Here is a 110,726-nt window from a genome sequence, read left to right on the forward strand (position 1 = left end):
TTTTAATTTGGTAAGGGAAAAATGATAATTTTTATTTCTTTGATAAAACAGGTGGGGTTTTTCATGCTTATTGGGTATTTATATGAATTTTGTGAGTTGCTCACTCAGTCCATTTTTCTTTGAAGTGCTGGTTCTTTTTTCATATTGATCTGTAAGTTATCTGGCATATCTTGAAAGTATTTTTATCTAACTTGGGTGTGTTTTGCAAAGTTTTTATTGGAAATTTATTCCAGTGTAGACTGATGTAAAAATATGACTTGTTTCTTTCCATCATCAATTAGCCAACTGATTAAATTCCTAATCCTTTCACCCCTCCCCCACTAGGGTGAAGAAGAGGACTTTCTGATCTCTTTATTCTAGAGTGATTAATTTGAGGGTTTACCTATTAGCCTTTCATAAGGGTGGATAATGTGAATGTCCTTGAGTCCTGCAGGCTAGAAAGAGAACAGGACTAAGAAATCTTTGGAAGGCTTGAGCAGTGATACTGGGACAGATGACAACTACATCAGGTGGAAGAAAAAGAGCCTGATGGAGAAAACCAAGAATTGAGTAAGGGGTACTGACTAGAATAGAATGTGCCTAGCTTGGCATCTCTTTCACTGGTGTCTGGGCATTGGTGAGTTGCAGCTGTAGGCTATTCGTGGAAGCTGAGAAATTGGGACAGGGTGGAGGGGAAAAGGCACTAAGGGGAAAGAACTAGATAACAACAGCTTGGCTTTCCTATTGCCTATAAGGAAGACAGAGGCCCAGGAAATGGAGTTTCTGGCTTCTGGTAAAGAGGGTCTTTTTAATGAATAATTGAAGGTAATGATCTTTACACACAAATTGGTAGAGATGCCCTTGAATTCACTGAGAATGAACTTGAACTTTATTTGTAGTATTTAGGTCCCAGAGAATTCAGGAATTTGATAGTTTCAATAGAGCAGAGATTTCTGGGTTTGCTTTTGGGATATGTATCAGGAGTGAGGATTTAAAGTATTGCTAATTTTCCTGAGGAATGAAAGCCTGGCTATATGAATATTGGTGAGCTCTACTAGGCTTGGTAAATGAGTTAATCTGATCTAGGAATTTTACTTGTGTGTGGCCAGGAAGGAAGATTATAAAAACTATTTGGAGCAAGGGCAGAATGAGGTTACCTATCCTGTCATTTACAGAAAGAGGGCATTTATCTGCCAGAGTGAGCAGCCAAAGGCATGCTCAAATATGTTTTTGGTAGCTTAGCAGTAAACAATCCACCTGCAATGAAGGAGACTTGCAGGAGACATGAGTTCGATCCCTGGGTCGGGAAGGTGCCCTGGAGGAGGAAATGCAGCCCACTTCAGTATTTCTGCCTGGGAGATTCCATGGACAGAGGAGCCTGGTGAGTAACAGTCCATGGGGTGGCAGAGAGTCAGACACAACTAAACAGCAACATGTATTGCAGTAGTGCTGTCAGTCAATGGTAGGGTAGAATTGGGGTTGAGAATGAAGAGGATTACAAGCAAATGCAATTGTCTCAATAAAGAGGAAGCAGGCATAGCTGGACTGCCTTCTAGAACAGAAGAACAAGGTGGAGGTGGTGGCAGGAGGCATCTCTTACTTTATATTGATAACCTACTCTATCAATCTGATTCTCCAGCACTGTGGACCAGGCACGGTGCTGGAGAATCAGATTGCTGTGATCCCTGCCTTCAGGTTACTTACAGTCCAGTAGAGAAAAAGTGCATTGTACAAGGGGAGTGCTGAGGAGGCTTCTGCATCCTTAGAAGGAGACTTTTCTTTTAAGAAAACAATTGAGGACTGCAGTACCACCTGGGGCTTTAAGGGGAGGGAAAAGGTAGTGGTGGTGGTTTTGTTGCTAAGTCATGTCTGACTCTCTGTGACCCCATGGACTGTAGCCCGCCAGGCTCCTCTGTCCATGGGATTCTCCAGGCAAGAATACTGGAGTAAGTTGCCATTTCCTTCTCCAAGGGAAAAGGTGTGGGTGGTTAAAAAGGAGACTGGGACCTGTGTGTTGAAGCGGGAGGGGAAGAGTGGCTAAAATGGCTATTAAGTAATCAAAAGAAAGCAAATATAGGAACAGCAGGTATTGCAAGAAATAAAAGTTGGTTCTTACTCTCAAGAGGTGACAATTTGGACTGCTGCTGAGGTGGCAGCTTTGTCTGTCATGACCTATTGAAATAGTCAAACAAGGGGCTCCACAGCTTGGGTGCAGACAAGCCAGTGCTGAAGCTGCAGAGATGCAAGGAACCACGCAGTGGGGGGTGCTACCCAGCAGTTAAGCAGAGTAGAATAGATACGTAAGGAAGAAGCTTAAGCTTTTCAAATAAAGCCTGGGAGGACTAGCTATGTTAGTCTGGAATGGCAGGAGGCATGGGTGAAAAGTTAAACATGACCTAGCAGAACATTTGTATCTCAGGCCGATGGGACATACTGATCTAGACATAGATGTGGTCTATAGTAGCAACTTTATATACAGTTGACCCTTAAACAGTGTGATGATTAGGGGCATCGACTCCCCTGTGCAGTTGAAAATCTGCATATAACTTTTAGTTGGCCGCCTGTAAACGCTGGACTGGAAGAAACACAAGCTGGAATCAAGATTGCCGGGAGAAATATCAATAACCTCAGATATGCAGATGATACCACTCTTATAGCAGAAAGTGAAGAGGAACTAAAAAGCCTCTTGATGAAAGTGAAAGTGGAGAGTGAAAAATTTGGCTTAAAGTTCAACATTCAGAAAATGAAGATCATGGCATCCGGTCCCACCACTTCATGGGAAATAGATGGGGAAACAGTGGAAACAGTGTCAGACTTTATTTTTCTGGGCTCCAAAATCACTGCAGATGGTGATTGCAGCCATGAAATTAAAAGACGCTTACTCCTTGGAAGGAAAGTTATGACCAACCTAGATAGCATATTCAAAAGCAGAGACATTACTTTGCCAACAAAGGTCCGTCTAGTCAAGGCTATGGTTTTTCCTGTGGTCATGTATGGATGTGAGAGTTGGACTGTGAAGAAGGCTGAGTGCCGAAGAATTGATGCTTTTGAACTGTGGTGTTGGAGAAGACTCTTGAGAGTCCCTTGGACTGCAAGGAGATCCAACCAGTCCATTCTGAAGATCAGCCCTGGGATTTCTTTGGAAGGAATGATGCTGAAGCTGAAACTCCAGTACTTTGGCCACCTCATGTGAAGAGTTGACTCATTGGAAAAGACTCTGATGCTGGGAGGGATTGGGGGCAGGAGGAGAGGGGGACGGCAGAGGATGAGATGTCTGGATGGCATCACTGACTAGATGGACGTGAGTCTGAGTGAACTCCGGGAGTTGGTGATGGACAGGGAGGCCTGGCGTGCTGCAATTCATGGGGTTGCGAGGAGTTGGACAGGACTGAGCGACTGATCTGATCTGATCTGATCTGTGGCTCAGCATCCAACAATGGATCATGTAGTACTGTAGAATTTATTATTTTTAAAAATATGCATATAGGTGGACCCATACAGTTCAAACAGATATTATTCAAGGTCAACTATAAATGGTTGTTGAATGAATGGTCCTCTGCACTGTTTGCCATTGCTAGTAAGAGTTTTGGTTTCTACTCTTGCCTTTCCCCTTTCTGGACAACATAGACAAGAAAGTTGCAAGAACCCAGATTGGAATGTCTAGGTCCACACAGCAAAGGATGTAATCTTAAGGCTCTGCAGAAGGCAAGATGAGGTATCTGGATTTGATTACAGCCAACTCTCAGTTCCTGAGATTCACCCTGAGCTGGCTTACCTGCCCTCTAGCTGCACCCAGATCTGACGGGAGCACCCACAGGTAATGACCACTGGAGCAGGTGGCTGGGTAGACAGGACATGCCTTGCCGGTTGGAGGTACATCAGCTTTCCAAACTTCAAGTTTTGCCACTCAGAGCATGAGGGAGCCACACCCCATCTTTAACTGGTCCAGAGTCAACTTCTCACCACAGGAGAAGGTGAGTGGGCGAAGGGAACTTGAGGGGAAAATGGAAAGAGAGATGTGTTGAGGCAGTTCTTCCAGAGGATCAGTTATGGGAGCCTCATGTGAAGGGAGATAATCCATGTTGGAGGGTAAGTAGCCATCATGGGTAGGAAGGTAGTCCACTGGGAGGATGGTCAAGGGGCTGGCTGGGTTCCCCGGCTTTGAGTCAGGGCCCTTGCTTCCTAGAACCTTGTATAGATCCACCCCTTGTCCTGTCTCTGCTGTGGGAGCCCTTGGAGGTGGTGGGCTTGAGGCACTGTACCCTGTGTCTTCCTCAGAGGTATAGTGACCTCGGACTCCTTGTCCCTTTTCTGACCAGCTGCGGTGATGGGGAGGTCTGAAGACTGGTGTCACTCGACAAAGGACTTCGTTGATAACCAGCGGCTCAGGTTCTTCAGGAGTGGGCCAGTCTGTCAGGAGCCTATCCAAGGCCAGCTGTGTCTTTTCCTGAGAAAGGGAAAGAAGAGACTCATATGGCTATGTTGAGTAAGTAGCCTTGACAACCAACTTGTTCAGGGTTCCAAAAGGCCCCACAGCCTGCACTACCTAGTCAGCTCAAGGCAGAACACTGTGGGCCCTTAACTTTGGGAGGTAAAAGAGGCAGTTAACATTGTTGGCGAGCTGTGGACTCCTCTCAGCCCCCAGCAGTGAGTGAGTCACTATCCCACTCAGCCGTCAGCTAGGCTGTTTCTGGTGAGTCAAACTGCACCAGCTGCTTTTCCTCTAGCATAGAAGGCACAGTGGGTGCAGAGGAAAGGCTGAGCTTGCATCTGTCTGGGGAGGAGGCATGGAAGACTTTAAAAGGACGACACTAGAGCTGAATCCTGAGAGGTGTATAGTTTTTCCCAGGTAAGGAGCTGGTGGGGCAAGGAGGATTGGTCTACTCTGGAAGCTGCTAGTTCTTTCTTAGGACAGGCACACTAAGGCTTTAGAAAGAGAAGGAGGTCACATGATGAAGAGACTTTTAAGGGATACTTAAGAGTTCGGGCTTCGATACAACTGCTGAAAGGTTTTTGGCAGGGTAATATCCTTGTCAGTTCTGCTCTTAAGACTCCTCTGGAATAACTTATTTGGAAGAAGTTTTCATCCTTTCCTCACTATAGCTAATTTTGTCTGTTACTCTTCTTGCTCTTTCTCAACATCTAGTTGGTTACATCTCCTTTCCAAGCTTACTACTGATTCCTGAGTCCAAGTTTAAGCACTCTATTAACATTTCTTTTTATAGGCATTATTGGGCTCTCCCCAAACTTGAAACTTTCTTTTATGCTGCCTGCTTGATTTTTCTGAAGCAGAGCTCCAAAGCCCACTTTCAGGAAGCCCCTAGTGACTGTTCCCCACACTGGATTCCTACAACAGCAAAGAAGCCAGCTGTTGGGTTCTTGGCACAAGATGCTTTATACTGTTACTAAAAAAAAAAAAAAGGCATACCCCACCCTTGCCCCCACGCCAAAACATGTCTGTCAGCTGCAAGCAGGGACCAGATCTTATAGGAGGAGGATAATAAAAATAGCCTTTGTCTAGGGCAAATCCTGAGGTCTAATCCCAGCTCTGAGAATCTACAGCTTGGGAAAACTCAATACACCTCTCTGGCCTTTGAATCACTTATCTGTAAGATGCCAAGCTGTGTGAGAATGGTATGATCTATACTGGTCACTGATGTCCCCTCCCTTGCCTCGAGCATGGCAAGTGTCCCCATAGTGAGTAACAATGCTGTCTCAGGGTAGACTTCTACAACGGGCCCTGAGCAGCCATTGGGTAGGTGTGTACTTTTCTTTCCAGAGCCTGCTCTTTTCCTATCGCTAAGCAAACTAGCCCTGGCACATTGGTCTGGCTTGGAACATGGCTGGCAGCTGCCAAAACACTGTAACCACCGCTATGGAAGGATCACAGAGAGTGAGGATCACTTTGTATTCATAAGGCAAGGCTCTGCCTTTTGACAGTTCTGGCAGTACCAACAGAGGCTGTACCTCAGAACTTTTACAAAGCAGGTCCCCTGGCTGACAAGTCCTGGGGCAAGGCCTCTTGGACCAGTAATAACTCAGGTATATCATAGGAACTATTTTAAGCTTTTACAAGCTCAAAATGGATAACATCCCAGTATTCCCTTTATGCTTGGGCCTTTTCCTCTTGAGTTTTAAGACCATGTCTTTTTGACCACATTTTAAGAAATGGTAGGAGGCTTCCCTAGTGGCTCAGATGGTAAAGAATCCGCCTGCAATGCAGGAAACCTGGGTTCAATCCCTGGGTGGGGAATATCCCCTGGAGAAGGGCATGGCAATCCATTCTAGTATTCTTGCCTGGAGAACCCCATGGACAGGCTACAGTCCATGGGGTTGCAAAGGGTCAGACATGACTAAGCAACTGATACTTTCACTTTCAGGGGAATGTAAAGTCTGATAACTCAAAGCACATTTTGTTGGAGGTGAAAGACTATGGTTTCTGATGTCTGTCCCAGCCTGTCACCAGGAGAGCAGTTTGGGCCTTTAAAAATAGTCTACCCCTGCAAGGGTTTGGTGACATGGGGTTCTGAGGCTGCCACAAGCCGATGGCATGTTTTGTTTTTTTTTTTAATTTTCCAATTTATTGGTTTTTTTTTTTTTTTGCAAAAGAAATATAGGGACATAGTCTTGTAAATTTTTTTTTTCTGTTCAAAGAGAATTTGTAATAAAAATTAAGTGGCCTTCATGCCTTCAACCGCCTCCCCAAAGACAACCACCACTACCAGTTTCATATTTAGGCTTCCAGAAATATCCTGTGCACATGTTGGAGAGAGTGTGTGTATGTATGTGTGTGTATAATCACCTTCCTTTTATACAAATGAGAATCCACTTTAGACAATTAATACAAACTGCTTTTTTTCACCTTTAAATATACAAGAGATTTAGATACATGGAGAAGGAAATGGCAACCCACTCCAGTGTTCTTGCCTGGAGAATCCCAGGGACAGGGGAGCCTGGTGGGCTGCCATCTCTGGGGTCGCACAGAGTCGGACGTGACTGAAGCGACTTAGCAGCAGCAGCAGCGGCAGCAGCAGATCTCAGTTTTGTTTTTAGTAGTTTCATAACCTCTTACTGTACAGATATACCCAAATGTTTAACCTGGCCCCCTGGCGGCAGGTTACATTATGTAATGCTTGGCTTCTATTTATAACGCTGCAATGAAAATACTCATAGTGTACAACTTCGGGCATGTGTGTGGCAATTTCTGTTATTGTTTCCCTGTGTTACTTTCTCTAACCCTTTGTTTATCTCAGCACCTCTTCGAAGCTTTTTATGGGCTCTTCAGTGGCTCTGTATGCCTCTGTGTCCCCTCACACCCAGGCAGTGGCAAATAGAGACCATGACACCAAAGCCGCCAGCGTGGGAGCCACGTGTCCGTGACTGACCCAGAGCTGCTCCCCACTGTGCTATTTCAGGCTTTCAGGACATGGGACTATGGCATCTCAGCATTGGAAGAGAGAGACCTTAGAGCTCAGCTTATTCAACTCCTGGTACCTGAATCCCCTCTAATACTAGCAATGGCATCCTTATTGAGTACATTCCCATAGGTCATTACAATATTGCCTCCAAGTGAGGGTCCAGTGTGGGAACACCTCTTGAGTTAGTCTTTTCAGCTCAGAAGCTCTGACTGCTGGCAACACCTCCCTCACCCTGTGCTGAAGATCTTTTAGAACATTTAAAAGTATAATGGCAGACAGCACATCCTACTTATATGTGAACCCAGGATCCACCTACTAGTCGACTAACACTGGACAAGTTATTGAGTCCTCTGTGCCTCAGCTTCCTTATTTGAGAAATGGGGATGATAACATTATAATCTCATAAAGCTGTTGTACAGGTTAGATGTTAATACATGAAAATTTTTTTACTGGACAAGTTACTGAGTCCTCTGTGCCTCAGCTTCCTTATTTGAGAACTGGGGACGATAACATTATAATCTCATAAAGCTGTTGTACAGGTTAGATGTTAATACATGAAAATTTTTTTACAGTACCTGGCATAGAGAATGTACATTATATTTTATATGTAAACATATTGTTGTGTAATATTGTTACATATCATAATACACTATATAATTATATATCATAAATACTCAAATATACATCATATACATGCATACATACATATATTGTTATTATTATACTGTTCTTGCTACTGTAACTTAACAGGGACAAAACTCCTCAACAGAGAAAGAAGGCTTCAAGAATAAATCTTCCAGGGAAGAAAATGAATGATCTTTGCCTTGTATGATCCATGTGCTTTATATGGCATCTGATTTAGTCTTCACAACAATATATATGAGAGATATTGTCAACTCCTATTTTATGGAGGATGAAACTAGGGCTCATGTCATCGGACAAGCTCCTCAAGGATCACTGACATAGTACGTGGCAGAGGTGGCCTTATTTCAAAGGCATTAAACTGTGGTGACTTAAATTCCAACTGAGGCAGACATAACTGGGACCAGCTTTTTCCCTGAGGAGCAGCTGGTACCACTGTCTTTTGGTCTGAGAAAGGGTGTGGATGAGAGAATGCATGGGTGACTGAAGAGGAAGAGTCTTAGAGGAACCGGGCTCTAAGACGTGAGAGTGTGGGGCTGCTAAGGCCCCAGGTGATGGAAAGAACATACCCGCACCCCACCCGTTCCCCTTTATTCCCCTTCAGTGCATATTCTGGCTCCGCATTCAGATGCCTTCAACTTCAAGGTCCTTGGCCAGAGACCTCTCACCCGCTGTGAGCTGCTTTCCCTCCTGGGACTGTGTGGCAGCAGGTCCCTGCATGTCCTCTACTCCCAGCAGTCTCCTGTGCTAGCTGAGCAACCTCTCCTGCCTTAAAACCTTTTCCTTGCACAATGGAATGACTTACTGGCTTCCTGCCAAGACCAAAATAGTCTGGGCTCTATCTGTTCTGAGCTCACAAAGGACTGGGAGCATCGCAGTAAAAGCTTCAGTGCTCTTGAATTTGGATGAGCCAACGCTCACCAAATACACTTGCTTTTTAAATCTTTTTTTGAAGTAAGCTGAGGTGAGGAGGGGAACATAATGCACAGATAGGAATGGAAAGCTTTGGGTTTTTAGTCTTGGTCATAAGCTTCAGGGGCTTTCCAGGTGGCTCAGTGATAAAAGAATCCGCCTGACAATGCAGGAGATGTGGTTCGATCCCTGGGTTGGAAAGATTCCCCAGAGTAGGAAATTTCCAACATTCCTGCCTAGAAAATCCCATGGACAGAGGAGCCTGGCAGGCTGCAGTCCATGGAGTTGCAGAAAGTTGGACACGACTGAATGAGCATGCACACATAAGCTTCAGAAAATTACTATGCGTGGGGGTGATGACTCAGCTGGTAACCTGGTATGATAAGCAGCTTATTCACAGGATCTAAGCACCTAGGTTTCCCTGTAGCTACAATGGGAGACTTAGAACCCCATCAACTGGCCACCACGGCTTTACACCTTACCTCCACAATAGGATATTTCTTGGCCCAAGTGCTGTTTGCTGGATCTGGAATTTCTTTGCTACACCACTGAGGTCTGAGGGCCAAAAGGAGAACAAATACCCTGCAGGTAAAGACAACATGGCATCTGGTTAAGTGTGCACACAGTGGCATGGGAACACAGGTTCTTAGTGAGGTGATTTCAGTGCAAGATTATGCAAATGAATAAAATGTAAATACTGCAGGAGAAAGATGTTGCCTCACCTAAGGCTGGACTAGTTTTCTATGAAGTCTGGACAGATGATAAAGCTCGTGCCACAACCACTTAGGGTTTGCTAAATAAACTATGGAACTTTCCCTCAGTATGATGTTTAGCTATCACTGAGCAGCCAAGTACTCATTCAACAGACACTGACTGAATCCCTAATGCATGACCAGCACAGTGCCACATGCTGCGTGGATAAAACAGCAAATAAGAGGAAATGGTCAATACCCTTGGGGAGATTACTATTTAGTAAATTAGAATGTTTATAAAGAGCTTGTAATGGGAAATAAACTGTTTTGCTAAAAGTAAATAAAGAGTAAAACAGGATACAAGTGGCATAAACAGCTTGGACATAACCAAGCTTAAAAAAAAAAAAAGCCAAGAAAAAAATACCATATGGAAATATCCAACAGTAGTTGTATTTGGTGATCAGAAGGTCTTTTATTTCTTTCCACATCTCTGGGTTTTTGAAGATACTTTAAGATGAGTTTATGATGTGGAAGAAAAAAAATCCAAAAAGTGTTTCTTGCATGCACATGACTTAAATATTTTGCCTTTTTTTTTTTTAAATTAAAGAGCAATATGAAGCAGTTTTAAAGATGTGGCTTTAATAAACTTTGTTTAATAAGAAAAGTGAGCTGCTGCGATGTATTTAGCCCTTTGAAATGAGGTGAGGCCATGTGAGTAGGTTTTTTTCCCCCCAAAGAAATGTGAGCAAAGGTTCCTGTGACCTAGTATAGATCATGCAGATGAGGAAAGTACCCAAAGAATTGTGGGCCAATAAAATGGAAGACAACTGGATCCCTAAGTGGCTGTGTGGAGCAGAGCTGATGACCAATCAGATGACACACCTCAGAATTATATGCGAGAAAAATAAGCTATTTTATTAAAGCCACTATATTTGGAGGTTCTTTTATTTATTTATTTTTTAACAGCAGATGCCTCCACCCTAACTGATACTATTTCCCTCAGGAGGATGCATGGGATTCTAGTTGACTCTTTGAGTTCAACTTTTTCAAAGTCTACCTAAAAAGAGCTCTGCTTTGAAATATGTATCACATATGAGAGGGCTTTAATAAATGGAAAGCCTTTCAAACAAGTTCAATGGCCAGTAGAAAATGACTTTTCTACTGTAGTTTTACTTTGACCTCTTCTCCTACTTTACACAACATCTGAAGAAAACTATTGAATAACTAATTCATTTAAAAAATTCTCCATACCAAGTGGTACATGTTTAAAGAAATTTTAGAAACTATAGTTAAACAGAACTAAGATCACCTATGATTCTATCCCCGTTATAACCACCATTAATGTTTTAGTGTATATGCTTGGGGAGGAGTATATTAACTGCCATCCAGTACACGTTTTCCCCTCTTTCTTGGAAAGGGACCCTGATTTACTGGGACAACAAGGAGCCCAGCTAAAAGGTCACAGTTTTAAGCATCTCTTGCCTCATCAACTTCTGGCCAATGAGATGTAACAAAAAGTGTCACGTGTGACTTCTTCACATGAAGACTCCTGAAGAGGTAGGTACGGGCACTTCCTTCTCCCTGGAGCTGTAGAATGCAGGTCCGACGGCCACAGTCCCTGCAGCCACTGGGCCCTGAGGTGAACTTCATGAGGGCCTCATGAGGGCCATGAGGAGAGAAGCCAAGGTCGGGACAGTGCAGCAGAGAAAGGAGCCTGGGTCCCTGATGACCAGGGAGCTCCTACACCAGTCGTTACCTGAGTTTACTTCCTTTACCTGAGTGAGAAGCTTAGCTCATCTGTCATACTATTTTGGCTTTTTAAGTTATATACAACCAAATCTAATGCTCACTAATACATCTCACATGTCTGTGTGCATGTGTATATGCCCTATTTTTTTTAAAATGAAAGTACATTTTGTTTTACAACCTGCTTTTTAAAATGCCATATAGCAAATATTCATATGATTCATACTTTTCTTCTACATCTTTAATGAATGCATAGTATGCTATACGGCATAACATATACTGTGATTTATTTATCCAATTCCATGTTGTCAGGCATTTAGTTTGCTTCCAATTGTTCTCCTTTTATGAATAATACTTCAGTGAACCTGTTTGCCACTAAATATCTGTATATACCTATGATATACTCAGAATAAATTTCTAGTTAGAATTGTTAGGGGAAAGGTTTAATATTTTAAAAAGTTAAACATATACTGTCACTCTAAAAAGCTGAATATACTTAGTCTGCTACCAGCAATGTATGAGAAAACCATTTTTTTTGACCCATAGCAGCACCAGCTATTATATGAAAAAAACAAACAACTTTTACCAAAGTTGGCAGGTGTAATGAACTTACTTTTGTCGGAAGCAACGCATTGAGAGAACGCCCACCATGATGACAGCCATGCAGATACTTGGTGCCACAAATGTGCTCCAATTGGCTTTGCCTGCAGCAAAAAGTGGAGAAGGCAATGGCAACCCACTCCAGTGTTCTTGCCTGGAGAGTCCCAGGGATGGGGGAGCCTGTTGGGCTGCCGTCTATGGGGTCGCACAGAGTTGGACATGACTGAAGTGACTTAGCAGCAGCAGCAAAAAGTGAGCAAACCCTGTGACTGAGTTTAGAATGAGTTTAGAAATGTCCTCAGTGAACATTTCTAAATACTGACTGTGGGATCTCCCCAGTGGTCCAGTGGCTCGGAGACTCCGTGCTTCCAATGCAGGGGGCCCAGGTTCGATCACTCTTCAGGGTACTAGATCCCACATGCTGCAACTAAGAGTTCACATGCCACAACTAAAGATCTTGCATGCTGTCATTAGGACCCAGCATAGCTAAGTAAATGAGTAAATAAATAAATACTGACAGTTGTGTGAACTCCCTGGGCTTTACAGCTCCTGCGTAGCTGGACTCAGGAACAAGGCTGACTCACTTTTGCCCATTCAGTTAGGGAGAAAGGGTACAAAGGGGCCAATTCTATGGTTCTAACAGAGGAGCTCCAATCCTACAAGGGCTCCTTCCTCTACTAGGGGCAGAGGGAAAGGGAGTGTGGTATACAAAGCACTGGCTGTGACCTGGAAGCCCTGGAGTCTGGTCCTGGCTCTGCCACTGGCTGATGTGTGGACCTCAGATAATTGATCTATAAATGGTGAATGATAAAATCTACCTTACAGGTTGTTGTGAACATTAGAGATGATGTATTTAAAGCACAGAGCCATTTATCTGAACATAGAAGGCCTCAAGAAATGGTAGCTATTAATTTTACCAAGCCACTGAATAAGCCTTCTAACTTGGGTCTTTGAAATTGTTCTGATTCCTTCCTCTAAACGATATTTCACTATGTATTGGGATTTTCTATTAATTCATGCAACATTTATTCAGTATAAACCAAGTAACAGGACAGGTTAAATGCTGGAATACACAGATGAATAGGCCATGGGCTTTGCAAGAAGTCATGAAGATAGTCCAGATGACAGATGTATAAACATGTAAACAGTAAACCATGATGCCATGGGATACATGTAAAAACAGCATATATGAGGCCCTGTTGCAGAAAACAAAATGGGAAACGGTTTCATGAGCAGCTCAGGAAGGTTTCCCCAAGGGCAGGATGTCAAAAGTTTAGAGCTGGATGCCTAGAAGTCAGCTATGCAGACAAGCTAGGGAAGTGCAGACAGACTAGCAGACTAGGCATGGAAGGAGGAAGCAGAGAGTGCTTCAGCAACCACAGATAGTCTGGTTTTGCTTTCTAGTACAAATGATGAGTTCGTGGCAGAGGATGGAGCTCGACAGGTGAACGGGACCAGATCATGCAGCGACTGGTAACAAAGCAGTTTGAATTCTAGCTTGAAAGCCCTTGGGAAACATGGATGGGTTGCCACAGGAGGTAGAATGTCAGCAACAGGGATCTTGTAGAAAGATTCTTCTTCTGAGAGAGTGAAGAACAGGTTAGGGGTGGGGAGGGTGTGCAGGGGGCACTGGCGGCCAGAGACCTGCTACTCCCATGAGAAGGGTTGTTCCCAGGGCTGAACAGGGGAATTAATGCTGGCAGCCTTGTTACCACCCCACACAACTGGCACAGCCTGGCATTTCTTTAGCATCTGCTTTGCTTTCTGGGCAGATGGGACAAGTCTGGAGTACCAGAAGCAGAAAGATGCTGAGTCCTTAATCCAATTAACTGCTCACAAGTTGCCTTTCATGGGAGTGCTGGGATATGAGTTGTCAGTTTTCCCAGTGGAGAAGTATCTAGCATAGGGTCCTGAATGATTAACTTGGTAGTCCTTGTCACAAACAAGAATAGCTTGTTTTATGCTTGGAGCAGATGTAAAAGGCACTGCCAGAGAGAACAGTGTAACTTAGCTGCTAGGAGAGAAACCCATGTTAGCTGGGCCACTTCGTCACATATTCAAATTTAACTTAAACTCAAATCTGAGTCTGATTTGTAGTTCTGGCACTTGCCACCTCTATGACCCTGGGTCATCGCTCTGTACCTCATACCTATGAAAAGATGCCCTAGGCCCTCATTCCTGCATTCATTTCCTATGGAGTGCCTGGCAGTGTGCCTGCTATAGGCATGTGACACAGCTGCAGTCAGGATCAAATGAGTGAAAGTATGTGTCACATGGGTTGGATCGTGTCCTCCCACCCTGAAATTCATATGTGGAAGTTTTAACTTCCAATTCCTCAAAAAGCGACCTTATTTGGAAATAGGGTCATTGCAAAGGCTATTAGTTAAGATAAGGTCAGACTGGAGTAGTTTAGTTCAATTCAGTTCAGTTGCTCAGTTGTGTCCAGCTCTTTGTGACCCTGTGGACTGCAGCACGCCAGGCCTCCCTGTCCATCACCAACTCCCAGAATTTATTCAAACTCATGTCCATTGAATCGGTGATTCCATCCAACCATCTCATCCTCTGTCATCCCCTTCTCCTGCCCTCAAGCTTTCATCAAGGTCTTTTCAGATGAGTCAGTTCTTCACATCAGGTGGCCAAAGTGTTGGCGTTTCAGCTCAGCATCAGTCCTTCCAATGAATATTCAGGACTGATTTCCTTTAGGATGGGCTGATTGGATCTCCTTGCAGTCCAAGGGACTCTCAAGAGTCTTCTCCAACACCACAGTTTAAAAGAATCAATTCTTTGTCATTCAGCTTTCTTTATAGTCCAACTCTCACATCCATACATGACTATTGGAAAAACCACAGCCTTGACTAGAGAGACATTTGTTGGCAAAATAATGTTTCTGCTTTTTAATATGCTGTCTAGGTTGGTCATAACTTTTCTTCCAAGGAGTAAGTGTCTTTTAATTTAATGGCTGCAGTCACCATCTGCAGTGATTTTGGAGCCCACCAAAATAAAGTCTGTCACTGTTTCCACTGCTTCCCCATCTATTTGCCATGAAGTGATGGGACCAGATGCCATGATCTTAGTTTTCTGAATGCTGAGCTTTAAGCCAACTTTTTCACTCTCTTCTTCACTCATTCACTTCACTTCACTTTCATCAAGAGGCTCTTTAGTTCTTCTTTCCTTTCTGCCATAAGGGTGGTGTCATCTGCATATCTGAGGTTATTGATATTTCTCCTGGCAATCTTGATTCCAGCTTGTGCTTCATCCAGCCCAGCATTTCTCCTTATATACTCTGCATTTAAGTTAAATAAACAGGGTGACAATATACGGCCTTGATGTGCTCCTTTCCCTATTTGGAACTAGACGAAAATGATCTTCACGACCCAGATAATCATGATGGTATGATCACTCACCTAGAGCCAGACATCCTATGTGAAGTCAAGTAGGAAGCATCACTACGAACAAAGCTAGTGGAGGTGATGGAATTCCAGTTAAGCTATTTCAAATCCTAAAAGATGATGCTGTGAAAGTGCTGCACTCAATATGCTGGCAAATTTGGAAAACTCAGCAGTGGCCACAGGACTGGAAAAGGATTCATTCCAATCCCAAAGAAAGGCAAAGCCAAAGAATGTGCAAACTACTGCACAGTTGCACTCATCTCATATGCTAGTAAAGTAATGCTCAAAATTCTCCAAGCCAGGCTTCAACAGTACATGAACCATAACTTCCAGATATTCAAGCTGGTTTTAGAAAAGGCAGAGGAACCAGGAGCCAGAGATTGGCCCCAGATGTGAGATGAGAGCTGTGGGACAGATTCTCTCACAGCTCTCAAAAGAAGCCAACTCTGCTGACACCTTGTTCTCAGACTTGCAGCCTCCTGAACTGTGAGGAAATTAATCTCTGTTGTTTAAGCTACTCGGTTATTGTGCAAAGTTTCCCACACACAAAATACAGTTGCAAAGTGCTTAACACAGTGCCTTGAGCATGATAACTATCTGATATGCAAAAGTTGTTAAAAAAGTAAGATCATGGCATCCAGTCCCATGACTTCATGGCAAACAGAAGGGGGAAAAGTGGAGGCAGTGACAGATTTTATTTTCTTGGGCTCCAAATCACTGTGGATGGTGACCTCACCCATGGAATTAAAAGATGCTTGCTCCTTGGAAGAAAAGCTATGACAAACCTAGACAGCATATTAAAAAGCAGAGATATCACTTTGCTGACAAAGGTCCATATTGTCAAAGCTATGGTTTTTCCAGTCATCTATGGATGTGAGAGTTGTACCATAAAGATGGCTGCCAAAGAATTGATGGTTCTGAACTGTGGTGTTGGAGAAGACTCTGGAGAGTCCCTCGGACTGCAAGGAAATAAAAGCAGTCAATTCTAAAGGAAATCAACCCTGAATATTCATTGGAAGGACTGATGCTGAAGCCGAAGCTTCAACACTTTGCTGATGCAAAGAGCCTACTCATTGGAAAAGACCCCAATGCTGGGAAAGATTGAGGGCAGGAGGAGAAAAGGGCAACAGAGGATGAGATGGTTGGATAGCATCATGGATTCAATAGAAATGAGTTTGAGCAAACTCAGGGAGATAGTGAAGGACAGGGAAGCCTGGGGTGCTGCAGTTCAAGGAGTTGCAAAGAGCTGGACAATAGGCAAGAGCTGTATCCTTGTTGGGATTATGCTCATCTTTCATTGAACAGATAATCAGAGGACAAGTACTATGTGCTGGGTGGTGTTCCAGACCTTGATAATAAGTGTTAGACACTAGTTCCTGCCTGTTGGATTCAGAGTTTTGAATAGGGGTCAAGCGTAGCGCATTATGAAGAAAATACGGATGTGCATTTAGGAAGACTTTCTGGAGGAGGCAACATTTTTGCTGTTTTGAAAACTGAGTAGAGACTGTCTCCAAGCAGATAATGAAATGGTAGGGCACTCTGCTTAGAGGACATGGCAAACACAAGGGTGTAGCGGCAAGCAAATAATTAATAAACTAAAGAAAGTCTGATAATCTCCTTATCACATAATGGGGGTATACTCCTATGGAGGAATCCAGTGGACTGGCCCTCTGTAAGGGTGGTTCTTACCTTGCAGACAAAATTCTCTTTCATTTCCTTGGGGGCTTTCACCAGCAGCTGTCAGAGCTGTCATCCACAGAACATATGTCACTCTGGGCTGCAGGCTGTCTATGGGATGTGAATTTGGGGAGATCCTATAGGGAATTTCTGAAAGGAATATAAAGGAGGAAAGGCATGCATTAAAGGAGATACTTGAATGTGGGCTTTTATTCGTATTTATTTGTTAGTGCTTTGTTTAAATTGAAAAAGAAAAGCACATTGCTATTTTAAAATAGTCCTAATTCATTGGTACTTAATACTTTAAAAGACCCTAGACACTATCATTTATGAAGGCCCCATGTCACAGTATATTAAAAGAATATACTGTGTATATTAAAAAGAATATACACAGTATATTAAATTTTTTTCTGTGATAAAAATATTTTCAAAGAATGTGTATTATTTTGCTTTTGAAATTATTTAGCTGTAGTAATTCCTTTTATTTCCTATAATTAAGAAGAGATGGCAAGAATACACAGAAGAACTGTACAAAAAAGAGCTTCATGACCCAGATAATCATGATGGTGTGATCACTGACCTAGAGCCAGACATCCTGGAATGTGAAGTCAAGTGGGCCTTAGAAAGCATCACTATGAACAAAGCTAGTGGAGGTGATAGAATTCCAGTTGAGCTATTCCAAATCCTGAAAGATGATGCTGTGAAAGTGCTGCACTCAATATGCCAGCAAATATGGAAAACTCAGCAGTGGCCACAGGACTGGAAAAGGTCAGTTTTCATTCCAATCCCAAAGAAAGGCAACGCCAAAGAATGCTCAAACTACTGCACAATTGCACTCATCTCACACGCTAGTAAAGTAATGCTCAAAATTCTCCAAGCCAGGCTTCAGCAATATGTGAACCGTGAACTTCCTGATGTGCAAGCTGGTTTTAGAAAAGGCAGAGGAACCAGAGATCAAACTGCCACCATCTGCTGGATCATGGAAAAAGCAAGAGAGTTCCAGAAAAACATCTATTTCTGCTTTATTGACTATGCCAAAGCCTTTGACTGTGTGGATCACAATAAACTGTGGAAAATTCTGAAAGAGATGGGAATACCAGACCACCTGATCTGCCTCTTGAGAAATTTGTATGCAGGTCAAGAAGCAACAGTTAGAACTGGACATGGAACAACAGACTGGTTCCAAATAGGAAAAGGAGTTCGTCAAGGCTGTATATTGTCACCCTGTTTATTTAACTTCTATGCAGAGTACATCATGAGAAACGCTGGGCTGGAAGAAACACAAGCTGGAATCAAGATTGCCGGGAGAAATATCAATAACCTCAGATATGCAGATGACACCACCCTTATGGCAGAAAGTGAAGACAAACTCAAAAGCCTCTTGATGAAAGTGAAAGTGGAGAGTGAAAAAGTTGGCTTAAAGCTCAACATTCAGAAAACGAAGATCATGGCATCTGGTCCCATCACTTCATGGGAAATAGATGGGTAAACAGTGGAAACAATGTCAGACTTTATTTTTCTGGGCTCCAAAATCACTGCAGATGGTGACTGCAGCCATGAAATTAAAAGATACTCCTAGGAAGGAAAGTTATGACCAACCTAGATAGCATATTCAAAAGCAGAGACATTACTTTGTCAACAAAGGTTCATCTAGTCAAGGCTATAGTTTTTCCGGTGGTCATGTATGGATGTGAGAGTTGGACTGTGAAGAAGGTTGAGCGCCAAAGAATTGATGTGTTTGAACTGTGGTGTTGGAGAAGACTCTTGAGAGTTCCTTGGACTGCAAAGAGATCCAACCAGTCCCTTCTGAAGGAGATCAGCCCTGGGATTTCTTTGGAAGGAATGATGCTGAAGCTGAAACTCCAGTACTTTGGCCACCTCGTGCGAAGAGTTGACTCATTGGAAAAGACTCTGATGCTGGGAGGGATTGGGGGCAGGAGGAGAAGGGGACGACAGAGGATGAGATGGCTGGATGGCATCGCTGACTCGATGGACGTGAGTCTGAGTGAACTCCGGGAGTTGGTGATGGACAGGGAGGCCTGGCGTGCTGCGATTCATGGGGTTGCAAAGAGTTGGACACGACTGAGTGACTGATCTGATCTGATAATGTTTCTGACATTTATCAGGTATATTTGAGAACTCCTGGGGAGGAAATTAAATGTACAAATTGTTTTCAATAGAATTTTCAAGAAATTCTATTTCCTAGAAATTTGTGCATTTATCAATTAATGAAATAGACATTTAAGTTACATTTATTAATTCTGATTTTTTTTTTTTTTTTGATAAGTTCTGGGTATTGGTCTTGGTGGATTTAATCTTTGATCTGCTTCAATTTGACATAAAATCTAAAAAATGAGAGCAATAGTACTTAGATTTATTTTGGTAGTTTAAGCCTAGATTGTCAGTTCTTTATACTTTCAACACCCCTGCAGGTTCTCAGCAGGGAAGATTTGGTTTTTGAGCAATGTGTTGATGCTGTTTTTCTCCTCCAAGAAACATGAATGTCGGTAGCATTTAGTAAACAGGCAGTCTCCTCCTCCAGGGATCTGCCGGGTGTGAGTTTCAGAGTGAGCTCTCAAAAACTGAGGGGAACTGTAAAATTAAGGCTGGAGCTTCTACAGGTGTAGTTTACTTGCTCAGCAGACTTGTCCATGTGCTGGTGATCAAAGTGGAAACCAGAACGCAGCACTGTGTGCCTCAACATCATTTATGGGCTTACAAATCCCAGGGTGGGGCTTCCCAGGTGGTACAGTGGTAAAGAATCCGCCTGCGAATGCAGGAGATGCCAGTTTGATCCCTGGGTCGGGAAGATCCCCTGGAGAAGGAAATGGCAACCCACTCCAGTATTCTTGCCTAGAAAATTCCATGGACAAAGGAGCCTGGTGGGCTACAGTCCACGTGGCCACAAAGACTGAGTGACTGAGCACACACAAATCCTAGGGCAAGTTAGATTTTCCCCCTGCTTGCTGAATTTACTTCAACAGTCAGACATATTTATTATGCATACAAGACACTAAGACACAGAGTATGCCTCAACGAGTTCACCATCTATTACTAGTAGGGATAACAGACCCCATGACACTCCCACACCCCTGCTTACTATGGGTGACCAGCAAGATGGAGCCCTGTATTATTGCGTTCACTCTGCCCAAAGGAGCTAAGGCCTCAGCAGATCATTTAACAGCTGTGACTATCAGAGCAATTCCTATATTTTCCATCCTTTTGAGAAAAAGTACCACGTGGAAAATTCCTAACCCTACTTCAACCTGATGAAATTGCTTGCACAGACTTCAGCTATATGATTAAACTAAATTGTATCTCATTCCCAAGGCAGGGGACTAAAAAAATAATTTGAGAGAGACTTTCTGCTCATCTTGCTGCAGCAAAGCATGCATGGTGAGCATCAGGGAGTCAAATGAGACATTGGAACACAAGGGAAGGTGTTTGAATAGTTTTCTGGGCCAAAAATGTTTACATACACACACACACACACACACACGTGCATATATTATATATATTTGAAGAATAAAAACAGAAGTTATGGGAGGAGCAGGGAGGAGAGTGATGGTGTCAGCAATCTGGTTGGCAAATAGGTTGAGTTGAGTAATGAGAGAAAGAAGTCATGCAGGAAATACTGGTTCTGCTGCCTCATCTGGGCTGTGACCTGGCAGAGATAAAGGAGGCCATTCAGTCCTTAGGTCTGAAACTTTAGGCTGATGGTGGTTAAATGAGAAAGGCACCAGTTTAGAGGCTAATGGTTGCCAGTTATCTGAAACGTGGCCAGTAAGAAGGTCAAGTGGTACCAGGCAAAACTGTTGTTGTTTAGTCACTAAGTTCTGTCTGACTCTTTTGTGACCCTGTGGAATGTAGCCCACTCAGATCCTCTGTCCACGGGATTCTCCAGGCAAGAATACTGGAATGGGTTGCCATTTCCTTCTCCAGGGGGATCCCCAACCCAGGGATTGAACCCAAGTCTCCTGCATTGGCAGGCAGATTCTTTACCACAGAGCCACAAGGGAAGCACACCAGGCAAAACAGTTGCATGGTTACTAGAAATTAGCTTTGATCTAATCATCTGCATTGATTTAATAAAGTGCAAGGCAGTATTCACCCATTTGTTACTCAAAAAATACTGTTCTTATTAAACACCTACTGGATGCCTGGCTGTACTGCAAGTAAGGGGGAGACAATGATGAACTAATAATCATGGCTTCTGTCTTCATGTTGGCAAAAACAGCCAAGTAATAATAAGTAGAGGGTGTGTGCCTGTAGAGCAGTGCGCATGGCAGTACCCACACGCTTCCAGAGGAGTGGCAGTGTGCTGGAACTACCTGGGGAAGCCCCGCCCCAGCGCTACGCCTCTCTCCCAACCAGTCCAGGCCGGGTGAAGTGCTCTTACTGAACCCTGCTTGTGCTGTCAGAGGCCAGGCCAGAAGACACCTACGACAAGGGTCCTTCCTCCTGGGAACTCCATGCTCCTTTTGCTGTTGTCAAGCCTTTCTGGTTTCTTTCTCTCTCCTCCCCAACCTACTGCCTCCTACCACTCTCTAGAAACTGCACCTGTGGATTCGCCAACAATTTCTGGTTGCCAAATGCAACAGGTAGTTGTCAGTCCTTGATTAAAGAATTTACATCACTTGTGTGTAGTTTTCCATCACCCTGGGTAGACTGTGAGCTCTCTGAAGATAGGGAACAGGTCTTATTCATCTGTAAGTGCTAAGAGGGAAACTATCTAAACTGGTATAAAATAGGGTTTGAATCTGCACCTTCTTCCTTTTAAACTTATTTTAAAATACCATTACACAGACTTCAGATTCATCAGATTTTTTGCAAATAAGGTAGGTAATTTCTTCAACATCTACAAGAACAGATTTTAGAACTATCTAACCATGTTGATCTGTTATAAATAGACATCTCAGTTTAAATTCTATAAAAATTAACATTTAAGAGGGAGCAAATGTCACATGAAGCATTCCAAATGGCCCAGGATTGCATCAATTGATGAAGCACCACTGGGGGCACATTCAGAACTGACTAACCCTGACAGTGGGGAGCAGCTACGTTCAGTGATATGCTGCATTTAGAAACTGTGGATTATTAAGCAGATTGTTGTAAGGTCTCATAGTGGAACACTATAGAACTGTTAAAAAGAAGAATGAGACAAGTCCACATGGACTGATGTGGAAAGATCTCACTACGGATTGATGTTTTTTGTTGTTTAGCTGCTGCTGCTGCTAAGTCGATTCAGTCGTGTCCGACTCTGTGCGACCCCATAGACGGCAGCCCACCAGGCTCCCCATCCCTGGGATTCTCCAGGCAAGAACACTGGAGTGGGTTGCCAGTTCCTGCTCCAATGCATGAAAATGAAGTCGCTCAGTCATGTCCGACTCTTAGTGACCCCATGGACTGCAGCCTACCAGGCTCCTCCTTCCATGGGATTTTCCAGGCAAGAGCACTGGAGTGGGGTGCCATTGCCTTCTCCAGTTTAGTTGCTAGTGAGAGGCAAAGTAAGGTACAGATCAGAATACAGATGGTTATCCCAAATGTATGCTGGTATACGCATTGCATTTTCTTCTGGAAGAACACATGAAGAACTACTAACAGCTTAAGTATAGAGGAAAGGATAATTCCCACTTTATATCTTTCTGAACTATTTGAATGGTTTTACCATATGTAAGTATTACTTATATAATAAAAAATAATTAGCTTTAAAAGTCATAACTTTTAGAAAAGCAATACTGCAGATCTAAGGTCAAGAGAGAGGACCAGTTCCTCAAGTTTGCCAGGTAAAAACCACTCTGCAGGCAGCACTCTGGCACCTATATGGCAGGTCGGCTTTGTTACATTCTTCTTGAACCCAATAATTCTTACTAAGGAATAAAATGGTTGCTTCTTTATGATACATGCTCCTGAAAGAACTCTGGCTGCCTATAAATACGAAAGGGAGGTTCAAGCCAGGAAAAATAAAACAAAACTGCATAAATCAAAGATTAAAACATTAAATCTGGCAAGTGATTTGGAGCTGCTCAGTGAATGAGTGATGAAATCACTTGAGATAATACTCTAGCCAGAATTTAATTGCTTTAGTATTATTGCATAATTATGGGTCATAAGGAGTTACTTAAATTGTATTTTATCCATTTAAGGAGAAAATAACATGCTATGATGGTATTTGCAAGTGTGGGGATTCAAAGGTTTTCCAAACGCATTCCCCACAAACCTCAAGGGTCTATATAATGATATCCAAGTGCCTTTATTGCTTTTTGAAATGCTGTCCCCATATAAGTGAGCTCCTTAAGAGCCTCATTCATTAACTTTATTTCTTCCATTGCTTGGCATGTAACACATATTCAGTAACTGTGAGTGTGTGTGTGTTTAGATGTCTTTTACTTTTCTTCATTCAATTAACTTTACACATATTTATTGAGCACCTACTAAGTCCTAGGTACAGTGCCAGCACTTGCACAGCTTGTGTTTTCCCAACACCTAAACAAGAAAGGCCCTGTTGCCTTTGTCTCTCACACATACCACAAAGCTGAGGCTGGGAGTTGGAGTCCCGTTCCTTCCAATATATCCTGTAGTGGAGGATGCAGCCCATTTGCTCCCGGGCTGGAATTTCATCCCATGAAATTAAAACGCTCCCCTTTTCCTCTGAGATGGCATTAATGTGGGGGCCACTCAGTGGTGCTGTGAAGTAGAACATAGGAGGCTTTTGTCACCCTCCAAATCCAAACCATTAAACTAGAGCACAATTGGACGAAAGAGCCCAAGACTCACCTTTGTGCTGGGAGTTACCCCGGGTGGAGTTGCACCCTCCCTGGTCCCCTGCAAGTGCATGCACGCGGATTTCATAACAGATGTAAGGTTTTATGTTTTCTGCAAGACATAAAGACAGAGGCTATTCCAGTTCAAACAAGGGTTTAAACAAAACCACACAGACAGCTTCTGAAACAAAACTCACTTTTAAGGAAAACCTTCGACTTCTACAAATAAATTATTTGCTGTTTACAGCAAAGTAAGGGTGATGTTTTGTAGGCACAGCACTTGAATGGCTCTTCTGATTCCCCAGATACTTATCATGATCTGACAGGGCAGTGTAGGTGACACATTCTGGTGTGACTAATCAGGGTGCCGCTCAGTGTAATCTACCCCTTTGCCCCGCCCTGCCAGCCCCCAGTCCCCCCGCCACAGCCCCCAGTCCCCCCGCCATGTTCCACTCAGGTCTCAGTTGCCTCACAGCTTGGAAGACTGGGAAGATACCTGGGGATGCTAATACTCCTTCCTATCTTTTAAAGTGCTACACTTTGCAGTTTTCTGTCAGCCATAAGGTTTATTGGCACTCTCCCCTGCCCAAACTCCTTATTTCCATGAATCTCAAATGTCAATTTCCTGTAAAGAAAAGGCCCCTGTCATAGATACTGCCCGTGACTTATCTTTAAACTCCCAATGAAAATTTAAAGGAAAAAGATTACTTCTGTTAGGTAACTAACTGTAGTCTCACATGGGCAGAGGAAGGACTCTTTCCCACATTGTTCAATGCCCTGCCATAGGTAGGTCGGGTCCCCTACACTGACAGTTGATTAGGGTTTTACATTTTCTTTTTGGGAAGAGGAATTTTATATCACAGAATAATTTACTACATTGTGTGTTTTCTATAAAAATCCATTATCCCTTAAATATTCCAGCAAGTAGGCAGTACATAAAGCCCAAATGTGCAACTACTACTGTCCATGAGGAGATAAAAACTCATGCCATGGGCAAGTTCCAAATTGTATTCATGAGTCAAGTGAAGTAGAACAAGGCTGCAATCAGCTTAGCCCTGTCATCTAAAGATGCTTTGTGGGTGGCATCCAGACCCAGAAATCCAAAGGGCAACATGGAATATGGAATTGCTTCATTTGGGAGGGGCTGGTGCCTGGCAGCTCTGTTGCTAGTTCTGGAAGGGACCTATCAACCACAGTGCCAGGTGGGAGTTCCAGATGAGCACATTAGGCAAACGGTTTCGTTGCATTTTGCCATGCAAGGTGTGAGTTCAGGGCAGAGGCCTTGGGAACTGCGGCATCAGAAACTTTGGGCTTCTTGTGAATAGCCTGCCCCTAGTGGAGGAGGGCAGGCTTCGCTTGTGGCTCCGATGGTAAAGAGTCTACCTGCAATGCAGGAGACTGGGGTTCAGTCCTGGGTTGGGAAGATCCCGTGGAGGTGGTCATGGCAATCCATTCCAGTATTCTTGCCTGGAGAATCCCATTGACAGAGCAGCCTAGTGGGCTATAGTCCAGGGGGTCACAAAGAGTCCGACACAACTGAGTGACTAACATGTGGAGGAGGGAAGAAAATGTGGCTCCATAACTTAGCTGACTCTTTTTTATGAAGAGTAGAGCCCGAGCAAGCTTGTTCCCCAATTCTGACCTTAAGAACTCCTCCTGTTTTCCCGGCTAATTCTTACTTGTGTGTGTATGTGTGCTCAGTCAGTCATGTCTGACTCTGCAACCCCATGGACTGCAGACTGGAGGCTCCTCTGTCCATGGAATTTTCCAGTCAAGAATGTTGGAGTGGGTTGCCATTGCCTACTCCAGGGGATCTTCCCGGCTCAGGGATCAAACCTGCCTCTCTTGGGTCTCCGGCACGAACACACCCTAATCACTGTCTGCTCCCCACCTCAGAAATTCCTTAGCCTTTGCTGCTGGTGGATGAAGCCCATACTCTTAACATTTTCATTTCTTTTTAGAGTCTGGCCCTGAGTTCCAGGCTTATTTCTGAAGACTCCCATGAATGCACACACACCTGGCACTCCTAGGCAAAGGTTCTGTCTCCCTATTCATAAACTGTCTCTCAAGTGGTTTTCACAGAAAGCTAATTTCACCTGTTAAGTCTGGGAGAAGGCAAACACTAAATGATCAGCAATGAGAGGCAATCATAGAGGAAGTATGATGGGAGCATACAGAAGATGAGCCCCAATAGGTAGGCATGAGGGAAGGTTTTCTAGACACCATGATGTCTACGTTATCTGTAAAAGGAGTGGTTATATAATAAGGTCAGAACTGTTTTCACCTAGACAAGACAGGACTGACAGTCTCTAGCCTAGACCCCACCAACTTATAATCCAGGAGTTGAACTTCACTGTAGCCCATTCCAAAGCATCCAACTCTGCCCCAGCTAGATGCTGGGAAAAAACTGGTAAGGGTCTTATGGCAATGAGTTATCTTACTGACTGGAGAGGGTAACTTTGAATTCGTGATAAGTATGAATTAGGTAAGTTTTAAGTGTTTATTTCTAAAAGTGAAGTGAAAGTGAAGTCACTCAGTCGTGTTCAACTCTTAGCGACTGTTACGTCAAAACAAACTCACAGTTAATCAAGTGTTTTCAGGTAGGAGAATGACTTGAATTAATAGTTAATCTCATCCAGTATGATTGCTTTTATTCAAATGAATATGTCTGAAGTGCTTAAGAACATTTTAGTTTCTTAAGTATGGAAAAAATTCTCTCTTGTCATTTATTTTAGGCACTGTGTATAGAATTAATAGAATTTCTAAAAAGAAAGATCTGTAGGGACTGTATAGTTCAAACTATCCCAAAGGGGTAAATCCTAATATAATAAGTGTTTATAATTATATAGCAGTTTAGAGTTCAGTATCTACTGTTTCGTCTGATTTGATGGACATAACAGTCATAAAGGGCTTCCCAGTTAGCTCAGTAGTAAAGAATACGCCTGCCAGCGCAGGAGATCCAGGAGACACAGGTTGGATCCCTGGGCCGGGAAGATCCCCTGGAGGAGGAAAGGGCAACACACTGCAGTATTCTTGCCGGGGAAATCCCGTGGACAGAGGAGCCTGGCGGGAGTCCACAGGGTCACAGAGTCAGACATGACTGAGCACGCATACACACACACACACACACCACACCCTTAAAGGAACACTGATTCCACCTCAGCAACTCTAGGGACAGAGAATGCACTGCCTTGAGGGGCAACAACTGTCCTATTAGAGACCATCAACTGTAAGGGAAGTACTTTCTCAAAATTGAGCTGACATCTGTCTTCTTACAATTTTTATGCAGAGGGCCTTCATTCTGCTCTCCAGACAACAAAGGACACATACCCTTTCTTACATACATATTGAAGCCAGCAAGAGTCATCAACCACCTCCCACCCCAATCTAGAACACTCTCCTACACACTAAATGCTTTCCGCATTAAAAGTTCTAGACCCTAAAGGCTTGCTCACCTTCCTCTGATGCTCACGGGGGTATCCAGGCAGCATTCTCTTTAAGTACCGTGATTAAAATTGAACACAACCCACTAGAAGTCTGAGTAGCCAGACTCTAAAAGAGGCACACAGTTAAGGACTGGGTCATGTATCATGCACCATGCTCTGTTTTTTTCATCTGTGAAAATCTTGCCTCCTTAAGCAGGATGTGTATATCCTCCTGGACAGGTATAATGGTTGTCATGGTGTAATGAAAATATTATGGGATTTAGAGCTTCAAAACCTATAAAATCTTAGCTCCATCACATATAATAATAATACTGATAGCTAGATTATTGAGCACTTAAAATGTGTTAGGTATTGTTAAAATGTTTTCTCCTTCAATTAGTCTTCACAATAACCCAGTGAGGTAGGCAATATTACCCCCATTTTCCAGATAAGGAAACTGAGGCACAGAGAAGTTAATTTGCCCTGGATCATACACTTTGATAAGTGACAGAGCCAGGACTCAAATCCAGATAATCTGGCTGCAGAACTTTTCATCACTATGCTGAACTTATACTTTAAAAATCACACTGACATTTTTAACACATTAAATTAACACATCACTGCCATACAGAAAACACATTTATCAACATTTTAAGGGAATACTTCTCAGTGCTCTGTGGTAACCTAAATGGGAAGGAAATAAAAAAAAGAAGGGGTATATATTGGGTTGGCCAAGGAGTTCATTCAGGTTTCCTGTAATATAGAAATATATGTATAGCTGATTCACTTTGCTATTAGTAGAAACTAACACAACATTGTGAAGCAACTATATGTCAATAAAATAAATAAAAAAAATAATTTGGGGTGATCTGCTGGCCTAGATTTTCATTAATAATCTTATGATGATTTTGCTTTATTGTAGAATAACAATTAGTAGGAGAAAAATAGAAGGCGGAAAATACTGTAGCTTCAGCTTCTGAATGTGTCAGCACATGTGCGTGTGCGCACACACACACAGACACACAGACACACACAGACACACGTGCCTTGTTCGTTGAAATTCATCCTGGAAGATTTTCAAAAAAGTGACCATCTAACTAGCTTAACTCTAGAATGCAAATAATACCATTTCTCTTCGGGAAAATTAAAATAAGAAATTCCCACTAATTGGTCTTTGGTAACATTCATTGGTAAGTAAGGGAGGCCTTTGAGTATTTCAAACACAAAACAATAATAGAAGCTGACAGTGGCTCACAGAGTAAGACTTCAGAGTTTGTAATTAAGAACTTGAAAAAATAAAGAACTTGAGATGTTGCCCTTTAATGTTTGTTGGGCAAATATGTCAGCCATCTCCGGTGCGATTAGGACTAGATCTCTCTGACAGAAGAGGTTAAGGATTCTTTTCACTGGTTAGAAATAATAAGCCCCATTTAGGGACTGCTTCCATGACAGCAGAAGGGTAAGCATCAGACTCTGATAGGAGGAAGACACACACCACTGCAATCATTTATCAAAATGGTTAAACAAGCCTTTGGCCGCCTTGTTTTCCAATTGTTCAATGTTGCTTATAGACTCCCCGAGTGGCTCAGTGGTAAAGAATTCACCTGCCAATGCAGGAGACGTAGGTTTGATCCCTGGGTCTGGGAAGATCCTCTGGAGAAGGAAATGGCAACCCACTCCAGTATTCCTGCCTGAGAAATTCCATAGACAGAGGACCCTGGTGGGCTACAGTCCATGGGGTTGCAAAGTGTCAGACACGACTTAGCGATGAAACAACAATAACAACAATGTTGCCTATGCACAGGATTAAATGATTATTTATGACATTTCTTTTCAGTTTAAATTCATATTGTATGATACAGAAATTTAAGATGTACTCCAAAGATAAAATGAAATAGAAAAAAAACACTGATTAACTTCTGTCCAATTGTTTGAATGCATTTTCAGATGCTTTCCATAACTTGATATATGTAACCACTGACAGATTTGCAATTTGAGGATGAGAGAAACCAACTGTCATATAGATAATTCTGGGTTTATTATCACACAAATAATAAGCAGCAGAATTGGAAATGAAAGATCTCCTGGTTTCCTCATTTGTAATAATGGGGGAAATAACTCTTGCTACATACGATTTTTCTCACAATTAAATGAACTCCCAAATGTAAGGTGTCCATCACACTGACTGGCTACTACTTAGCTCTCAGCCATGCTTGTTGGGTTCATTATTTACTCATCATATATGGCACTGTCCCAGGCACATGAGTTTTCAATAAATCCTAGAGGTTTTAGTCAATCAGTGGGTCTTCTATGGCTGCAGTGGTGCACCCTGATGGGCTCTAGGTCATCACTGCCCCTCTTCTCACACAGCTGTAACTGAGAGCATGGCTTTGGGTTCCTGCCTGAAGTTTCCTTGAAAAACGTGAACTTAGTAACCCTTGAAAAGGAAGGTGAATATTAAGTACCTGAAATCAGAGCAGACAGTCTGTAGGGGGGACTCCACAACCAGCCAAGAGGGGGCTGCATACCAGCCCCTGGGTGGAGCTCCCTCCACTCCACCACGTATTCCTGCACAGCAGCGGTAGCTTTCTCTGGAGGTGTCCACGTCACCATGAGCTTGTCCATGCCCTCTGACTTTGCCAAGACCTGTTGAGGAGCCAGCAACTCTTTATGGGGAAAGGTGGGGGGGAAAAAAAAACAAAATCACAGTGGAAACAGATATAAAAAACAACTACCCAACCCAGCAAAGTTGTGGCAATAACCGACGTCTTTTAAAGGACTTCAGGTTCACAGATTTTGTTCATCCAGCTTCTCAGTTCTTGGAGAACAGGCATCGGTGCCAGGACCCTGTGTAGTGTTATTTATGGAATTATTTCCCCTTCATCTTCCATTTCACTTTCCACTTCTGTGTCCCCAAAGGTACCTGCTCTAGTGATCTATAATATGCATCCTTCTAATCTACCTTCTATATGTTTATTTGCATATATATGTGTCCTTGAGAATTAGTGTTGCTTTCAGTTTGTGTGTTGTATTTTCCTGAAACACATTTGGAGTAAATCTAGTGCTTTTCCTAACTTTTATTTTCCCACTCAACAATATGTTTCTATTCTGCTGCTATATGAAAATCAAGCTCATTCCTTCAGATTACTGCCTCAACATGTTCTTTGTGTAGTCTCCAAGTGACAAGCTTTCTTCCAACTCTTTGTCAGCACAAACAAGGATGCAATGAACCTTCTCTTGCATGTCCTTGTGTGTGCCTATGTAAAAGTGTCTCTCTCATTCTCTTACACTGTTGGTAAGAATGTAAATTGGTATAGCCACTATGGAGAACAGTATAGAGGTTCCTTAAAAAACTAAAAATAGAGCTACTACATGACCCAGCAATCCTACTCCTGGGCAAAGATCTGGAGAAAACCAAAATTTGAAAAGATGCATATACTCTGATATTCATTGCAGTACTCTTTACAATAGCCAGGACATGGAAGCAACCTCAATGTCCACTGACAGAGGAATGGATAAAGAAGATGTGGTACAAATATACAATGGAATATTACTCAGCCATAAAAAGGAACGAAACAATGCCATTTGCAGTGACATGGATGGACCTAGAGATTGTCATACAGAATGAAGTAAGTCAAAAATAGACAAATATCATGTAATATCACTAATATGTGTAATCCAGAAAAATGGTTCATATGAACTTATTTGCAAATCAGAAACAGAGTCATAGATTAGAAAACAAATTTGTGGTCACTAAGGAGGAGGGATGGGATGAATTGGTAGATTGGGATTGACATATAAACACTACTATATATAAAATAGATGACTAAGAGAAATATCAGTAACCTCAGATATGCAGATGACACCACCCTTATGGCAGAAAGTGAAGAGGAACTCAAAAGCCTCTTGATTAAAGTGAAAGTGGAGAGTGAAAAAGTTGGCTTAAAGCTCAACATTCAGAAAACGAAGATCATGGCATCTGGTCCCATCACTTCATGGGAAATAGATGGGGAAACAGTGGAAACAGTGTCAGACTTTATTTTTCTGGGCTCCAAAATCACTGCAGATGGTGACTGCAGCCATGAAATTAAAAGACGCTTACTCCTTGGAAGGAAAGTTATGACTAACCTAGATAGCATATTCAAAAGCAGAGACATTACTTTGCCAACAAAGGTTCGTCTAGTCAAGGCTATGGTTTTTCCGGTGGTCATGTATGGATGTGAGAGTTGGACTGTGAAGAAGGCTGAGCACCAAAGAATTGATGCTTTTGAACTGTGGTGTTGGAGAAGACTCTTGAGAGTCCCTTGGACTGCAAGGAGATCCAACCAGTCCATTCTGAAGGAGATCAGCCCTGGGTGTTCTTTGGAAGGAATGATGCTAAAGCTGAAACTCCAGTACTTTGGCCACTTCATGTGAAGAGTTGACTCATTGGAAAAGACTCTGATGCTGGGAGGGATTGGGGGCAGGAGGAGAAGGGGACAACAGAGGATGAGATGGCTGGATGGCATCGCTGACTCGATGGACGTTGAGTCTGAGTGAACTCCGGGAGTTGGTGATGGACAGGGAGGCCTGACGTGCTGCGATTCATGGGGTCGCAAAGAGTCAGACACGACTGAGCGACTGATCTGATCTGATCTGATCTGAATAAGAACCTATTGTATAGCACAGGGAACTATATCAATGTTCTGTGATGACCAAAATGAGAAGGAAATCTAACAGAAGAGTATTGTTCAATCGCTAAGTCGTGTCCCACTCTTTGTGACCCCACAGACTGCAGCATGCCCGGCTTCCCTGTCCTTCACTATCTCCCAGAGTTTGCTCAAACTCATGTCCATTGAGCCAGTGATGCCACACAACCATCTCATCCTCTGTTGCCCTCTTCTCCTCTTGTCCTCCATCTTTCCCAGCATCAGACTCTTGGAATCAGATGGTCAAAGAATTGGAGCTTCAGCTTCAGCATCAGTCTTTCCAATGAATATTCAGGGTTGATTTCTTTAGGACTGATTGGTTTGACCTCCTTGTTGTCCAAGGGATTCTCAAGAGTCTTCTCCAGCACAATTTAAAAGCATCAATTCTTCGGCACTCAGCCTTCTTTATGGTCCAACTCTCACATCCAATCATGACTATTAGAAAAACCGTAGCTTTGACAATTAGGACCTTCGTCGGTAAAGTGATGTTTCCACCTTTTAATATACTGTCTAGGTTTGTCATAGCTTTTCTTTCAAGGAGCAAGCGTCTTTTAATTTCATGACTGCAGCAACTGTCCACAGTGATTTTGGAGCCTAAGAAAATAAAATCTGCCACTGTTTCCACTTTTTCCCCATTTATTTGCTATGAAGTGATGGGACCAGATGCCATGATCTTAGTTTTTTGAATGTTGAATTTTAAGCAGCTTTTCCACTCTCCTCTTTCACTTTCATCAAGAGGCTCTTTAGTTCCTCTTCGCTTTCTGCCATTAGGGTAGTGTCATCTGCATATCCGAGACTGTTGGATTTTCTCCTGGCAAACTTGATTCCAACTTGTGATTCATCCAACTCAGCATTTTGCATGATGTACTCTGCTTATAAGTTAAATAAGCAGGGTGACAATATACTGTCATGACGTACTCTTCTCCCAAATGTGAACCAGTGTGGAGTGGATATATGTATATGTATTACATAACTGATTCACTTTGCTATATAGAAACTAACACAACATTGTAGAGCAACTATACTTCAGTTTTTTAAAAATAGACTTTCTCTACATATAAATGCACACAATTTTTCAATTATAAACTAAATTCACCCATTTCCCTAAATATGGTCAGACTGATCTCTAAAACAGTAAATCAGTTGACCCTCCAACAAGAAAAGCATGAGAGTTCTCATTTCCCCACCAACATCTGGTATTTTCTTTCTCATTTTCCCAAGCTGGCACATGTAAGGAGGTATTTAATTGTGGTTTTATTTTCGTTTTCTGATTTCTTACAAGGCTGAGCTCTTCACATATTACTAGCTGTCTGACTTTCCCCTTTTCATACCTCACTCATTTTTTTTTCTGTTGTATTTCCTGTCTTCTTCCTGATTTGCAGAAATAACTTCTATATTCTAGATATTAATCACATGTTAGTTTTCAACACTAAAAATATCTCACTCTAGTCTTTCAAGTCTCTTAATTTTATGATGTGTTTGTTGAACATAAATACTTACTTTGATGTGGATAAATTTACCACAGTATGTGTATTTTGAGTCTTGTTTATAAAATCCTTCCATTCTGGGGTCACAAAGATACTTAACTACATTTCCTTCCATTTGCTTTTGGTTTTATTTTTTAAATACCTTTCATATTTAGGTTTTTAATCCAAATCTAGCTAAAGGGTGTGTGTGTGTATGTGTGTGTGTGTGTGTGTGTGTTTAAAGGAAATAAGCTTTATTATTTTTTCCACACAACAGGTCAATTTTTCCAAATGTGGTACCACCCCTGTCACACACTAAGCTCCACATATTCATGGGTTTTTGTGTGGATCAGCTTCTTCACCAGAACACACTGGTCACATTACAACGCTCTGTGACACCTGACTATTTGGTAGTTAAAGTCCCTCCTCATTTTGCTCTTCTTTTTTTCAAAGTGATCTTGCGTATTCATGAAACTTTATTCTTCCATATAGCTCCTATAATCAGTTTATGAGAGTCCTCAAAAATTTCAGCTGGTATTTTTATTGGAATTATATTAAATTTACAGCTCAGTTCAGGGAGAACTGATATTGTTACAATGTTAGGTTGTCCCATTTATAAATATGATGTTTCTTTGAAGTTGTTTGGGTCTCTTTTTATATCTTTTAATGGAGTTTCAAAAATTCCTCCTTAAAGTTTTAATGTGCTTTTTAAGGTTAATTCCTAGACATGTTATACTATTAGTTTGCTATTAAAATGGCATCTTATTTTCTACTTCTTTTCCACTATGAATTTGTGTGTGTTATTCTTATTCTAGCCGACCTTCTAAACTCTCTAATTAGTTCTCATAATTTGTCTATGGCCCTTGTTAAATTTTCCATGTAATAATCTTATTAGTTGTACACTTAAAATCTCTTCTTCCCAATCTTTGAACAAATCTCATTTCCTTTTTTTTAAAATCTTGTTGCTAATTTTAAAAAAGAATGTTCCCACATATCTTTATTAAGATGATGCTTGCTGCATGTTTTTGGTAGAAAGTCTTTAAAAAGCTAAAAAGTTTTCCTTTTTGTTATAGCTTTCAAACAGATTTTTATTTTTATAAAATACTATTTATTTACTAAAAATTTTGTTTTACTAAATACATTTCTATATCTGTTAAGAATATATCCCCCTTTTCTCCTTCAGTATTAAAGTAATGAATTACATTGATACACTTTTCTGATATTGATCCATCTTTGTATTCTTGGGGGCAACCCTGCTTGATCATTCTGCACTCATTATCTTTTCTCCTTTCTTCTTAAAATAGACTTTATTTTTTAAAGCAGTTTTAAGTTCACAGCAAAATTGAGTGAGACGTACAGACATTTTCCACACACCCCGACCCCAAACACGCATCACTTCCCCCATTATCGACATCCTGCACCAGAGTAGTACATTCTGTAAGATTCTTGATAAATATGTTCAAATATTTACCCTTTCATTCACGTTTTCTCTTAATTTCTTTTAATTTAATTTAATTTCTTTCTCTTAATTTCTTTTATGCAATTATCATCACTTATTCTTTCAATGTCTTAAGTCTTCTTATTTTTCAAACTCTTTTCCCCTTTTGATGACTTTTAAGTTTCTCACCCAATCTTCCTCTCACTCATTCACTCTTCAGATAAGTCCTTTCTGCTATCCAACCCATTGGGTGAGTTCTTTATTTCAACATCTGAACTTTTCATATTGAATCTCTATTTAGGGCTATTCCACAACCACCTGTTTCTGATTCATGTTCCCAGTATCCTCTCTTATCTTTCTAAGGATACTTCTTATGCTTACTCTAAACTCTTATTTATTCAATTATTTCTGGTTGCACTGGGTCTTCATTGCAGTGAGCACGCTTTCTCTAGTAGCAGTGAGCAGGGGGCCACTCTTAGTAGCTGTGAAAGGCTTCTCTCCTGTTGCAAAGCAGGGTCTCTAGGTACATGGGCTTTAATAGTTACAGAACATGGGCTCAGTGGTTGTGGCGCATGGGCTTTAGTTGCTCCACAGCATGTGGAATCTTCCTGGACCAGGGATTGAACCCATGGCCCCTGCATTGGGAGGAGGATTCTTATCTGCTAGACCACCAGGGAAGCCCTTATTCTAAACTCTTGGTCTTTCTATTGTGCTGATTATGTGTCCTACCACCCAAGTAGTCCCACTTGGTGCCTTTCCTTCCCAGAACTGTGCCCCTCAGATTTCTCCTAATTTTCTCCTTTGGGGTCATGTTTTATTTCCTTGGATTGATCAGCAGCCTTGACCTTCATTTTTCTATGGGGGGAGTCGTGAAACCTTAGCCAGAGCTTGTGCTCCTCCAGGTAAGCTTAGGTGAGGAGAAGGAGCTTTTCAGAGTGGAGAACCAGAGAGCCTATAGTGATGCACCCTGAGCTCTGCTTGGCTCTTAGGAGGTGTACTTGGCAGCTCCGGAACCTGCCCATGCCTCTGTGGCTGACACTGCTCTTCATGGGAGAGTGGGGCTGTCATTCTCTTCTATAACTGCCAGACCATGGGGTTGGGGGGCAGGAGAATATCTCAGGCACTCTTCATTAGGTTCCAGGGCTTCCTCATAGTCATTCTGCCCTGCCCTCCAGACTTTCCTGCCCCATAGTAAAAATACCAAGTAAAATACCATAGTAAAAATACCAAGGCAACAAGGGGAAGAAAAAGGAGTGCAACAAGCCAGTGCCACCTCAGTCCTCTCCATTCCTCACTATTCCCCATTCACAGGTTCTCAGTCATCCTGTCCTGTCTCTCCTGTGGATCTTTGGGTGGGTTTGGTACCTCTGTGTTAGCTACCTTGCCAGGAACTGGAATTCCCCAGCCCTGGTTCTTTGTCTTCATTTGCCTTGGTATCTTATTTTCTGGCTATGCCACAAATTTGTTTTTGTTTTGGAGAATAAAACGTATTCATTCAGTAAATATGTATTGAGCACGTAGGGTTTGAAAGACTCTTTGCCAGGTGATGGGCTAACACCGTCAATCAACTTTTCTAACCACTGGTCTCATTGCAATTAGCTAAGTAAATCAACTTGGCATTGCCCAGTCTCTGAGTCACCACACTTGCCAGGAACCAGCCTGGATTTTCTCCCCACCGTGTTTGCCAGGGCATGCCCTCTCTTTTAGAACTTGGCTAACAACTCATTTCTGTGACATCTTTCAAAATTATTCTTCAGCCTTTATCATTCAAATTCCCTCTACATTTTCATTAAGAGCACCTGAATAGAGTTATGAAGTTCATACGGTATTTGGAAAAATTGCCCTCCTGACAGGTGGCCTGGTTTTCAATCTAGCTTTGCCACTAATTGGATGTATGATCTTGGCTAAGTTACTTCACCTCCTGGGGCCTCAGTCTCTGACATCTGTGTGGGCCTCTATGGTTGTGCTAGCTTCTGACTCTGGCCATAATTTCCAAAATTCCTGAGCACAGGGACAGGTCTGAAATATTAAATGTGTTCTATTTCTTGACCAGTCTGTTTAGCACACATTCAGTTTTCATCATAAACCAACAAAATCATTCTCATACTTCTTGATATTCAATGCTGTGGCATATGCCTTTTACAAACAAGTTGTCCCCGCTTTCTCAAAATCGATACAATTCTGCCGCTTGGGGCACTATTTTTCTCTTTCTGGGAAGAAAGCTATTTCTGTGAGTTGTGTGAACTATACTGAAAGAGAAGCAGCAAAAGTACATGGTACACTATTCCTACAGATCATGCAGAATTTGGGACACGAGAGCTCCCCGATGGGAGATTTGCAAATCTGTCCTCCAGGTCTCCCTAGGAGGCTTGACTACTTCTATTGGATGGCTCAGGTGTGGCCTTAAGAGAGGCAGTGGGCTCTTAAGATTTCTAGGACCAGGACCCTTTTAGCTACAGCCTAGGTCTAGAGAACTGTTTCAATGTCTTACTTTACCACCCCTCCACATTTCTCTATTTTGAGCCTCATCCTTAATGACACTCCTCCATTCTGAGAGGGGGAATTGTGCCTCTTATGTCTTTTTGGCTTCTGGATCCATCACCCTTCAGCTCCTCAGGAACTTCATTCCCTTAATGATCCCCTTTCCCCTTCCTCGTCAACTCTTTCCCACCCTGGTTCTTCTTTTCAACTTCTATGCCTGCTCAGATCTTACTTTAAAACAAACATTGCCTGCATACCTGCACTGTTTTGCCTGGCTAACACCAACTCGTCTCTCTAATTTCTGTTCACACGAAGCCTCCCCTCCATGCCCACGTTTCTACTTTTCTCTGTTCCTAGAGTGCCCTGTGCATATCTCTTGTCTCACATATATCCTGTACTGCAGTTTGCTTTTTTTATATGATTGCCCCTCCCACTGGACAAAATGTAACTGTACTTTTTACCTATTGCTGAACTCCAGTTACCTTATATAGTAATCTCAATAAATTTTTGTTGAATCAATAATGCAGAGGCCTAATGAATGTGTCATTTTGAGAAGCTGTTTTCAAATCTAAGTAAAGAAACTAGAATGGGCCCAGAAAATTCAAGATGCTTACATCCTCAAGACCCATCTGCAGTGAGGTTTAAAGAAGTAAGGTATTTTGACATACTACTTTTTAACAAGAGCAGGAAATTAAACAGTGGTAAGATCTCAATTTTCCCCTACAGGATCCCTTTAAAAAATTTACACATACAGTACTTACTCAATGAAGAAGCAAATTTGAGTATAAAAATCACCTGTAATACCACAATGTAGATATGACTTCTGTTGATATTTCCATGTACATTCTTCTAGACTTCTTTACTGTGCTAAAATGTCTATTTGTGTAAATTCATATTTTAAATTGCATTATACCATGTATACTTTTGAAAGCCTACTTTTTCACTCATCATGTGCATCTTTCCACACCAATAAAAACACAGCTACAATATTACTTTTATGCTGGAGTGGGATTAAGGTGGGTGAAGGTTATGATATATTTAACCAATCTACCCTCTATTATAAAATTTTAGGCTGTTTGTAGTGTTTCATTATTTCAAAACCATTTCAACAATAAAAAAAACATTTTAAAACCATTCAACAAAAAAGCTTACATTTTTTTTTAAGCTCATGCCTTATTATTTGCTGAGGATGTATTATTAATGGCATAGTTTCCTGGTCAAAAGATATATTCATATTTGAAGTTTTTTATGTTACAAGTTGACACATTTCTCTTCAGAAAGTTGTACCAATTCATGAGCTTCCCTAGTGGCTCAACTGTAAAGAAAGTGTACCAGTTCACACAAAAGTGGCTTTTCCCCACACTTTCACCAGTATAGGTTATGCTGATGCTACTTACTCTTTTTTATTTTGATCTGATTGCTAAGGTTTTTTTTCTTTCAAAACTTGCATCTCATTAATTGCTAGTTAGGCTGAACATGTTTTTATATCTGTATTGTTCCTTTTATTTATTTATTTGTAAGTGTTTATTTATTTATTTATTTATTTATTTATTTCACTGCCCAGGTCTTAGCCGCAGCATGCAGGATCTTCTAGTTGCAGGATGTGGGATCAAGTTCCCTGACTAGGGCTCAAACCCTGGCCCCTTGCATTGGAAGAGTGGAGTCTTAGCCACTGGACCATGAAGGAAGTCCCTATTCCTTTTATTTTATATTTGACTTTCCTGTTCATATCCCATTATCTCTTATTTATTTGAAAAGTTATATGTATTTGCCAAAAATCTATCATATACTTTTCCTAAATTGCTCTTTGCATTTAAAACCTTATTTACAGTGTTTTTTAAAAATTCTTACTTTACTATGCATAAAGTTAAGCTTTTTTCCCATAGGTAATCCATCTTTTCCTTCAGGTTTCTTCTTAGATGCCTTCCCCACATGAGGCAGAGATTACCAGTTACCTACCAAATACCCTCTTCTCATCTTCTCTAGCAAGAGAACAATGTGTTTCTAAGTCTCCTTTGTAGTTGGGTGTGACCAAGTGACAAGTTAGGATCAATACTGCAAGTGTTGTTGTGTGACTTGGGGCAAAACTCCTCAAGAGTGAGAGGTGAGGCTTCTCCCTTCTTTTCTGCTGCCTAGAAGGAGACAGCTGGAGCTCCAGCAGTCATCCTGGACTATGTGGCAGAGGGTACAGAAGGAAGGAGGCTGGAGTCCTCATGAGTACAGCTGTCACACCAGCCCTGGGCTGTCTACCTCCAAACTTCTCTTCTATAAGAGAATAAGTAAGTCACTATAGTCAAGCCTCTAGAAAGAGCAACTACCACTCCTAAAAGAAATTCCTAACTCATATGCTGACCCAAGGGTATATCAATATTTATTTGTATTTTTATCTACTATATTATCTCTACCTTTACAGATATATGACTGAAAAGACTTATAACCAAGATTCAATAGTATATATAAGATGAGAATTCTTGGTAGAAGCTTCTTCAAAATAATAATTGCTAGGCTTCCCTGGTGGCTCAGGTGGTAAAGAATCTGCATGCAATGCAGGAGATCTCGATTCAATTCCCAGGTCAGGAAGATTTGCTGGAGAAGGGCTAGGCGGCCCACTCTAGTATACTTGGGCTTCCCTGGTGGTTCAGCTGGTAAAGAATCTGTCTGCAATGTGAGAGACCTGGGTTTGATCCCTAGGTTGGGAAGATTCCCTCGAGAAGGGAACAGCTACCCACTCCAGTATTCTGGCCTGGAGAATTCCATGGACTGCAAAGAGTTGGACACGACTGAGTTGGACACGACTGAGTGACTTTCACTTTCAGACCCCAGTGTGGATAAACTGTTACACTGAATTTTAAGGAAGAATCTAATTATAGAGTTTTATTCTATCAGGCATTTTTTGAAAAAGTTAGGCCGACAATCTTGACTAAAATACTTTTATAATACAGGTCTTGAAAATAGTTTTAGTATCTATTTTCTTCACTAATTATCAGCTTTAATCCTGACAAGGTAGCTTTCAGAGGATGTGACTATAAAATATGTCTAGCTAGCTGGGAGGTTTTCAATGTAGATAATTGGATACATATCTAAATTTGAATAATAAAGAGCTATAGTATAGCAATATTGTACTATAGTTCCTTACAGTCAGAATTTCATTTTAATATTATTGGTTTTCAAACATGTTTTGACTATAGGTATGCTTTTTCTAGAACTTGACAACACATATTACTCTTGCTCATGGAAAAATTAGCAAGATATTAGTGTTCAATTTAATGAATATTTCCGTAACTAACATTTATTGTTTATATGTGTGTGCATACTCTCAGTCATCTTCGACTCTTTGTGACCCCATGGACTCCAGTCCACCAGTCTCCTCTCTCCATGAGACTTCCCAAGCAAATGGTTTCCATTTCCTCCTCCAGGGGATCTTCCTGACCCAGGGATCGAACCTGTGCGTCTTGCATTGGCAAGGGGTTCTTTACCAGCTGAGCCACCAGGGAAACCCCAAACACCTATTATGTATTTATTAGTCTCTGTATTTAAACTCACAATGACCTGCAATTCAGGTAATGTAATCCCTAGTTTAGAGAGGGGGAAATTGAAGCTCAGAGGTGTTAATTCATTTGGATACTCACTGGCTAAAAGGAAATTTCAGACAGCCTTTGAAACCTGTTAATTTCAAAGTCTACACTCCTGTGCTACTCATACCAGGCCCTGAGCTGGGCCTGAATGAGCCAAGAGATTAGGAAGACAGTTTCCTACAAACAATATTAAAGAAAATTTGGTACTTACCTGCCCCACACAGATCCGTAATGTTAATGCGAGTGGGCAGGGAACTGCCTTTCGAGTTAGCTGCAGACACAGCCGCAGCCCAGTTCCCAGTTCTGGGAATTACCCAGGTCCAGGAAGTGTGTTCTGTGATGTTCTGTAGTGTGATTTCCCCTCCTGCCACCTTCTGCAAGGTCACTTGATAGTGGAGGATTTTTCCTCTTGCTTCCGATAGACTCAGATTCTGCAACAAAACACACTTACTTACTGTGTACTCTCAGACAAGGTCACTGGATGCTCTATGCTAGGACCTCGTGACTGCCTGCAGCAGGTGACTACACTAGAGTGACCTTTTTTTTACATTTTTTCATTTCTTCCACCACACACTTATGCTCCACCAAGCTCCACCGCTTATAGAAAACAATCAGTTAACATTTTTAAAAAGTTAATTCTTAAAGAATTGTTTGGGAACAATCCCAAAAAGTAAGCATAAAACTAATTCTTTGTATTGTAACCCTGTTAGACAAGGACCATGAGAAACAGAATCACTGGAAATGGAGAGTTGCCCAAGCCTGTGTTGGCAGTGCCTGTCCATGCCTAGTGTAGGGAGAGAAAGGCATTGCTCACCAGACTTAAGCATCACAGTTTTCTTGCAAGGCTCTTCCTTTCATGGGGTGTGGCGTGACCTCAAGATGCTGAAAAACACACCTTAGGGTTGGCAAATGTCCCCTTTTCTGGTTTCCTGCTCCTAAGCCATCTTTTAATAATTTGGTATCCTATGTCTTTTATCTGTCAGAGAGGCTGGGTTAATATGAATATCTGCTTCATTTAGAATTTGTATCTTCCACTTTAAGTGAAAAAACTGGCCTTCTGATTATAATTTGGCTTCTGAAATAATTAGCATGCTGCAAGAGGATGCTCCTATCTGCTGACTCAGGCCTTCTGGTTGGCCCAACAGCTGCAATTCTCACTATAAATTAATGCATGAACATCCAGCTTTTTCATATTTCAGGCTCTGGGAGCTTGAATGATGCAGGTCATGTCCTAGGTGCCTTTCTGGATCCACAAGGGCCAAGACTAGATCATAAAACATGGTCAATGCAATGGGTGAATGCCATGTGGCTGGGGGCATTTTGGGGTGCACGTTCAGCTTTTCCCTATAAGACATCCTGTGTCCTGGCAAGAACCACAAAGTTTTGGTGGGGCAAGTGTCCATCACAGCTGATCTTGTGTGGATTAAAACAAGTGAGTGCTTTTGACATTGTGATGTTCTGAACTGTTATTAATAAACATGCCCTTGGCCACAGAAGAAAAAAAAAAGATAAATAAGTAAAAGCTGGGTAGGGAAGACCATTCGATCAGGTCTCTCTCACTCCATCCTTCCCTACTTGTCTCTTTGGTAGCTCCAGAGGGTAGCACCCAAATGTACTTCCCAAGAGTTGGCGCTCACAAAACTCCTCATTCTTGCCAGGGACCCAGGAGGCAAATAGGGAAACAGCCTCTATTATGGCCCCCTCATTGTCCTTCACAGACACCTTGGTAATCTCATGCAATCCAATGGTAGAATGCTAACAGAAGGGGGGAAATGTCAAGTCCTCTTGGGTCCAACGAACCTACATAGTGACTGCTGTGGAAATCTATCTGATCCCAGTGATCTGGTAAGCAGAGGTGTGGGTTGGAAAGAGTGAAGGAGGGCAGCGAAGGGCCTGGACCTATCTTGCATTTTCTCTTCAGATCCCATATTTTTGAGCTGCAAATATCAGTGAGAAAATGAAGATGGGGCCAACAAGTTAGACAAAGGAACATGGTATCCCTTGACTTGTGCTTGTATAAAATGTCAAACTCAAGTTTGGGGATAAAGGTTAACATCAATCAGTTAACTAATCTCCTTAACCAAACTGGAAAATGGACCTAACTTATCTAGCAAGGTCCATAGAATAAAAGATTCAATGAGTTCAGTGAGTCAGTGGGGAAACAAGTATTTAGCCAGCAGGCAGGCGGTCTCCTGAAGCACCTGAAAACAGTGTGATTAGGTTAGTTAAAAAAATTAGGTAACATTAAGTTTGCAAACCATGTACATAATCCATCACCCGTGGATTAACCTGGCTCTAAGGGAATGGAATAACAACAGAATTAAATAATGGAATAATTATTCCAGTTTTAATAAGAGCTAGAATAGAATACCAGAAGAGCAGAACTGGAGGGGATTCTCCAGATGAACAATTAATTCAGTGTTTCATTTTATCAACAGAGGAAACTAAGTCCCAGGGACACGAGATGATTTGCTTAAGGCCACTCAAGAGACAGATGGAGGAGCTGAGTGGAATCAAGGGCTCCTGACCTCCAGACTCATGACCCCTCCACTCTGACTCGCTACTCCTTCTATTGGCAAGCCTGAGACAGTTGGTGAGTACAGGCGCCATATTGCGTAGTTGGGTCCTCAGTCACCCTTCTGGCCCAGAGTTGCAAAGCAGCCTCTGTAATTGTGCGGCTGTGGTATGCTCTGATGTGGAACATCAATAGTGGGCATGAGGTTGGTAATTTGGGGAGGGTGGAGATCCAGAATTCTTTCTCCAGAGCCGACAGGCTCTGAGTCAGAAGGGGACAAGTTCTGAAACAAAAAGAACCTTGGCCTGAGGAGCCAGCTGGGTCTTTTCAGATAAACTTATTTTTTCCTCTAGTGTTTATTTGGGTGGGTGAGAAGGGGGAATCTATCATCTATTGGGCCATACCACGAATCAGGAGCTCTACAATGAGTGTCACAATAAATGTGACACTCCCTATTCTGATGAGAGTGCTAAAGCTCAAGAGAGGTTAAGAAATAAACTTGTCCCCATAGTAATGTGAGATTTTAGTGCGCCCCCTGGTGGATGTGAGAGATGAAGGAGATACTCCTATTGAGCCAGGGATCCCTGTGAACATCACAAAGACAGGGTACTTCTTGTCCCTTCTTGGACAGTGCTAAGAGCAGATTTCAGCCAGTGATATTACTGTCGTCACCTTCTTCTACTGGTAAGAATACACTAAGAAGAAAAATGTGTCCACTGCTTCTCTCCCTTCAGTTTTCTTTCTGCTCTGTCCTGTGGAAAATGACCTAAACTTGGTGAACTTAGCCTTTCTGACTTTGGTTTGTCCAAAGAGCAAGGAGTGAGCTCCCTTATAAACCGTTATAATAATTCTGCTGCCTGAAAAGGCTTTCAGAATCAAAAATAACTTGGTGAATGCAATCCAAGAAAGCACAAAGTCTGATGCATTTCAGAATGCATTGCCCCGTTTCTGTTTTAAAGTGTATTATAGGAAAGGCGTTTCTATGAATTGATAAAGCATTTCCTCTTAGGACTTAAAAACTACTGTACTGACAATAAAGTACTATTTTACTTCTGAATTTCTCTTCAGGCAAAAAATAACTTTTTAAAAACTGGTAGAGTTTAGCCTATATCAGAGAAGAGCGCCTGTAATCAAGACCCTTTGGAAAGCTGAGGAGTTTGAACATTTACTAATCACAGCTTTATCTGTGAGGTTTTTTTTTTTTTTTTCTTTTGGGTTCTGAAACACTGCTGACTTGGTTCTTGTTATTAGGACAGATCTTTGACTTTTCTGTTCCACCACTTAGCAGCTGTGTGACCTTGGGCAAGCTGTTTCAACTCTCTGAGCCTCAGTTTCCTCACATGTAAAGTGAGGATAATTCTTTGTGCAGCACAGGTGTATTGGAGGATTCAGTGACCTAAGGGAAGCAGACTGTTTCAAAACAGTGTTTGGTGCATGACAGATGTGAAGACACTTGGTGGGTACTGTTTATTCACTCTAATATAAAAATCATCATGATTGGCACTTTACCCTTATGGCTCTTCTATGAATCTTCTATTATTCTTAACCTGGCATATACCACAGCTCCCTGTGGAAGTCTCACCAATATCACACAGTTGATTACAAAGTATATATACCATTTGTGGGTTTAAGCCTGAATACTTCAACTTTTCAACTTACGACTGCCTTCAGCAACCCTAGTTCAAAGTAAGGACAGTCTTTACCTGGAAGGTTTGAAAATCACTGTACTGGAAATTTCTATCTGTGGATCTGTTTTCCCCATTAGCCTGTCAGTTTATTTTTGCATCCTCAGTGTCACACACAGTGTTTGCCTCCTAACAATGACCTTGCAAACACTTTTCACAATTCTCTCTTTAGTTTTCATAGCAATCTCATGTAGTATATACTGTTATTATCTACACTGTGTTCATAAGGCACAGAGAGGTTGAGCACCATGCTCAAGGACACACAGCCAGCAAGTGGTAAAGCTGGAACTTGAACCCAGGTAGCACAGCTGCTCTACCTGGAGGATGAGGTCTTAAACTGCTGTCATGCTGGCACTCAGTAGACATTCCCCAGGTGTTCTGTTACTCTGAACTGATTTACCTTCTGGCAGTTACCCTGGCATAATGATTTCTATCTTGTTTTATAGCTGGAAAACAGCAAAATAATGGAAACTTTTTAAGAGCAAGCTTTAACCCCCCTTGCGTCTGTGTTTTCTACGTTCTGTTAATTCTCTGCTACTTACTCTTATCTTTGTCACTGACCACATTCTGCTATCCAATCCAAATTCCCTGCATTGCAGCTGGTATAGCATGTGTGACCAGCAAGCAAGGGAACGCAACCTGTTCTGTCTGAAAGCATCTGCAGCAATTCTGTGCCAGCCTGTGTTGGGACAGGGCTGGGAAAGGGAAGGAGAAAGAGTTGAATACCGCAACAAAACTAATCTTCCCATCTGCTGCTTTTGTATTTAAATATTGATTCTGATGTTGTATAGCTCCTATAATTACATAAGGCTCCTGGCAGCCAATCTTCCCTGGGGATTCACAATAGACCTTTGTCCTCCATCAATATAAACCAGGTTACAAATAATACTTCCTACTTTTATTGAATCCCTTTCATATGAGGAGGCCAAAGAATTCATGGCTTCAGTGCAATGTGATACAGGCTGGAACACTCTTCATTCACCCAAGACAAAGACAGGGAGAAAGAAACCAAGTGAATGTACTAAACAAGCTGCTTCTGATCTCAACTGTCTTTCTGAAGCTGTGCTGTTAACTAGTATGGGGCTGGCTCTTTTCTCTTTCTCCTTGTCTTCTATGGTTTGAGGGTAGCTATTTATCAAAATGAATTACTTCTTTTAACAAGTGAGTCTTTTCCCTGCTCAATCTTTTCCCCACTTTTGGAAACAAGCGTTTCCCCATCTCTCCTTTCCTGCTTGTCAAGGCTTAGGAATCTTGCTCACTACAGGAGGGAGCCATGTAGCCTTTGAAATGAAGCTATCCTGACCTAGGATGGGGTGCCATCTGGAGGGTGAGCTCTTGGCCTCTGTGCCATACTGGCACTTAATAGACACGTGCATGCGTGCGTGCTCAGTCGCTTCAGTTGTGTCTGACTCTGCGACCCTATGGACTGTAGCCTGCCAGGCTCCTCTGTCCCTGGGATTCTCCAGGCAAAAATACTGGAGTGAGTTGCCATGTCCTTCTCCTAGGGATCTTCCCAACCTGGGGATCAAACCCGAGTCTCCTGCGTTGGCAGGTGGATTTTTTACCACTGAGCCATGAGAGAAGCCCCAAGATAGATCATTAGTAATTTTTAAATTGATTACATGTTGAAATGATAACATTCCCAATAAACCTGTGTTAAGTGATACATACTATTAAAATTAACTCCATCTGTTTTTTTTAATTTCCTAAAATGTGGCCATGAGAAAGTTTGAAATTACACATATGGCTTGCATCTGTGGCTTGCTTTATACTGGGTTGGCCAAAAAGTTTGTTCAGGTTTGTGTGCCCTCTTATGCTGAATGAACTTTTTGGCCAACCCAATATTTCTATGGGATAGCACTTCACTAATGTGATTCTGTACATGCCAAAGCCATGTCCCCCTGAGGTCTTCCCAGCAAATGTTCTCCCACCCTTGTCCTGACTAATTTGTTCTTCTGGGGAGCTCCAATATTACCTTCTCGTATTTTTTTAAGTCAGAAAACTGTAATAACACCTGGACAGAATCAATATAAACAATTTAAGGGAAAATACATGATATTTTCTAAAGCTCTTAAATATTCCAAAAGATTTTATCCTTAAAACTCAGTTTAAACAAACAAAAACTTCACCCTATTTAATCCTCAGCAACTAGACTGCTGACTCATTTTACCCACACCTCCAAATCCTTTCAACCAAATAAACTACAAGCAGATGCTCACATGGATTCTGATTGTGGGCCTATCTTTCCATGTGTAGACCCTCCCGTCCCTTGTGTCTTCCTGACGCTCTGTCTCTTTGACTGCAGTGACTCATCGCCTGAGCTTCACTTTGGTCTATGGTTCACCACGTTAGCTGCACAGAGAATGGGAGATGCTGAAACTGCCAGTATTACCTTCTGAAAGGTCCTGACTCCTCACCCCTCCCCTCCCTGGTCATAGTCCCCTCAGCTGAACCTTGAACTCCTTCTTAACACCCGAAGACCCTCACCATCCCCTCTGCATTTCTGTCCTCCTCTGCTGGACGGTGAGCTCAAGGACATGGAGCCTGCCCCTGGCTTGTTCACGTCCATGTCCCTGCATACAACATGGGCTCTAGGCCTAAAGAGGGGCTTTAATGTACTTGTTCGAGTGGATGAACAAACGAGGGAGTGAGTGAATGAAGGAGGGAATTCAGCTCCATCTGCACACAGACATTTCTCTTCCAGACCCATGGTCTAAACCTAAACTTCAGAAAGTTTATGATTAGCCATGCTTCAGACAGTGAGAGGACTCTGAAGAAACTGACAGAGGAAACTGGAAAGGGTAATGTAGCTTTAACCCACTGTCGTATCTTTTCATACGTCAGATCAGATCAGATCAGATCAGTCACTCAGTCGTGTCTGACTCTTTGCGACCCCATGAATTGCAGCACACCAGGCCTCCCTGTCCAATACCAACTCCCAGAGTTCACTGAGACTCATGCCCATCGAGTCAGTGATGCCATCCAGCCATCTCATCCTCTGTCGTCCCCTTCTCCTCCTGCCCCCAATCCCTCCCAGCATCAGAGTCTTTTCCAATGAGTCAACTCTTCACATGAGGTGGCCAAAGTACTGGAGTTTCAGCTTTAGCATCAGTCCTTCTAAAGAAATCCCAGGGCTCATCTCCTTCAGAAGGGACTGGTTGGATCTCCTTGCAGTCCAAGGGACTCTCAAGAGTCTTCTCCAACACCACGGTTCAAAAGCATCAATTCTTTGGTGCTCAGCCTTCTTCACAGTCCAACTCTCACATCCATACATGACCACAGGAAAAACCATAGCCTTGACTAGACGGACCTAATGTCTCTGCTTTTGAATATGCTATCTAGGTTGGTCATAACTTTTCTTCCAAGGAGTAAGCGTCTTTTAATTTCATGGCTGCAGTCACCATCTGTAGTGATTTTGGAGCACAGAAAAATAAAGTCTGACACTGTTTCCACTGTTTCCCCATCTATTTCCCATGAAGTGATGGGACCGGATGCCATGATCTTCGTTTTCTGAATGTTGAGCTTTAAGCCAACTTTTTCACTCTCCTCCTTCACTTTCATCAAGAGGCTTTTTAGTTCCTCTTCACTTTCTGCCATAAGGGTGGTGTCATCTGCATATCTGAGGTTATTGATATTTCTCCCGGCAATCTTGATTCCAGCTTGTGTTTCTTCCAGTCCAGCGTTTCTCATGATGTACTCTGCATATAAGTTAAATAAACAGGGTGACAATATACAGCCTTGACGTACTCCTTTTCCTATTTGGAACCAGTCTGTTGTTCCATGTCCAGTTCTAACTGTTGCTTCCTGACCTGCATAGAGGTTTCTCAAGAGGCAGGTCAGGTGGTCTGGTATTCCCATCTCTTTCAGAATGTCCCACAGTTTATTGTGATCCACACAGTCAAAGGCTTATATTCAAAGTGACTTTCTTCTTAAAGGATGGAAGCTGAATTAACTGAAGGAAAAGTGTACTGGAATCACAGATGGAAATAACTGGTCAAAGCAAAGGAAATGATGTGAAAGTCTGTGCAGAAGGGGATGTTAGAATGTGAGGGAAAGAATTGGTGACCCCTTGTGAAGGGCTCTCATCCAACACTGGGGCTGTTGGTGACACAGCCACATTTTCTACCACCGCATTTACTGTTTTGACAATACCCAGGTGTTTTTGCTCTATTCATAGATTAGGCTCAATTTTTTGGCTTCAACATAGAAAGTACTTTTTCTCTTAAAAGCAACTATGGGGACTTCCTTAGTGGTCCAGCAGTTAGGACTCCATGCTTTTACTGCAGGTTCAATCCCTGGTCGAGGAGCTAAGATCTCACAAGCCGTGTGGTGTGAAAAAAAAAAAAAAAAAAAAAAAGCTATGGCAAAAAACAGTACGGAATACTTTTGAGGAAATGTAGCTTTTAGGAGAAACCAAGGTGTGGGAAAATGAGGAACTACATAGGAACCAGAACAACAGCTGTCTTCTCCACCCTCAACACACTCACACTCACATTCATAAATAGACACACATGTAGATGCTCACATTCACACCCAACCCCCACACTCACAGACCCACACATACTCACCCACACTCACACCCACATACACCCCACACACCCATCTTCCACGCATTCACGCCTTTACACTCACTCACTGCAATGGTGATTCACACCCTGGAATTTCACACCTAATGTGATGGTGTCAGGAGGTGGGGCCTCTGTGAGTTGATTAGGTCATAAGGGTGGAGCACCCATGGATGGGATCAGCACTCTCTAAGACCCCGGACAGCTGTCTAGCCCCTTCCACCATGTCACCATGTGAGGACGCAGGAGAAGTCTGCAATCCAGAAGAGGGCCCTTACCTAACCATGCTGGCAGCCAGATCTCAGACTTCCAGCATCCAGAACTGTGAGAAATTGATCTCTGCTATTTACAAGCCCCCAAACTATGGTGTTTTATTAGATGTGACTAAAACACTTACATACATGCACAGCATACATGCCTGCACAATCACACACATACTCATATCTGCACACCCACACAATCAGATCCCTCCCACGAATACAAAATTCACATGCATTCATACACATGTGCATTCACACACACACAACACACATGCAGACACACCACTCCAGACACTCACATCCTCACCACGGACCCGTCTCCCCTCCCTCCACCCACCCCCGCCCCCACCCTCAGCACACACCTGGGCTGTACCCATTCAGCATCAAGTTGTTCTTCTCTAGTGTAAACATACTAGAGAAATGAAAGGTCATCTCTCATTTCCCCAGCCGCAAGAGAAACGTGCTCTCTCTGTGTTCACAGGCTGACGGGGTTTTACTTGGGGCTTCCTTTGGTGCTGAAGCCCTGAATTCCCCTCTGCAGTGGCGGGGTGTCCCTTTCATTGGGTTTCCCAGTATTGATCAAAGTTAGAAAAGAAAAATCACCCACCACACGCATGTCTTCGCTTCCCTTCCCCAGTAAGGTCTGACTGGGCCCCACCACAAAGCACCTGATCTGGCTGCAGGCTGTTCTGAGGTTTTGATGAGTTCCTCCTGTCACAGCACTGCCCTGTCAGCTCCCAGTCCTGCCTGAGGGCGGCAAGAGGAATCCCCAGTCGGAGGAATGGGAGTGTTTCCAAACAGAAGGGCAGTATTCCACTCAGGAAGGGCTCCCAGCAGCAGGCACCACATTACAGAAATCCTTGTGAGAAATAGCTTCCCCTCCCCAGACTGCAGTTTCCGTGTTTGTAAAATGATTGCTGTAACTGCATGCTGCTTAAATGCCCTTTGGCTCTAGAGGTCTGGGATTCGTGGTTCTGGAGCTCAGAGCAGAACCACTCATCTCAGTAACTCTGAGCAGGATTTAATTGCCACTTCCTGTGTAGGGCCGTTGAAGAAATCCAGGATTCAACAGAAAAAGACTAAGTCCTGTGTGTGCATGTGCTAAGTCACTTTAGTTGTGTCTGATTCTGTGTGACCCTATGCGCTGTAGCCTGCTAGGCTCCTCTGTCCCTGGAACTCTCCAGGCAAGAAAACTGGAATGGGTTGCCATTTCCTTCTCCAGGGGAATCTTCCCAACCCAGGGGTCAGAACCCAAATCTCTTACGTTTCCTGCATTGGCAGGAGGGTTCTTTACCACTAGCGCCACCTGGGAAGGACCAGGGACTAAGTCCTGTAACAACCCTGTAAAACAAAAGGCTGGCTCCAACTCTCCTTTTTCAGGGTGGACAATTGCCAAAGGTTTTGAAGGTGCCCTTTCATGACCACCATTTAGCATAAGGTTGTAGAAGCTTCTAGTTTTTACATTTTTGGTTTCTTATTCAAATCCGTTCCGGTCCAAAAGATCCTTCTTGGGCACACAATTTTGGCTCCACAGAAGAAAACCTTTTGCTGCGATTCATGGGGTCACAAAGAGTTGGACACAACTGAGCGACTGAACTGAACTGAACTGAACTTATAGACAAGAGATGCCATCAAGGTGGGCTGTCTCCAGAGCAGTTCTTCCTGTCCCAGAAGGTCCTAGCAGAGACATCTGTCTGTCCCGGCTGGACTAGGAGCAATGTTCATGAGAGATAGGGTGGACCAGAAGAGTTTTGAAGTCCTTTTGAATTTCAAGACTTCATTTTAGAACCTAAAGCTTTGTAAGAAACAGGGACAAAATTAAGATGAGCAGCAGAGAGGAATCTGCATATGGAAGTTTGCTAAACATTACCTGTTTGCTAACAAATCGTTATTTTGACTTTGCTCCTAGGCTGGTTTCAGGGTGTCCTGCTTACGCCTGTTCTAAATGCTCTTTGTGACAGAAAGAAACACAGATCTAGCACTGGGTATGTTGCTTACACTGTTATGAGAAAAATGTTGCGGTACCATCTAATTTACCTTGGCAGCCCCAGTGATTTTTCTGGGTTTACACCTTCTCATTTACTTGTGCCTCCACCCCCAACCTTGAATTCTGCAGGTACTTTGATCATTACCCTCATTCTACCAAGAGAAACCCCAGAGTTGAGAGGAATGAAATGGGACCAGAACAGCATATTTTCAGATAACTGTAAAGGACATTTTTGGAGGAGGGATCTTTACAGGATGAAGAATTTGCATTTTAACCAGTTGCTTACTTGTGAAAATGAAAACCAACAGCCAGGAATTGAGCTAGGTTCTTCTATACTATTTACAAATTGCGGTTGCTCTAAATGCCTTGCTTTAAGAAGAATCTTGCTATTAAAAATTCATTTTTTAAGATAAATTTTAAGCTGCAGTTTTAGTTTCAAAGTGAAGAACTTGATAATGACTCACCAAGCTATTTACAGTAGTCTCCTTTTATACCAGAGATTCTATGTGTGAGAGAGAGAAAGGGAAAGAGGGAGAAAGAGCTCATTTCTTAAAATTGAAGAAGACCGTGATTATCAAAATCTATCATGCTAACCCCATCAGAGGACTTTATTACTCTGACTTCTAGTTTCATGCTTGTCAGCTGCATAATTCCAAAACTGTTTATTTACCCTTAACTGGAAGACATGTTGTAAAAAAGACATAGGTTTTGAGAAATAAAACCTCTTCTTATAAACATGCCAATCAGTAGCTCAATTCAAACAATATATATATTTTGGGGGGCAAAATGAGTCATACTATAGCAGAAAGAGCTCTGGATGGGGTTTTAGTTCCAGCCCTGCACTTAGTAGGTGGTTGACTTTGTGAAAAACCTCCTTTTTTGGGCTCTCAGTTTTTTTCATGTGTTAGTGGGGATACTAGTATGTATCTCTTAGGGTTTTTGTAAGGGTTAAGTGAAATGATACTGCCAGCTTTCAGCACTTGTGAAACTTTTACATTCTGTCATAACATTAGGCCTCATTGTTTGCTGGAAGGTTGTTCTGTTTACCACTGTTTTACTACTATTCCTGAAGAAAGGCTGTTTTCTATTCCTATTTCTCTTATGTTCTACTATTATTAGTATTCCTGAGGTAGAGGCGCTTACTTTCCACCCACTCACTTTTCAATGACCATAGAAAACATATTCCTAAATATCTATATCCACAGCTTTACCCTCCCCTAAAATGAAAAAGTGAGGTGGTCACTGCAGGGCATATTGTATCTGTTGGGTGGGAGGAATGGCAGAGAGGAGAACAGAATCAGAAGAGAAGGTGTGGGGAATGGGGTCAGAGGATGGGCACAGTTCGGGAAGGGAAGAGACCTTGATCTGACTGGAAGTGGATGAGGGAAAGATATGATTGCGTGGAGGCAGGAAGTCAAGAGCACTCACCCTTGTGTTGGAAAAGTAAATGACATAAAGTCAACCATCGTGAAGATCTGGCTGAGAAAATGAGTTCCAACACAGTCTCTGAAGCCTCATATCAAAGCAACTATAGAACAAGTTCTTCGGCCTTGAAACTTACCGTTCAAATATGTAATTCTCTTCATATGTCAATTATATCTCAATTAAAAAAACTAAATATATAGTTCTCCTGAATTTTAAGTGGACACTGCAAACTTACCTTCCAGAAAAGAGAAATCTGTTGTCTATTGTAGTCAATGTGCTGTCTCATGTACCAGACATTTAACATCCCAATAGGCTCTGTTTTGAAGGGGAAAAAAATCCACAGCTTCATGTATATATACATATATACAAATACACAACGTAAAAACTTTAAAAGTCAATTGGTTATTGATTAAACTATTCTAAGAGAGTAGAATTATAGGATAATTTCAATTTTCTTTGTGTCCCAGTATTTCCCTTTTCCTTTTGTTAAATAATGAACATGCTTGACCACAGAAGTCATAAAAAACAAAGTGCTGTAGTCCATGGGGTCACAAAGAGTTAAACATGACTGTGTGACTAAATAACCACCTTAAAAACAAACTTTTAAAAATGACAAGGGGACATTACATTCTTAACTTACCCTTAAACATGTATTAGTAAAATAACTCAAAGAAAGTATACATGGTTAATTCTTTTTTGTTGGAATGCATAAAAAATTCTCAACAGAAAAACAGACATAAATCATGAGGAAAACATTTTTCAATCCTGTAAATTACAAACACAAAGGCTGAACTTTGTGTTCATCTCCATTCCTGAATTTATGTTGGAGTATAATTATTTGGTTTTATGACCATTAGACAATAATCTATTTGTAAGGAAGTCTGTCTCATTCATCTTGCTGCTGCTGCTAAGTCGCTTCAGTCGTGTCCGACTCTGTGCGACCCCATGGACTGCAGCCTACCAGGCTTCTCCAGGCAAGAACACTGGAGTGGGTTGCCATTTCCTTCTCCAATGCATGAAAGTGGAAAGTGAAAGTGAAGTCACTCAGTCGTGTCTGACTCTTAGCGACCCCATGGACTGCAGCCTACCAGGCTCCTCCATCCATGGGATTTTCCGGGCAACAGTACTGGAGCGGGGTGCCATTGCCTTCTCCCTCATTCATCTTAGCATTCCTCATACCCAGTGCAGTGCTTAGAATGTAACAGGCTCCCAGTTACTCTTTGTTAAATGATGAATAAGCAAATGAACAAACCAGACAATCTCATCTACTTGATGCTGAAACACAGGCTGAACTAGTAAAAGAAATAACCACCAATCCATAAAACAATGGTCAAATATGACCTGATTTAATTTGAGAAAGTCAACTGAACATATTTTTTGAAAAGAAACTGAATAATCAACTCCTATGTCTAAGTGTGTATGTGTATTATCAATGCATGAAATAGTTTTCACTGTGACTCAGATCATGAACTCCTTATTGCCAAATTCAGACTTAAATTGAAGAAAGTAGGGAAAACCACTAGACCATTCAGGTATGACCTAAATCAAATCCCTTATGATTATACAGTGGAAGTGAGAAATAGATTTAAGGGCCTAGATCTGATAGATAGAGTGCCTGATGGACTATGGACGGAGGTTCATGACATTGTACAGGAGACAGTGATCAAGGCCATCCCCATGGAAAAGAAATGCAAAAAAGCAAAATGGCTGTGTGAGGAGGCCTTACAAATAGCTGTGAAAAGAAGAGAAGCGAAAAGCAAAGGAGAAAAGGAAAGATATAAGCATCTGAATGCAGAGTTCCAAAGAATAGCAAGGAAAGATAAGAAAGCCTTCCTCAGTGATCAATGCAAAGAAATAGAGGAAAACAACAGAATGGGAAAGACCAGAGATCTCTTGAAGAAAATTAGAGATACCAAGGGAACACTTCATGCAAAGATGGGCTCAATAAAGGACAGAAATGGTATGGACCTAACAGAAGCAGAAGATATTAAGAAGAGGTGGCAAGAATACACAGAAGAACTGTACAAAAAAGATCTTCATGACCAAGATAATCACGATGGTGTGATCACTCACCTAGAGCCAGACATCCTGCAATGTGAAGTCAAGTTGGCCTTAGAAAGCATCACTATGAACAAAGCTAGTGGAGGTGATGGAATTCCAGTTGAGCTATTTCAAATCCCAAAAGATAATGCTGTGAAAGTGCTGCACTCAATATGTCAGCAAATTTGGAAAACTCAGCCGTGGCCACAGGACTGGAAAAGGTAAATTTTCATCCCAATCCCAAAGAAAGGCAATGCCAAAGAATGCTCAAACTACCGCACAATTGCACTCATCGCACACACTAGTAAAGTAATGCTCAAAATTCTCCAAGCCAGGCTTCAGCAATACGTGAACTGTGAACTTCCAGATGTTCAAGCTGGTTTTAGAAAAGGCAGAGGAACCAGAGATCAAATTGCCAACATCCGCTGGATGATCGAAAAGGGAAGAGAGTTCCAGAAGAACATCTATTTCTGCTTTATTGACTATGCCAAAGCCTTTGACTTTGTGGATCACAATAAACTGTGGGACATTCTGAAAGAGATGGGAATACCAGACCACCTGACCTGCCTCTTGAGAAACCTGTATGCAGGTCAGGAAGCAACAGTTAGAACTGGACATGGAACAACAGACTGGTTCCAAATAGGAAAGGAGTATGTCAAGGCTGTATATTGTCACCCTGTTTATTTAACTTATATGCAGAGTACATCATGAGAAATGCTGGGCTAGAAGAAGTATAAGCTGGAATCAAGATTGCCGGGAGAAATATCAATAACCTCAGATATGCAGATGACACCACCCTTATGGCAGAAAGTGAAGAGGAACTAAAAAGCCTCTTGATGAAAGTGAAAGAGGAGAGTGAAAAAGTTGGCTTAAAGCTCAACATTCAGAAAACTAGGATCAAGGCATCTGGTCCCATCACTTCATGGGAAATAGATGGGGAAACAGTGGAAACAGTGTCAGACTTTATTTTTCTGGGCTCCGAAATCACTGCAGATGGTGATTGCAGCCATGAAATTAAAAGACACTTACTCCTTGGAAGAAAAGTTATGACCAACCTAGATAGCATATTCAAAAGCAGAGACATTACTTTGCCAACAAAGGTCCGTCTAGTCAAGGCTATGGTTTTTCCAGTGATCATGTATGGATGTGAGAGTTGGACTGTGAAGAAGGCTGAGCGCCAAAGAATTGATGCTTTTGAACTGTGGTGTTGGAGAAGACTCTTGAGAGTCCCTTGGACTGCAAGAAGATCCAACCAGTCCATTCTGAAGGAGATCAGCCCTGGGATTTCTTTGGAAGGAATGATGCTAAAGCTGAAACTCCAGTTCTTTGGCCACCTCATGAGAAGAGTTGACTCATTGGAAAAGACTCTGATTCTGGGAGGGATTGGGGGCAGGAGGAGAAGGGGACGACAGAGGATGAGATGTCTGGATGGCATCACTGACTCGATGGACATGAGTTTGAGTGAACTCCAGGAGTTGGTGATGGACAGGGAGGCCTGGAGTGCTGCAATTCATGGGGTCACAAAGAGTCAGACACGACTGATCGACTGAACTGAACTGAACTGAACTGAAATAGTTTTATTTCTCCCACTATCAGTTTTGTTTTGATTTACAGCCAGGGGTGGAATCAATGGAAGCAATCCCTGAAAACAGGCTTCAATTGTGCCAACCTAACTTGGGTAACAGTGACCCTCAGAGTATATTAGGGTGAATCTACCTTGGGGTTCCTTCTAGAGCAGCAAGTTCCATTTAACCAGCTAGAAATTCCCAGAAAGCTAAGTCCCACCTGGATGGCAGAAGACAAGCAGGCAGGAAAGGGAGAAGAGAAAGAAGGACAGAGAGGGGGCACATGTCCCAGCACATACCATGGGCAGGCCCCATGTGGGCCCATTCAGTGACATCTCATGTCCTCCTCAGCCGCATGACATACTAGCTTTGGTGCAGTGGTTAAAGTGTGAGCTCCAGAGCCAGGCCCTCTATGGGCAAATCCAGGCTCTGTGATCCTGAAAAATGCTGCTGCTGCTACTGCTGCTAAGTCATTTCGGTCATGTACGACTCTGTGTGACCCCATAGACGTCAGCCCACCAGGCTCTCCCGCCCCTGGGATTCTCCAGGCAAGAACACTGGAGTGGGTTGCCATTTCCTTCTCCAATGCATGAAAGTGGAAAGTGAAAGTGAAGTCGCTCAGTCGTGTCTGACTCTTAGCGACCCCATGGACTGCAGCCTACCAGGCTCTTCCGTCCATGGTGTTTTCCATGCAAGAGTACTGGAGTGGGATGCCATTGCCTTCTCTGGAACAATGCTAACTTGTCCTTAAGCCAGGTTCCTCATCTGTCAAATGAGGATCATAATTCTACACATCAGATGGGGCTATTGTGAGAATTTAAATGAACGTAAGAGTGCTTACACATGTTAAGCACTCAGTCAATTTAGCTGCTGTTGTTTTCTTCACCTGAAAACTGAAGTTCAAAGAAGTTAAGGAACTTGATCAAAGTTCCAGAACTAATTAGTGGGGAAGCCAGGCTTTGAACACAGCTCTGTTTGGTCTATGATCTTTGCTCTGCATCATGCAGTTGCCTGGCTCTGCTAAGGCTTACAACGTCTCTGTAAAACTTAGGTCTTCCATTGGGTGTGCCTCTTTCATGTTCTAGTCTTTTCCTTTGTCACTTCCTCTTCCTGCCTCTCTCACCTTCATCTCTTTTAACTTCTAAACATTCATTTCTTCCCCTTCTCTTCTGACCAGTGATAGTATTCACCCTTGCAGTGAGGACCTAACAGTAAGAAATGTGTACAGAAGACATTCTGAAAGTGCTCTCTATCCTTCAGGATTACAGGGACCCAGGAATCAAGCTCAGAACTTTTTTTTCTGCTAGTCCATATGTAAAAAGGAAAAAAGCACAGGCAACAGAAAGGAAGGGGGCCTGGCATTTACTGACCACCTTCTGCTGCTGCTGCTGCTGCTAAGTCACTTCAGTCATGTCCAACTCTGTGTGACCCCATAGACGGCAGCCCACCAGGCTCCCCCGTCCCTGGGATTCTCCAGGCAAGAACACTGGAGTGGGTTGCCATTTCCTTCTCCAGTGCATAAAAGTGAAAAGTGAAAGTGAAGTCGCTCAGTCGTGTCCGACTACCATGTGCCAAATAATCTTTGGATACTATATATCCATGCTCTCACTTAATCCTCACACAATGCAGAGGGAGCATATGAGTAGACCTGTTTTGCAGCTGAGGACAAGGAGGCTGACAAAAGTCAAATGATTTACAAAAACTGCAGAGATGGTAATGGCAAAGCTGAGAGCTGGGCCCAAGTTTTGCTGTCTCCAAAGACCCTGCTCATCTGTTAGCATTCACCGTGTTGAGCAAAGATCTGAACACGCCACAAACTAGATGATCCAGACATTGACCACATAATCAGGATTTGGAAACTATGGTGTGCTCAGTGTCTAGGCCAGATGACACGTTCCATGGTGCTACATGTCTTCAGTTAATTACATATAGGTGAGAAATTTCAAGGGAACACTCACCTCTCATTGCCACTCATTGCCTCTACAACCTACCAGATTATTACAGAGCTAAGAATCAAATTCAAGAGTCATAGTTTCTTCAAAAGATAAATTGCAAGTGAAGCTGAAATTTTAACGGTGCCAACCTGTAGTGTAAGCCTCTATGGGAGAGAAATCATTAGTCAAATCTGTATGGGTTTCAAAGTGTAAAAATTCATGACTAGAAATGTCAAACTACTGCTATGTAAAGCAATATAAGGGCTAACATTATAGAGAATCTTTGACATTCAACTGTCAAAATCACTTGGGAGTCCTAACCTCAGTGTTATCAAAAAGTCAGATAAAAGTATCATAGGCAGGTGAGAAAAGGAAAGACAAAGGCCATATGTCCCAAGTGACACACACAAAAAGGATGAATACAAATGATAAAAAGTATGAATATTGAGCAATTGAAGTCATTTCTCCTGAGACGAATGTACTATCCATGTGAAGGAAAAAAACTGGGTTAAAGAGGAAGGAATCACCAATATAAAAAAGGAAGATATCCTAAATTAAGCAGAAGATCAGCCTAACTGCCCTCAAAGGGTTCTTTCAACTCTGGTGGTGGCAGTTTAGTCATTAAGTCACGTCTGACTCTTGTGACCGCATGGACTGTAGCCTGCCAGGCTCCTCTGTCCATGGGATTCTTCGGGCAAGAATACTGGAATGGGCTGCCATTTCCTTCTCCAGGGGATCTTTCCCACCCAGGAATCAAACCCGGGTCTCCGGCATTGCAGGCAGATTCTTTACTGACTGAGTTACAAGGGAATCCCAAGATTTGAGGATTCAATGAAACAGGACGTGTGGTAAGTAAATCAGGGCTAAGCCATGTGCTGCTTCTGAGATTAGCATTCATCTTGGAAGCCAAGGCAAGTGCAATGGTGTGGATGAGAGAAACTGAATTGCAAGTAGACAGCAATCCCTCCACCGAGGTTTTAGCACGCACCACTCCAGTACTTTTGCCTGGAAAATCCCATGGACGGAGGAGCCTGGTAGGCTGCAATCCATGGGGTCGATAGAGTCGGACATGACTGAGCGACTTCACTTTCACTTTTCACTTTCATGCATTGGAGAAGGAAATGGCAACCCACTCCAGTGTTCTTGCCTGGAGAATCCCAGGGACGGGGGAGCCTGGTGGGCTGCCGTCTATGGGGTCACACAGAGTTGGACACGACTGAAGCGACTTAGCAGCAACAGGGGTAGAGTAGAAAGATCTCTAAGAACAGTAAAAATAGAGAATTTAACACAAAGTGAATATGAAAAAGGAGTACCTTGAGAGATTTCAGGTAGTGGACTAAATTGAACCCATGAGAATATTTTGGTCCAAGCCATGCTCCAAGCAGGGAAAGACAGAGCTAAGTAAGTCATCCACCACCTTGGTTCCTCAATGTCCACTCTTTGGACTGTGATACACTTCTCTAAAATCTAGTTTCAAATAACTCAAATAGATTCACAGATTCACAAACACCTACATGATTAAACAAGTTTCTCAGTGGTAGACTCTTGCCTTCATACGTTACCACCTGCTATGTCTCCATGGGAAGCCCTACACACTCCCCCACCCTTCCTCCTCTTTGATGATTTCAACACTTTGTTCACTCTCTCTTTTCACTCCTTTCTGTCACTATTTTTGGTGGCTTATCATCCTCAGGGGTTGCTTCTTCCCAATGGCTGATGCTGTAAGTCCCTCTACCTGCTCACTTCAAATGATCTGATTCTCTCACCTCATGTCTTTGCCTCACACTTCACTGAGCAAAAGGAAGTGATCAGACAGGGATTCCCTAATATGTCCACCATGAAAACTTTCAAACTTCCCCATCAGTTCCCTAACACATCACTTCTACTGACTTTACTGTGAATGAAGCATTCCCTACTTCCATCATAGGCCAACCCCTTGAGTTTTAGGTCCCATCCTCTTGCTTCATCAAGTATATCTCTCCCACTATTATCCTATTTCCTGTATCATTAATCTCTCTTTTTCTGCTGGGTCCTAAAATCACCTTGTAAATATACTGTATTATCTCTGATCCTAAAAAAAATTAAGGAATTTCTTAATGCTACATCCTACTCCAGCTACTGCCCAACATCTCTGCTCCCCTTCACAGAACTTCTTGAAGAGTTGTGAATCGTCACTGTCTTTATTTCCTCACCTCACATTCACTCTCATTCAATGCCCCACAACTCTACTTATGCTGTTCCTGGTCAGAAATTGATGCTGCTTTGTCAAATCTGATGATTACTTCTCTATTCTCACTTCAGTGGATTTACTGGGAACATCTGACATAGCTGAATACTCCACCATCTATTTTTTTCTTTTTAAGAAAGATAATCTTTCAACATCCAGATCACAAGTGAAGAGCCTATTTCTTAACAGAAGCAAGGATGTTTCCTCTATCCTAAAATCAATGGAGGCATCATGTTAGAGTCCTGATGGGGAAAAAAAGTGAGTTGCAAAAGATTATATACTGCATATAATTTTGATCAAGCTTAAAACAAGTGACACTAATCACTGTTTAGAAGTATATACATTTCTGAAAACTATGAGAAAAGTGTGATGATGACATAAACACACAATCCAGGGTAGTGGCTACCTGTGGGGAAGTGTGACAGGGTAAGAATACATCAGTAATTTTACAGCATTTAACTTGAATGATGAGTTTGTAAGTGTTCATTTTGTTGTTATGTTTTCTAATGAGAAAGTAGCTTAAACTAGGATAGCCAGAGTAGCAGTGGAAGCAATGAATAGATTTTGAATATGTTTAGGAGACTCAATGCTGGTGTAAGGGAATGGGAGAAAAGGAGAATTTAAGGATAATTTCTCCATTTTTTGACTTGAATAACTAGGAAGATGGTAGAGTCATTAACCACGAAAGGAAGACTGAAACAGAGGCATTCTGAAAGCATTTTGCATTGGAGAAAAAACAATTTTTTTGGCTATGTGAGGTTTAGTGTATCTGTTGATATCTAAGTGAAGATGTAGAATAGGTGATTGGAGTACAAATCTGAAGTTCTGGAGAGACTCCAGAACAGAAACTATATTCTTTCTTTCTCTTTACCTACCTATCTAGTTTTAGAGCCATGAGATTGAATGAGGTCAGCTGGGAAAAGAAAGAGACCCAATACAAAGCCCTGTATATTGAGATTAAGAAGAGAAAGATGGCCAGCATAAAAGACTAGGAAGAATGGGCCAACAGGGTAGAAGAAAAACCAACAGGGTAGAAGAGATTTCACAGAACTCAAGAGAAGCAAGTACTTCTAGGAGGTAATAGCTCTTCCCTTCTACTGCAGTACCTTGGAGACCGCATACTCCAGATGGTAGAAGGCCATAAGATTCCCTTTGGGCTTTGCAGCTTATTCTTGGTGCCATCTCTTCCAGGAATTTTCCCTGATGTTCCAAGATAGACTGTAAGTCCCTGAATCTGAGGATCTGACTGGTTATCATTGCATCTGAGTACCTGGCATAGTTCCTGGCATATATACATTCCTTACAGGCCATCCAGAGAAGTGTTTTTTACTCCCCACTGGCTTCTTTTGGAGGGTTTCATGAAAAGCATTTCTTCCCATTGGAGTGATTACCATCTTGTCAAACAATTAAGCTTAGGCATTTACTTCTTCCAGGGTAGGTGTTGAGCTTAGGAGAGGCCACAAGAAGAAGAAAAGAGGGTAGGGACACTCATTGGATCTCAAACGTAACATTTTCCCTCTAATGAAAATTTTTGTCGCTAAGCCCCTTTAGTAGGTAAATAACCATTCATTCTCATTTCCTCAAGTCTTAGGCAAAAAGATACAAGCATGATATTTTCAAGTTTAGCTAATTTAGGAATCAGCAAACTATGGCCCATGGGCCAAATCTGACTGGTTCCCTATTCTGTGTTTCAATATAGCCAGTGAACTAATGATAATAGCTTTCACATTTTTAGATGGTTGACAACCAATCAAAAGAAGAATCCTTTTTAGTGACATAAAAATTTTATAAAATTCAAGTTTCAGTGTGCAAAAGTAAAATTTTGGATACAGTTTTGTCTATGTATTTCTAGACTGTCAATGGCTGCTTGCATGTGATAACAGCAAATTTTAATAGTTGTGACAAAGATCATAGGTCTGCAAAGCTGAAAATATTTATTATTTTCAGCTTTGGACCTTTATAGAAAATATTTGCTAACTCTTAAGCTAGACTTAACATCTTGCTTACTAACAGATGGTAAAATAACCTCTAGTATTTAATTGTTCACACCTAACCTATCCTATGGAGAAGGCAATGGCAACCCACTCCAGTATTCTTGCCTGGAGAATCCCAGGGACGGAGGAGCCTGGTGGGCTGCCATCTATGGAGCCACACAGAGTCGGACATGACTGAAGCGACTTAGCAGCAGCAGCAGCAGCAACCTATCCTAGCAATTGTTTAAAATCACAAGTGAATGAACGATTGTCTAGCTTCTCAATGGGAAGATGGGTGGCTGCAGCTATGTTTTTTCCTCTCTTTGGGGATCTCTCACCAATTACCTATGCCATCACCATGATGGAGGAGGACTCCTCCTCTGGCACTAGTATGAGCATTTAAAACTTCCTTTATTAACTGTCCACGGTCAAGTTTACCAAGACCAAACATACAAATAACACTGAAAAATGATGAAGAATTAATAGGCAGAAAGACTTAATTGTTAATATAGCTCTAAGGAATGGTTCATTCACCTTTATTTTGGAGTCTCCTCCTGGGTGCTCAAAATGATGAGGAAGCACTGTACCCCAGTACTTGGGCATTTTCTCAGGCATGTGAAGACACTATGCAACCCAAACTCAAGACTGTTTTCCCACTAGAAGCAAAATATGACTGCTCGTTTCCCAGTCAGGCCCACATTTGACGTATACTGATTGATGGACTGTCTTCCTAAGCATAGGAATGTGATCTGTTTCCTTCCACCCCTTACTTAGTGGTCATTTTTAAAGTGTTCTTCATGGAGGACTGTGACAAGAGTTTAATTTAATGACAAGGGAAGGGGCATATGGAGTGAATAATGCCTTCATTCACTGCTGACATGCTATAAATAACTGCACCCAAACCACTAAGAGATAACATATTGTGCTGTTTTGAGTAGCCAAGACTGCAAAGAAAGAGCTCTATCATAATAACATTGCTCAGTTTTAGACAGTAATTAAAAAAAAAAAAAGCTTACTAGTATTTTTTTTTAAATGCCAAGTTACATTTGCATACACATCCCAAGGGTTAAAAGGAAGAAGTGTCAAAAAAATTTCACACCTTTTAGGTTTACATCAGTTAGTGTTTCATACAGAAACTGATGACAGAAACAGTGGTAAGAGGTGAAAACCATGAAGCTTAGAGTAAGAGAAAAGAGATCTTACAATAACCCACAGAAAGATCAAACACAGAAAAGGGAGATTCAGATAGAGAGGAAGTCAGCAGAGCTTGGTCAACGTGGCGTATTTCAGAGTATGGGTTTCTCTCTTTGTGAATGCTTGCAACTACTCTGAATAAGCCAGCTTCCTTGGTTCAATTCATAACCATCCACAAGTTCATAAACACAACAAGTTGCTGCATTCGTTGTTATGGTAGTGGTTCATTTTATAGGATATGAGAAAATTACCATTCTGCCTTGATGGGTTTTTAATTCAACAGATAAACACTTGAAAAAATAAAAATAAAAATCTTTCATACATATCTAAACAGGTCATTATCAAGTGTGAGTAAAAATGACAAGAATTTATGAGCCCAGAGTTTCCCTATTTTTATATTTTAGCTTAATGTGATACAACTTAACTTCTCAGACAAATTATGAAGTTGTATATTGTATCACTAACTGAGTGCTTTCAAAAACTAATACTCAAACGGCTATTTCTTATGTCTCCAAAGATTTAGAAGAGGCATAAAGTTCATATAAACATTTTTGGTTTAATAAAATATTTGATTTTACTTCAATAAAACTGTCTTCCCAATAATTACCAAAAACAAAAAGCTCATCAGACTGAAAAATATATTTGACCTCCTCTTCATAGCTATGGGCTATCTATGGTACTCCTGTGAGCAGTGAGTATCAAAGTTTGAAGAAGTGCAGGGCTGTAATATTTGGAAAAGAGAGGATTGTTGAATGTTAAACTTTATTTTAAAATGTTATGTCTCCAGAGATTACCTTTTCCCAAGCTTTTAGTATGGCTTATAAAGGCCATATTAATTTTCATAGAACCCAAAAGGCAAGATGCATCAAGGTTTAATGATAAAGGAATGAAATTAATTACTAGTCATAGCTTTGTGGAATAAGAAAGAGTGAGATAGTAAGTGAAATAGAAGTAAGAGATAAAATCAAACAGAGGCATAAAGCTTGTAACCAATGTGATAATATATGAAAAACAGGAGTAGGACTTAACTAATGTCAAAAATTTCCAAGCAATATAAACATATCTCCCTGGACAGCTTCAATACTTAAGCTGATGTGAAAATGAGCTTGTTAATCAATGCACTATGTTTTGATTTAGTATCAGTATTTTAGAGTCTATTCTAAGGAAATTATTACATCTTCCTCTCTCTCTTATCTTTCATCCTGTCTATCCACCACTCCTTCCCCCGCCTCCCCCCGCTCCCCGCCTCTTTTAGACACATACCTTCTTCTGGTGTTTGTGTTCGCAAAGATTCACTCCAATCACTCCAACTACCTTTATAAAGATGTAGCTTAGAGGAAATCTGAAATTCATATTCTGTAAAGGGTTTCAGATCCAGCAAGTCATGTCTTCCTTTGGCATTTGTGACATTAACCTTGAAACCAACAAGATTTTTTAAAGTGCCTGTTAATACTAAATTAATTAAAATAAAGGTAAGAAAACCAAACTAGATAACCCTTTTTACTTTTCAAATCTGTCATTCAATGAGAAGAAATATAATGACTGGGTTACTGAATACATGTGATGTTAATCTGAAACAATAGTGTCTCATTAGAAACACAAAGACAAAAAAATTTGTGGATCTAACAACCCATCTATAGAGATTCCAAAGGGGATCCAGAAACCAGCTATAAAACAAGTAAAGACTGAAAACTACTCGTTTTCAAAAAGGCCTTGAAAAAGTTTGTTTCTAACTAGATATTATTTTTTATTTGGCCACAATGAGAATGCAATGAATGTTTTAACACAGACATAAAACTGGCTCCAAACAGAAGAATTTAATTATATAAGAAAATTATTAAATGGCATGCTGCAGTCCTTGGGGTCACAAAGAGTCGGACACGACTTCATGACTGAACAACAACAACAATATATAAACACTTAATTATTATACCTTTCTATATCTGGAACTAGGGCTTCCTGGTGGCTCAGATGGTGAAAAATCCACCTGAGTTTGGTCCCTTGGTCAGAAAGATCCCCTGGAGAAGGGAATGGCAACCCACTCCAGTATTACTGCCTGGAGAATTCCACGGACCAAGGAGCCTGGTGGGCTACACTCCACAGGGTCACAAAGAGTCAGACATAAATCTAAGCGACTAATATTTGAATAGGGTAAAAGTCACTCAGTCGTGTCCGATTCTTTGTGACCCCATGGAATAGTCCATGGAATTCTCCTATGTGGAACTGATCCTTTGTTATTATTATAGGCACTATATTTTACCAAAATACTGGAAAGAATCATAATCCTACATTTTTATTGTAAAAATTTAATGTTCAATATTACATCAAAGTGTAAAGTTTTATCTTTGGAATATTCAATTTAGATAAGCCTCTGAACATTCCCTAATATTTATTTTTCCAATAGGTTAAAAATTACTAAAACGTGAGACTTCCCTGGTGGTGTAATGGCTAAGACTGTGCTCCCAATGCAGGGGGCCTGAGTTCCATCCCTGGTCAGGGAACTAGATCCCGCATGCAGAAACTAAAACCCAGTGCAGCCAACTAAATATATAAATAATTTAAAAGAAATTACTAAAAAGTAATAATGGAAGTAATAATGGGGTAGGGAGTAGAACAACAAGGAAAAATGAATCATTTACTAGAAATAAATCATAGAAAATTAGTGTGGGTTTACAGAAGCTTATGGCTTAAAAAATTTCAGCATCGGTGATCAAATTTTAGGATATTTGTTTTCATTTTTTTCTTTTTTTTGACACATGGTTTATGGGATTTTAGTTTCCCCACCAGGAATCAAACCTGGACCCTTGGCAGTGAGTGTATGGAGTCCTAACCACTGGACTGCCAGGGAATTCCCTAAGATACTTCTCAATAAACAGAAGTGTAAATGATTGACTGATATGTCTCACATGTATATGTGTACTTTTGGGCTAAACATTCTTAAACTCTGTATTTTGCTGTTATGAAAAAAGACATCTGGGCGGTGCTACTAAGAATTTCTCCCTGGTTTCCCCTTCACTCTAGAGACCATTACCATATTCCAGGATCTGCTGTTAATGGGCCGATATCTGAGTCGATTGAGTAGCACCAGTCCCTCATCTCTCCACAGAAGGGTACACCTGTCCACGGAAGCATTTACAAATTTGATTCTGATGTCCCACGGAGGAAGAGGCCTCACTGGTAACCAGGACAAACAAAAAAGTGTGATTCAGGCTCCACAGCTGGAAATTGCCTTATAATTACATGAGCTATAAAGAGTTGAACAAGTCTCATTTCTAAAATGCACAGCCGCCAACTTGGTGAAACAAACGAGAGGAGTCCCTGGCTTTTAGAAGGAAGAAAAAATTGGATTGACTTCTAAATTATTAAAGTAATTCCCTTTAATCTACCCTCATTTTTAAACAGATAAACTACCATAAACATCACTGATAATTTGGATTTCACTTAATTTAATGATTTAAAGAAAACCAATGTGCCAAACCCAAGAGTTTCAACGGCTGAGAAGGTAGAGGTGTGGCTAGTGGCGATTACATCAGAAGGAGAAAAAATCTTGGTAGGAAAAGCCATAGGAAAGAGACTCGGCAACAGAGGAATAGAAGAGGGAAAGAAGGTGACTAGAGATGAATGGTCAATGTAAAGAGAAGGAAGGCAAAATAGGCAAAAGTGTGATAGCAAAATGTAGAGTAGATGCTAACGTACATCATTTACTACACTGTACAGTGTGTATATGTGCAATGAGATGCCTTGGGAAGAGAGAAAAGAGACACGTGTTGTGAGGCCAGAACTTCAGGCAGGTCAGAAGCTCAGTGTTACCTGGGAATGCCTGGAATTGGCCTCTGACTCAACTGGGCCAATTACATCTGCTCAGAAATGTGCTGGGACTGGCTAACTCCAGCTCCCAAGCTGATGAGAGGGGTGAAGTAAGTGTTCTCTGAGGAAGATGCATTTGGTACATTGATACACTTTATTTATAGTTTGCACCTGGCTGCTTCAGCCCTGCAGGCCCACACGCAGCCTTATCTTAGAACAATGGAGTAGCTGTGACCCTGAAAAGACACCTCCACCATGAAGGGCTTACACTGAGCTTCTTGAACAACCTCACATGACCCTCTCCACGCTCAGAAAGGATCACTGGCAGCCTATGCCTTCATGGGATCTGAAACCAGTGGGCTCTTATTTCTCCAACACAGACAATAATGTCGCATATTCCATTTTGTACAACCATGTCTCTCGTTTGAGACCTACATCCTTTTGCTTACATCAAAGACACATCTATCCTTTGTCAATGCCTACTGGCCACTCTCCACGAACCACTCTCCCTTTTGAAACCATCACACAAGTGATTCTAAAAATAATGTTCACAGGCTAAGATCGACACCTAAAAAAGTGAAATTATACATACCTATGTCCAGCAATGTGAATGAGAATGGAAATGAAGAAGCACTCCCAAGACTATTGATAGCAGTAACCTTGACTGTGTAACTAGATTCAAGTGATTCAGGGGTTAGGTTGATTCCAAGGTCCAAATGATCACAATAGTGATCATTACATTGCTTTTGCCAAGTTAAATTTTTTGGTCCATTTAACCTGTAAATGAAAGATGCTTGTGTTTAGCAAGACAATTTATGTACTATTGCCTCTTTTTAGCACAAAGAAACAAAATGTTCAAGTATCTAAAATTCTTGACATGTTTTATTAGGGGTTATACTATGGGAATATTGTATTCTGCAGTCATAGGACCACAGTTCACCCCTCTTTTTTTTTTTTTTTGATAGAACTGAAATGCTTGACATTCATATGGATGAGTAATGATCTCTACACTGCGTGCATGCGTGCCCAGTCGCTTCAGTCATCTCCGACTTTTCGTGACTCCATGGACTGCAGCCTGCCAGGCTCCTCTGTCCATGAGATTTTCCCAGCAAGAATACTAGAGTGGGTTGCCATTTCCTCCTCCAGGGGATCTTCCTGACCCAGGTATCAAACCTGCCTCTCCTGCATTGCAGGTGAATTTTTTTTTTTTTAATAATTTTATTTATTTTTGTTTGTGCTGGGTCCTTGTGGCTGCATGCAGACTTTCTCTAGTTACAGTGAGCGAGGGCTACTCTTTGTTGCAGTATGCAGGCTTCTCATTGCAGTGGCTTCTCTTGTTCCAGAGCACAGGCTCTAGGGTGTGCGGCTTCCATAGCTGTGGCATGTGGCCTCAGTAGTTGCAGCTCATGGGCTCTAGAGCACAAACTCAATAGTTGTGGCACATGGGCTTAGTTGCTCTGAGACATGTGGGATCTTCCTGGACCAGGGATCGAAACTGTGTCTCCGGCACTGGTAGGCAGATTCTGTATCCACTGAATCATCAGGAAAGCCTTGAATCCCTAAATCGTGGCCGACCTGTTCACTCCTTAGGACAGAGTCAATCATCCAGAGGATCTATGGCCACCTTGGCATTTACTTCACAGAAGTGCCAGATCCAAGTACAGATCAGAATCCTAGGCCCCACTTCCTTTCCCCTATCTCCTTCTCACTTAGTCACAGCCCCACAGCTAGATCTCTGGATGGGATTACAGAATTAATTCCAAGGGAAAGAATTTCCCAGACTCTCTCTTTTTGTAAACGCTCAGGTCAGATTGTTGCTGTTGTTCAGTCACTAAGTCATGTCCAACTCTTTGTGACCCCGATGGACTGAAGCATGCCAGGCTTTCCTGTCCTTTACTATCTCCCAGAGTATGCTCAAACTCATGTCAATTGAGTCAGTGATACCATCCAACCATATGATCCTCTGTTGCCCCCTTCTCCTTCTGTCTCAATCTTTCCCAACATCAGGGTATTTTCTAGAGAGTTGGCTCTTCGCATCGGGTGGCCAAAGTATTGGAGTTTCAGCTTAAGCATCAGTCCTTCCAATGAATATTCAGGACTGATTTCCTTTAGGATTGACTGGCTTGATCTCCTTGCTGTCCAAGGGACTCTCAAGAGTCTTCTCCAGCACCGCAATTCAAAAGCATCAAGTCTTTAGTGCTCCACCTTCTTTATGGTCCAACTCTCACATCTTTACATGACTACTGGAAAAACCATAGCTTTGACAATGTGGACCTTTGTTGGCAAAGTAATGTCTCTGCTTTTTCATACACTGTATAGGTTGGTCATAGCTTTTCTTCCAAGGAGCAAGTGTCTTTTAAAAGGTGCTTTAAAAAGAAAATCCTCCAGGGCTAATGGAAAGCTACCACAAAAAAGAGTCTATTTATAAACCATGACCTAAGATTCCGCAACTGCAAAAGAGAGAAGTTTAACCCTAGAGAGAAGCCAGTTTAACCCTATACAGCAGGGCAGAGTATCCATAACGTGGGCCTTGGATGCCCTGAAGAGATCTGAGTCAGTCCTCAGGCCTAAGACATAAGTTCTCACACTTTTAGATGAATGAACCAGTTTTACCTGATGAACACTAGAATTTTTTTTTAAGTATCTAAGTATCTGGAGGTGTTTACTGCTTCTCCTCTCAGTAAAATTATCACTGTTAGATACTTCTAGATGTCATATAAGAGAAGACCTATCAAAAAGCTGCAAATACAGTCTTACTCACTGTAAAGTGTATGCAGTGTACAGGTGGGTGTCTCGCCCTCTGTGCCAGGTGCAGGTCACAGTTCCACGTTCTCCCTTCTGTACACAAGATAAGTTTCGAGGCTGTTCTGGAACAACTTTTTAAAAAAAGAATAGAACTACCTATTTTAATCAGCACACATGTGATATTTCAATTACATTATTGTTATTTGCCAACAAGATAACAATACTTCCCCTATGTCTCCCATACCCAGATGAGCTGGGAGCTATTTCAAATCCCATCACATTCAAATGTGCCTCCTAGGCATGAATTTGTTCTAATAACAATTGTAATAATAATGGATATGGATCAAACACTTACTCTTACTATATGCCAAGTCTACACTAAGTATTTTATGAGTGGTTTTCTCAATTGGACATTATAGCAGCTACATCAAGTACATACTATTATTATCTTCATTTTATCAAAGAGGACACTGAAAGATGAAGTATCTTGCCCAACATTACAAAACTATGAAGTGATGGAATCAGGGCTCCAGCCCAGGAGTGGCTGACTTGAGTTCAAGCCTTTCACCATCATATTCTACTATTTTCCCTGACAAGTGAACATTCAGTGCTAGTTCCAATACCCTGGGTGATGATGAGTTTACGTTTTTAGAATGAAGCTCATTCAAATACTAGAAACTTATAAAAATTAGGGTCTTTCTTTCTCCATTGACTTGAAATTTATTGCCAAGGCACATCTATCCATTGGCCCTAGTCATGTCTTCCTGGGATGTACCACCTAAATCTAATTTCTGTAGCATCACCTGAAGCACTTAATGAATATTTATAAATTAATTCTTTATGTACACAGACATTGAAAACCTTCCATGGACCAGGCAGCATTAGGTGTGGAAATGCAGAAGTGTACAAGGTAGGCATGGCCCTTTCTATCATAAGGTGTGTATTTTTAAATGAAGCCACTTCATAGTCAAAGACAGAACTTTAATCCCCACTGCTACTCTTACTCACAGCAGTACATGGTATCATCAATTTCTGTTTGTCTAGGGTGGGAGCTTCTGCATTAAATCAGGTCACATCTTGACATTTCTCACTGCCAGCTATAGGCCAAGCTGGTGATTGCTGGTCCACCTGCTTTCCAGCTTCCAAAACTGTGTTGCTGTGTCTCCCCTCTCATTCTTTTTGTCCTTTAGGGTTTGTGCCTCTAGAAAACTTTCTTTACTGCATCTTGGCTTTATTTCAGGGGGAATGAAAGTAAATACATGTGTACAAACCACCATCATTTCTCAGTGCTTCATAGGGTCTTCTGATGACCAAATGAGATAGAGATAATATACCTGACACTTTTGCATAATGAAAAAGTTAGTCTCACTTTCACCTTTACTCCTAAAAGTTTGCAGCACCTCTCATTTTAAAGACCATAGCTTTTACTCAAAATCAAATCAACTTATTAAATGTGAGTTCCCTGGACCATGAAATCAAGGTGTCTACTTCAGGCTGGGACATGGTTTGAGCAGAGACTGTCTGTCCCAGGATAAACCAGACCTAATTCTCTTCAATATAAATGTATAATAGCTGAAGCTAAGAAAACGTCAGAAATCAAAGCCTCTGAAGTGAAAATTGTTTACCATGTAATTATTATTTGTATTATGTAAATATTATTTGCATTGTTATGTGTATTCTTATTATTTTTTAAAGCCCTACTTACTATATGAAATAAAGTCTTAAAAAATAGCGTTCAGAAGTATCAACAGCTAAGCATATATTGAAAACAACTAAGTATCATCTACTGTCTTTCATTTATTTCCTAGGTTGTCCAAATAAGTTGTGGCCCAATCCTCTGAGGTTAAGTAGAGCCCTGGTTGTTTAGTTACTGAACAATCTGGATGAGCTCTGAGCAGCAAAGCAGCACAAGCCCAGAACGGGGCCAGAAAGAAGAGGCTTCAAGGCCATCTACCCATTCCCAATCCTGAAGAACCAGTCACTTTTATGACATGTCTACTTGGGGTATGCAATGTTACTCTGGACTACCACTTATCACAAAAGAGAAAATGGGCTGCTCAGTCCATCACCAGATAGAATTAAACTCACTGCACCAGGTGAAACCAACATTCATTGTGTCTTTTCTTGGAATGACTAGTCATACTCAGAAAAAGGTGTTGCTTCCAGTCAATTCTTTACCTCAAAAGTGCTAAACTTGTTCAAAGAGCAGCCATTTAATGGTGTGGTTATCACCTGAGCACGCTGCACAAGCAACATTCCAGCATCGCTGCCCAACTGAGCTACACCGGGGCAGATGTGCCTTACGATCTCCATAGATCTCCTGATGCTCTCAGTTGCCACAGGTGCATGCACAACCTCTGGATGAGTGGGGCTGTGGCACTTTCATGCATCTGAGCAAGGATAGGAAATGGAATGGAATGCCTTAAGGACATCTGCAAAGATACTGACTTCCAAGGCCATTGTTGGCTCCCTAAAAAACCCACCTGCAGCACTGTGAACAGTTGGACCTGACACCACGGGGCTGAGAATATCTGATACTAATATAGTATGTTGGTCTACAAGACAGTGAATTACCTGGATAAAATATTCAGGTGTTTGGAAGATAAGGGAGGTGAGGACAAATGGTGTTTTTAAGAAAAAATTTCATTTTGCCTATAACCAATACTTTATTTCTTCTCAAGCAAAACATGCTCAGCCATTCAGCATTCTACATACATGAAGAAAAGAGTAAGACCAAAGGAACTGCAAACCTAGTGCTCATCACTTAAGTGCCTCCTATGTACCTGGTTGGCTTCCCTGGCGGCTCAGATGGTAAAGCGTTTGCCTACAATGTGGGAGACCCAGGTTTGATCCCTGGGTTGGGAAGATCCCCTGGAGAAGGAAACGGCAACCCACTCCAGTATTCTTGCCTGGAAAATCCCATGGACGAAGGAGCCTGGTTGGCTACTGTCCATGGGGTTGCAAAGAGTCGGACACGACTGAGCAACTTCACTATCACTATCACTATGTACCTGGTCGGAGAAGGCAATGGCACCCCACTCCAGTACTCTTGCCTGGAAAATCCCATGGACAGAGGAGCCTGGTAGGCTGAAGTCCATGGGGTCGCTAAAAGTCGGACACAACTGAGCAACTTCACTTTCATGTGTTGGAGAAGGAAATGGCAACCCACTCCAGTGTTCTTGCCTGGAGAATCCCAGGGATGGGGGAGCCTCATGGGCTGCCGTCTATGGGGTTGCGCAGAGTCGGACACGACTGAAGTGACTTAGCAGCAGCAGCATGTACCTGGTGCTAGGTTAAGCACTTTGCATCCAAGGTGTCATCTAATCACCACAACCATCTTAGGAGGTAGGTGTTAGTATCTTCATCACACAGATGGAGAAACTGAGGCTGAGAGAACTGAAACTGTCTGAGTCCACTGCTAGTGGCTGGGTTGGGATTCAAAGCCCATGCTCCTTTTACTACATCACAGGCTGTCAGGACTGAGTGTACATAACCCATCAGAGCTGTGAACAGGAGTCCCTGTGCTGGAAGAGGGGTATGAGACCTAGTTTATGCCTCCACACCCCGAATGATTTGCTTAGATACGCTTGGTGTTCTGCTCAATTCTTGTGGTGGCCCTCTAAGAATTACTGCCTGGCACCAACCATGTCCTTATAGATCAGGGATCCTCAGTCTCCAGGATCTAATGCCTGATGCTCGGAGGTAGAGCTGATGTAATAATGATAGAAATAAAGTGCGTAGTAAATGCAATGTTTTTGAATCATCCTGAAACCAGCCCCCTACCATGGTCGTGGAAAAACTGTCCTCTGTGAAACTGGCCCCTGGCATCAAAAAGGTTGGGAGCTGCTGTTACAGGTCACAAAGAGGCTCCTATCTTTCCTGATAAGTCGCACTGAGCTCTGTACCACTCTCGTTATGACAGGGACCCTGTCCGTGCATCTTAGTCAGCCAGCCTGCAGCAGCAATTCTTCCAACTTTCCACACATCTCTCACCTGCCAGTTTGGAGCTTCCCGGGAACCAGAGAGGCACAGCGTGCCCTGGGATGGCTCAGGGCCTTTGCGTGTTCACTGGCTTGCAAGGCTGGGCCTTCACGGCTGCAGACTGCAAGCTGCAGGAAGGTGTGCTGCTGGCTCACCCTGTGCACTGTGGCTCAGGTTGCAGACGCCAACTCTGACATCTTAGTTCTTACCCCTGGCGGCGGCGTGGAGAGACCCATAGTGCAAGCTAGCAGTGCGGGGAAGTTGGTGCTCTGTGGGTGAACTTTGACCTAAACCAGACAGTTCTCTCTTTCACCTGTCACTCTATTGCCATATGTTCTTTCTGGGGATGTCCCTAGTTACCAAGCAACCAGCTGTATCTTCTGGTGATGCCGTGGCCAGGTCAGTAACTTAACCACCTCATGTCTGCTCCACTTTTTCCCTGGTTCACTCCCTTACTCTTGCTTCCCTGGAACCAGACAACTCCTCTCCCATTCTGAAGCCTTAGCACATCAGTTTTGTCTCAGGCAGCTTTCTAGAAAACCCAGGGAAAGATACTAAGTATGATGATCGTTCTCTCTTAATGTCTGCTCAGTATGATAATCAGTGGTCAGGAGTGAAGTGGATGGAAGAACTATTTTTTTTTTACATTAAGTCAGAGAGGGGAGAAGTGTTCAGCCTTGTGTATCAGCCTGGACTGCACAAGTCGAGAGACATCTCTTCTTTTTAGGAGGCTGTGGCTTTGAAAAAACTCTTGTAAGTCAAGAAGGCATGTAGATTCAGATGCAGAAAGCCTTTTTCCTGATTTTGGAGTCCAAGGGCAACAGGTAAATGGTCTTAATGGCCAAAAAGAGGAGAGAAAGGGGTGGGGGGAGGGGAAGGATAGAAAGGAGAGGGGAGAAGAGGAAAGGTGAAGAGAAGAGAAGAGAGGAAAGGAGAGATTTACTAAATGAGATCCCAGTTCTGTTGATTTCTGGACTTAACACATTGAGGTGCTCATGTTACTAGGAAGATTAAATATATCCTTAAAGTGGGAGAAGAAAGAACACTGTCCTCTATTTGGATTTCTGCTTAATACATGCCAAATACCAGAAGATCACCAGTCTTCGGGAACTCAGGATGGACTACTCACCCCCGACGGAGATCTCTGCCCCACATATTCGAATCTCGTCACTGCTGCTGCAGGCCAGCTTGCAGACAAACAGGGTTGTGCCCAGGGGAAGACCTTTGACTTGAGAACTGAGGGAGTGACCATGCTGAACATAAATTCTTCTGTCGAACTTGTAGAGGATTAACTTGTTGAAACTGGAGGATGGCAAGCAGCCTTGTTTGGGCTTCAAAGAGCAGGAAATGTTGACAGCTGATCCTAATGAAATGACATGGGACGGCTGCACAGTCACATCCCCTCTCTTGCACACATCTGCAGCAAGATACAAACGCAAAAGATGAGTCGGCACATAAGAAACCTATATCAGTTGGAAGGTCTGTGTAAATTTCCCAAAGCTGGATAAAACAAACCCTATCAAATCATGGAAATACACATAAGCTACGTTGCTCTGGCTCTATTGATGAAGCACAGTGAGGACAGAAGGCAACTATATTAAAGTCTAACTGTATCTGAATTAAAGTATACATTCTTTTCAAAACAGTAATACTATAACCAGAACTATAAATAGGAAAGTGGTGAGAAAATAGGGTTGGAAGGACATTCAGGAACACAGTTCTAGGAAAAACCAATCTCTCTTATATGCAAATTATTCACCAAACTACAAAAAAGTACTTCCCAGAATAAATCACATTTGTTTCCCTGCCCTTTTATGACTTATAACACTTACTTCAATACTCATACCAAAATGATTAAAAAGCTATCACAAATGCTTAAAAGGCTACTACAAATGTTAAAGGGCACATTTGGGAATAATCCCCTCTCTTGCTATATTAGGGGTATAAAGTATGTGTAATCCATAGCATTATTTTATAATAAACAGAAAATATTTAGGGGCTCTGGTATGTTTGTAGTGGGAATCAGGGATGGAAATTAGGTCTTACTATGGTATTCCTCCAAGATGTAAGACCCTAGGTAGGATGAACCACTCCCAATACAGCTAATACTAAAGTACACAAAAGTATTTTTCTTTTAAAAAGAGTTCTCCATATTATTTTCCTTATGCCAGATCCCACAATAAACTCTTAAAGAGAGATCATTCTTACTCTCCAGGTGGTTCTGTATATGTAAATACAACAGCTAATTGCGAATTAGCAGTTTTGGTAGTATTCAGTAACTGCTGATGAAAAAAAAACCCTTATAGATCCACCCTGAATTTTTAGATATGATATAAAGTCTCCACTGAAAGTCTTTTTTTGTTAATTGTAAAATTGCTTGGATCAACTACCATAAACAAATTGGTAAAAAGTTACTTAAGTCAAATAAAGGAAATATTAAATATTTATTTTAAATGAAAAGTTTCCATTTTTATTTTCAGAAATAAATCTCTTTTCTCTCTCTTACTTTTATGTTTGTTTTTTGTTTCTTTGATCCTAATGGGTTAGAAAGTAAAAAATAAGATGCCAATAAAAAAAGCAAAGAAAATGACAGCCATTATTTTCTTTTTTAGCAGAGCTGAATCCATCCATGAATACTCTTTGTTAAAATTCATTCATGATTTTTAAAACATCCATTCATGATTCCTAGCCTGGTTACCTAGTCACTTTCTTAAGAGGAAAAGATATCACTGGAGTTTCAATCATTAATATAATGAAATAAAATACATATTAGTAACATACTTAGAACCAAACTTATCCACTTAAACTTGACCGATTGCTTTAAAAAGACCAACTATCAGAACATTTACCGCAAATGCATATTTCATCTGTAACTGATAATTTAAATCAAAAACTCCTCTGAAGATTAGATTACAGAAATATCTTACCTATTTTTGCCTTAACTAACAGCAACATGATGATAAAAATAAGTGCCAGTGAGCACCCGCCAACTGTATGTGCCATGAACAGTCAATTCTGGAATACACCTCTGTATGTTTCCTTGTAAAAGAAGACAAATTCATTCATGTTAAATACATTCAGAAAATACCACAACCAAAACAATTCAGAGGGCTTAAAATGCTCCTTTAATTTACTCTGTGTTGTTAAGAGACTTTCTAAAAAATGATGTTTAAAACCAATAAACTAAAAATCTTAGCCACCTCTAACCCTCATGTCATTTAAGCTTCTTGGGGTCAGCAAAGAGTAAGCGAAGAGATCTGACCTATGGAGTCCTTTAGAACTGGGTTTAAATACTTTGAGCCTATGGGCAAGTTACTTAATCTGAGATTCAGTCTCACCCAAAGCTTTTTCCTTCCAAACAAGTCTGGGTCATCAGAGTCAAATGTACTAGTGTTAAAATTCCAAGAGTAGTGAGAATTTCTGATCTAGTCATGTGCTCCTGGAAGTAACAGGAGATTAAAAAGTGGTTCATAACCACTACTACCCCGCACACTCCAGAACTCAGTAAAAGACTGATTTCCTTGGCAGTAAGAAAAGAATTCCAAGGGTTCCAAGGGGGCTGTTTGGGTTTTCCATAAGTTCATTTTTACTTGTTTGCTTGTTTATTCATTACTTATTTAGTTTACTGAATATTTTTATCTTAAATGATTTGGAAAATGCAAGTTGGTGATTTCTGTTTGTTTCCAAATATAAACCTAAGGAATGGCTCTAGCAAATTCTCTAAATTCTATCAAAAGTGGGCCAGAAATTCAAGAAGCAGGCTGAAAAGCTGTGTGATGCTGGGCTGTTGGCAACCAGCCAATGTCCACCTCTTATTCCCATGCCCAGAAATGTGCCAGAATACCACTGGAGAGCCTCAGAAAAGTTCACTTATTCATTCAACAGTGATGGTTACCTTTCATCTGCCAGGTGCGGTGTTCAGTGCTAGAGATACTACAGTCCTGCTCTAGCTGGCTTCCTGGAAACTATCCCCTAGCTTTTTTGACTCCTGTATTTAGCATCTTTTCAATAGCCTTTTCTGGTGGCTCATCCTTTTTCTCCTGACTTGAAAGTCTTGGAGGACCTCAGCACTCAAGACATTTTCTTTTTCTCTATTTCTACTCTTTCCTGAGGGGTTTCATCTGGTCTCTTGGCTCTCAACACCATCTGTAAGCTAGACTCTCAGATACTTATCTTCAGCTCAGACACTGCACTGAGTGCCAGTCTCCTATGTCTGTCTCCTTGGCATCACTTCTCAGATGTGACTACTCCATATTAACATGTTCAAATTGAACTTTGGTCTCCTTTCTCCAAACTGGTTCTTTCTCTAGCCCTTTCTACCTCCGTGAATAAAATTTTTATCCTGTGAATTGCTAAAAAGAACCTAGCTGTCCTCCTTCATTGCACCCTCTCATACCCCACAGCCAAATCACCATTGCTACTGCTAAATCACTTTAGTCGTGTCCGACTCTGTGCAACCCCGTAGACGGGAGCCCACCAGGCTCCCCCGTCCCTGGGATTCTCCAGGCAAGAACACTGGACTGGGTTGCCATTTTCTTCTCCAATGCATGAAAGTGAAAAGTGAAAGTGAAGTCACTCAGTTGTGTCCGACCCTCAACGACCCCATGGACTGCAGCCTTCCAGGCTCCTCCATCCATGGGATTTTCCAGGCAAGAGTACTGGAGTGGGGTGCCATTGCCTTCTCCGTTAAGTCCTGTCAATTTTACCTCCTGAATATATCACAGATCAGTCCTTTCACCGTCCTCACCCCAGTCCAAACCTCAGTTGTCATCTCCCCGCCAGATGACTGCAGGAGCTCCTTAATGTGTCTCTCTAGTCCATCCCTGCCCCTTTCTAAGTCATTTTCACATAGCTGACTACCTTAGAAACATAAATTGGATTATGTTCCCTGCTTGGTATCATCTCTATTTAAAACCCATCAGTGGATCCCCCTGCTGTTAGAAAAAAAATCCCAAATTACCATACATTACTCTCTCAGCCACTGGCTGGCTTCACGTCTCCTGTCTTGCCACCATGATTTGCTTTTTTTTTTTGCCTTGCTGTTCTGCTTCATTCACATTGGCCTTCAGATTGTTCCTTGAACAAGACATGCCCTCTGCTGCTCCGGGAACCTTGTACTTTTCATTTCCTCTGCTAGAATCCTCTTCCCCTGGCTCTTAGTGGCTGACTGACTTACATCCTTCAGATCTCAGATCATGTGTCACTTCCTCAGAGAGCCCCTCTCTGACCACTCAGCCAAAGTGGTCTTGCCCAGTTCTTTTCTACACATCACCTTACTTACATCATCAAACAATCTCCTGTTTTGATTGCTTATCAGTCATCTACCTTTCTGTTAGAATTTAAGCCACCACAAGAGCTGGAACATTGACTGTCTTGCTCGCTGCTGTATGTGAGCACTTGGGCATGGAAAAGAAAGGCCTTATAAGCATTGAAAGAAAGAAGGGAAGGAGGGAGGGAGGGGGAAGGAATATGAGTTATAGAAAATCCCCTATAAACATCCCTGTGGGCCCTGTGGAGCATAGTGCTCCACCAAAGATGTCCATGCTCTAATCCACAGAACCTGTGAATAAATACATTGTGTTACATGACAAAGGGATTTTGGAGATGTGATTAAAGTTAGGGACCCTGAGGTACGGTGATTACCCTGGATACCCAAGTGAAAATCTGCTAGTCTCTTAGTCATGTCTGACTCTTTGTGACCCCATGGACTGTTGCCCACCAGGCTCCTCTGTCCATGGGATTCTCCAGGCAAGAATACTGGAGTGGGTTGCCATTCCTTTCTCCAGGGGATCTTCCTGACCCAGGGACTGAACCCAGATCTCCTACATTGCTGGCAGATTCTTTACTATCTGAGCCACCCACAAGGGCCCAACCTAATTGTATGAGTCCTTAAAAGTGGATGAGGGGGGCGAAGAATTGGTCAGAGAGCCATGATGTGAGGACTGTGGCTGCTGCCTTTGAAGATGGAGAAAGGGGCTGTGGGCCAAAAAACATGGTCGCCTCTGAACTCTGGAGATGAATCTCAGTTTGCAGAAAATATAACATGTATTCTCTGGGCCTCAGTTTAAAATGTCTGAAAAACACTGACCTAAATTGAAATCTGACAGTTCAGCTCTCTCTAAATCATAAAGGCCAAGGTCATAGCATTCAGTGGCTTCTGTGACTGGTAATTCCTGTGGTCATCACCAGCTACATCCTCCACTACTGACACTATTGCCTAGCAACACTGAGCTGCTCCTGGTTCCCCCACACATCCCATGCCACTTCATGCTTCTGTGTCTTTGTTCATGGTATTCTCCTACCTTTCCACTGTTCTTGGACTCCCTAAGTCTTCCTCATGTATCCCAACTCAGCTCAGACACTTTTTATTCTGTCATTTACTCGATAAATAAGAATTTAGCAATTGCCAGGTGCCAAGGACTTGAGAGTGGAGAACAAGACAGAGTTTCAGCTTGCATGGAGCCAATATTTTGGAGTAGGTAGACAAAAAGTAAATAAATAACAAACAGATACATTCAGATAACAACAAAAGATTAAGAGAGGCTAAGGGGAGAGAGTCCCTGGGGAGCAGAGAAGCTGGACAATGAAGGCCTTTCTAGGAGGTGAAACTTGAGCTGCGATCAGCACAGGCCAGGTGAAGGCTCAGAAAGACTTTTCCTGGCAAAATAAATATTGAGTGCAAAGCCTGAAGGCAGAGGAACGGGCTTGCTATGGTTGAGGCACAGAAATAAGGTCAGAGTAGCTGGGGAAAGTAACTGTGTGCAGAGTCATATGAAATGAAATTGTAGAAGGCAGGAGCCAGATCTGCCATGGATTTGTTTGCCATGGAAAGGAGCCTGGATTTTACTCTCCAATCAATGGGAAACCACTGTGCATAATTAGTGGTTTTATTTATTTAGCTGGGTTTTAGTTAGGGAGAAACAAGATACGAATTACATAAAACATACACACAAATACAAAAGCAAACAGAAAAACTAGTCTTGGCTCCATGTATGGAGGCTGGAGTAGAAGCAAGTGGACCAGTTAGGAAGCCAACTGGGAACACCCAGGTAGGCAATCCTGGTGATGTGGACCAGAGGGATAGCAGCAGAGATGGAAAGAAGTAGCCAGATCTTACAAGCCTTACTGATGTCTTTTGGTCAGACTGTATCTTGTATCCTACTTGTATCTTCATATCATTCTGGCATCCTCCTATCTTAGCACCTGCCATAGTAAGTAGAACTAATTTCTTCAGGTATCTGCCTGTCTCTTCCATTATCTTGCAAGCTCCTCATGGGCAGAAGCCACAGTTTGTGGCACATAGAAGACATGTGCTGGCAAATTCCCTGGTGGTCCAGTGGTTAAGACTCTAGCCTTCCAATGCAAGGGGCACAATTTGATCCCTGGTGGAGGAACTAAGAGTCATGTCACATAGCAAAAAAATAAAAAAAAGTATTTAGGACCAACATTGTCCACATCCAGATAGTGATGTTTAAAAATAAAAGACACATGCTGAACTGAATGAAATTTAAATGGTTTTTCTGTTTTTTGCTTCTAGTTAGTTTAAAATGACTACAGTACATTAAAACTACATTACATCTCATTTTGCTACCTTTTGTTGTAGCTATCTTAGTTCAGTTTAAAATTAGTTTTCATTAAACTTTGGAATATTCTGGCATAAAGGAAATAATGGATTGAACTAGAAGATAACTGAATGAACAGATATACAGGGATTAGGGGTTTCTGCTTCCTAACTGCAAAGGGTGTCCACAGTGTATTATTTTTCAATGTGCATTGCAACTTATGAAGTTATAACATTCTCCGAATAGTAAAATATTAGTTGGTTATAATAAGAATTTTTTAAATGTACATATGTATATGAAATATATATATATACACCTACATATGAAATAGGCAAAATAGAGGATTTGAGTTTACATAGTACACTGATCCAAACACAAATATGCTTATTTTCTCTGAATGACCAGGTAAAACAATTTCTTCATTTATAAGAAACAACCCCAAAGACCTTCAAGTAAATGAGGTATCTTCCAATAAAATGAAACCTTCTATCAACTGTAAACATCCTTCATACAGTCTGCCTGGAGGGTCGATATTAAAACTACAACTCTGTCTTGAATCAGAAAATCAAAGTGTGCTGTCATTGACTCATCACTCAAGTGGTGACAGTTTCCACACAATGAAAACAACGTCTCAGTGAGTGAGGCAGGGACCAGCCAGAAATACAGTCACTGGCAGGAGGGCAGAGAAAGAATTCCCCCTCCATGAGCCTTTCTTTCCCCACTGCTCCAGGAAGAAGCACAAAATAAGCAGCTACTTCAAAATCATATTTGACTAGGCTAGGAAAAACTCTCATCAAGGGTGGTAATTTCATGTAGGCAGGAACTCTTCCTACTTCCACACTACTTTTTTTCTGTAGTGCCATAGTAAGCTCAAGGAGCAGCATGGTATGGTGGAAAAGAAAAAGGCTAGAGAGTCTCAGTTCCACTGTGTGCTGTTAACTGTCAGGGTGCCATTTACTCATTCATGCCAAGAGTACAGGGATACCTACGTAGACCAAGTTACTGGGAGGATGAATATGTCCATGGCATGGACTCCTAAGAATATCCAGCACAGGGTAGGCACTCCACTGAGACTAGCTCCCCCATTTCCTTCTGGATCCAGGTTTTGCCTTTCTTTTCTAAATCGCTTATGACTTTCAACGTACTTGAATTATATGTTTTGTTAGACTAGGTAAAAGGTCATGTGTTAGTTAATCTTAACCCTGGCTTTCATAGAATTTAAGAACTCAGAGGAAGAAGGAACCTCAAAGATTAGCTAATAATAACCATGCCCTACTGCTCCCCTCCCCTCCCAACAGCTGACATTTGAGTCTGGGCCACCACAGAACAAGAAAGTGATTGTTTTGAATGTGCATGAAGGCTGTCTGCCTTACAAATACAGACCATTAATTACCCAGTTGATTTGCTGAGGCAGGGTACAAAATCCTTCTCTTCTGCTGGCAAAGTAATGGGCAGGTCCTATGTCTTACTGGTGGCAAATCAGCATATAAAGACAACACTTTGGAAGTCATATATTCTACATTCCTCATTTTATAGGTAGATAAACTGAGCCCTAAAGAAAGGAAGCAACTTGCCAAAGGTCACATTAATAGCAGAATCCAGATCAGAATGATGGTCTTATAATTTCTAATCCAACATTACTTCTTGCAGCTGCAATTGCTTCTGATCAGTAGCAATAGTAGCAGCATAAAACTAGAACTAGAACTAATATGAACAATGCTCTTAGTACTAATAGGAATTTGTTTGTTGATCTCTTATTATGGTCATTGCACATTACATCCAGTCTTTAGGATACCCATCTAGTAAAGCACTTACAGTGCCTAATGCTTTAGTGTTCAGAAGGTTGAATCACCTACTTCCCTCAAACAAAGATCAAATGACAAAACCTAGTGTATGCACAATATGTATCCATTTCTAATGACCTATTCCACTGTAAGGATAGAAAAGGAAAAGTCCACCAAATAGCTAACTTGAAACTCAGCCTTTGGAGCCAAACTTCTCCTCCTCAAGCCTTTCACAAGTGATGTTATGAAAAAGAGTTCCTTACCCAAAGCATCATCTCCATTTTGCTTCTAAGACTACTATTTGTTGAAAAGTCTAACAAGCCATAATATGGACAAATCCTGGCCCACAAGTCCTAGATTATCAAATCAGCCCGTTCATAATGTCATGTCAGATGGTGTAATGCAGGTACGGTCAGCTGTGTCTGACTCTGTGACCCAATGGACTGTAGCCCTCCAGGCTCCTCTATCCATGGGATTTCCCAGGCAATAATACTGGAATGGATTGTCATTTCCTCTTCCAGGGGATCTTTCCAATTCATGGATGAAACCCATGTCTTCTGAGTCTTCTGTATTCAGTTCAGTTCAGTTTAGTCGCTCAGTCATGTCCGACACCCTGAGACCCCATGAATCGCAGCACGCCAGGCCTCTGTCCATCACCAACTCCCGGAGTTCACTCAGACTCAACGTCCATCGAGTCAGCGATGCCATCCAGCCATCTCATCCTCTGTTGTCCCTTTCTCCTCCTGCCCCCAATCCCTCCTAGCATCAGAGTCTTTTCCAATGAGTCAACTCTTCGCATGAGGTGGCCAAAGTACTGGAGTTTCAGCTTTAGCATCAGTCCTTCCAAAGAAATCCCAGGGCTCATCTCTTTCAGAATGGACTGGTTGGATCTCCTTGCAGTCCATGGGACTCTTAAGAGTCTTCTTCAACACCACAGTTCAAAAGCATCAATTCTTCGGCACTCAGCCTTCTTCACAGTCCAACTCTCACATCCATACATGACCACAGGAGAAACCATAGCCTTGACTAGACGGACCTTTGTTGGCAAAGTACTGTCTCTGCTTTTGAATATGCTATCTAGGTTGGTCATAACTTTTCTTCCAAGGAGTAAGTGTCTTTTAATTTCATGGCTGCAGTCACCATATGCAGTGATTTTGGAGTCCCCAAAAATAAAGTCTGACACTGTTTCCACTGTTTCCCCATCTATTTCCCATAAAGTGATGGGACCAGATGCCATGATCTTCATTTTCTGAATGTTGAACTTTAAGCCAACTTTTTCACTCTCCACTTTCACTTTCATCAAGAGGCTTTTTAGTTCCTCTTCACTTTCTGCCATAAGGGTGGTGTCATCTGCATATCTGAGGTTATTGATATTTCTCCCGGCAATCTTGATTCCAGCTTGTGCTTCTTCAGGCAGATTCTTTATCACTGTGCCACCTGGAAATGCCAGATGGCTTAAAGGGGAAGGAAAGTAACCATGTCAACCCCCTCTGCTTTTTCTTCTTTTTAACCAACAGTTCCAACCGCCATTACATGAGCCAAATTGGACACACACCTGTTTTTCTTTCTCATGCAGCTGCTGACGCTCTCTTGAACTTTGGCTTATCTCACCAGTAAGCATCTGTAGTCCTAATTTTACCCATGTACAGGAACTTTCTACTTTTGCTTTCTTCTCTTGAATTCAAGGGTTCCTTCCGCCCCCTTTTTTTTAAATTTCAGAGTGTTTTCTCCTTTCCCTCTTTATGATTTTTTTTAATCATTTTCCTTAACAAAGATCTCCTTTGCTTTTCTCCCTTCTTTCCTATTTTTCTAGAATGTTCTATTTCTCAGTCCTATTTGTTTCATTTCCACTTCAGATATATCACACTGGACATAACAGGCAGGCTCCAGACATATTGTGTGTAAACAAATTACATTTAAAACTTATTAGGGAATCTTATCAGGACCCAACTGCAGAATCATGTGTACTGTGAACTGCCTTATAAATTGAACAATCACTCCTACAATAGAGAAATAAAAAGGAAATAAAAGAATAAGACATGACATGGATGGAGTCTTGAAAACACAAGGTACTTTCAAATCAACTGGTGTTATTTGCAATGTTTTTTATTTCTTCGTTTAACTCCACAAGGCTACAATTTTCAAGGCACTTGTTCAATTAAGTTTCAACAATCCAACCTTCTCTATTTTCACTCTCTGCATACTTCAAGAGTTATAAATAAAAGAAGCCATCTTTTCCTGGAGAGGATGGTATTCTGAAAACAGCATGGTGTGTGGTGCCAGAGGACCATCCTGGGGCTGGGTGCCATCCTGGTTTTTCCACTTCTATTTGTGTCATTGCAAGTAACTTTGAAAAATGGCAATCCATATTTATTGAGAAAATTAAATCTCTCTCTCTCTTAACTTTTCTTCATTAGTTTATTGGAAAGGTCTCTCCTTGGACACATTCAACCTTGAAGTCTCTATTTGTGGGCAATGGCATGGGAGTGGCAGGCTTATCCTTGGATCTTGTAACATCTTGGCAAGTTTTGTAACATCAATCCCTGAGTGTTTCCTGAGTGCTATGAGGCATTAAAAACATTAAAACACATTATGATTACTTTGTTCTAATAGTTTTCTAGGAATTTCACAATTATCTTAATATCATTGGAGGCACTCTGGGTGGGGGCTGGGGGGACTAAACAATACAATACTCCTCAAGGCTTCTTCTATAAACTAATAATTCAGCCCAAATGTATGCACTAACAACCTCATGTTTCAGCATCTCTGCCTGATGTTTTACTTAATATTTTCCTTTTCTTCTGCATATTACTGCAAAAGAGATGTAAATTAAGATTCTAGTCTTAATAATCTTTTATAGGCATTTACTTAGCAATTTACCAAAATGCAGAGTTTTTAATATTTGCTTTCCTACTAAATAGTTAACTATTGGTATTTCTATTCTACAAGTGGAGAAATCTGCTAGTTGATCACAATAATAAGAAAAACAAGAAGTAAATTCAGAATTAGATAAATTAGAACTACCTTCCATGCTTGAGTTTCCTCAATTATAAAATAAAAATAGCACCTACTTTACAGGATTATTGTGGGAGTTAAATGAGAAGCTCTTAGCAAAAGTGCCTGGTATATAGCAAGAGCTCAGTAAATATTATCATCCATTATTATTCTTATTATAAGAAAAAAGATAATATCACTTATCAAGGACATTGTTAGAATCAAGTTAGACAGTCTTGCTTTTTGACCTCTCTCTTGGCCCATTCATCTGGCTTACCACTGAAGGATTAGTTTGATTAAAACTAGATACTATTCCTGCTACATAAAAGGTGATTTTATGCCACCTATCATTTATGACAAAGTGGCTCAGCCATAAAGAATCCATCTGCAATGCAGGAGGTGCGGATTCAATCCCTGGGTCGGGAAGATCCCCTAGTGAAGGAAATGGCAACCCACTCCAGCTTTCTTGGCTGGGAAATCCCATGGACAGAGGAGCCTGGTGGGCTATAGTCCCCAGGGTCGTAAAAGAGTCAGGCACAACTTTGCGACTGAGCATGCACACAGTTTTAACTTGAGGACAGGAACTGAGACTTACATTTCTTTATATTTATTACAACGATGAGCTGCTGCTGCTGCTGCTGCTGCTAGGTCACTTCAGTTGTGTCTGACTCTGTGTGACCCCATAGACGGCAGCCCACCAGGCTCCCCCGTCCCTGGGATTCTCCAGGCAAGAATACTGGAGTGGGTTGCCATTTCTTTCTCCAATGCATGAAAGTGAAAAGTGAAAGTGAAGTCGCTCAGTCGTATCCAACTCCTAGTGACCTCATGGACTGCAGCCTACCAGGCTCCTCCGTCCATGGGATTTTCCAGGCAAGAGTACTGGAGTGGGGTGCCATTGCCTTCTCCGACAATGATGAGCACAATGTCTTGAACATAACAGATTTTCAATACATACTTAAAAAACATTTTTACCATTAGCAAAGAGCACCGCTATGTTCCAAGGACAAAGGAAATTGGACAAGGCTTCGTTGGGATTTGGCTTTCTTTCTTTGGGATTTAGCCTACATACATGTACATGCAGAAGTTAAGAGCAGTGTTGCAAGTGTAATTGCAAAGATGACAAATAACTGGCCAAAGAACAAAGCAGGTACAACAACAACAAAAAGTCCACAATTGAGAAATGATTACATTTCTACATTTCTACAACATCTACTGTATTTATAGGATTTTTCTCCCATAAAAATCTCATATGTGCTTTAGAATTTTTCTACACTGTAACTCAATTCTAATGCAGGAAAGATTCAGATCAGATCAGTCTCTCAGTCGTGTCCGACTGTTTGCGACCCCATGAATCACAGCACGCCAGGCCTCCCTGTCCATCACCAACTCCCAGAGTTCACTGAGACTCATGTCCATTGAGTCAGTGATGCCATCCAGCCATCTCATCCTCTGTCATCCCTTCTCCTCCTGCCCCCAATCCCTCCCAGCATCAGAGTCTACGCTTGCTAAAATTTGGGGATTTATGTAAGCATCATGACATTCAAAAAACATGATACATGATAAAAGAATGTTGCAAATTCTTTACCAGTCTTCTGTGCTCAAGAAAGTGACAGTAATGAGTTGAGAATTTCATATAAAAATGGAGGGGAAGAGTGTCAGCTCTCAGCCACTAAGGTCCTTTTAGTTATATGCTGGCCACAGAAATAGGGCACTGTACCATTCGTTGCTAATGGGAACTTGAATCTAATGTTTGTTTACCAAGTGGAAGTGGATATAATGTTCTGAGTCAGAGGTGCAAAGGCAAGAAGCACAGAGTCTGGAGCCAGAAATCTGTAACCCACTATCTGTGTGAAAGTTTCCACATTTGTAAAATGGGAATACTGGGTTTTTAAAGAGTTACACAGTATAACAATGATACCCAAGGGCCAAGTACATAGTAAGTGCTCAATGATTTTTATTCACATGGGACATACACGGAAGGGATTATAACAAACCTTTAGAGTTTTAAAAAAGGCTAAAGTCTAATTTTGCCCTGTTCTTTAGACTATACCATGGAAAAAACTCTTTGCATGGGTTTGGATTGCTGTTCATAAAACTGAGATCTAATCATAGGGATACATAATCTTTTTCAAAGCTTTTATTTAGTGCCCTTCAACCAGGTGAAAAGGGCCTCCCTAAAGAGACATCTCAGATGAGAGAAGAGTCTGGCCAGGCGGCTGGTCCCAAAGCATTCTGCTAGTGACTGGCCAGGTGGGGACTTTGGGTCTACAGAGGCCCCAGACAAGTGCGGAGAAAAGGAGAATTCACCCCTATGCAAGACCAAGTTAAGATTCCTCAATATCTTAATCACAGAAGGTCTGCTTTCGGGCCCCGAGTCACTCCCGTGGGCCTTGTCCAAGGCTAGAGGGGTGCCCGCTGCCCTTTCCACAAGCCACCCGCGCATCCTCCACTGAGCACGCCCACCCATTCAACAAGCTCAGTGGAGGATGAATCTGAGCGCCCCCTCCCCTCCATCTGACCCCCTACCCCAACCCGGCACCCTCCTGCGAATAGCCCGCCAGGACCTTGGTTAGAAGGGGTCGTCCCCTAACCCCCCTCCACAGGAGAAGCGAGGCACGCAACCCTGGGGTCTCTGGTGCCCCGACCCCACCCAGCCCCGGTCACTCACCGCGCGCGTCGCCTGCCCGCGGCTCCGCTGCGGGGCGGCGCGGAGCCTGTGGCCGGGGTGCTGTGGGGCGCACGTGCCGCGCCGGCCGAGTGCGCTCCGGGCGTCCCGGTGCCGGCGCCTACCCCGCCGCCAGCCCGGGTGTGGGTGCTCCAGCGCTGGGGCGCGCGGGGACGTGAGGCGGGCGGGGCCCGGGCAGTGGCGGTGGCTGGGACCTTCGGCTGAGGGAAGGCAACTGCGCGGTCAGCGGTGGAAGCCGGCCGGGTTCCTCCCGGCGAGCTGTGTCCGTGTGTCCCAGAGCAAGGTAATTACCGCTCCACACCTCTGGTTCCCCTTCGGTACACGAGGGTCGGAAAGCCCGGCTCATCAGCCTGAGCGAGGGCTCACCGGGTTGGGCAGGTAAAGTAAGCGCCAGGGTGTGAAAAGCACCACAGAATCGTGTTCTTGCCACAGGAAAGCGGCACTTCGTTGACACTCTTTAGAGAACTTTCCTCAGAGATGTTCTTCCTCTGTGCTTGCCCAGCGCTTACGACACCGCGGTTTCCAAACGGGGCTGTGTGAAAGACTGGATGTAGGAAGAAAATACTAGAAATTTCATTGGTGTTTGGTAACTAAAAAGTAAGGGAAAATGTACATTTAGTAGTTGGTATGACCCCGACCCTAAATGGTCCCATGTTCCATATATATATTTTTAAACACTTATTTATTTATTTGGCTAAATAAATAAATTTGGCGGACTGTTAGTTGGGCCATGTGGAATCTAATTCCCCCTCCAAGAATCGGACCGGGCCCCCTACAGTGGGTACCGGGAGTCTTAGCCACTGGACCATCAGGAAAATCCCATGTTCCATATGTTGTAAGTGGGGTTCTGAGGGAGGAGGGGAAACTGCCCAAAATGCAGAGGGGATGACAGAGGTGACTTTACTTATGACAATATTTCATTGAATCTAGGAATTCAACTGTAAGACTGTTTTTTTATATACTAGGAAGAAATAAAAAGAACTGTCACATAAAACTTATGACATAATGCTTCCTTGTCACTTAGAATATTTGTAATTACACTCTTATTTTAAAAACACCCCTTTTAGGCTGATTAGACATATGTGTTTATTATCTGTCACTCTTGCTCATTCAAAAAGAAAAAAATTAATTTGTTTAAAATAGTCTTTAGATACCTTCACATTCAGTGATCATACTCCTGATCACTTTTTGGGTTTCACCTGATATCATCCTCTGTGATATGAGTGTTGATATTGATATCATATCAACATATGATATCTGTGTTGTGATATAAGAAAGCTGCATTTCTTACAAGAACGTCCCACTGTTACCCCTGGGATGTTCTTCCCTTCCTCTGAAACCAGTCCAAGGCTCACTAAGCATGTGCAAAGTTAACTACCTCACCATATTGTTTGGGTGGTAGGCATAAGACACTTCTCAATTTTGGAGCTGTTAAATATGAAAAGTGTGCATCTTAGAATTGACAGTGTATAATTAGTTTTCTGAGACTGTAACATTGAAGTTTAAACACTCCAACAATTTGTCTATGTGAATATTTTGATAAAAAACAAATTCTTAAATTGTAGAATCTTAATAGCACTGGGTAGTGAGATAGTGACTATGAAAATTATTTGCATCAAAGTTAAAAGAATTCAATTATTATTATTAATTTTTTACCAAAGAAGGCAAATATTTTAAACTTGCCTATCTTTTCTGTGATGATATGTCTCTTAGTAGTATGTTACCTAATAGACTCTTCTGGAAAAAAATAAAAAACAAGGTTTGTTTGTCCCTTCAAACAAATATACATTTCCACACTGAGGGAGAAAGGGCTATAAAGAAAAAATTTGAAAACGAATGTTTCAAAATATTACCATTATTGGGGTTTTTTGTTTTGTTTTGTTTTGTTTTGCTAAAAATTATGTAACTTCATCTGTCAACTACAAAAAAGCACTTTAAAATACTTACAAACAAGTATTTTATATTTTGTTTCAATCTTTCAATTGAGTGAGTGGATTTTGAACCCTTTGTTTAAAAGTATGAAAATAGAGCAGCATCTACTCAGTTTGAAAGGACAACTAATCAGTATCAGGAGTAGTAAAATTATGGTAACCAAATGTAAATAATAGGCTTGTATAATTCATGAATTAGCTTATTTTTCTCTTATTTTTAGTGAGAAGAAAGGCTTTTTATTTTGTCAATAAATTATCAAAATGTATCTTATTCTATCTCATTTTAAAATTAATTTATATTTTAGTGTACATTTTACAGTATATATGTTGTAACTGTGTATTTGCAAAATATACTTATTATGTATATATAAAATTTATAAGTTAATTTTAAAAGCTGAACATATATTGGGGATATATGCACAAATCCCTTTAATTTTAAAAGCCACGGACAGACTAAAATATTTAAAAACCACTAGTCTGTTAACCTCTAACTGCAGCATGTTACAAAATTGCTGCGTCAGATACAAGATGATGTTCCAGTGCATCTGAGCTATTTTCTGTAGGGGAACAGATGAGAGGTAATGGAGAAAGAACTTGAATTTGTTAAGCAGCAAAACAAATTATGAGAAAACTTTAAGATGCAGGCAACAATGATAACCTTCATTATTCTCTTTTCCCAAGAGGCAAATAAATCAGAAGATGACTAATCTTACATAAGTATTATTAGAGAAATCATCTTCTTTTAAATCCATCAGTATATCATTCAATTAACTATACCCCTCAATTAAATATTGAAGGAAGGCTTGTGTTAATAGTTGCTAAAAACAAAGGTGCTCCCATCCTCCCTGAATCCTCCTTGTTACTATAAGCTCCATAAGTGCAAGGACCACATATCTTATTTACTCCCTTATCTCCAGCACTTGGGACAGTGAGTGGTACAGAACAGGGGCTCAACAAATATTTGTTGAGTTGAATTGACTTGTTCTGGAGAAATCTCATTCTCTGTGATCAATCAAGATTATAAGTGATGTTGAATCTTCAAATTTGCAACAGAATTTTTAAAAAGAATAGTTAGAAAATTATATATAGTAGTTTGGTTTTTTTTTTTTAGTAACTCAGTGACCCTTCCATATGGAATCTAACCATCAGTCAATATCTTTCTGTTTTCTTTCATTTCTCTTCCTTTTCTTCCTCCTTCTTCTTTTAATATCTGGGGAGTTTCCCTAGTAGATACATGGTGGTTGACTGTGGTTACCTGTCTAGTTAGAGAAAAGAAAATCTTGCTTCTATATTTTCTGAGAACAAGCCCTAGATAACGAAGAAAGCCTGGTGACGCAAGAACCTGACATACAAACCAAATTATCCATGTATGATGATTAGGATGATTTTTAAGTCTGTAGATGTGAGATGGCCATCTGTGTATCTAGAACCAGATGATGCACTTGCAAATCAAAAGCTCAATTAAGTGAATAACCACAATGACAAATACTATTCTAGGAAATACTAGTTCAGTTTCCATTTCTAGTATTTTTCCATTCCTTTAAATGTCTATTTTGGTTCATTGTTGATACCAAAAGTCCTGAAAATACTTTCAGTGTGCTATGAATAACTGAGTATCATTTGTCAATAAATATTGAAATGGTTGCCAACATAGTGATTTAGTGTATCAGACAAATGTTGGCACCAGTTAAACTTGGTAAAAAGTTTCAGACATACATTTTTAAACTTCTATTTTAAGAAAGAGATTAGAATCTAAAATGAATTATTCATCCTTACTACTTCACTTTGCAAAAGTTCCATTTCTGAAAGCTTTTGTTTAGTTATCAATTTTACTCATCTGTCCTAAGTGTTACATTTACAGGACCCAAATAAAACCCCTAAATATAATTGTACTGTCATATGTTGAAAGGCTTACGTAAAACATTGTAGTGCAAAATACTTAAATTATTAGTAATCCTCAAAGATTCTTAAAATGTAGAGTTGTAACTTTCCCACAACCGACATTCAGCAAGCACAGATGTTGTTTACAGAGGAACAAACCACATGAAAGATGCCATGTCTTGGATAGGAGCGATGCATTTTCAAGAGCTTTTTAGGTTGCCAGAAGCCTTGTTAAATGAAAATAAATATCAAAAAGTAAAATGAGACATGGGGCAAATTTAAAACACTGACAGCCACAGGGTTCCACACAACATAAATTGGATTCACAGCCTGACTCTGCACTTCTCAACAGCTAAATCTAAGAGACGTGATACACAGGATTCATGGATTCCATCCTGTAATAACTTGTAACCTGGGCATCAGAAGCAGAACTTTTGTGGCTCAAGAGAAAGTGTATTGTAGGTTCTCCAAAAGAGGAGAGTGATTCACATAAAAGACAGGTTTCTAACAAACATTTCTAACCAAAAATCACACAGTAGTTATTTAAGTTAGTTAGTTACAGATTTGCTCAATGAAAGTCCAGTGAAGGACATTCTTGAACATAGATGCTTGGTGAGCATTAATATTCTTTTATATGTATCAGTCTTTTGTTGTCATTGTTCAGTCACTTGGTTGTGTCCTACTCTTTGCGACCCCATGGACTGCAGCCTGCCAGGCTTTCCTGTCCATCAGTATCTCCTGGAGTTTGCTCAAACTCATGTTCATTCAGTCAGTGATGCCATCCAACCACCTTATCTTCTGTCACCTCCTCCTCTTCCTGCTCTCAATCTTTCCCAGCATCAGGATTTTTTCCAGTGAGTTGGCTCTTCGCATCAGGGGGTCAAAATATTGGAGCTTTGGCTTCAGCATCAGTCCTTCCAGTTAATATTCAGCATTGATTTCTTTAGGATTGACTGGTTTAATCTCCTTGCATCCATCTTTTAGGCTCCAAGTATCTCTTTGCTCTATGCTTCCCATATATAAAAAACACTCTCTGATTTCTGAAGTGAGACAGCTTCCAGTCCTGTCCCTTCAAAGGATCCACCTCAGAGCCAAGTTCTCTGGGTAGTGAGCAGTAGTGGCTGCCTCCCTGGCGATGACTTCTCTGGTCTACCACCTATAATCCCCACGTACGTGTTACCTGCACCCCACTCCCTCACCCACAATATAAAGTGGTGGAACAGGAGCAATGAATGCTACACTTTGGAAAGGAAAAAAAAATATGAAATGCCAGAAGTTATTGGTCTGAAGCACTGCTATCTGCTGGGTGATGTATTAACATTAGTTTTTGATTTTAGCCTGTAGGACCTCTGTTAAAACTGAGACAGAAAGAATCTCAATTAAGTATCTGTTGTTATAAGTTAAACACAATACTGTAATAATAGGATAAATCCCCCTAAAGTAATAGTTTTGTGAGAATCTTTCCACATTTTTCTTCATGCCTATATAAATGTATGATAGGGCTTTTTTCTGCTTTAAACAAAAATTGAGTCAGTCTATCTATCTATCAATCTTTTGTTTTTCTTTACCACATGGCATAAACTTTATTTCACAACATACATAACAGATCTAATCATTTTTTAATAGCTACAGGTATTCCATACTATGTAAATTTTTCTTTTATTTATAGGTCTTCAGTTTTTTTCCAATTTTCCTACAAGCAAAAATACAACATATTCACCAAAATAAAAATATTCTTAAATATAAACATGTACAAATGTATAGTGCTTTTATTTGTGTGTAATAAAATCTCATGTGTGCCTTGTTGAATCAAAGGGTTTGAGTTTATTCACTGTAAAGGATTATGTCAGATTATTGCCCAAACTATAGTAATTACAGTCCTACTGGCATACTGCATCATCACTAAGAGTGAATGCTATCCATCTTCTGTAATTTTTATCAATATAACAGATGAGGAATGTTTTTTCATTGCTTTAAACCATATATCCTTGACTATGAACATCTTTCATGTGTCTGATAGTTTTTACAAATATGTATTATTAATTTATCTCAGCTTACCTTCAAATAATGTATAATACATGCACTTTACAACAGCATACTTCTATCTTCATATCTCTAGTCTCTTCCTTCAAAGTGATGAGAACTATTAAGATTTTTTTAAATAGTTTTATTTATTTATTTATTGGCTGTGCTGGGTCTTCGTTGCTGCATGGGCTTTTTCTCTAGTCACAGAGAGCAGGGGCTACTCTCTCGTTGTGGGGCAGTGGCTTCTCTTGGTGCCAAGAACACACTCTAGGGCGCTTGAGCTTCAGTAGTTGTGGCACATGGGATAAGTAATTGCAGCTCTCAGGCTCTAGAGCACAGGCTCAATAGCTATGGCACACAGGCTTAGTTGCCCTGTAGCATGTGGGATCTTCCCAGACCAGGGATTGAACCTGTTTCTCCTGCATTGGCAGGCAGATTCTTTACCACTGAGCCACCAGGGAAGCCCTCAAGACTTTTTTACTTAGAGATATTAAGACTTACTTAGCAGCTTTTGTTTTTTATTTATTTTATAACTGGAAGTTTGTACCTTTTGACCACCTTCACCAATTTCATCCACCCTCTATCCTCTGCCTCTGTCAAATACCGATCTGTTGTCTGTATTCATCAGTTCAGTGTTTGGTTGGTTTTTAGATTCCATGTATAAGTGAGATCATACAGCATTGTTTTTCTCTATTTGACTTATTTTACTTATCATGCCCCCGAAATCCATCCACAGTGTTGCTAATGGCAGTAATTCCTTCATTTTTATGGCTGAATAATATTACATGAAATTACATCCAACCACAGGACTGGAAAAGGTCAGTTTTCATTCCAGTTCCTAAGAAAGGCAATGCCAAAGAACGTTCAAACTACTGCACAATTGCACTCATCTCACATGCTAGCAAAGAAATGCTCAAACTTCTCCAAGCTAGGCTTCAACAGTACATGAATCAAGAAATTCCAGATGTTCAAGCTGGATTTAGAAAAGGCAGAGGAACCAGAGATCAAATTGCCAACATCCACTGGATCATAGAAGAAGCAAAAGAATTCCAGGAAAACATATGCTTCATTGACTATGCTAAAGCCTTTGACTGTGTACATCACAACAAACTATACAGGATTCCTAAAGAGATGGGAATACAAGATCTCTTTAAAGAGATGGGAATACCAGATCCTCCTCTTCTCAGGAAGCAGGTAAGGCAGGCACCTTACCTGCCTCCTGAGCAATCTGTATGCAGGTCAAGAATCAGCAGTTAGAACCAGACATGGAACAACAGACTGGTTCCAAATTGGGAAAGGAGTATGTCAAGGCTGTATACTGTCACCCTGCTTATTTAACTTATATGCAGAGTACATCATGTGAAATGCTGGGCTGGATGAAGCACAAGCTGGAATCAAGATTGCTGGGAGAAACATCAATAACTTCAGATTTAATAACTTCAGATTCAATAACTTCAGATATGCAGTTGATACCACCCTTATGGCAGAAAACAAAGAGGAATTAAAAAACCTCTTGATGAAAGTGAAAGAGCAGAGTGAAAAAGCTAGCTTAAAATTCAACATTGAAAAAACAAAGACCATCTGGTCCCATCACTTCATGGCAATTAGATGGGGAAACAACAGAAATAGTGATAGACTTAATTTCTTGGACTCCAAAATCACTGCAGATGATGACTGCAGCCATGAAATTAAAGACGCTTACTCCTTGGAAGAAAAGTTATGACCAACCTAGATAGCATATTCAAAAGCAGAGACATTACTTTGCCAACAAAGGTCTATCTAGCCAAGGCTATGGTTTTTCCAGTGGTCATGTATGGATGTGAGAGTTGGACCATAATGAAAGCTGAGCACCATAGAATTGATGCTTTTGAGCAGTGGTGTTGGAGAAGACTCTTGAGAGTCCCCTGGACTGCAAGGAGATTCAACCAGTCCATCCTAAAGGAAATCAGTCCTGAATATTCATTGGAAAGACTGATGCTGAATGTGAAACTCCAATACTTTGGCCACCTGATGCAAAGAACCAACTCATTGGAAAAGACCCTGGTGCTGGGAAACATTGAAGGTGGAGGAGAAGGGGATGACAGAGGATGAGATGGTTGGATGGCATCACCAACTCAGTGGACATGAGTTTGAGCAAGCTCCGGGAACTGATGATGGACAGGAAGCCTGGCATGCTGCAGTCCATGGAGTTGCAAAGAGTTGGACACGACTGAACTTTCACAACTTATCTAATTCTCCATTGATGGACATTTAGTGTGTTTCCATATCTTGGCTATTGTAAATAGTGGTGCAGTGAACAGGGGGGTTCAGAAATCTTTTCAAGTCATTGTCTTTGTTTTTTTCCTGAAGTAAAATTGCTGGGTCATATTGTAGCTCTGGGTTTCCCTGGTAGCCCAGCTGGTAAAGAATCCGCCTATAATGCCAGAGACCTGGGTTTGATCCCTGGGTTGGGAAGAGCCCCTAGAGGAGGGTGTGGCAACCCACTCCAGTATTCTTGCCTAGAGAATCCCCATGGACAGTGGTGTCTGGTGGGCTACAGTCCATGAGGTCACACAAAGTAGGACACGACTAAGCACAGAACAGCAGCATGGTAACTCTAGTTCTAATTTTTTTAAGAAGGCTTCACACTGTTTCCACAGTGACTGCATCAAATTACATCTTCACCAACAGTGCACAAGGGTTCTCTTTTCTCCACATCCTCTCCAACACTTGCTATTTCTTATCTTTTTAATAATAGTCATTCTCACAGATGTGAAAAGGTATCTCATTGTGACTTGAATTGCATTTCCCTGATAATTAGTGATATGGAGCACTTTTTCATGTGCTCTTTGGCCATCTCTATATTGTCTCTGAAAAAATGCTAAATTGTCTGTCCATTTTTTTAAGCAAGTTGTTTATTTTCTTGTTACTGAGTTATATGAGTTCTTTGTATATTTTGGATATTAACCTCTTATCAGATATATTACTTGCAAATTATTTCTCCCATTCAGTAGGTTGCCTTTTCATCTTGTTGACAGTTTCCTTTGCTTTTGAGTTTGATGTTGTCCACTTGTTTACTTTTGCTGTCTTTGCTTTTGGTGTCAAATCCAAAAATCATTGCAAGACCAGTGTCAAAGAGTTAACTGCCTATATTTTCTTCTAGGAGTTTTAAGGTTTCAGGTGCCATGTTCAACAGCCTTTAATCTGTTTTGAGTTAATTTTTGTGTAAGATATAAGAAAGTGGTCTAGTTTCTTTTCTTTCTTTCTTTTTTCTTTTACATGTATCTCTCCAGTTTTTCCTCCACTATTTATCAAAGAGACTATTTTTTCTCCATTGTATATTCTTGGCTTTTTTGTCATAAACCCATATGCATGTGCATCTATTTCTGGGCTGTCTATTCCATTTCATCAATCTGTGTCTCTTTTTATGCCAATATCATACTGTTTGATTACTATAGCTTTGTAATATAGTTTGAAATCAGGATGTATGATGTCTCTAGCATTTTCTTCTTTCTCAAGATTGCTTTGATTATTAAGGATCTTTTGTGGCTCCACATATATTTTAGAATTGTATGTTCTTTTTCTGTGAAAGAATGCCATTGGAATTTTAATAGAAATTACATTGAATCTGTAGATTATTTTGAATGGTATAGACATTTTAACAATATTAATTCTTCCAACCTATGAGTATGGGTTATTTTTAAATTCATTTATGTCTTCTTCAATTTCTTTCATCAGTGTCTTATAGTTTTCAATAGTTTTCACCTCCTTGATTAAATTTATTCCTAGGTGTTTTATTCTTTTTGATACTATTGTAAAAAGAATTGTTTTCTTATTTTCTCTTTCTAATAGTGTATTGTTAGTGCGTAACTTATTTTTGTATATTGACTTTTTATCCTGAAACTTTCTAAATTTGTTTATTAGTTTAATGATTTTTTTTTGGTTGAGTGATGAGAGTTTTCTGTAGATACTGTTATGTCATCTGAAAATAGTGGTGGTTTTACTTCTTTCTTTCCAGTTGGATGCATTTTATTTCTTTTTCTTGCCTAATTGTTCTGGCTAGGACTTCTGGTATTATGTTGAATGAAAGTGGCAAGAATAGGCATCCTTGTCTAGTTCCTGATCCTAGAGGTAATGCTTTCAGCTTTTTTCCACTGAAAATGAAAGTGAAAATCACTTAGTTGGGTCCGGCTGTTTACAACCCCATGGACTGTACAGTCCATGATATTCTCTAGGCCAGAATACTGGAGTGGGTAGCCATTTCCTTCTCCAGGGGATCTTCCCAACCCAGGGATTGAACCCAGGTCTCCCACATTGCAGGCGGATTCTTTACCAGCTGAGCCACAAGGGAAGCCCTTTCTCCATTGAGTTATTATGTTAACTATAGAGTTGTCATACATGGGCTTTATTATATTGAGGTTTGTTTCTTCTGTTTCCACTTTGTTGAGAGTTTTATCATGAATAAATGTTGAATTTTGTCAAATGCTTTTTCTGTGTCTATCAACATGTTCATATGATTTTTATCCTTCTTTTTGTTAATATGGTATAGCACTTTGATTTGTGGATGTTGAGCCATCTTTGCACTCTGGAATAAATCCCTCTTGATTATGGTGTACAATTCTTTTAAGTTATTATTGGATTTGGTTTGCTAATATTTTGTTGAGTATTTTTACATCTATGCTCTCCAAGGACATCGGCCTGCAATTTTCTTGTAATAACCTTCTCTGGTTTTGGTATCAGAGTAATGTTGGCCTCATAACATGAGTTTGGAGGAGTCCCTTCTCTTCTATTTTTGGGATGCTTTCAAGAAGGCTAGATATTAGTTCTTCTTTAAGTGTTAGAATTCACCAGTGAAGCCATCTGGTCTTGGACTTTTATTTGTTGGGAGGATTTTTATTACGGACTCAATCTTCTTACTAGTAATAATTCTATTCAGGTTTTCCATTTCCTAATGACTCAGTCTTGGTAATTTGTATGTTTCTAGGAAATTATCAATTTCTTTTAGGTTGTCCAATTTTCTTTCACATAATTGTCTGTGATAGTCTCTTATAATCCTTTGTATTATGGCATCTGATCCCATCACTTCATGGCAAATATTGGGGAAACAATGGAAACAGTGAGAGACTTAATTTTGGGGGGTGCTGCAAAATCACTGCAGATGGTGACTGCAGCCATGAAATTAAAAGACGTTTGCTCCTTGAAAGGAAAGCTATGACCAACCTAGATTGCTTATTAAAAAGCAGAGACGTTACTTTGCCAACAAAGGTCTGTCTAGTCAAAACTATGGTTTTTCCAGTAGTCATGTATGGATGTGAGAGTTGAACTGTGAAGAAAGCTGAGCACCAAAGAATTGATACTTTTGAACTGTGGTGTTGGAGAAGACTCTTGAGAGTCCCTTGGACTGCAAGGAGATCCAACCAGTCCACCCCTGAATATTCATTGGAAGGACTGATGCTGAAGCTGAAACTCCAATACTTTGGCCACCTGATGTGAAGAACTGAGTCACTGGAAAAGACCCTGATGCTGAGAAAGATTGAAGGCAGGAGGAGAAGGGGATGACAGAGGATGACATGGTTAGATGGCATCACTGACTCAATGGACATGAATTTGAGTAAACTCCGGGAGTTGGTAATGCACAGGGAGGCCTGGCATGCTGCAGTCCATGGGGTCGCAAAGAGTCTGACATGACTCAGCAACTGAACTGAACTGAACTGATTGCTATTTAAATATAATACTGTTTTTACTTTTATTTCCCTCTCAGCATCATGTTTTTATGATCAATCCACACTGTTGCAAGTAGCTTTGGTTCATTGTTTCAGCTTGCTGCATAGCATTCCTTCAAAAGCTTAATCCATGTTTCCTCATTCATTCTCATATTGATGGGCTTCTCAGGTGCTTCCAACTCCTTGCTACCACACATAATATGTTGAACATCCTCCTGAATGTCTCTTGTGCATGCATGTGAATGTTCTCAAAGGTTTGCACCCAGAAATATCAACAGAAATGCTGAGTGGTAAGTGATGTACATGCTCAATTGATAAACTATGTTTTGTTTATCCATTCATTAATTGATGGGCATTTGAGTTGTTCCTATCTTTTGTTGGAATGTTGCTGCTCTAAGCATTCATATAGGGCTTCCTGCTGGCTCAGCAGTAAGGAATCCACCTGATAGCGAAGGAGATGCACGTTCAATCCCTGGGTCAGGAAGACCCCCTGGAAAAGGAAATGGCAACTTACTGCAGTATTCTTGCCTGGGAAATCCTATGGAAAGAGGAATCTGCTGGTCTACAGTCTGGGGCGGGGGTTGCAAAAAGTGGGACTTGACTTAGTGACTAAATAACAACAAGAATAACAAGCATTCATGTACAAAATTATGTGTGGACATATGCTTTCATTTCCCTTGGGCATATTCCTGGGTGTGAAATTGTTTGGTCTAATATAGTAACCGTATGCTTAAGTTTTTGAGAAATGTCCAATATGTTGCCAAGGTGGCTGAATCATTTAACATGTCTAGCATCAGCAGTGTGTAAAGATTCTTCACTAAAACCTAGTATCTGTTTTTTTTAGTTTAGGTATCCTACTGTGTGTGAAGTACCTCTTTGTGTTTTTTACTTGCATGAGACCGTTTTTAACCCTATCATATTGACATAGATCAAATTTCGAATAAACACTGACATGGAGAGTATACTGGGTGAAAATAGGCACTAAGCCACACTGCTGGTGGGAATGTGAGTGAGTGCTACTCTAGGGAGGTTTTTTTTTTTGGCTTACTTGTCTTATTTATCAGTGTTTTAAATGCAAATGTAACATAAAAAAACTTAAAAGTCATATAACTTTTGACTTAATTCCTCTTCTAGCAATTTGAGCTTGAGATATTTTGTACACGATTTTTACAATAATATTGTACCAATATTAATTAGTGTGAGACTGGTTATGTAAATGGAATGCAATGTTACATTTTAAAAGAATGAGGCAATTTCATATGTATTGATGTAAAATTATCTCCAAGATATATTGATATATGAGGAAAGCTGGGATACTAAGCAATGTTCCACTCTGTTGCCATCTTATTAAACAAAAAGAAAAAAATAGATTTTGCCTATGTATCCCTGGGGTATCTCTGAAAAAATGCATAAGAAACCAAGATGATTTCCACATTATAAGGAAAAGGGAATTAAGTGGCTGAGAAAGGGTAGAAGGGCATTTTAAAGTACTATTTCTCGTAAGACCAGAAACTATAAAACTCCTAGAGGAGAACATAGGCAAAACACTCTCCAACATACATCACAGCAGGATCCTCTATGACCCACCTCCCAGAATATTGGAAATAAAAGCAAAAATAAACAAATGGGACCTAATTAACCTTAAAAGCTTCTGCACATCAAAGGAAACTATTAGCAAGGTGAAAAGACAGCCTTCAGAATGGGAGAAAATAATAGCAAATGAAGCAACTGACAAACAACTAATCTCAAAAATATACAAGCAACTCCTACAGCTCAACTCCAGAAAAATAAACGACCCAATCAAAAAATGGGCCAAAGAACTAAATAGACATTTCTCCAAAGAAGACATACAGATGGCTAACAAACACATGAAAAGATGCTCAACATCACTCATTATCAGAGAAATGCAAATCAAGACCACTATGAGGTACCATTTCACACCAGTCAGAATGGCTGCGATCCAAAAGTCTACAAATAATAAATGCTGGAGAGGGTGTGGAGAAAAGGGAACCCTCTTACACTGTTGGTGGGAATGCAAACTAGTACAGCCACTATGGAGAACAGTGTGGAGATTCCTTAAAAAACTGGAAATAGAACTGCCTTATGATCCAGCAACCCCACTGCTGGGCATACACACTGAGGAAACCAGAAGGGAAAGAGACACGTGTACCCCAATGTTCATCGCAGCACTGTTTATAATAGCCAGGACATGGAAGCAACCTAGATGTCCATCAGCAGACGAATGGATAAGAAAGCTGTGGTACATATACACAATGGAGTATTACTCAGCCATTAAAAAGAATACATTTGAATCAGTTCTAATGAGGTGGATGAAACTGGAGCCTATTATACAGAGTGAAGTAAGCCATAAGGAAAAACACCAATACAGTATACTAACGCATATATATGGAATTTAGAAAGATGGTAACAATAACCGTGATTATACGAGACAGCAAAAGAGACACTGATGTATAGAACAGTCTTATGGACTCTGTGGGAGAGGGAGAGGGTGGGAAGATTTGGGAGAATGGCAATGAAACATGTAAAATATCATGTAGGAAACGAGTTGCCAGTCCAGGTTCGATGCACGATGCTGGATGCTTGGGGCTGGTGCACTGGGACGGCCCAGAGGGATGGTATGGGGAGGGAGGAGGGAGGAGGGTTCGGGATGGGGAACACATGTATACCTGTGGCGGATTCATTTTGATATTTGGCAAAACTAATACAGTTATGTAAAGTTTAAAAATAAAATAAAATTAGGAAAAAAAAAAAAAGAAAAAAAAATAAAGTACTATTTCTATCTTTTTGTATTTTAAATTTTTGAACTGTATGTATGTTATGCTTGTTTTATGAATAATTTTTACTTGAAATTTCTACATATAGGTGTGACATTACTCATTATGTTAATTCCAATTTTATTTTTTGTTGCTATTATAAAAGAAATCTTTTCATTATGTTTCTAATTGATATTGCTGGAACCAGGAGGCACTAATGTTGATTTTTATATACAGATCTTGTTCTGATAAATTATTATAAAAATCTTTTATAATAGTTTATCTTATTGGTTTTATAATTTATCTTATTTTATGTAAATATATCACCGAAAAATTTGCAAACTTTATCTCTTCTAATTCTTTTTAATTATCTTAGTGTATTTGTTTGATGGAGTTTTCCTTGTACCATTTTCACTAACAAAGTCAACCTCATGTGGTCCAAAAGATTATTCAAGCTTTCCATCAAGCCTGGGTCTGAGTCTATGTGCTTATTCTTTTCACGAATAGTAAAACTTGAGTGCTAAAGATTTCTATTTCCTTCACTCCTGTGAGTTGTTTTGGTTTAGCTCCTTCTTAGTGCTCTTACTTTGGGCCTGTCTTCATTTCTGGCAAATGAGGTTGTTCTTTCTTGCTTTTGGCTTGGCTATGTATTTTAAACAATTTTTTAAAAATTCAAAATTTCTATGTGTTTGGAGTTAGAGGCAGCTTCTTGTATCAGCTGCTGTATTATTATGAGGAAGTCTCCACTTCCCATGTACAGAATGTTTATATCCTCCCCTCCCAAATTCATATTGTTGAAGTCTTGATCCTCAGTGTGATGGTATTTGGAGATAGCCTTTGGGAATAATAGGTTTGGATGAGGTCATGTGGATAGAGTCCCTATGAGGGGATTCATGCTCTCTTATGGTGTTAAAGAAACCTAAGTTCATTCTTCACATTATAAGGAAATCAAGATGAAGACTTTCACCAGAACCTGACCATGCTTTCACCCTAATCTAAAACTTCCAGCCTCCAGAACGATAAAAAATAACTATTATTTAAGCCACCGAGTCTCCAGAATTCTTGCTATAGCAGCCCACACTACCTAAGACACCATCTGACCACCACCTCCTTCTAATAATTGTTAGTGTACCTATTTCTTTTCCCACACTCAAATGTGGATATATTTGTCAGAATTTTTTGAACCTCCTTGGTTCTCTTCATATTCTTTTTCCACTGGTGTGTTAGTATTCTACTGCTGCATCACAAATTTCCACCTAGATAACAGTTTAAAACAAGACATATTTTTATTTCAGAGTTTTCATAGGTCAGGAGTCTGGGCATGGCTCAGCTGGGTTCTCTGTTGAGGATATCACGAGGCTGCAGCCATGGTGTCGACCAAGGCTGTGACATTATCTGAAGCATGCCATCTTCTTCCAAGCTCACAGGGTTGTCAGCAGAATTCATTTCCCTGCAGCTTTAGAACTCTTGGTGGCTTATTCCTTCAAGGCCAGCAGGAGAATCTCTTTGAACTTAGGGAGAGCCTCAGTCCCTCTTTTAAACGGCTCAACTGATTAGCTCAGGTCTACCCAAGATAATATCTTTTTTAAGTGATTTAACATAAACTGATTTGGGGCTTCAATTACAGCTGCAACATACCTTACCTTTGCCGTATAACGTAGCATAACTACAAATTACAGGAGTGATATCCTACCACCACTACAATTTTCTACTGGTTAGAAACAGGTCACAGGTTCCACATTCAAGAAAAAAAGGATTACACAAAGGTATGAGTACAAGACAGGGAGAATCATGAGACTATCTTAGAAGTCTGCCTATTGCACTTAGTAATCACACTGTTGTTTTTGTTCAGTCACTCAGTTGTGTCCGACTCTTTGCGACCCAATGGACTACAGCACACCAGGCTTCCCTGTCATTCACCATCACCTGGAGTTTGCTCAAACTCATGTCCATTGTGTCGGTGATGCCATCCAACCATCTCATCCTCTGTCATCCCCTTCTCCTCCTCCCTTCAGTCTTTCCCGGCATCAGGGTCTTTTCCAATGGGTCAGCTCTTCACATAAGGCAGCCAAAGTATTGGAGCTTCAGCTTCACCATCAGTCCTTCCAATGAATTTTCAGAACTGATTGCTTTTAGCATTGATTGGTTTGATCTACTTGCAGTCCATGAAACTCTCAATAGTCTTCTCCAACACCACAGTTCAAAAGCATCAGTTCTTCAGCACTCAGCCTTCTTTATGGTCCAACTCTCATATCCATACATGACTACTGGAAAAAACCATAGCTTTGACTATATGGACCTTTGTTGGCAAAGTAATGTCTCTGCTTTTTAATGTGCTGTCTAGGTTTGTCATAACTTTTATTCCAAGGAGCAAACATCTTTTAATTTCATGGCTGCAGTCACCATCTGCAGTGATTTTGGAACCGGAGAAAATAAAGGCTTTCAGTGTTTCCATTGTTTCCCCATCTATTTGCCATGAAGTAATGGGACCGGATGTCATGATCTTAGTTTTCTGAATGTTGAGTTTTAAGCCAGCTTTTTCACTCTCCTCTTTCACCTTCATCAAGAGGCTCTTTAGTTTCTCTTCGATTTCTGCCATTATGGTGGTATCATCTACATATCTGAGGTTATTGATATTTCTCCTGGCAGTCTTGATTCCAGCTTGTGCTTCATTTAGCCGGCATTTCTCATGAAGTACTCTGCCTGTAAGTTAAATAAGCTGGGTGACAGTATACAGCCTTGATGCACTCCTTTCCCAATTTTGAACCAGTCTGTTGTTCCATGTCCAGTTCTAACTGTTGCTTCTTGACCTGCATACAGGTTTCTCAGGAGGCAGGTAATGTGGTCAGGTATTTCCATCTCTTTAAGAATTTTCCACAATTTGTATTCAAACTGTGTTGTGTTTGTGTGTATACAAACTGGTTGTGTGTGCAAACTGTGTTGTAATCTCATACTTGAATAATGTTTGAAATTCACGCTTCAGAAGGAATAAATTTCAAGTCTTTATCTTAATTTCAGTTTCTATTTCAATAACCAGTTCAACCATCTAATGAATATTCTCTGCTTCTATGGCCCATTAGCATTTCAAACTTGATATAGAAAACCTTGATCAATGATGTATCTACTAATTTTCACATAAGGAGTGATTGTCTGAGTTCATAATGTAAACTTAGCCTTTGAAGTCATGAGTTTCCTCTGCCTGTACGCATTCCACAAGCTGATCTTTTTCACTTCTTTAGGCCTAGTGCATTAAAAACTTAAGTTTCATTTGCCAGGCACTCAGCTTGGCTAACTACTGAGTCACTTACTGGTATAAAGCAGTGCCTCAGGCTTCAGCATCCTCAGAAATTGCACATGTTGTGCTCCTCAAAGTTCTCTCTAGAGTAGTCAAAACCATGCACACTCGAAGGTGTTCTGTATTCTCAAAACCCACCTTCCCTTCACTCGTCTAAACCAGCTATTTTTCAAGTAGGTCATAGGTTGCTTAGTGGTATCACCATCCTTCAAACCATCCCGTCTCACAACTTAAAGTAGTGGTGTATGCACTAAAGTAGGGATACTTAATAAGGGAAGGAATCTCCTGATTTACTATACAAAGAAGCTTTTGTGAATGGGCTTATGTGCTTCCCTGCCACACCCCACCCCACCCCCAATGGTGTCATTAGCTTTCTTTAGATTTTCAAAGACATGCATAACTGAATAAAACTGATTTAGAATTAATTTTGTTTATTCTCTCCCTTTCTTAACTTTTGCTGGGTTGTCAATTCCTTTTAACATGGCCACCTGAGTAGTCTTAGTATTTCTATCATCACTACCAGCATCCTACTTCATGTGTTCATTGCCTTTGTATTGTATTCCTACTCTTTTGCCAATTTAATCTTCCTAAAGCCAAGCTGGTTTTAGAAAAGGCAGAGGAACCAGAGATCAAATTGCCAACATCCGCTGGATCATTGAAAAACAAGAGAGTTCCAGAAAAACATCTATTTCTACTTTATTGACTATGCCAAAGCCTTTGACTGTGTGGATCACAATAAACTGGAAAATTCTTCAAGAGATGGAAATACCAGACCACCTGACCTGCCTCTTGAGAAAACCTGTATGCAGGTCAGGAAGCATCAGTTAGAACTGGACAAGGAACTTCACACTGGTTCCAAAGACGAAAAGGAGTACTTCAAGTCTGTATATTGTCACCCTGTTTATTTAACTTCTATGCAGAGTACATCATGAGAAATGCTGGAAGAAGCACAAGCTGGAATCAAGATTGCAGGGAGAAATATCAATAACCTCAGATATGCAGATGACACCACCCTTATGGCAGAAAGTGAAGAGAAACTAAAGAGCCTCTTGATGAAAGTGAAAGAGGAGAGTGAAAAAGTTGGCTTAAAGCTCAACATTCAGAAAACGAAGATCATGGCATCTGGTCCCATCACTTCATGGGAAATAGATGGGGAAACAGTGGAAACAGTGTCAGACTTTATTTTTTGGGGCTCCAAAATCACTGCAGATGGTGATTGCAGCCATGAAATTAAAAGACACTTACTCCTTGGAAGGAAAGTTATGACCAACCTAGATAGCATATTCAAAAGCAGAGACATTACTTTGCCAACAAAGGTCCGTCTAGTCGAGGCTATGGTTTTTCCAGTGGTCATGTATGGATGTGAGAGTTGGACTGTGAAGAAAGCTGAATGCTAAAGAATTGATGCTTTTGAACTGTGGTGTTGGAGAAGACTCTTGAGAGTCCCTTGGACTACAAGGAGATCCAACCAGTCCATTCCAAAGGAGATCAGTCCTGGGTGTTCTTTGGAAGGACTGATGCTAAAGCTGAAACTCCAATACTTTGGCCACCTCATGTGAAGAGTTGACTCACTGGAAAAGACTCTGATGCTGGGAGGGATTGGGGGCAGGAGGAGAAAGGGATGACGGAGGATGAGATGGCTGGATGGCATCACTGACTCGATGGACATGAGTTTGGGTGAACTCTGGGAGTTGGTGATGGACAGGGAGGCCTGGCATGCTGCAATTCATGGGATCGCAAAGAGTCGGACACGACTGAGCAACTGAACTGAACTGAAAGCCCATATTTGAACTGTCTAAAGCCAGTCAACCATTTATTCAGTTTGTGGTGCCAGTTGCTAAGAAGACCAAGATAGGTAGACATTCCATATCTTCAATCTTTTCCAATTGGTGAATAAAACAGATAATAAGGTGTTTTTTTTTTTTTAAAGAAATAGGATATGTGCAAAAGTAAGATTTAGAATGTATAAACTTTTATGGGAATAATCAAAAGATTATCTAACTCCTTTATTCTGAGGGAATAAGAAACAGTTACATAGGATGTGACACTTGTGTTGGGTGTGGAAGGATGAATAGGGACTTTCCAAAGGAGTGTCAAAAGATCATCGATGGAGATGGATTGTATGGTTAGATGTAAGGAATCAAGGTGTAGGCTGAGCTTGGAAAGGTGTAAATAATTTCTATGAAACATAAAGATGCATGGGGGGAGTTCTGGGAAACATGCTGACATGTAGAGTTGGTCAGATCGTAAGATTCTCATTTGTCTTTTGTGAGGACCCATGAAAGATTCGCTGGATCATAGAAAAAGCAAGAGAGTTCCAGAAAAACATCTATTTCTGCTTTATTGACTATGCCAAAGCCTTTGACTGTGTGGATCACAATAAACTGTGGAAAATTCTTCAAGAGATGGGAATACCAGACCACTTGATCTGCCTCTCGAGAAATTTGTATGCAGGTCAGGAAGCAACAGTTAGAACTGGACATGGAACAACAGACTGGTTCCAAATAGGAAAAGGAGTTCATCAAGGCTGTATATTGTCACCCTGCTTATTTAACTTATATGCAGAGTACATCATGAGAAACGCTGGACTGGAGCGACTGATCTAATCTGATCTGATGAAAGATTCAATCGTCCATCCCATTAGTGGTAATTTGTTAAATGCCTGATATGGGTTGGATGTTATAATAGGCTCCACAGGAAAGAGATGATAAGAGACACAAGTTGAAATTTGCTAAAAATAGAACTTAAATGTTTTCACTAGAAAAAAGGGAAATGTGTGAGTTGATTGATGTGTTAATTAACTTGATGAAGGGGAAATCCTTTCACAAATGTATGTCTGTATCAAAATCATCATGTTGTACACTAAATATCTTACAATTTTATTTTCTCAACCATACCTCAATAGAGCTGAGGGAAAAAATATGTAGGTTAGTAATCATAATAGAGTTTGACAAATTCTATGAATGTGGCCATCTTATGAAATGAGGAGACAGATCAGGGAAGCTTTTTGAAGAAAGATACTTGAGCCCAGGGTTTTGCACATAGAAGGCACACATTAAAGTTATTTACATGGCCGAGAGACTGGCTGGCTAATGAGACAGGAGGGATCTTCCAGGTAGAAGACGAAGGAAGAGGCGTATTATGTTTAGGGAAAGATGATTTCCTGAAGTATACAGAGAACTATTGAAACACTAAAAACATTGACCTGATTCTCTTTTTAAGTCTTCAAATAGAAAGAATGACCTGGAGGAAGGAGAGAATGGGTCCTTTGTGATTGGGGCAGAGAGATGCAGAAGA

The 110,726-nt window shown here is 41.1% G+C and overlaps 1 protein-coding gene across 1 annotated transcript; it reads right to left on the reverse strand.

Annotated features, from left to right (window-relative positions):
• Positions 1-3,776: 3,776 nt before the first annotated feature.
• IL12RB2 (interleukin 12 receptor subunit beta 2) lies at positions 3,777-90,243 on the reverse strand. Its single transcript, XM_070367871.1, has 16 exons — positions 89,804-90,243; positions 77,723-77,834; positions 75,925-76,212; positions 70,831-70,945; positions 68,662-68,846; positions 67,294-67,436; positions 65,526-65,676; positions 53,565-53,644; positions 41,104-41,323; positions 29,710-29,910; positions 23,833-23,931; positions 23,584-23,742; positions 17,068-17,205; positions 12,003-12,093; positions 9,434-9,533; positions 3,777-4,426 (listed from the first exon to the last, which is right to left on the reverse strand). Exons 2-16 carry the CDS (start codon positions 77,796-77,798, stop codon positions 3,887-3,889), a joined length of 2,586 nt encoding a protein of 861 aa, XP_070223972.1. The 5' UTR covers positions 77,799-77,834; positions 89,804-90,243; the 3' UTR covers positions 3,777-3,886.
• Positions 90,244-110,726: the final 20,483 nt, after the last annotated feature.

This window comes from Bos mutus, chromosome 3, assembly GCF_027580195.1.
Source record: "Bos mutus isolate GX-2022 chromosome 3, NWIPB_WYAK_1.1, whole genome shotgun sequence".
In the NCBI taxonomy this organism is placed as follows: Eukaryota; Metazoa; Chordata; class Mammalia; order Artiodactyla; family Bovidae; genus Bos; species Bos mutus.

Bases quoted from the DNA above. Each gene is read 5' to 3' on its own strand.
- IL12RB2 (XM_070367871.1), bottom strand. From the start codon at position 77,798: ATGGCACATACAGTTGGCGGGTGCTCACTGGCACTTATTTTTATCATC. The intron at 23,743-23,832 runs GTGAGTCTTGGG...TCTACTTCACAG, and splicing joins GGGTAACTCCCAGCACAAAG to CACCACTGAGTGGCCCCCAC. The intron at 4,427-9,433 runs GTAAGGTGTAAA...TCCCTTTCTCAG, and splicing joins AGAAATATCCTATTGTGGAG to GAAAAGACACAGCTGGCCTT.